Here is a 117,122-nt window from a genome sequence, read left to right as displayed (position 1 = left end):
GCTTCGCCCTCGGCCCACGCCCCCTGCCAGGGTCTGGGAGTCGGCTTCCTGCGAAGGGTTGTGGGCGCCAGTCGGCGGCCTCAGGAAGAGAGAGATGTCCGGGAACAAGGCTGGCGCTGGAGGCTCACGCCGGGCATTGCAGATCACATCACCGGGGAGCCCAGGATGCCTGTGTGGGCACGGGAAGGTGGGAGCGTGCAAATGGGTCCCCAGGACGTTGGGGGGTATTGGCTGCAAGGCCGCTTGAGCCCAGAGCCCAGCCGCCAGTGGTCTGCGCCCTCGCCCAGCGTGGGGGTCAATGCATCTACTCTCTGGCCAGGGGGCAGTAGCCAGGCCGAATCCACAGGCTCCTCTTGGCATCCAAGGGGCAGAAGGCCAGTGTGCACCACTGGGAGTGAGGAAGCAGGTGGGACAGTTGGCACATCTGGAGGGTCCTCTTTCCCCTCCCCCAGGCTGGTAGGCAGGGAGGTGGGGAGCAGGTGGAGGGTGGAAATGAGGATCCTGGGTGGGGAGAAAGCTGGAAGTGTGTGGGAACTCCGCCTGGGCTCCGTGCGGGAATCTTCCCTGGCCACTCAAAGCCGGCCGGTTAAAGCTTTTGCTTCAACATTTCTGGATGAGGAGCTCGTGAGCTGCCAGAGGCCGCCCTGTCCCGTTGAGAACCGCTGCATTTGTTAGGAAGGTGTTTTACTTCGCGGCGAAACCACCAGCGAAACCTCGCCCGTGCCCAGCCGGTCACCGAAGTCCTGAACATGGGTGGCCGGCACCGAGCATGGCGTGCCAGCCGTGGCCTGGCCCGGTGCCTCCTTCCTTCCACACACCGTGCTTTCTAAACACAGCCTGGTATTACTTGGTTTCTTCTGGCAACTCCCGGACGCTCTTAGTTCATAACAGTTTACAGTACAGGAAAATCTCAGATGCTTTTTGTTGTCATGTTTTTATGTTGTTGATTAAACACACGCTGCTAAGCGGGTCTCCTCGCCTGAACCCGTGAGGCTGCTTCCCAGATGCTGGCAGCTAGGCCTGCCACTCGTTTTGACCCATTTTCTCACTTAAGCAACATGGCCGGTTTGAAGACAGTGAGTTATCGCGATCGTTCGGTCCACTACAGCTCCAACTCCTTGCTCTACTCATTTCAGCAACAAAATCTCAGTCAATAGGTTGCCAAAACATTCTGTCTTGGAAGATGAACCCAACTTCCACATTTCTATCCATTGCAAGGCCTTAACCCCTCAGAATCCTAGGGCATCTTTCCTTCCTGCCTCAAACGCCGCCCCCCACCCCCCTCTCGCTCTCTCCCTCCAGTGCTCACGCTGCATTCCTCGCTGGTACTTGCAATGGCCTCAATATCCACTCTCCGTGCCCACAAAATCAGAAATCAGGCCGAGCTAGTCAAGAATAGGGACAGGGCCTCCCTGATGGCACAACACTGTGGGTTAAGCACAACACTGTGGGTTAAGCACAGCACCGAGAAGCTACCTGCAGCCTCTGCAGCAGGAGTTTGCTCTTGGACCGGCCAGGAAGCTACCCATATGGAGCAGCAGACCTCTCCTGTCTCGCTCGCCCGCTGCTCCCCTCAGCAGTGGATTTCAGCAGATCCACCTGTTCTGCTCCCCACTCTGTCTCAGGTGAATCCTCTCACCCCCCACACCTCTGACCTGTACCCCAGTTCTTGTATGCATAAATAAATCTTTAAAAAAAAAATAGGGACAAACCTAAAATTCACCCAGAGGTGAGCCCGCAAAAATCCACAGGTCCCTTGCCCTTGTCATTCCTACCTAGACCCCCTAGACAGCTCCCTGTCTGGCAGGCGCTCCTTCCTCCGGGCCCACAAACTCAACATTTACACAGGGCAGGTTTCCCTTTACATGCCGTGGTAGCGCGTGCGTCTCCTCCCACTCCAGTCAACTTGGCGCTTCCTTCCGAGTCTGACTGCTTTCTGCGGCCCCTCCCTCCACATCACCAGGCAGACTGGCAGCGAGCCCCTGGGATAGCGACACAACTCCTCTTAAAGAAAATGCTTATCTGGGGCCTCCCTAGTAGCGCAAGGGGTTAAGACGCAATCTATGAAGCAATCCCCGGCCAGGGAGCAACCCACATGGCGCGGCAGACCTCTCCTGAATCGCCGGCTGCTCCCCTTGGCAGTGTACTTCAGTCCATCTGCCTGTTCTGTTCCCCACTCTGTCTCTGGTGAATCCTCTCACCCCCCACACCTCTGGCCTGTACCCCAGTTCTTGTATGCATAAATATTAAAAAAAAATGCTTATCTGTGCTCAGCTCAGGATGTGTCTGTGGCTGAATATGAAAAGAAAAAAATTTTTGAACAGCCCCTGGCATTACTCTCATCGCCCATTTCTTTGATCTCACTGTCCCTACCTTGCTCCTGCTAGCAAGTTTGCTGTGGTTTGGTTTTCCCATGCTCTCTGGTCTTTGGGTTTGTTTCAACCTGAGGCTTCTCAAAACTGGGACTGAGAGTCTCTAACTTACTATTGCTCGTCTTCAAGGACTACCCTGGGCGGATCCCTTCGTGACAGCGCGATGACTTTCCACTCCACGCCTGTGGCTTGTGGCTTCTCAGCAACAAGAGACCCTCCACCAAGGGCGGAGGATCCAAGTTGTTGTTGGCTGCGGACAGGCAGCCTCTGGCTTGTGACCTTCCGAACGGTCATATGATGAGTCAGTGTTTCTGTTACTCTCCCAAAGGTCCCTTCGAACAGAGGCCTGGAGCGTGGCTGGCTCATCAGCGCCTGTGAGGAGAGCAGCCGTTCCAGCTGGCGGCCCCAAGCACCAAAGGGACCTTTCACCCCAGAGAGGTAACCAGTGGTTTCCAGGCAGGGGGATGTGGGAGTGTGGCAGCAGGTCAGTGTCCAAAGGATCGCTGGAATTCAATCCTGAGGGAAGATTCTTAGACTGCAGGAAACTAAAATCTGGAAGGGCCCACAGCTTCCAAAGTCAAGACTGAAATGGCTGTGATAACATTCACTCCACATAGCAGGTCTGTGCCTGCGGGTCAGACCACTGCAAACCCCCAAATAACAATCCCTCCATGTTCTTTCTGAACTTGGCACCTTCTAGTCAGTCCTCCCATCTAAGATTAAATTGTTTAAACCATCAAGCCTGGAGTCTGTCACTCGCCTGCCTCATTAAAGCTGGTCTCCGGCCTGGGGGTGGGCCTTTTCCATTCCAGTCATGACTGGAAGGCCTCAAATCAGTGTTGAGTTTCAAGTTCAAACTGTGGCTTTGAGAGATGCTGACTTTTTTGCTGAAGATCCTTATCCACCTCAACCACTGCCCAAAAAATAAAATCAAAGCTCCCAGGAGAATAAGGGCAGAACAGCAATGAAACACCAGAAATGTCTCCAAGGAAGGACGCTCACTCCAGAAGACCCCAAGGCAGCGATGTTGCCTTGCCCGTTCCTCTTAAGCTAGAATCTCTCAAAACCATGGTTTGAACTTGAAACCGCAGTTTTGCTGACACTGTATCGAAGGCTGGCCTTAAAGGAGTCTGCCAATAAGCCCAGGATCAACGCCACTCCCTTGTGGCGACAGAGCAGGCTTCCTGTCCACTGGGGCACCGGTGGCCATGTGGGCCAGATGCTGACCCACCGAGCTCAGAGAAGACAAGCTTGTTCCCTGGACAGAGTGTACCCCAAACATCCCTAACTTCTATATTTTTAAGCCAAAGGTTTACTTGATTCAACCAGGGGACATAAAGTCAGAATCTAAAGGGCACGTGGCAACAAGCAGCAGGAAGGAGCAGGAGCCACTTGCCATGGTGGCTGACGGGAGGCCATAAAACGACGTCAGGAAAGGGAGTTGGAGCAACCCCAGCCCCACGGGTCACCAACAGAGACGCAACTGGGAATAGGTAGGGACTGGAGCCCAGGGCATCCAAGACCTCTTTGGTTTCAAAATTTCAAAAACCTGACCCCCATCCTCCTTGGGATGGATGCCCCAGAAGTGGTCACTTGGGGAAAGAGAGGGGCCGCTGTCTGGCAGCAAGGACCAGTGAGCTCATCAGCTGCTACCAGGGAGGGAAACAGGCTGCAGGGAGATGACCGGGGACGTGGGCGAGCTGGGAGGTGGGAAGAAGAGCAGAAACAAATGGATCTTTCTTCTTAGGTTCTACTTTATTTGGTAAAACTCAGAAACTAACAACCAATTCACATCCCCCTACCTCCTTCCCTCTGAAGACAGTTCCCCAGAGACAAAAAGGCTGGGGTGCGTCCACCATCTCCAGGTTTTAAATGCAGGCAAGCCCACGGCCTGGTGCTCCGGCCCGGACCCAAAGCTCTCAGAGGCAACAGAAGAAGGTAAAAGGAAGCTCTCACTTCAAAGACAAGGACCCTCCCACCCTGCGTCCCCTACCCACACCACCTCCCCACACCCCCAACCTAAATAAAAAGAAGACAATGCATTAAGTGTGAGACACACACACACACGCGCACACGCGTGCGCGCGCACACACACACACATACACACACAGAGCGCTTCCTTTCAGCCAAAGAGCTGCAAAATCCCTCCCTGGAAGGAGGACACCCGGCAACACCAATCAGGCGTGGTGGTCCAAGGCGATGGCTGGAATCATGAGACTGGTAAAAATCCAGGGAGACAATATGTCACCTTCAGCCCATTCCCAGGTCTCCAGTGAACTGGCTATAGTTCTAAGAAATCCCCATTCCACACAGGTGGCCTGTGGCTTCCAGCTCAGGGAAAGGTTCCCGAGGCCGAGACGACGAGTGGGGAGGGAGGAGGGCGGGAGGGCAGAGCCTCCGCGGGGGCTGGGCGGGGGCTCCCCGCCTCGGCTAGTGGATCCGAGTGAGCTCCTCCACAACCTTGATCAGGTCGTCGGCAGTGGCCTCGCGCTTCATCCCGCTGCCGTCGTCATACTGCAGGGCGCAAAGGGGAGGGCCGTGAGGGCCAGGCGCTCGCTCTCCCTTGCTGGGGAGATGCCCCCACGTCGGGGAAGGACCTGGGCCCATCAGAAACCCACACCTCTCCTCGGGGTCAGGTCAGCAAGGTCTACTGAAGGCAGAGTTGGATCGCAGCCCCTCGATGCCTGCACATGCGCCTCACTCTTCCAGGCTGTCCCCGGAGGACCCAGCCCCATCTAGTGAGCAATGCCCAGACCCCGGCACTGTGGACGTTTCTCTTCCCGCAGGATCCCAACTCTGCTTCCCGCGTGGGTCTGCCAGCAACGCCACACTGTTTCTAGCGGCCTGCACCGCCCCAGCCCAGCAGCCCGGCATGCACAGCTAAGTAGGCTCTATGGCGCCTGGGGGCACCGACGAGCCTCGGCCACATCTTGCACAGGGAGGTGAACACCTAAAAGGGCTGCTGGCGAGTGGGACCTGAGGGCTGGAGCACCGGCCTGGCGCATGTGGCCGGGGCTGAGCAGCGCACAGCTCACCTGTAGGTTGGCCACGACCTCCTGCATCTTGGGCCTGCTGATGTCCAGGAAACTCTCAATCAAGTCTCCATCGATGAAGCCGGTGGCCGGTTCTGTCTTTCGCTCAGTATGGAAGGACCTCCAGGTGGACGGGTGAGTTAAGGAATGTGCAGGTACCCGGACATACTCTCAGCCTCCCCACCTCGGCACAAGATCACAATCTAAAGCAATCACCAGGGTGAGAATAAGAAACTATTTTTCCACTAAAAATCACATTTCTTTCTAGACAGTTTCGGAACTTAAAGACTTATTACCTAACCCCATGAGTCTCCATTAGGATGATCTCAAAAATGAGGTTTGAAAAATACAGACCACGCTTGGTTAGTGTGGAGCCTGGAGGGGCAGGGTTGTCCTCCACGAGTGCCCTTGAGTCAGATATGTGCACACCTGCCAAGAACCCCCTTCTAAGTCCAGCCTGGCTCCTCAAAGAGGAACGAGCAGGCCAGCTGGGACAAGAGGCGGGCCAAGTGTCCAGCCAGTGAGCAAAAGGCCAGCCCGACTACTCCCTGGCCAGAGTGGGGTCTGTCAGGCTCACAGCAGGAGCCCCTCCAGCCTCCTGCATGCGAGGGGCCTGCAGACTCCCAGAAAATAACAAATCCCAGCAGTGCTTGGCTTCTAGGCTTCTTGGCTTCCAGGCAGATCCGTGGGCGGCTAGTTCTGGCTTCTTCACTGTCCTCCGGCCAGCCTCTCTGGCGCGGATCCCTGGGCACCGCTGCCCCCAGTGGAATCTCTGAAGAGACGCTGTATGTTGTGACCCGAACTTACCGGCAGGCAGGCAGGCAGCCCCAAGAAGACCAGGGCGAGCCCATCTCAGAAGCACATATGCTGCGTCCACGCTGAGCCCGTCGGGGCTAGATGACAGCACAGGGGCTTGGTTATACTATTCTATTGTGATTGAAAACTCCCGAAAGAAAAAAACCTGCTTCCAATAAGAATCGAGTCAGGACACTTCCAAAATGAACAGCAGTTTCCAGGAGCAGCGTAGGTAGTGTGGTTCTCTAAGCCAGGACATGCTTCCCTGCAAGAGGGCACCTCTGGGAAGGATATAAGGAGTGCTCGATCTTGCCCACACTTTTGATGACTTTATTGAGCCGATTCTGCATGTCCAACAGGAGGTTGTACCAGCTCTCTGACAGCGAGGTCACCAGCCCTGAAGAAGCAAAGGGAGCAGCGAGCTGCAGACAGCCCAGGAGCCCCCTGCACACGCCCCCCCACCCAGGCAGCCCCAGCCAGTGAACCCCAGGCAGTGGCTGAGAACTCTGCCCCGCCCTCAGAGCGGTGATCTCAGGAAGGAGGCCTGTCGGGAGAGCGTCCCTCGGGCAAACCGTACCAATCATGCCATTGACTGTGCCAAAGAGCACGGAGCCCTGTGTGGGGGTGGACGTCTCGCCCAGGTTCTGCATCACCAGGGAGCCGTGGCAAAAGACATTCACGAACTCGCCCAGGTGGAAGAGACCGACCTCCTGGAGGTGTTGCCGCTCTTCGTCGGTGGTGGCAGCACTGAAAGGCAGAGTGGGAAACTCACCACCTGAACTTCCTGGCCCTACGGGGTCCCGACAGTAGAGTGGGAGAGGCTGACTCCATGGCCCGTGACTCTCTCATGAAAAAAACTCTACCTCTGGGAAGAGGACAGGACCCCTGAGCTGGGGGGACCCAAGATCCTCCACCACAGACCCGGGGCCCACACTCGGCAGCGGGCACTCACCTATCCTTCTGACACACAAACAAGTTAAACGCATTCTCGGCCCCCAGGAAATTGTCATCATCCAGGATTTCCACAGCACTCATCCAGTTGGGGTTAAAGTCTCGAGCAATCTTAAAATAGACAAGGAAATGCAATCAGCAGTTTGCACAGAAGCCAGTTCCAGCACTGGTCTTTTTAGCCAGAAGCCAAGAGCCTGCCCTGCAGAAGACATGGCCCCATGCTGAACTAGCCACTGTGGTCACTCGCCAGTGCAGCCCACGTGGAGCCTACTCAGAGTTCAACCTGGGAGGAGTGGGGGGCCTCTCAAAGACATGTCAATACAAAATGTATGCATCAGAGAAAACATGCTGCCCCACTGGGCCTGATGAGCCCTCACCCCAGAGAGACGCTGGCAGGGGCCCCGCCACCGCTACCTCTTCGAAGTTCCCCTCCATGGGCTTGTAGGCGAGCAGCAGCACCGAGCGCATCAGGTCCCCCACCAGGATGAAGTCGCCCTTAGTCTTCAGGTAGAGCGCCATGATGTTGTTGTAGTGGTTGCACTCCGTGCGGAGCTCCTTCTCCGTCGTCCACTCGTACAGCCGCACCTGCGGGGGGCGGGGCTTTCTCTCAACCCGAGGGGCGTGAGTCCTCTGGAGATGACTCTTCCCCGCTCCTTGGTCCTCATCGGCAGCACCACTCACCCAAGTGCAACGTGGAATGTGAAATGCTTTGATGGGGTGCTTTCACAGCCTCTTACATACACAGACACCCCCGGAAAGGCCACAAGAAGCCATGACTCCTCGAGACGTGTATAAAGACCAGAGTCCCACAGGTGTGGGCACCAAGAGCACCCACAGGAATTCAAGGGCTGCCACACCTCCGCTGGCAAGGCTGCGGATGCCAGAACACCCTATCTCTAGGTAAGCCAAACCTCTCTGGGCCTCCACATGTCCAACAGTGGAGTGACGAAGGGGCTGAGCACCCAACATGCTCCTGGCAGCACACCCACACTTCCCTCCACACACTCGCAGCCTCCCTGTCTGCCGTGGAGATAGTCAAGACCAAGGTCAGACACCACCACAGACCCAAAACTCCACCACAATCCAACAAGGTCGAGACCTCCATTGTCCATTATGGCTGCCACTGGCCATACATGGTTACAAAATACGGCTGTGACGTGGTTTTGCAGTCTTAATGAGAAAATTAAAAAGTTTTTATATCATATATTGCAAATTGTAGATGTTTTGGGTTAACAAAATACATTATTGAAACTGATTTTAGGGCCTCCCTGGTGGTGCAAGGGGTTAAGATGCAATCTATGAAGCTGTCCGCAGCCTCTACAGCATGAGTTCGATCCCCAGCCGGGCAGGGAGCTACCCACATGGTGCAGCAGACCTCTCCTGTCTCCCCGCTGCTCCCCTCAGCAGTGTATTTCAGTCAGTCTGCCTGTTCTGCTCCCCACTCTGTCTCTGGTGGATCCTCTCACCCCCCATACCTCTGACCTGTACCCCAGTTCTTGTATCATAAATAAGTCTTTTAAAAAAAAAAAAGGAATTGATTTTACCTACTTCCTTTTTTTATTCACAAGGCTACTAGAAAGTTGTCCAGTATTTAGCCGGTTCACATATTTCTGCCTGCCGGCTGCACACTAGACAATCTCCTAATCTGACCCCCCAGACACCCTCCTGTTCACTGTACCCTCTTAACAGTCCCTATCACAGGCGACCTCTTCTCTGGCCAGTCCCTTCTCTTCTCTTCCCTTCTCTGGCCAGGTCTGTTCCCAAGGAGCCTGGGGTTCTCTCAGTTGCCCGTGTTCTCTCCCACCATCCCTCGTGCCACTGGGAGTAGAGGAAGGACAGTCCTCCGTGCTCCTCCTTGCCAGCCCCTCAGACTTCTCTGCTGCAGCCCCCTCCCAGTCCACACGCCAGAACACTCCCTCTGTCCCCCCGCAGACAGCAGACATCACCAGCCTTCTCTCTCCACATTAGTCCCGTGATTCTCAGTGACTTACACATTCCTAAAGATGATCGTTCCACACCCGAAGCTCTTACCTTTTACGAGCCCCCTCCTCCCCACTCACCTATGTCACTTGAAACGTAACTCCAGAACCACATCCTCGGATTTTTCTTTTCCCAGACGCCTGAGTCCATCATCAAGATCCTTCTCTTACAGACTCTCCACCACTTCCTCACCTATTCCCCTCCTCCCCCGTCTTGATCAAACTTTCCCTGCAAAGCCCAATTTTGGCAAAAGCCTGATTTTCAACTACAGTTGTGCAGAGCAGAATGACTGGTGTCATTTTAAACTTAAACCCCCCTGAAGCGGGTTCTTAGGTGTCTCAGTATTTGTGCATTTTTTTCAGTCCGCGACTTCGGGTCCTAAAACCATTCACACCTTTTCCCCTTTCCTTGAACGCCTAAGTCTCCTACTCCAGTCCTTCCTCTTAACTTCCTCCCGGAAGAGGAGTACCACCTAGAGATTTCCACAAGCTTCCACCATCTGCGGCCAGCTTCATGCTCTCTCTGGCCTATTCAAAAGAATGGCTCTGGCAATGGCCCCACTTGTGTCAGCACAGAAACACGCAGCAATGTCTCCTAGCTTGAAAAATTAACCTCTCTTGCCCCAACATTGCCCTGCTGCAGTCAGTCTCCCTTCATCTTCTCTACTGCAAACTCCTCAGAAGGGTTTCAGGACAAGCAGTTCTATCCCCCTCGGCCCTGCTGAACCCGCTCTAGTCAAGGTTCCATGCCCAGAACACACCCAAAAGAGCTCTGGTCAAAGTCACAGCGACTTCCATGTTGCCAAAGCCAATAGTCGATTGTTAATCCTACTGACTGGCGGCATTTGTAGCTTGTAAATTCCCTCTTGCTCGAAATACCTCCTTGCCATGGCTTCCAGAGCACGCCTGTCTCTTGGTTCCCTTCCTACTTCACTAGTCCGTCATTCTTTTTTGGCTGGATCTTCCTTAGGTGCGAGCTTTTCAATGCTTGGAGGCCTTCAGAACTCGTCTCCACCCTCTCTCAGCAGACAGGGGACCTCGGGTGACTCATCCAGCACTCAGTAACTGCCGCCCTGGTACCTTAGGGTTCTTTGATCTACTGCTATGTCCCGACTACCAAAACAGCACCTGGCACACACTGAGTGTTCAATTTTTAAAGGAACAGTGAATGAGTAACTAGAAACCTTCAATCTAAAATACCTGCATGATACTTCTTCACTCTAGGTCTTCTTGGCACCTTTAACAGGCCACGGTGCACTGAGCTACTCACTCCAGGAAGGAATCCAGGACCCACCATTTCCCAAGTTTATCTGACCGTTGGACTGATTTTAAAAATTCTTTGCGGCCTCCCCGGTGGCGCAGTGGTTGAGCGCTGGGTTGCGAAGCTGCCCGCGGTCTCTGCGGCGCCGGTTCGATCCCCGGCTGCTCCCCGGCCACCAGAGGAGGGTCCCACATGGCGCGCAGACCTCTCCTGCCGCCCGCTGCTCCCCTCAGCAGTGTACTTCGGTCCTTCTGCCTGCTCTGCTCCCCGCTCTGGCTCTGGTGAATTCTCTCACCCTCCCGCGCTTCTGACTGTACCCAGTGCATGTATAAACAAAAAAAAAATAAATAAATAAATAAAAATAAAAATTCTTTGCAAGGGAGGAGGTAGGGTCATGGTAGAGAGGTGTCTATTTCAGAGGACGAGTGTTTTGACGACACACTCAGGACAGCATGGTTTGGCTCATGCTGCCCCGAGCAGATGAAATATTCTCGCGCCACGACACTGAGTGTTGAGGTTAGAGCTCTTCCCCCTTCTCCAACACCCCAGCACTTTAGATCTGAGACTCATGGCGGGGTTCATGCTGCCTGGTCCTACCTTGCTGCCAGATTCCCAGCTCCACACCCACCATGCTGTTACCCTTACAATCTGACACACCCCCTGCCACGAAACAAGGAGACGAGCTCTGTGAGGCCACAGGGTGTGACCTAAGGACTAAGACCAGGCGTGGGCTCACCGTGCTGTTGATGCTGGCTAAGAGCTTCCCGTTAAACTCCACCATCGAGTACACGGCCCCTTTCACTTCCTTTTCAGCCACGGTCTGTAGTTTTCCTGGGAAAGAGGAAAAAGGTACTCTTGAGTCTCACCGATGAGCTCACGCTTTAACTTATCAAAAGAATCCTGATTTCCCCTCTGGCTTTCCGTCCTGCCCCCAAACCACTCATCTAGAAGTAGGAAACATGATCAGTGGAAGCAGGAACCCCAAGGTGACCTGTGGTGATTCCTGATGGTGTCTGAGATCTGCCTCTATCCTGAAACTCCAGATCTCCCTCTCAAGATGGAAATCAAATTCCATCCGGGCTACCTGATGACAGATTTCTGGGCTGACAGCTAGTCTTAGGACCATCTTGACCATCTTGGGTAGGGAGATGAGGAAAGACTTAGCAATGAACACAAACTGCTATAATTAGAAAAGTCCCTGCGTGGCTGAGCAACCAAGTGGAAAACAGAGCAAGGACCCCAAACGTTTTGGTCACTTGACTCTCTGACGCCTCATTCACATCTCCCTTCTTCCTCTCAAAGAGTAAAAAAGGAAAAAACACAAACTAGATTCCACTTGTGCCTCCGCTCGCCCACTCTGAAGCCACCCAGACGTCAGCAGCTTGAAAGGAAGAACAGAGCGTCTTGTGTCACGGCTATTAACTCTGCTGAAGTCAGGCTACGGAAGCAGACAGAGTTGGCTCGCCTTCCCAGAATTTCAGATCTCTCACAAACACTGAAGGCTGTGCCCACTCACCGTCTGAATACTGAAAGACCACAATGCGGCCCTGCTTGGGTTCCGCCTCTTCAGGATACACCATGGCTGTGCCCACGATGAAGTACGTGTTGGGGTCTTTGCCCAATTTGCAGGAGACCAGGCTGAGGGCATACTCGTTCTGCAGAAACTGGTGAGCATGAAGCACTAGAAGGAAGTAGTAGACAGATGACTGGCTGATAACCCCAGGTACAAGTTATCCTGTCCCTCTGGAAGGCCAAGTCCAGTAGTGACCAGGCATGAGTCGCCCGCTGCTCCTGTCTCTCCGAGTCCCTCAGCAGCCTGTGCCAACAGAGGAGGCCCCAGTGGGGCCTCCTACGGCCAACCCGGGGGGGGGGGGGGCACTCCTTTCACTTCTCCCAGTCTCTGCCACACTCTCTTCCAAACACTGGAATCTACCAGAGCTCAGATCAGCCTCATCTGGGGAGGACGCCAGCAGAAACGACAGTGCACAAGTATGTACCTTCAAAGGTGTGCTGGTCGATGATGAGGAGGTTGTGCACCTCCACCTCTTCTCCGAAGGAGGTCTCGTGAGGGGCTGTGCTGCTGGAGAACAGCTTGCTGGAGCTGACGCTGCTGGACAGGGCCTAAGGATAGGGAACAGGTGTCATCCCTCCCAAAAGCAGAACAGGCCCTGGGAAGTCGGTGTGAGGGGATCACGGGGTCAAGGAACAAGGAGCACTGTGAAGGTGGGCAGCTCAAGTGGAGCATGAAGAACAGAGGCATCCAGAAAGGACACAGGGAGGGAGAGTAAAGTTTCCAGTTCCCATGCAACGAACACAGTGGCCTGAAACACCTAGGAACCTAAGGGTCATTAAAGATCATTCATGCCAAGTCAACCAAGCAAAGCTAACAAGGGACTCAGGCAACTAATACAGGGATGGACACCAGCTCTCCCAATGAGAACAGGAGAGCATTTTAAATAAAAAAAGGTAAAGAGGGCTTCCCCTGGTGGCGCAGGCGGTTGAATGCCACGCTGTGAAGCTATCAGCAGCCTCTGCAGCGCTGGTTGGATCCCGGCCGGCCGGTGAGGGTCCCACATGGTGCTGCAGACCTCTCCTGTCACGCCTTATGCTCCTCTCAGCAGTGTATTTCGTCAGTCTGCCTGTTCTGTTCCCTGCTCTGTCTCTGGTGGATCCTCTCACCCTCCCGCACATCTGGCCTTTACCCCGGTTCTTGTATGAAATAAATAAATAAATCTTTAAAAAAAAAAATAAGGTAAAGACTGTAAAGACTGTAAAGACTGCTACTTGGGATTAAGGGGAAAAATCCCGTCACAGATGTCTGTGAGCAGGAGAGGCAGAGAAAACATGAAATCAAAGGCTGAGCAGTCGGCTCAGCGCTGCGATCATGTGTGCTCCAGATTGTCCCTTTGTGTCTCATTTTGCTGATGAGAAAACTGTAGACCTGCCCAAGTCACACCACTGGCAATCACCCTCAAAGTCAGTCATCAGACCCCAAATCCCATGCTCTTACCTAATCTGCTGCCCTGTCCCCTGTCACACACACCCTACAGACACAAAGTATCCATCCTATGATGAGGCAAGGAAGCATCCATCCTACAGGCCACCCAGGAGCACAATCACTCACTGGCCACACTGACCCTAAATTCTCAAGCTGCTAACAAGGAGGCCGATTTCTGCTCGCTGCCTTTCTTTCATTAAGTTTTATTGGCACTCAGCTAGGCCCACCCATTGTCTAGGACGGTTTTGTAGTGGGAAGCAAGCAGTTCGGCTGGGGTATGATGGCCTGCAAATTTTTACTACCTGACCCTCCACAGGAGTCTGCAGCCCTGCTCTCCCGCCATCTTTGTTGTCCAAAGCCCTCACCTGCGTGCTGGCACTGGGCCGCAAGGCAGTCGTGCCCCCGCTTGTGTCCTGGACTTCAATACGGCTGGAAAGGACCCCAAAGCACTGGGACACTTCCTGATAGCAGATCTTTCTGCAGAAGGAGTGCAGAACAAAAGTGTCTCAGGACAGGTCCGGAGCACGCTACACCACCCCCTGGAGCAGCACCTCTGCCGCTATCCTGGCCCTGCCCTCACCTGGGAGACTCATAGAGGGGAACAGTGCGAATATGCAGCTTCTGGATCTCGTCGATGGTGCCAATGGTGAGGGTGCTGTTGTTTGCCAGGGCCAGGCTGGAAAGAAAGGTCTGTATTTAGAGTAGACCCAGGGAAGGAAAGGACTCTATGAAGCAACTCCATTCAAGGGAGAATGACCCTTGCTTACTCCTGTGCAAGGATTCTCAACTTTGACACCATGCCAAAAGCCACCTTGGAGACAAAACATTCTGGTCTCACCTCTGAGATTTTCTTATTTAACTGGTCTGGGAGGCCTAGACTGAGATTTTTAATAGCTTTCTACTTGATGCTTATGTGGATTAGCATCTAGAACAGTGATTCTCTTAACTCTGGCCCACACCAGAAAAGCTGGAGGGCTTTCTGAAAAAGACAGTCAGGCCCACCTGAGTTTCTCACTCAGTGGCTCCAGTGGGGTCTGGGAATTTACATTCCTGATGTGTCCCCAGATAGTATTATGGTTGCTGCTGGGGGGCCCACCCTTTGAGCACTCCTTGATCTAGGAGATTACAGAATGATCTCTGAATCTGGGGTTCTGCCATGTGACTAACCCTTTGAATCACCTAAGAGGTTTTCTGAAAATACAGCTTCTTATCTACTGAAGCACCATCTGAGGAGTCAAAAAACCTTTTTCAGGGCCTCTCCAGTGGCGCAGCAGTTGAGCGCTGGATTGTGAAGCTGCCCACAGCCTCTGCAGCGACGGTTCGATCCCTGGCCACGGGGGGAGGGTCCCACATGGCGCTCAGATCTCTCTTGCCGCCCGCTGCTCCCCTCAGCAGTGTATTTCGTCAGTCTGTCTGTTCTGCTCCCCGCTCTGGCTCTGGTGAATTCTCTCACCCTCCCGCGCTTCTGACTGTACCCAGTGCTTGTATAAATAAATAAATCTTTAAAAAAAAAAAAAAAAAAAGACTTTTTCATATACTTCCAATGGAAAGAATGCTCTAATGGGAAGCCAGGTTTGAGGAACTCTGCTCTACACCTCCCTTTTCCATTATTTACTGGGTGACACTGGGAAAAGGCAGAGTATGAGGAAACCACCATGATGCTCTCAACCAATAGCTCCTGCTGAAGACAGACAGAGGCTCACCTGTCGGGATAGCCATCTGAATTGAGGGGACACATGTAGTTCACTTCCTTGAGGTTGACATTGGAGAAGACCAATTTGTGGTTGCTGCTGTAGATGACAGTGGGGCGGTCAGAGCAAGCAAAGACGTTGGTGGTAGAAAGAGAACGGAAAGTCCGCAACACCGTGGGCTGGGTGCCCAGGGTCACCTTCTTACGGTCGCTCAACAGGCCTACAGGGAGAACAGCATCAGGAGAAAGAAGGAAGGAAAGTAAACAGGACAAACAGCTGGGTTGTGAAAGCTCAAAAGCAGCACCCTGAGGCTCAGAACTCTGCAGCTCGAATACTCCGTACTTGTCAGAGAGCCTCTCACTCTAAGTGCTGTTCTCACCTGTCTCAATGTTGAGTCCGAAGTAGAAAAGTGCCCCATCTCCCAAGGCACAAAGGAGGTAGTGGCTACTCTCAAAGGTGGTCATCAGGATGGAGCGGGGAATGATTTCTGTGGGAAAAGTGTACCATAAGTTCTTGTCCCACATTCTGACTCTGATCCAAACCCAGGTCCTTAAGATACCTACCTCCACCCAGCATCTCTTTGTGCAGAAGTTCAAAGGAGGGCAGCTTCAAAATACGGGCTGAGATGTCTGTCCAGAGGCCAATGGCACAAAGAGGGGATAGTCCATTGCTATCTCCTAGCGGGGTAATGTCCAAGCAGGCCACTTCGTGTTCCATCTCTATGTGGCTAAACAAAGCAGAATATGGCAAAGGGAGAGATCCAAGGATCAAAGAAGTCCCAAAGAACAGGCGAGAGAAATAAGAAACAGATAAATACACACCTGATCTGCCGGAGTTCCTGAGGATGGATCTGCAGGTAGTAAAGAGCCCTTCCCACGGCCACTACCACCTGGCTGCTGTTGCAGGAAGCCACACTGATGTTCTTGCCCTGAGGCTCCTTCCACTCACTGACAAGAGCTTTGGGTTCTTGAGAGACCAACCTGACAGATGCTGAAGTGATCTAGAGAAAGAAGAGCAAAGTCTCTAAGCACCTGCAGAGAACTACACACAAGTGGGAAGGTGAACACTGACCTGACAGGGGCAGCTATGTAAGCCTTCTTTTGCCAGATGTATTTTTTCCAAAAATCCTACAATGATTTAATTATGAAAGACGTCACTTTAGATGACACCCTGAAGAATGACTTAAAGCAGCTAAAAGCTGGGCCTCCCTGGTGGTGCAAGGGGTTAAGTCTCAGCACTATGAAGCTATCGGCAGCCACTGCGGCACAAGTTCAATCCCTGGCCAGGGAGCTACCACATGGCGCGGCAGACCTCTCCTGGCTCGCCTGCTACTCCCCTCAGCAGTGTATTTCAGTAGACCTGCCTATTCTGCTCCCAACTCTGTCTCTGGTGAATCTTCTCACCCCCCGCACCTCTGGCCTGCACCCCAGTTCTTGTATGCATAAATAAATATAAATAAATCTTTCAAAAAATAAATAAAGCAGGTAACAGCTTACATAACTACAGACAGGCAGAGAGGAGGCTTATTTCATTCTGATTAGGGACTGAGTAACACAAACTGTATCCTATGAAAAGCTTGCACTGAAGTAAGACCAACTGGCTACTGGTCCAGCAGCTTTTCTCAGTCTAAAAAAATCAGGTCTCTAAAATACCAAAGTTCTTTACCATGAATAAAAGAATTAAAATTTTCAAATTTTTAGGAAAGGGTTATAAAATTACATTCAATGTTTCAGAAATTGATTTCATCACTGAAATAAAACAAAAAGCAGGCTGATGACACCATTATGTATTGAGTCCTCTTACCACCAAAACTGAGTCTATATGTAAGAAGGAGAGCCCTGTAGAAGAGAGGCACAGGCCGGTGCCCAGCGAAGGCCACTAGTTGAAGGACACTGACAGAGCCTGCGTCAGGGCCTGGGCATGGCCTACACCAGTCCACAGATCAGCAGGACCTTCCCTCTGGTGTGTACCTGACCCACTGCGGCCCACTGGCGAGAGGGCAGACCAAGAACATAAAAAGGTGGAGATGGCTCATTAATCTTTGCGCGCTCGGGTGCCACCTCCGCCTCTGGCAAACACTGACTCTGGCCAGACTGGGGAACAGCTCCCAAGTAAGGAGGGTTTTCAGAAAACCAAAGAGCATCAGGGTCATTTAGATCTTAAAAGACTGCCAGGGTAGGAGGGAGCTCAGAAATTCATAGCTAACAAGCGCCAAATGGCTATCTGACACCCATATACCAGAGAGAGTTTTAAAGTAAGTATCAGAATGGAATAAGCCCTTTCGTTGTAACAACAGTAAAAATAATAATAAAGCACTGACAAGAGTCATGTATGGGCACTAGTAACACTGTGACTATTTTTCTTTGAGTTTTTCAGTATTGTCCAAAATTTTACAAATAAGTTGGGTACTACTATCATACTGGGGGGGAAATTATCTCACAAGACAGAACATAATTAGTGCTAAAGCAGTACCACCATACCGTACATACATTTACTTATGACTCCAGTCTATAAAAGAAAATGTGCATAAATATAAACACGTATGACAAGGAAAAATAAAGCTAAACAGAACACTCCAAAGGTAATACGAGTTTTTCTCTTCTGAGTGCTGGATTTTCAGGTAAATTTAATTTTTTTCTGCAATTTCTTCATTACTTTTAAGTCATAAATACTGCTTTAAAATCTGGAGGTGCTCTGTGCTGCCCTAGTCAAATTCAAGTAAATGGGGCCTGTCCCTTGCACAGCGATTACCTGGATGAGCTGCTGATGAGCCACGTTACCACAGAAGAAGGTCTGCTGGTCATCCACGAAACCCATCAGCTCGGTTTCTTCCACCTCCTCTCCGTTTAACATGAGGACTCTAGCAGGAGGGAAGGCCGGAGTCAGCTGGGCCAGGTGCCCCACCTTCAATCTTCACACGAGCACTTGGGAGTCGCCACCAGACTTATCTTACCTTGTCTGGCCCACAAAAGAAAGCACCAAGGTGTCGTCAGTCTCCCGGCTAGGGTCAGACCGCAGTGGCCACAGGCCTGAAACAAGAACCACGACTCAAATGCACGCACAGCACAGTCAGCCCTCAGCTCTGTGTACCTGTTCCTTCCGGGCTTTAAGACTCTGAAGAAGTCAGAGCTTTTTAAAACTGTTTGGAGGCTGATATTTTAAGGTTTTCCGTTTGATTTCAGATGGGCAATACATTTACAGGACTCAAGTCAAAATTTACTTTGCAAACACACCCAAGTCTCATTCCCATAGCCCTCTCTCCAACCTGTCCCCCAAAGTAATTAACTAGTAAGTTCTTATTTTTTTTCATTTTGTATTCTAGTTATTTTTTTAACTTGCGAAAATTGGGTTAGCATTATATCACAAGCAAAATCAAAATGAAATGACCCATCAGACACTATTCTGCACCTTGTTTTTTCAAAAAAATCTATGCCGAAGTCCTTATCTGAACAGTTCGTTGTTTTCAATACCTACAAAGTATTTGTGTGCCTGTACCTTTTTATTAATAAAGACACATCCCCACCAGTGGGCCCTTTATTAGTATTTTGCTATAACATACAATGCTACCACAAATAATACTATATTTGACATCACTTTAAACACATATCACATATGTTTCTACATATGAACACCTGTCGGAGAGTGGCCGAGAACTGAGACTGCTGGATAAACCTGTAAAGGCAGCAGTTTGGCTAGATGCTGCTCAGCAGCAGGCTTATTTCCTCAGTCTCACCAGCATAACATATTGTCAAACTTTTGGACTTTGGTCATCTGCCAAAGGATGGTATCACTCTTTAGTTTGGATTTGCATTCCTCCTATAAGTGAGGTCTACTACCTACCTACTCATGGTTTTTGCCAATTTGGGAACAGGGAATTGGTTATCTTTCTAGAAACCTTTTCATAAATTGGGGTGATTAGGTCTTTGGCTATAAGATGAACTATGAATGTTTTTATCCAGTTTGCTGTTTCTAACTTACAGTGTTGTTTTTGCTATGCAGATGTATTTTATTTTTACATTGTTGAATTTTCCAATCTTTTATTTAGATTTCTAGTGAGTTGTTATCTAAAAGATTTTCCCATTCCAAAATTATAAAGGAATCCGCCAATGTTTTCTTTCAGTGTTTGTATCTATTTAGATTATAGCAAGGAATACAATGTACCATTTGAATCCAAACTTGTCTTGTCTCAATTGACCACCAGTTATTCAACACTGTTAAAAAGAATCACTCTTAGCGCCTCCCTGATGGCTAGGGGTTAAGTCTCAGCGTTGTCATCCCTATAGCCTAAGTTCGTTCTCTGGTCAGGGAGCTGACCCATGTGTGGCACAGCAGGTCTCTCCTGTCTCACCTGCTGCTCTCCTCAGCAGTGTATTTCAGTAGATCCGTCTGTTCTGCTCCCCCACTGTCTCTGACGAATTCTCTCACACACAACCCCCCCTACCCTCTGAGCTACACCCCAGTTGTTCTATGCAAAAATGAATCAATCTTTCAAAAAAAAAAAAAAAAATCACCGTTATCTCACTGTAGTGAGCTCCCGTTCCTAAATTTCTACATGTAACTGTTTCTGGACTTTTGAGTCTGCCCATGGAAATGTCTCTTCATGACCCAGTACCACACTTTCATTTACACTTACCAATATCAAACACCTGATATATCAAATAGATACACAAACTTTTGATACCAGTTCTGTTAGGCTATCTTAGGCTACATTTACTGTCTATGTGATGTAAAAGTGTTTCACTACGTAGTCTTTCTTTGATATTTGATTATTATTATATTCTCCAGGGATTTAGGAAAATTTGCATTTTTGTCCTAGAAGTTACCTTTATACTTACATCTTTATATGATAGTCCCAGCCCCCTCTTTACCAGTTCCCTTGTAAAAACATTAAATTTAACTTGTAATCTTTTCCTCCCCTGTTCCGCTCTGTCACTTAATTTGGTCAATAATATTTTCTTTTTTCAATTTACTTTGGTCATTCATTATGACTTCATTTGATCTACTTTCCTCTAGCTCCTACCCAAGTGCCTTCACCTTTAACAAGGACAAAACCAAGGTCACTCAAATAAGATCTGCATCCTATGCCCACCAAAAGGCTACCTTTGATGCCTGGTAGGTCAATGCTGGCATGCTCGTGGATTCCAATTCCATTCCGGATGATCCGCAAGGAACCTTCCTTGAAAGCCCCAGAGCAAGTGACCAGCTGCAAGTAGAGAAAAGGCTTCTAAATAACCTCCTCCAGAGACTGGAGTCATCACACTGATGCCCAGGAGGGAAACAAACTATACCTGAGCCCAAGGACCCTTACCGTGGCGCTAGGTTTGAGGATGCAAATTTACCAATCACAGAGGTCATCCTAGCCCATGAAGCAAAAAGTTCCTACCATTATTCCTAACGAGTTTGCTTCCATCCTAGGAACCCAAGTTTATACCAAAGGCATAGATCTAGAGTCAGACATACCTGCCATTTATTAGTTATATGACCTTGGACAATTGTTTCCAGTCCTAAGTTTCCTCACTTCTGTGTAAAGAAGTGCTCACGTGACTATGGATAACATATAAAGTGCCTGACAAACAAAGACAGACACCCAAGAAATGGTAGTTATCCCTGCATCAATGGGTTTAGTTAGCAAGACTCTCAAGTGATCTTCAGTGTGCACTCCACATTCTAGATAAGCAACCTCAGGAGGACACAGTTCTGAGCGGGCATACCAACTACCAGGCCAGTCCTCTTACCTGTCCCTGCCCCTGCCTCTCCAGGTCCACCACACACATGTCCACAATAGGTCCTAAGTTGGTAAAGGTTTCCATGGCCACTACATAGGAGCCTTGTTCATTGCTGTCAACATTGAGCTAAGAAGAAAGAAGGAGGTTATTCCTGGACTGCTCCCCATGACCCGCCCTCAGAGACAGTCATCATCCAAAAGAAACTCTCAATCCTACTAGAAATCTTGTGCTACACTGTGCATGTGCTTCTAGAATGCTTCTAGAAGGGGACTGCTGACTAAGGAATAAGATTGTCCAACAGGTGACCCACTAGCCATCCAGAAATTTCGGAGAAGCAGTTTGAAAATTAAAATATCTGTCTGCATTGTTCGGCAGAGGAGGTCCAAAATCCCTTGTGTTCTGGAGGGGACCCAAGACATTAGCCTATGACCTATATCGGAAGGTAGGAACTGGGTCTAGCTCATCACCGTACCCACAGCACCTTGTTCTTGCCTGCATATTAACGAAACTTTAGGACAAAGAGCTAGCTGGGGTAAAATGTTAAACCAGCCAAGTAGAAAGCTGGACAGCAGGGAGGGATATAAAGGCCCTGAAGGAATTCTGGGAGGTGTCAAACACAGGAGCAACTTGATGAAGCAGTGGAGAGAGTGAAAAAGAAACCAGAAAAAAGACAATGTTTCCTCACCTTCACAAGCTGGGAGTCACCAAGGCGAGACCCGACAAACACAACACCATTATCAAGATACGTCAAGCATTCAGCAATCGAGGTCTAGAATAAAGTCAATGGCATGAAAGAAATCAGAATGAACTCCACTTGGGATTGACACTGACCCACCCACCTCTCAGACATGTGCTAAAAAAAAAAAAATCACACCTGCAACTTGGATTCCAGAAACAATTCTGTGTTCTAAACCCCAGGTCACACTAAACAAAAAGTTTCTAAACCTCTGAAATGTTGGGACTCTCATCAGTGACATCCCCACAATAAGAAAAATCCAGCATTTATCTTGCAAGTGTCTGCTCTAAGTGATAACTTAAACCCCAACAGTGCCAGTCTACTCAAAATAAATAAAAACCTTTAAGATACACTGCATGGTCCTTAAACCTTTTGGGGAGACTCCTCCTGGAATGGATAGCGGCATCAGAGGAATCTTTAACATTAGGCAGCATCCTCTTTCTTTTAGGCCTGAGGGAGTGCCCGGCTGCCTGAGATTCTCCAGCACTGATCACACTCAACATCCAGCTTGCCCAGCAGGACGCCCAGGCCCCAGAAGGCAGCAGAGAGGGACAGGCCCACCTCTCCGAGGAGTTCCACGCGGAGGTCCTTGAGGGTGACGCTGCCGTCCATCTGCTCCTCCTTCTCCAAGAGCAGCATGAAGAGCCGTCCCTCCATGTCCCCCAGCAGATAGCGGGAACCGTTGGGGTCCACTCGATTGTGACACACAATTGTGCTTTGCTGGGGAGGACACAGTCACTGAGAGTAAGCAGCCTTCGCAAACAGACAGCAAACCCTCCCCTGCAAAACCAGCCATTTCACAAGCTAGGTGTCCGCTCAGCTAACACTGCACGTGAGATTGAAAACAGGAAGCTCTTTACCTTGAAGACAATTCTCAGAGGAGTTCAAAATACCTTAAAAGTTTATTTATGTCGTTCTACTAAAAAATAAAAATATATACACTAGAAAGCAGTTGTGGACCATGAATGCTATCGCAGATTTTGTCTTCAAATAGAAAATAAGAGATAAATGTTCAGGCTTGATAATTATGACTTGAAATTTTAAGAGTATTTTAAAAAAATCTATAGAACTTGTCACTGTTACATGATTGCAAAATTTTTGTCTTCTTTTTATAGTTTATTTTTTTAATTTTTTTAGATGTATTTATTTATTTATACAAGAGCTGGGTACAGTCAGAAGCGCGGGAGGGTGAGAGAGCTCACCAGAGCCAGAGTGGGGAGGAGAACAGGCAGACTGAGGTACACTGCTGAGGGGAGCAGCGGGCGGCAGGAGAGGTCTGCACGCCATGTGGGACCCTCCTCCAGTGGCCAGGGAGCAGCCGGGAATCGAACCAGCACTGCAGAGGCTGCGGGCAGCTTCGCAACCCAGCGCTCAACTGCTGCGCCACCGGGGAGGCCCCCTTGTCTTCTTATAAGTCGCCCCGATTGATGGATTTGGTTATTTCTCTCAGCAAGCAAGCTCTCTGTGAGCTAGATCAGGCCAATCTCTCCTTGTATCCCAGCGATGAACCCCGTATCTTACATACATACAGTGCACAGTGTGACGGTTGATGAATGGGGAACAAGAGGGGAACAAGGGAAAACGGCAGGAGGAATTAAAAAGGAAAAGAAAGCTGCTCACCTTGATGATAGGCGGGGCAATCGCCAGGTATTTGTCGCCATTGTGATAGGTGATTGACTCCTGCCCAATGATGATGGCACCCCCAAAGGGCTCTGGGACTGGAAGAGAAAGCACAGCATTAGGGTGCTCAACACTTTGGCCCTGCTGAACCCCGGGGCCAGGGCCATTGGCTGCAGGCATCTTTGAGGCTCACTTTAAGACAGTCATTATTTTTAAAAAGATACCAAAGTCCAGGACACGAGAGTCCAGCCCTGAAAATGTTCCGGCTGGCCATTACGTAATCCTGGGAGAGCTGAGGTGCCGCGCTCTGTCCCTTCTGAGCTTGGAGGGCCACAGTCTTCCTTGTTCCTCCACAAGCACGCTTCCCATTTCTCCTAAACGCCGGATCCGTTCTAACTAAAAACTTACTTTTCTCCCTTGTTTCTTAAATTCCCCCATTATCACCGACATCATTTAGAAGAGTCAATTTACACTTAAGAGTTTTAAAATTTCAGGCCTCCCTGGTGGCACAAGAGGTTAAGGCTCAGCACCATGAAGCTATCCACAGCCATTGTAGCATGTGTTCAATCCCCAGACAGGGAGCTACCCAGATGGCGCAGCAGACCTCTCTTGTCTCGCCCGCTGCTCCCCTCAGCAGTGTATTTCAGTCAATTCACCTGTTCTGCTCCCCACTCTGTCTCTGGTGAATCCTTTCACACACAAACCCAACCCCCCCCGGCACCTCTGACCTACACCCCAGCTCTTGTATGCACAAATAAATACATCTTTAAAAAAATAGTATTAGGGCCTCCCCGGTGGCGCAGCGGTTGAGTGCTGGGTTGCAAAGCTGCCCGCGGCCTCTGCGGCGCCGGTTCGATCCCCGGCTACTCCCCCGGCCACCGGAGGAGGGTCCCACATGGCGTGCAGACCTCTCCTGCCGCACCCGCTGCTCCCCTCAGCGGTGTATTTCATCAGTCTGCCTGTCCTGTTCCCCGCTCTGGCTCTGGTGAATTCTCTCACCCTCCCACGCTTCTGACTGTACCCAGTGCTTGTATAAATAAATAAATAAATCTTTAACTAAAAAAAAAAAAAAGTTAAATCTTTCAGGTTTAAAAAAAAAAAAAAAGTATTAAAATTTCTCTACTAAGTGAGGAACACAGTGAAGGGGGCAGAGTAAAGGAGAAGGAACAGAGAGGCCTGGATTCCAGCCCAGCTTTATCAATTAGGCACAGACCTGGGCAAGCTCCTCGGCCCGCTTCCTCATCTATAAAATAAAGGAGTCAGATGAGATAAGCTCTACTGGTCTCTGAATTTTAAGTTTTTAAATGTTAAGCCAAACAACAAAATAATGAGATTAACTTCTGTGCACCACTCTGCAAATCAGTCTCAGCCTTCTATAGTTAACTCCTCTACCACAAATAAAGGAAAACTGCTCTGGGAGGAGTAGAAACAGATAATCGCAGATAAAGTAATAGGAAAAGCAACGAAAAGTACATTTTGAGAAAGCAGAAGAGCGCACAGAGGTGTACCAACACTTGAGCACTGAGCTGAAAGGTCAGAGAGCAAGGAAGGATCAAGGTGGAGGGGAGGTACACATGCAAATTTCCTAAACTCCCCAACCAACCTGCTATCACCATGGAAGCTTCAGCTTCTACATTTTCCTGCTTCCAAGGGCCCTTATTGAACTCCTTCTCTCGGAGAGACACCTCGTAGGTTTTGACATGCCGTCCCTGTGGGTCCTGCATAGGGAGAGGTGGGATGGTTAGCTCCTTGGAAGAGTGAAGCTTGAGCAGGCAAGAGGTCCAGACCCAGCACCACCTCACATCTGACGATCCTGACAGGTCAGCCTTCCACGCTTTTCCATCATCAGCCTAGCTTGTGACTGTCTGGTTAAGCCACTGCTACCCCAAGGCCCACTGTTTGTAGCAATTCAACCAAAAAGGTTTAAGAATTAGAAAAATGAGCCTGTTACACGACACTAATGACTTTTAAAAAACAACATTTACGTGATGTAAATATATACAATACAGTACATATTCCACACACACACACATTCCATAATCCTTGGTCTCAAGGAACTTACAAAATAGCTAAAAAGTAAAAAACCTATCAAGACACTAAATTTATCCAAGAGATTATAAAAACCTGCTTGACACAATTCTTAAAAGTATACTGATGGGACAGGAAGAACAGACCGTATCGGTCCTCTGCAGTCAGTAAGGCCTCGTCCTGCCATTGTCAACACAGTCGTCCCCTCCTTTTTCTGAATCATGACTCAGTCCTGGGGCTGCCAAGTGGCCTCTGAGAGCCTACGAGAGCACGATGAGGAGAGGGCTGCATCTAGCCAGCACAGCATGGCCTCAGCAAAGGTCAGACCAGAGTCTGAAAGTTATGGAAGGAATTCAACTGTGGGATCCAGGGCAGGGACAGCATCACTTTCACTGTTATAGCTCCTGATGCACTTAGTGTGGCTACCTTTCACACCACAGGTACCTAAATATTTATCCAGTGAATTTGTACTACAAATTTGTGGTACAACTCATTGTCAGTTGGTAAGATTTTTCCATCAATGGTTAGGAGTTAGACTTAATTTCATGAAAAGTTCAAGGTGGGGTTTGGATTTGGGCCTCTGGGAACAGAACATTCAGCCTTGAACAATCGACACCAATGTTTTAGTAACCCGGTATTTACAAATCTGAAGAAGGGAGAGAATTTCTAAGTTTTTATTTCGGCTATACCAGTCAATGCACTATACACAAGATCTGACAAGATCTCCTGTACCGGTTTCAATTTTATCCAATTGAACTTTATTCCAACCAGCTCAGAATTATAGCAACTTAGAGTAACACTAAGAAGTAAACAAAAATATACCTCTATTTCCAAAACTCAACAAAGTTATCCAAGTGTTTACACATCCACACACTGCTGTTTCCTTCCGCCATTTATTCAACCACACACCAGTGAAATGACCTCATGCTGTACTGCCCTTTGTTAAAAGGCTGAGATTTTACCAAGATAGAGACATGTTAGTCTGATGATCTGCCACCCTGTCCCCCCCGCCCCCCCTTTACAGAAATGGCCCGGAGAACAGCTGCCCAGGATCAGCTCTGCTGAAGTTTTAGGCACAGACTAAAATAGAAGTCAGGAGCCAGCAAGTCACCAGAACGTGAGTGCTGGACAAAATGCAACCCCTTCTTAGAAGACACAAAGTAAGGCCTCACTAAGACACTTCTCTTGGCTTGTAAAAGCAATTTCCAGACCATTTCTCTACAGCTAAATTTTAATAATCCTTTAGCATGCCAGTAAGAGATTCAAAGTAGAACTGGGTCACCTTATAAAATCTCTAAGGTCCAGAACCAGAAAGTAATCTCAAGATTATAACCTGCCACAAAGCCCCAGCAAGCTTCTTGGCTACACTGTTAAGTAGTCCCGTGCGCAAGACACAGGCAAATCTGACCCACGTTAATTATACCATTCAAAACATCTCAGGGAAAATACCATACTACCAAAGCCAGACACTCCACTAGCAAAAATCAACTCCCAACGCGCCAAACCACACAGCTTCCCTCTCCCCCGCGTGCTCCAGTACCTGGTAGACAAAGCAGATGGTGGGTGCTTGGCAACCATATAAGAACTTGACGTCGATGACATGCAGCTCCTCCAGGCGAATGTTAAAGGCCTTGAGCTCTTTGTTATCTCGGTCCAGTGGAATAACCTTGAAAAGGCCATCATAGAGTCGCAGGCCAATCATCCGGCACTCAGGGTCAATGATGCCAATAATGCCAGTCTCTGAGGGGCGGCCGATGCGGTCCTGAGAAGTGAAACTGGGGTTAGGGAAGAATCTCAACACCCAGAGTGACGGAGAAGACCAGACAGCACTTTTCCCAGCATGATTTTAGGAGGGGTAGTAAAACCAATGGCATCTACTTCACCCACCAGGGAGGTCAAACATCAGTGCATGCCTCTTTGCAAAACAGTGAATCTCAATGAATTGTTACCCCGTCCCCTGGACTCAGAGTAAACTACAAAAGTTTACTCAGAGTAAACTACAAAAGTTCATAAAAGATATCTCCTGAGCATTTTTGCCTGTTTCTCTCATCATCCACAGCCAACCAGCACTTCAAATTTCTCATCAAATCATGACAGCCCCACCTGGAAAACTCTCACCAGCCTGGAGCAGCCACCTCACCTGGACATTGCCATGGGCCCTCGTTATAATGTCAATGCTCTCGCCACTCTGCTTGTACTCCAGGATGCAGGCATTGTATTTCGCTGTCAGGATAAACAGGAGGTCCTTGCTCTCCCCCTGGAAACCAACATTGCGCTATCAAAAGAGGTCCTTTTTAAAAACAGGTATACCTGTCCAGCCTTCAGGTATTCTTTTTTAAGTATGCAAAGTTCTTTAAGAACTTTCTTTTCTCCTTGAGGAAAAATACCAAAGTGAGTAAGATACAATAGGTACCCATTGCCCTAAGGGTATGTGTGCAAGGCCAGAACTAAAGCACATAAACAGCCAGTCTTCACTTTCAAGAATTTTCCATCCTTGTTCTACATATAGTATCTTCATCTGTTTTCATCTCAAGCTAATCTGGAGCATTCCTTTCAAATTCTGAAAGATGAATGTGATACCTCCTCTAACCCTCAAATACTCAAAGAAAACAAAAAAAAAGTTGAGTAATAAAGGAAGCTAAAATGGATCTAACAAAGTCTAACTTATCACAAACTGCCCGCCCCCCAAAGTGAGTATTTTGCTTTGAGGGTTATAATTAAAACCTAGAACACACTGCCTTCTTGTCAGATCTAGTTAACATACAATGAAGTAATGTGGGGGATATTTGGATGAAAACATCTGAATTACAATAAGATGATTATTGCTAACATGATAAAGAATGCTTCTTATGTGCTAAGTCCTGTGCTATTAAAACATTTAATCTTCACAATAATCCTGGGGATTGGATATAATTATTCCCATTTTACAGGTGGAGAAACCTGAATGAGGAATGAAGGCAGAATTGCCCTCTCTAGAATCTGACTCTGAATCACTGTAACAACACACATTTCAAGCTCCTTTGATCCCCCCTTTTAAAGAAATCAACTAGAGATACTTTCCTTCCTTCTAGGATGTGTATTCAAGAATATAAAATGGTATCCGCCCATTTAAAAAAGAGAAGAGCATCTCTCCAAAGCCTTATTTTATCCATCCCAAGCAATGCCATTAAACCATCTACAGCCACCAGTTCTCCCTCCATTGCCTGGCCTAACCCAGAGCACTTACCTTGGGTCTAAAAAGCTCCATGACAGCAATCTTCCCATACATGCCCACCTCTTTGACAGGTCGAAGCCCCTCAGCGGTGACCACATAGATCTCTAACCTTGTGTTTTTGGCAATCAACAGGTTCAAGTCTTCAGCTGAAGTAAAGTGTCCTGAAAAAACAGCCACTAATTCTTGAAGCCAGGGCAGTATTGAAATAATCCCATCACTTCTACCTAAACAACCCCAGAATTCTCATTTACTTCACATAATTCTACCCCACACCCTCCCACATTCCCTCAATTCACTCCCTCCCTACCAAATCCAGCACCTCAAGGAGTCTCACCTCATACATTCAAGAAAGATACTTCCCTAGTCAAACTAACAAAAAACTGGACTGGAGCAAAAGCAACATGGCAGTCAACCGACAATGACTGTGAAAACCTTTCAAACGGTTCTGTGCCCTCAAGTTTGCTTTCCCTGACCATTTAATTTCAGGATGCCGGAGAAAGCCTTCGTCGCCAATCAATTCCCATCTCAATTCTGATAAAATCTTTACCCAACAGCCCAGGTCAAATGAAGAAAATCCTCAGAGTTTTGTATGAAAATACTGCTCGGTCCACAGCTCCCAGCAACTTCCCTCCCAGAGTGTCTCCCAAAAAACCCAGGTCCACTTCCACCACCTCATCTCTCCACACCAGAGTTTTGCTATGGGATCATGCTCTGGCTTTAGTAAACAAACTTGAAATCGTTACACGCTGCTAAGAGTGGGGCGGCCAGTGATGATCCCCGGGTTCTGGCCATCCGTGTCCTTAACGATCCCAGCACAGGGTCAGCAGGGAAACCCGGCCCCGGGCCGAGCCCCCCACACCCTCTTCCAAAGCAGGGCCCCTGCAAAGAGTCGCCTGCAAAGAGGACGCCTCTCCTTGACAAGCCTCACCTCCGTGCACCTCCTGAGCCCCCCCAGGCTCTTCCACACGAAAATCCTCACCCCAAAGTCGCCCTCGCCCCCGCCCCTGCCCCGATGCAGGGATCAGCACGCAGAGGCCCGCGCACACCACACGACCCGCTCCCCCTCCCGGCCCACACCCGGCCCGGTCCGCGAGGCCCAGTGACCTCCTCGGGCGAACGGGGACCCTCAAGCGCAGCTCTGACTCCCCGAAAGGCGCGCGTCGAGGCGGCTTCCTGGAAGCCGTGGGCCGGGCGCGCTCCCGCGGCCGCCGGGGTCTCCCGGCGCCCGGCCCGGTCCCGCCCGGCCGCCCCGGGCCGCGGCCTCCCTAGGCCGCGCTTCCCTCCAGCGCCCCCCGCCGGGGTCCCCGGCCCCGCGGCCTCACCGGTCACGCAGCCGTTCACGGCGGTGGGCTTCTGCGCCGTTACCACGTAGTTGTACGACATGTCGAGGCCCGGGGTGTCCCGTCGCGACGCGAGAGCAACGATAGCGAGACGGACGCGAGCGAAGAGACAGGCGGCCCCCGCCCGCGCGCAGCCAACTCCGCGGCCCCTGCCTCCGCCCCACAGACACGTTGCAGGCCAGAGCGGCCGCGGCGCGGGGCATCACGGGACGGCCTCACCTGGCCTCTTGGAGGACTCACAGCGCCGGAGGCCGCCAACCAGGGGAGGCCCCGCCCCCTGCCGCCCAGCCCCGCCTCCAACCGCCCGGGTTCGGAGGACCCGGATGCGGGCGCTCCGTCGCGGGGCCCTGCGGCGCGGCGGCGGACGAGCAGGTGGTGGGTGCGGGCGTGAGCGGGTCGGGGGGTGCCACGCCGCCCCCAGTCCCTCTCCCGCCCACCGCTCCGAGCGCCCTCGGGGCCTTCCCTCTCGGGGAGCGGGAGGACTGCAGAGGCCTGGCTAGGGGAGGGGGATGCGCTGTGCGCCCCCGGACCGAAGGGGGGACCCCGGCGCCCGCCCTGCCCCCCCAGCCCAGCCTGTGCCCACACTTGGACCCTAAAATAATTGATCCTCCGCCTCACCGGGTGGGGGGGGAAGGGAACACCCTCTCTTGCAACCTCTTTCATCTTCAGACTGCCGAGTCTGGGGGGCGCTGTGCACGCCCCGTGGCGCGGAGGCTGACCTCAAGCACGGAATCAGAGTCGCCCCTGGGAATCTGAACGAGCCAGGGGACACCCAGTTTCTGCAACTTCCAGCCACCTAGTCACACACGATCCCCAAGGAAGGGGCCAGAACCACGTGGCTTGGAACGCATACTCCATCACCACCACCACCCCCTGTTACCCCCTCTCCAGGGTTTCGAGGGTGAGGTCGCTGAGGCTGGGGGGCGGGGATTGGTTTCCCTAAGACCCCACCCCCAGGAAGTCAGAGCTGGTGCAGAGTCCGGCCTGGGGTTTTCCGTTGCAGACACACAGAAGACAGCACAAGGGCCAGGAGGACCCAAGCCCTCTAACCCAGGCTGAGTTAGGAGAGCTAGAACATGGTTGTGACATACACATGATTTCCCACCTGGGGCCTGCCTGACTTTGGAGGCACTGAATTTTCAGTAGAAAGAACACAGGCTTTGTGGGAAAAGACCAGGCGTAGGTTTCAGTCCTGCCTCTTACTAGCAGGACCTCACACATGGCGCTGGAGCTCTGAGTTGGTTTCCTGGGAGTAACTGGGATCACAGACTCAGCCGCCTCTCTCCAGGGGTGGTGCCAGTGCCAACAAGAGCAAGGGTGTGATGATCTTTTAAACATCAGTTCATGCAATACTTGTGGGAGAGATGGAGCTGGTATGTCAATAACTCTGTCTGCTCTTTGGTGATGAAGTGGGCACTGCTCCTGCCATAAAGGCAGCATGTGCCCCTCATGATCGATCTGGCTTCTGGCAGCCAAATGTAGCATGAACCTTGTCAGTCCCATGCTCTTCTCTATCCCAGACCACGTATTAGAGTTTGGACTTGGATCAAAGTCTAGGACAGCTCCCTAATGACTCGGGTCCTGGAAGCGTGACTGCCAGTCAGCGTCCAGTGCCCGCAGTAGCTCTCACTGACACCCACTCCTGCAGGTGCAGCAGCCACCTCCACTGTGCCAGACCCAGGCAGCACACGTAGGATTGCCCGTCCTCCGGCAGCTCAGTGTGAGGAAGTGAACTCAACTTGCTTCAGAGCCGCCTCACCATGGTGAGTCCCACCAGAGCCAGGGCAAGGGAAGGATAGTGGGGGGGGCTAGAGGGGAGGTGGGGACGAGACAGCCCTGGGTACCTGGAGACCCTTACAGAGATGCTGCTGCCTCCTGAGGTTCAGAGAGGTTAAAAGAGGTCATTCTCTTCTTAGGACCTGATCCCTCCTTCACTCTACTTCCCAGCTGGGCCCAGCCAGGCCTGGCACTATATCTTGAGTTGCTCCAGGGCCCATGTACCTGGGGTCTGGGATTTAAGTGAGAGTATGAACAGCAACCTACTATGAGCTATGAAGAAGGGCCTGGTGCCTGTTCCTGAGGCACATGTTCCTGGGGTGCATGTGCGCTGGCACCAGAGTGGGATCTACACTATGGGAGGTCCCAGTGTACTTGGACACTGCCCCAGACCCTCTGTAGAACTGATCTGAACTGAAGCAGGCCTTGGACAGACATGGGTTCAGCTTTCAGCCTGCCACTCACCAGTGAGTGATCTTTTACAGAGACTTGACTTCTCTGAGCCTCTTTTTCCTCTTCTGCAAAATGGGGTAGATTAAGCCCTGCCTCCAAGTGGCAGGGAGGGGTGGGTCAGACTAAAGTCCTAGGGGCCTCACACAGCACGTAGCCAACTTCCTTTCCTTCCATCCCCTCATGCTTCTGGGAACTAAGGCTAGCCCTCGGCCCTAAACCCCCCGCCCTCATGACTGTAGTTTGGAAATGGTTGCAAGCCCCAGGCAGGACAGACTATCAGTGACGGTGAGGGGGCACACTCTTGGAGGGTGGTGGCCCAGGAGGATGGGCTTGGGATTGAAAACTAACTCACAGCTTCACACACAAGCCATAAGCCCATGTTCTTCCAGAGTCAGATGGAAGCAGCTTTGGAACCACAGGCCTGCTGGCTGTGGGATCTTGGGCATTGTAATCGTGAGTTTCCTCACTGGCTAACGCTCCTCCATGGGGCTGTGAGAACATTAAATGAAATGTGCTCAGCAGCACTCTGGCCCAGCCCAGCTCTCAGTCACTGCTGGGCAATGGAGCCAGTCTTTTTCTGCTCACTCCCTACTGGCCTGGGCTGCTTTTCTTGCCCCAAAGCAGGTGGCTTGGCCCTGGCCCCAGCCAGACCCAGGAAAGGTCCATTTTTGCACAGGGGAGCCTGGTGCTGGCAGGTACATGAGGACATTGGGCAGAGCAGCTCTGCCAGGACAGGCTCAGCTGTGGGCCACCAGGTGGCGCTGGGAGCCCGGCCCTCAGCGTCCCTATTGGACCAGTCTGGTCTCGTGGTCTTGGGGACCTGAAGGGTCCCAGCTGCACCTGCTCAGTCTGCTCTGGCTTTTCAGAACCTGTTTATTTTTTTATTTCATTTTTTTCCAAAGATTTATTTATGCATACAAGAGCTGAGATATAGGCGAGAGATGCGGGGGGTGAGAGGGTTCACCAGAGACAAAGTGGGGAGCAGAACAGGCAGACTGACTGAAACACACTGCTGAGGGGAGCAGCGGGTAAGTCAGGAGAGGTCTGCTGCACCATGTGGGTTTCTCTCTGGCTGGCTAGGGATCAAACTTGTGCTGCAGAGGCTGCGGATTGCTTCAGTGTAGTGCTTAACCCCTTGCACCAAGGAGGCCCCAGAACCTGTTTAAAAAAAGGGACCAGCTCCCTTTTTTCGATGTTTGCTATACAGAAGACATGTATTCTGGTTATTAAATCCCTCCCCATTTTGCAGAGGAAGACTAAAGCTCAACATTGAGGTAACTGCCTCAGTCCTCACAGCCGAGGAGAGGTGGAAGTGGGATTTGAGCCCAAGTGCCCAGGACTTCAGGTCCCAAGCCCTAACCGCTCAGCCCCAATGCTGCTCACTGCTGCCCGCACCCCATGTCAGCCCCGCTGGACCAGCCTGTCTGCCCAGGACTCTCCCACCCTACACTCCCCATGGCCAGGTCCCTCCCTGAGCTTGTGAGATGCTGCCCACCTCTCCCTGCGGGTCACTAGCTGCTCAGGTCCTTCTAACTTGCTTCCGGCCTGGCCACCAGACTTTGTCACCTCCAGACCTGGGCTGACACGCTCCCTCTGCCTGGAGTATCTTCCCCTTGCCTTCCCTGTTGCCCCTCACACCCTTTTGCCAACCTAACACCTACTTACCCTTTGCAGAGACTGCCAGGGTTTGCTCAGCAGGCCGAGTGCCCCTCTGTGCTGCTGCGGCATGCGTTCATTCTTCGGGCTAGCGTTCCCGCGGCGTGTAGGAACGGCCTCTGCACCTCCATGGGGGCAACACAGTGTTCCATCAGCTCTGCACACGCAGAGCCTCGTCCTGCCTGGGACACCGAGAGGCCACTGCAGTGGGGGCTGCCCTGCAGCCAAGGCCCATGGTGTGGGTCTGTCCTGCCCCTTCCCCTGCACAGGAGCCTCGGCCGGGGCTCCTTTGGAAAGGAGAAGGCTGTCAGATTCCAACTTTAGTAAATGCTTTTCTACTCAGGACACCAGTTCTGGCATTTTCTTTGTATTAAAGTCATTTTTCAGGATAAATTTAAGCCACGGCCCCAAAGACTCCATAAATTTGTCACAAATTAAGAATTCACAGAAACACACCCCTGAGGAAAGACTGTGTCCCTGGAGTTCCTGGGTGGGGGGTGGGTAGAGGATCTTGGCTCGGGCGACCATACCTGGAACTTCCTCCCTGTTCCTCTTCCGCAGACCTCCAAGAAGCTGGTGAACTCGGTAGCAGGCTGTGCAGATGATGCCCTTGCTGGCCTGGTGGCCTGCAACCCCAACCTGCAGCTCCTGCAGGGCCACCGCGTGGCCCTCCGCTCTGACCTGGACAGCCTCCGGGGCCAGGTGGCACTGCTGTCAGGAGGGGGCTCCGGCCACGAGCCCGCCCACGCTGGTGAGAACCCGGGCTACCAGGAGTGGGGGTTAGGGAAGCTGTTGGGCAGAATGGGCAGGGGTCTGAGAGATGGTAGCTGTGCTGGTAGAGGTGCAAGGCACAGCCTGGAGTCAGGTACCTGTGGCCAGTCATGGCCTCCCCCTGAGCCTCAGACTCTCCATCTTATGAAAGCTCGATGTTGGACCAAATGAACTCTGAGAGCTGGTGAGTTCATGAATGCCCAGCTGACCTCATCCCCTCTCTGAGACGGGAGCTTGACTCTTCCAGCCTATAGCCCATTCCTCTTCTCAGTCCCCACCTGTATTTTCACATACACCGTGGACAGTTCTGGGTTGTTTCCTGCTCAGCGCCTGGCAGGGGAGTATCCCTGAAAGCCACAGGGGTACAGAGCACAGGCTTCTGTCCTTTGTACCCCACCTTCTCCCTTTGCAAAGCCACCCATCCTCACAGCAGATGCCAGTGAGCACCCACTGTGTGCCTGGCCTGTTTTGGGCACTAAGGACCCCACAGTGAGCCAGACAGACAAAGAGCAGCCCCCATGGGGCGTCCGTTCTCCTTCAGGAGACAGTATCCGGTAAACACGTAAGTGAGAAATCATTCCAGAGTGTTCTAAGTGAGTTAGTGAAGAGAGAGGGGACAGCGAGTCACAGGTTGGGGCGGGTGGCTGCTTCCTGCTGGGATCTCCGGGAAGGCCTCTCCAAGGAGGCTACTCCTGGGTGAAGATCTGCGGAGAGCGGAGAGCAACCCAGGTACCCTCTGGCACCAGGTGCATGGGAGGGCACACCACATTCATGAGGCCCAGAGCCTGGGAAGCGCCCAGAGTGCCCACCCAGCCTTCTCCCCGTCCCACCTGTCTCCAGGTTTCATAGGGAAGGGGATGCTGACAGGGGTCATCGCAGGAGCTGTGTTCACCTCCCCAGCAGTGGGCAGCATCCTGGCTGCCATCAGGGCCGTGGCCCAGGCAGGCACAGGTAAGCGTGGCCTGCAAGAGAGGTGGCTGCTGGGAGGGCAGGCCTGGGGGTGGCAGGGGCAGCCCTGATGGGATCCTGCTGGCTGCTTCTGCAGTGGGGACCCTCCTCATCGTGAAAAACTACACCGGGGATCGCCTCAACTTTGGCATGGCCCTGGAGCAGGCCCGGGCTGAGGGCATCCCTGTGGAGATGGTGGTCATTGGGGACGACAGCGCCTTCACCGTCCTAAAGAAGGCGGGCAGGCGGGGGCTCTGCGGCACGGTCCTCATCCACAAGGTAAGGTTCTCTCCCGGGCACTGCCGGCCAGGCCCTGCCAGACTTCTCTCTCCAGACAGCACCTGGTGCCTGGGCCTTCCCAGCCGCCCTAACCCGAAAAGACCCCCTTCCCTAGGGATCCTGATCCAGGAAGGCCCATCCTCCCTACTGCCTAAGCCCAGAATGCAGACACTCTCCAGATCCTTCCAACCCCTTGCCCTGGCCTCCAAGACACGGCCTTCTGGCCCAGCCTTGACCCTCTGCTGTGCCAGGTGGCTGCAGTGCCCCTCAATGGGCTCCCCTCCCTGTGCCCTGCCTAACTGCCACCCCGGTCTCTTTCCCATGCTACCCCAGGGCTGCGTGTGTGTGCATGTGTGTATGTGTGTTGTGTGTGAGATGTGCCTTTAAAATATGTGTCTGGCCAGGTTGTTCACGCTGTGTCTGCTGGGGTTTCTGGAGTTGACCCAGACTTCTCCGTCTGGTCCCTCCTTCCCAGCATTACGGGTTCATCCCTCTCATCCCTGCTCTCCTCTTGTGCCCACTAACACCACATCTGTGGCTTTGCTGAGGCCTTAAAAATCCTTCCTTGCCCAGCGGTGGCCGACCTCTGTGGCACCCCCCTCAGAGAGGGTTCCTTCCTCCTCCCCTCAGCTGGCAGGGCACCCCTTCGCCACGCACCCATAACATCCTATTGTGAATTCTGACATTGAACTTACACCCTGCATGAAATGTCCAGCCTGTGTGCTGCTTCCCCAAACCCTCTCCAGACTTGAGAGGTTCCTCAAAGTGGCTTCTGTGACTTAGTCACCTTCCTGTCTCCTCAGCCCACACCAAATGCTTGGCAAAAAGTGGGTAGGTGGAGTGAGCCACAGTGTATATGCCATGGAGAAAGAACTCGAGACTAGGAGTCAGGAAACTGGCCACGAGCTGTGTGCCATGTGCTGTGTGACATCAGACAAGTCACCACCCCTTTCTGAACCCACTTCTCCATTTGAAAAGTCACTTCTGACTTAAAAGGCTGGCTTTGTTTTTTGTTTATATTTATTGAGCATCCACTACACATGTGACTCTGATTTAGAGACTGGGATTCTTGAAGCTTCCTGGCAGGTGCATTGTGAATGTGGGGAGACGCTCTTCTGCCCTAAGTATGATGATATGGCAGCACCGAGATTCCCCTGCCCAACTGGAAACCGAGCCCAGCTTGTCTTCTATGGCCAGAAGTGACTCTTGCCCTCCTGGGGGCTCCTGTCTGTGTGGGTGCAGGTGGCTGGTGCCCTGGCTGAGGCAGGTGTGGGGCTGCAGGAGATCACGGAGCGGGTGAGCGCAGTCGCCAAGAACATGGGTGAGTGCGGCCCCATCTCCCTGGGCTGGGCACTGGTAGCTGTGGGTCCCCAGAGCTGGGTTCCCTTTCATTCTGAGATGAAGGGTCTGGTAGCCTTTCTCGAAGCAGCAGCTATGGGTGGGGCGTCTGAGGCATTGCTGCTGCCCAGCCCGATGCAAGAGCAGAGGGGTCACCCCTTCCTACCCTGTTCTCACAGGCACCCTGGGAGTGAGCTTGTCCTCCTGCAGTGTCCCTGGTTCCAAACCCACCTTCGAGCTCTCTGCCGATGAAGTGGAGCTGGGCCTGGGTAAGCTGTGCCGGTCACATCTCCTGCCTGGGCTTGGCCCACCTCTTTGCCCTGGGAGCCCCTTCCCGGTGCCCTGTGCTCACCTGGAGCTGTTGCTAAGCGGCCCTAGTGTTTTTAAGTCCCAAGGTCCGTCTCGCCCAACCTGCCTGATTTCGACCTGCTCCACATCCACAGCGAGTGCCCTGCGCACCCCCTTGCCTTTGCTCACACCATTCCTGGGTCCTGCCAGCAGGCCACCAGCGCAAAGCTTTCCCTCTTCCTCCCCGCTGCTTCCACAGTGACGGGCGCAAGCCGCAGGCCTTGCTGTGACTGCCGCCAGTCAGTGCTGTGGAGCTAGTTAAAAATGAAGTAAGGTCCCTGGTCCTCTCCACCTCCAAGTTGTAAGGTTCCGGAGAGCAAAGACTGCGTTTTCCATCATTCCACCCCTTCCTGCCCCACGCCTCAAGTCCCCACCTAGCTTCCTCCCAGGCATCAGCACATCCTTGGTAAAAGCACCATGAGCGGATCCCCGGGTCCCGAGCCGGTCAACAGGACTGCTTCTATCCACAGGCATCCATGGGGAAGCTGGTGTGCGCCGGATTAAGGTAGGTGGACTCCTGGGCCCAGGCCACTCTGAGGCGGTGGCCCCAGATGCAGCTGAGACCCAGCCCTTCTCCAACAGATGGCCACAGCTGACGAGATTGTGACGCTCATGCTGGACCACATGACCAGCCCCTCCAACGTGTCCCGGGTGCCTGTGCAGTCCGGTAAGGGGCTATCACCCATCCGTCTCCCCGCCCTGCCACCCCTGCCCTCCGCCTGCCCCCAGCCCAGACACCTCACCTGGGTGTCGTGTCTGCCCACAGGATCCTCTGTGGTGCTGGTAGTCAACAACCTGGGTGGCCTGTCATACCTGGAACTGGGCATCATCGCCGACGCTGCCATCCGCATCCTGGGTGAGCCCCAGCTCCCGAGCACCTTCTGCCCAATCCCTTGAGGCCAGACATGAGAACAGGAGCAGAGGACAAGCCTCGTGCCCGAGTCCAGGCTACTGGGTTACACCGTCACTGCCACCTGACGGCTGCGTGCCCTGAGCTTCCCTTTCCTTGTCTGTAAAGAGTGGGTAAAAACAGCAGTGCCTGCCTGGGAGGGGCACTGTGAGGATTCACGAGGTTAACACATGCCCGATGCCAAGCACAGTGCCTGGCGGCTGCAAGAATACAATAAATGGGGCCCAGGCTTGCTCCTCTGACCCTGTAGAAGGGAACATGGGCATTTGTGGCATCTTAAAGTGATGCCCAGAGGAAACGGGCATCTCCTTACCAATCTCAGGGCCCCAACTTCCACAATCCCCATTTTTCCCTGATTTTTGCTCTCTGGGGGAAAGTGCCCTAGCTCATGGCAGCCATGCTCTGGATTGCAGAGGGCCGCAGGGTGAAGATTGCCCGTGCCCTGGTGGGCACCTTCATGTCAGCCCTGGAGATGCCTGGCATTTCTCTCACCCTTCTGCTGGTGGATGAGCCCCTCCTGAAACTGTTAGGTGAGGCCTGGAGTCGGCCAACCTGGGGTTCCTTGTGGCAGGTAGGAGCTGGGGACTGGGAGAGACCCCAAGAGTGGACTATGACAGTCAGGCCCTCGCTGGATCCTCCAGCCTCTCCAGCTCTCACAGGCTGTGGAGGAGGGGATGGTAGGTCCCTCCCTGCTTGCCTTGTCCATAGTAGGCGCTCGCGTGTTGAGGTGGAGATAGCTGGGCCACCAGGTGGGGGAGTCTGGCCCCCGCTGATCCCTGGCCAGTCCACCCATGTCTGAGAGGATCATCTGTGTGTCCAGATGCTAAAACCAATGCTGTGGCCTGGCCTAAAGTGGCCAAGGTCTCTGTGACCAGGCGGCAGCGGAGCCGGCCAGCCCCAACCGAGCCCCAGGAGGCCCCTGACTCCACCGCCACAGGAGGTACTAGCCCATTTCCTGGGGAGGATGGCCCTGGCTTTGGCCTGAGCCCTGAAAGGTGTGGGGGGCGTTGTGGGGTCTTCAGGGACCCTGCCACCTACACCTCCCATACGGGTCAAGTGTCATGAGAAGGGACTGGGAGGCCTCTTCCCCACTGTCTCCCCCAGGCTCAGCCTCAGAGCGCGTGGTGCCCGTGCTGGAGCGGGTGTGCACCACCCTCCTGGGCCTGGAGGAGCAGCTCAATGCCCTGGACCGCGCTGCAGGTGATGGGGACTGTGGCACCACCCACAGCCGTGCTGCCAGAGGTTGGTGGAGGGCCCTTTGGGGCTCCCGGGAGGGTGTGTGTAGCACATCAGTTCTGAAATTTGGGCATTCACAAAGCAGAGCAATTTCCAGGCCATACAGGGTGCTGACGCGGGGTGGCCAGCTTTTATTCTGCCAAGCGAGGGCCTTCACAAAGCCTGGCACCCCTTCTGCCTGTTTTCATAAGGAAAAGGCTCTTCTAACTCTGCAAATACAGGATGGTTGTCATTTCAGAATAGACACAACGCTTTGCAGTGATCAGTGCCTGTAGATTCCAGGGAAATTCATTTTAGGGTCCTGATTTTTCTCAGCTGACCTAGAGCAACAGAAAGCTCTCAACCGGCCAGCCCCGTCCAGTCAAAAACATTTTATTTCCTGCCTCCCAGAGCCAGGCACTGCTCTCAACTCTGTGGATACAATAGTGAGCAAAGTTGGCAAATATCCCTGCCCTCAGGGCTTATGTTCTGGTGGGGAGACAGACAATAAACAGGAAGAATCAGTAAAACACAGAAGACAGCAGTACAAAGGGAAAAGAAAAGTAAAATGTGACCAGAGTATCAGGCGACCTCACCTGCTCGTTGTCCTCTGAGGTCCCTGTCAGCCAGGGGTGCCATGTCGCTCCGGACTGCACGCTGGGTGAGAAAGGGGGTGCCTCGGGAACCCCTCAGCCTCTTCCAGCACCTGTTCTGCTCCCGGCAGCGAGGCTGGGAACTTGGTTGGGGTCCAAGCAGGTGGGAGGGAGGGTCTCTGAGTCCCTCACTGTCTCTCTCTGCCCGCAGCAATCCAGGGGTGGCTGAAGGCGGGTCCACTCCCTACCAGTCCTGCCCAGCTACTCTCCAAGCTGTCCGTCCTGCTACTGGAGAGGATGGGGGGTTCATCTGGGGCAGTGAGTGCCGGCAGCCCCCAGGGAGGTGGAGGGCTGACCTGGCGGGATCCCCGCGGGGCTGAGGCCTGGGGCAGCCTGCATGCTCAGCACTCTGGTCCTCCCCAGCTCTATGGCCTGTTCCTGACAGCAGCAGCCCAGCCCCTCAAAGCCAAGACTGATCTCTCAGCCTGGTCTGCTGCCATGGATGCCGGCTTGGTCGCCTTGCAGAAGTGAGCCAGAGCCCCGTGCCCTAGACCAGGGGTGGGTGGGGTCCCCTTTAGTGAACCTCATTTCTGCTTTCCCTGCCAGGTATGGAAAGGCTGCCCCAGGGGACAGGACGATGGTATGTATGGGCCCACCCTTCCCCCTCTGAGTGTAGAAGCCTGTAGGCCACGCCCTACTGGCAAGGCCTGTACTCAGTACCCCCCTCCCCTTGTCCAGCTGGATTCTCTGTGGGCTGCAGGACAGGAGCTCCAAGCCTGGAAGAGTCCAGGAGCTGATGTGTTCCACACCCTGACCAAAGCGGTCAAGGTGAGCAAGTGAGCCCAGCCCCCCACCGCCCGGGGACTCCCCTCTCCGTACCCCGAGCAGGTTAACCTCCCTCCTGTGCCTGTTTCCTCCCCTGAAAATGGAGCCAAGTACCCGTCTCAGGGCTGTGGCGAGCTGAAAGAGGTGTCACGTGTGCGGGACACAGCAGTGGCCTCTTGCCCTGGCGGCGGTACACAGGGTGCTGGCAGAACTGGGACCCCAGGCTCGGGGCTCCAAGGCAGGGAGCATGTGTGGGGGCATGTGCTAGAGCCTTCTCCCACACCCCTACCTCCTCAGAGTGCAGAAGCTGCTGCCGAGGCCACCAAGAACATGGAAGCTGGAGCCGGAAGAGCCAGTTACATCAGCTCCGCGAGGCTGGATCAACCGGACCCAGGGGCCGTGGCAGCCGCAGCCATTCTCCGCGCCATCCTGGAGGCCCTGCAGAGCCAGGGTGTGTGAACGCCTCCAGCCTCAGTGCCTTTCTCGCTGCTGTGCAGAGGCAGCCATTGTCACCTCCTGCCTCCCCGCTGTCCCCTTCCCTGGCGCTCGTGCCCAGGGCTGGTCCTCTGAGTTCAGCAGGAAATCTCCCGAGCTACTCCCAGGTCCTGACAGGGCCAGGCGCCTCTTAAGCATGGCCCTGTTCCTTTTCACGGAGGGTGGAGTCCCAGGGTCACCCTGCTCGGTCCCTAACTAGCTCTGGGCTTCAGTGATTAGGCATTTTCCCTGGGTGGCAGCACAGCCTTTAACTGGCAGTGCTTGTTTGGATTTAAGATTTTCTGTGAAAGGCCTTCGGCACCTGCACCCGAGCCAGTGTGGAAAAGCAAGCTAATAAATCAAAGCAACAGAGATGCGTGTCCTCTGAAACCTTTTCTAAGCATGAACAGTGGACCCACTGCCACCTGGGGACAGAGACCTCAGCTCCCAGCTGCAATGGTCCTACCCATCTCCTACCACCAGAGACCCAAAGGCAGGGTCCGTGCAGCTGGGCTGGCTCCACAGGGACCCCGCACCCACCTACTCCCAGCCTCCTTCCAGTACACACTGATAGGTGCGCTCCTCTCAGCAGAAACAGACAAGATGCCGGAAAGAAACAGCTATGTTCTCAGGCTCAGTGATAGGCCAGAAACTGTACCCCAGCCAGCCCCCAGGTCTTTTCGTATCCTTACCCATGGCACTGTCTATCTGCAAGTCTGGTGCGTGCAGAGACGAGGCAGCGAGGGGCTGGTGCTAGTCAGCTTAGGGCAGTGACTCATCAGCTTAGGGCCGTGACTCAAGGCCCTGATGGGGACTCACACAGACACAACTTTCACCTGGTTCTGCCTCAGATCCAGCTACAGAGACTCAGGCCTATGGTTTAGCCTCTTGGAATCTATAAACTCAGAGTGGCACCATCTTGTGGGGATGTGGGAGAGGATCCCAGTGAATCAAAGGTATAGCCAGCGTGCTCATGGGGAGTGCTGTCATCACTAGCGTCTGCAGCGCCCCACAGTCACCTCCACCAGGGGGCAGCTACAGCTGGTCATCCCAGGAAGGGGGCCCCACCTCACTGCCCAGACTCCTACAGCCTCCCTTCAAGCCCTGGGCATCTCTCCCTGCCCACCAGCCACACCTTGGTCTCTAGCCGCAGGCACAGGTGCCAGCAGGGAAGGGAGCTAGCGCCAGACACCGCCCTGTAGAGCCAACTTGGCCATTTCCTGGTTGGGTGACCACAGGCACCTCACTCACCCTTTTTGTGTCTTGTTTTCTGAATTACTAACTGGGAAGCATTTCCTTCCTCCTAAGATAACCCAATGCTCAAAAGCCATCCCTGTCAAGGACAGCACTCAGCACGGGTCACGCAAGTCACAAGTCCATGAGGTCATTGGGGCTCTGTGGGGCCTGTGGTTTGGGGGGGCAGGGTTAGAGCATCCAAGATTGTACAAATTGCCCCAAAACTCAGTGAGCCACACTGTTGTTTAGCAGAAAAGGCTTTGATTCTTAAAACATGTTTAATGAAAATCAAGCTTCGTGAGCAAGTGAAATGCCTGTCCACATGGTGGTCACATGTCATGTGACCAAGGTGCCTGCCAGGCATCCCGATGGCTCAGCACCCTTCACCCAATTGAAGCTTCCAGCAGAGTCCTCCTACCAACAGCTGGCCATGCGGGCTTGGGCTGGACATCAACCTCAGGGTCGGGACCCAGACTCCAGACCCCGGGCTGGTGGCACAGCTCTTGTGAGCATAGCCGTGTGGGGCCTGGACCTACAGGCTCGTGCGGAGAGGTTGGGGAAGCCCAGCGCCCACCCCTGGGAGGGAAGCAAGACTCCCGCCTGCCTGCCCTCTGTGGGAGAAGAGCCACTGGGCCGCTGTAGACTGGGTTGGGCCAGGCAGGGAGTGGGCAGGTGAGGCACTGAGATACCCAGCAGGGAACGCCTCTGGAGGGTGGTGGCTCCTTGGGCTCTGCTGGGAAAAACACACCAACTGAGCTGGAGAGACCCTGCCAGGATGGCAAGGTGGACACTGCCCAGGGCAGGCAGGAAGGCCCGCATCTGCCTCAGAGGTCAAGGAGTGCACGGCTGCCCTGCTGTTCAGCCAATGGGGACAGCTGAGGCCAGGTAGCCAGAGCTTGGGACAGCAGGTTCCCAGGGTCGCAGGGCTGCCTGAGGGGGACAGGCATGTACATCACTGGGAAAGGCCAGGATCCAGGCCCCAGCTGTCGGAGCAGCTAAAAGAGGCAGAGCCACATGGTCACAGCACACGCAAACAGGATGCAGTGACGTGAGCAGAACAGCCGCTCCTCAGCCTCTCCCCAGCATGGCAGCTCTGCCGCCCCCACCTGCCTCATTCCATGCTGTGCCCCTCCCACTCAGCCTCAGGCCAGGCTGCAGGGGGCTAACAGATGAGGCCGCTCCTGTGGGGTATGGGGCAGGAGACCATACCTGCACGCTACTCCCTGGCTGCTCACACAACTCCAACTGCGTCCCAGCTCATCGGACTCTCAACCACATCCCCAGTGGTCTTAGGGGGAGTCAGCTCGGTTGCTTCAGACAGACACAGGAACGGCATGAGCAGCCAGGGCAAAGAGGTCCTTGTGTAAATGGAGGATGGGAGAGGCTGACGCCAGGAAGAAGGGGTGCAGAAGCCAAAGCTACAGTGAAGGGCAGGTGGGCAGCCAGCTGGGAGGAAGAGCGGGCCCAACAAGGAGGAGGCAAGGAGAGGTTTGGGTCCAGACCCACAACTTGATGGGAGCTCCAGGTAGAGAGGAGCTTCTGAGGGGGGTCCAGCTGCTCCTGGAGTCCTTTCCTGCTTCACTCTCCGTCATGCAGCAGGGGCTGGAAAGACAGGTAGGAGCACAGGGGTTAATGTTCCCAGACCTACAGAAGCCACACTGGGCCTGAAATGTTTAGGCAGACCCCAACCTGCAGGGTGGTCCCCACTGAAGTCACCACATCGTTTAAGGGAGCCCCAAGGTCCCTCAGCCTGATACATATACCATCTCACCACCTGCCTCAGGTGCCTGAGTGGCCAAGAACAGGCAAGACTTGCTCAATGCTGAGCCCGAGCACAGCATGGGCCTCGATGGCTGCTGTGCTGGCGTGAGCCCAGCGCCACAGCCGACCTCACTCCACCTCAAGCAGCCGGGCTTCCCACCAAGCTTCTGGATTGGTCTTCCAGGCCAGGCCTTCTCCAGATCCTTCTCTACACCTGCCCTCCCCCAGGAGCTAGGAGCCCTACCTGTCTGTCAGTCAGGACCCCAGGCTCCGGGCGCTTCCAAGACGAAGCCAGGAGGATATAAAGCACCAGCAGCCCAAAGATCACCACCAGCATCCCGGTGCTGTTGGCGAAGACAGCCTCGCTGGGCAGGCTGGAGTACGGCTGGGTGGCATTTTTCCTGAAGGTGACAAAACAAGATGGGCCCTTGAGAGACTTTCCCACCTGCTCTCGCCCAGAGGGAGACACGATGCCACCCAGACAGGGCGAAAAGCCTTCCCAGGACCACTTGTGACTGAAGTTAACGTACTCCTGAGTCCTGCCGCCACAAATACCTGCAGGATGCTTTTTACCTAGGCGGACAGTGGCACTCAGAGGGGAAGTGAACTTGGCCGGGGTTACAGGATTAGGAAATGGCACAGTCGAATCACGACACCCACACTGCCTGGGAACAGCACCGGCAGCAGGGCTGGGCAGGAGACTGGGGCTCTGACTGGCGAGCATCTGGGCGGTAGGGCCGTCAGGGGCTGCACCTAAGGCGCTGGGGCGGCTTCCCCACTCCCGAGTGCTAAATCAACTGCTGCCGGGTGACTATCTGCTGAGCAGTTTCCCAACCTCGACCTACAGACAGACCAATGCCACCACCTCCCGCAGCAGAAACGAGCCCGCCTCCCGGCTCTGTCCCACTCACAAGCTGAAGAAAAGCTTCTCATTAATGCCGGAAATGACGGAAGCAACGGCCAGGGAGAGGATAGACACTCCAAAGAATACGTGGATGGGTTTCAGGATGCTGCGCAGCCATGTGGACGCCCAGGGCAGCAGGAAGATGGCAAAGCCAAGGAGCCACTGTGGACACAGAAGGAGAGTCTGGGTGCTGTGTGTGGTGACTCAGCTCACCCTGCCGGTGAAGCTGCCCCCAGGCACTGCCCCCACCATGCCCACACCCCCGTGCTCTCCCTGTGCCTCTCACCAACAGGCCCATCTCTTAAAGGGCTGAGGTGCAAGCCTTCTCTCCCGCACACCCAGCCCCCTGGATGCCTCTGCTTCCTTCCAGCCAGCCTCACCCGCATGCCACTGGTACAGAGGTGACGTCAGACTAGGGACACCAAGCTCAAGTGGCATCTGGCTCACGGAGAGGTGGGAATAGTTTGTGTGATGGGGTGCGTGGGAACACTGGCCTCCTCAGCCCTAAAAGCAGCAGGTGTGAGGGGACATGCCCTGCCAGGCTGGTCTTAGGAGCTGAGCTGAGGGAAGGTTTGGCGCTGATGCGAGTGAAGCCCAGAGCCTGAGTAAGCCTCCCAGCAGGGGACCCGCAGGAGGACAGAGACCCACCTGGCAGGCAAAGAGGAAGACAGTGGTGATGCCCAGCCAGCTGTGCAGAGAGTAGAGGTTGGCGATGTTTCCATGCTGGTGAAACTGAAAGACGGCGAACAGCCCTAGCACAGTCAGGGTGAAGGCCGCCAGGTGCAGGGCCGCGTGGAGGAGTTTCCAGGGCAGCTTGGGCCCCAGCCACGACTGTGGCAGGCGATACACCAGTGAGGCTGCAGGGAGACAGCAGCCCGGCTTGGTCTCCTCCCCTCACGCTCACCCACACCCAGGGAACCCTGCTGCACCGCCCCACAGCCGCCCGGTGAGGGGAGGACGAGCTGGCACTGGCGTCAAGTCCTCAGTATCTTCTATCCCCCACAGTTTCCAGGATATCAGTTGGCCACACCGAGTGGGGAGAGAGGGCTAGTGATAAAAAGGGAGGGGCAGCTTTTGGGCAGCTGTACAGTAATAAAGGAATAAGAGAGATGACTGGTGCGCAGCTTTGCAGACTAAAGAGTGACGTCACGGTCATTATTCTAACTAAGTGAATTCTCACAACTCAGGTGGCTAAAAACACAGGCTTTGAGGTTAGACAATCTAGGTCCAAATCCTACCTCTGCCTCTTAGCTACAGGCATCTTCCTTCTAAACCTGTTTCCTCATCAGTAAAACGAGGATAACAACAGAGCCCACAGCACCAGCTGCTCGTAAGCTGCTCATAAGAACGAAAAGGAATGACTGACGGCTCCAAACACACAGGGCGAGCTGCACTATCAACGCCATTGCCCCTCCCATTTTACAACCGGGGAAGACCAAGCCCGGCCGGGCCCGAGGCCAGCTCTGGGGTGAAATGGGGCTGAGAAGTGTAAGCAGGTCCCCCATTTGAGGGCCTGACTATGCTCCGGAGGCTTGAATCTCCTGCCCCCTGGGGTCAGGGGCCAAGTCCAGCCCGCTCATTCGTTTTACTGGCACAGCTACACGTGTTTATGTGCAGCCTACGGCCACTCTCACAACACAACAGCACATACAGATCACAGGGTTGGTGAGGCCTAAAATACTTACTACTATCTGGACATGGACAAGAAAATTTTGCAGGCCCCAACCCTAGAGTATTCATGAAGCTGCCCTTCTCAAATGCCCCCACACTCACTACTTTCTCCAAATGTTACCTGGGCCCAGAGACAGACCCTCCCCCACCCCAGCTCCCATGGCTTGAAACCCAATAGTGACAGTGCTGGAGAGGGAGAGCGCTGCTGCGTGCAGGCCTGGCATCTGCCACACTGACTCGGTACTCACCAGCTCCATACAGCACCACCATGCCAGCAACCATGAGCACCGGGTGCCAGTTGAACATGAACACGGTGCCATCCCAGGCAAAGCCACCACGCCAGTATCGCATCCAATAGGCGGTGAAGAGGATGCACAGGGAGCCCAGAGACCCCAGTGCCAGGCAGCACAGGTAAAACCATCCCGCTGCCATTCTGATCAAGCGCTCCTAGAAGAAAAAGTCACGTGTGCCTGTTGGCGTGGCACACCCTGTACACCAGCTAAAGAAAGTAGTACTGACCTTGCTCTTGGCCCTGAGAGGAATCGATGCTTTTTGCTTCAGTTCCCCTGCCACAGCCTGGGCCACCACCCCAAGAGGCCCCAGGGGCTGGGGGATCCTGATCTCTGGTTATGGGCTGTGGCTGAGGCCCCGCCCAGCACCTGGAGCTCACACTGCAGGCAGCTCAAGCTGTGGGAGGGCCAGAGAGGAGCCTCCCCTACCTGATGCCAAGACCCAGGGAGTACGGCCCTGGGATTAGTCTCCCTTCATAGGACCAGAAGGTAAAAAAATCACCTCCATCTTCCTCTTCCCCCTCAAAAAGGGACGGAAGCAAAATCTAGGCCCAGATGTTCAGTTCTAACAAAAAGAGGCAATCACAAGCCCAAGGGCAGCCAAGAGGGCATCTCTGGGCTCCTGCTTCTAGAGAGATGGGGAATTTTGTGGGGCTGATCGTCCCGCTGGGAACTAAGACCAGGCTGCCACCCCACACCTTGCATTATGCAAGCGCTGCCAGTTGTCCCCAGATCTGAGACTTCTGCTTTCTCTTCCTCTGGGGAAAGTCCAGTGGAGAAAAGAGGAAGCAAGAACTCATGGTCTAGAAAGCAAGAGTTTGTTTTGAGACTGCCAAAATGCACCTGATCAACGCAGAAACCAACTCTGGTTTCAGGCAGGGCAAATGGGTGAGAGGGGTGGCAAGCAAGTGCATAAAGCCACAGGACTGCCCCGGTTTTCAGCTAATGGGTAGGCAGCGTGTGCCCAGATGAAAAGGCAATCAGTGCCCTGTTCCATGGGCTCACAGCAAGAAGGTGCCCCTGTGTCTTCCTGCTGTCAGGATCCCTCAATGTGAAGCAGCTAACAGGAGCGGAGGCCTCTAAAAGAGCCAACAACTCCCAAGAAGATAAAACATTTGAGTCCTCACCTTTAGATCTCGTGGCAGGCTGCTAGAAGGCTGGGCTGGGCTCCGATTCCCACAAACTAAGGTACCTGGAGCAATCACTTAACATGTGGGGGTCTCAAGTCTTCTGCTCTGAAAGAAAAGCCTGGCAATTAGAATACAATTTACTGCAAGGCAGCCAGGAGCACTCACCACTCTAGAACCTTACACACCTGATCCTGTGTACTCCTCTCAACAATCCTGGGAGGAAAAAAACCACCAGCCTGGGAGACGTTATCAAGTTATCATCCCCTATTTACAGAAGAGGAAAGAATAAGCCCTTAAGCTTTAGGACCGGGAAGTGGGGGAGCTTCCTGGTCTGTTTGGCAACTTCTCCCTGACCACAGGTTATTAGAAGGTCAAATGAGAAAGTATATGGAAGGACATGAGAGTAAAGTGTTAGACTTTTTGTAGCCTTTCATCCTAACTGCTAATAAACACACAAAGCTAGTGCCTTCCCTCCACCCCAGCCCATGCCTCTCAGTGGCCCTGATTCCATGCCCTGTGGGCACCTAACCAGAAGCAGATGCTGAGCTCTCCACAAGGGGATCCAAATTGGCAGTGATCGCTGAGAAAGGAAGTGCTGAAAACTGGGGAAAAAAACAAGATTCCATGAGGCTGGACGGAGAAATCATGCCACCAGCTTCCTAGAAGCTTCATGTGTGAATCAGGGAACTCAGAGCCTGAGCTGTCCCCTCGGTTCCTGAAAGGGCAGGGGAAATTTCAGTTCATCAGATGTTCAGTCACCACCCCCCACCCCATAGTGTTGCCTCAGCTCCAGCCATTGGATATCTACTTTCAGAACTTTTGTTTTCTGACAGGTTGGAATGTCACACAGCACCCAGATGAGCCCTCCTCTGCCCAGGATAGAGCGAAAGCAGAGCCCAGGGAAGAATGCAGTGTGACTCGCAATCCAAATGCGAAGAGCCTCTCATTTATTCTGAGTGGATTTTGCTATGCTCTCAAGGTGCGCTCACCAGCTTTGTCTCCTATTCTGCCCTTTCCTAAGTCAAGTCATTAGAGCCTTCTGTAAAGGGTCAGAATAGTGAATACTTCAGGCTTTGCAGCCTCTGTCACCACTGTCGTCAGGTCTGCGGATGTGGCACCAGTGCGGTCACAGACAATACCTTCACAAGCGAGCACGGTTGTGTTCCTAAAAAACTTTATTTATAGACATTGAAATTTCAGTTTCACATCATTTCACGTGTCACAAAATATCCTTCTCGTTTGTTTGAATCATTTAAGGCTGTCAAAACCATTCAGGGAGGCCAGATTTGGCCTGTGGCTCATCCGTTGGGGGCGCTGATCGAAGGAGTCTAATACACCCCTCCATCCTAGGCAGATCAGGCCGTGGGGTAGGAAGTGGGTATTTCCCATTCACCGTCGTCTCAGAAAAAACTCCACTACAAAATCTTACAATGTTACTTTTACCATGTAGAAAAGGACAAACAGGTGGAGGAACACCTATTTGCTCCCCCTTCCCCGATGAATGAGGGGGCTTTAGGAATCCTGAGAACCAGCCTCAGGGTTCACGTTCTAACCCTTATCTTACAGACCCAAACCCCAAAAGCTCAAAGAAGGAAAGTGACTTGGCCGAGATGACAGCGCGGGTGGGGAACCCAGGTTCATGCCCCCTCAGCTCAAGGCCTCGCGCTTCCCAGGGTCGCTTCTGCTAAGCCAAAACTCGGGACGGGGCCCAAAATCGCAGCCAGGAGGTGAGCGGGCCACAAGGGCCCGCGCCAGAGCGACTACAGCAGCCGGGGACCGGGCCCTGGGGAAAGCCTGGGGCGCGGGAGGGGAGCTGCGCCTGCGGCGGCGAGAGGACCGCACGGCCGCGGAGCCTCGCGCCCAGCCCCGCGGAAGGACGGGCCTGGAGGCGGCGCTGGGTCCCGAGAGAGTAAACTGAGGCCGAGCGAGGGGTCGCGACAGGGCGAAGCGAGGTAGAGCGGAGCCAGCACTCGGACCCGGGCCCTGTCCGCCCAGCGCGGGCTCTTTCTCACCCCCCGAGCCGCAGTGGGACGCAGCGGGGCCGGGGTCCCCGCGACTCCTGGCCACCCGGCGCCCGCGCCGCCGCTCCGGAGCTCCCGGGAGGTGGAGTCCGCGGCGCCTGGGCGGGGCGGGGCCGCCTCGCCTCCTGCAGGCCGCCGCCCCCCCGGCCGCGCGCTCGGCCCTCTGGGAAATGGAGGCCCGCGCCGCCCGCGCCGAGGCCCCCGGCCCCGTTGCTCCGCGGGCGTTCCGGGCCCAAGGCGGGGAGCGCAGGGGCCTGGCGCGCCCTCACGGGTCGGCCCTGCCCCTCACCCGCTGTCCCGTGAGAACGGGAATAATTAGGCCGGCGCGACGGGGCGCACCGTGCGCACCACGCCGGGGGAGCCAGCCGAGGGGCAGGCCCCGGGAACGGGTGCCCAAAATGGCGCCCGGGCCGGCCGGGAGCGGGGACGGGGCCGCGGCCAGCGGGGGGCGCGCGCCGCCATCTGCTTCCGGAGCTTCACGCCGACTTCCGGAAACCGGGCCGGCGTCCCCATGACAACCGCCGTCGGGGCCTGAGGTGAGAGCGGGAGGCGCGGGCGGAGTGGCCTGCGGGCGCGGTTCTTGCTGGGACTGTGTTTGGTTTGGGCTGTTTGCCGAGGCGGCGCCGTTTTCCAGCGGCCTGGGCGGCTGAGGGCCCGCGCGCCGGGGACAGAGGGAGCGCGGGGCGCGGGCGCCGAGCGGGGGCCGTTCCCTCCCCTGGCGGACGCCCGCGGCCGGGACCCGAGCGGAGGGCGGGGGGGGAGCAGGGCTTTGGGGTCCCACCCCGACGCGTATCCCCGCTCTGCGCCGCTGCACCCCGCAGGAAGGGCTCGAACTCAGACGGGCCTAAGTCGTTGCCCCCTGCACCCCTGCACTGCAGTTGCGGGGATTAAAGGTTGCCGCGTTCACGTGCTGGCGCCGCAGGGGTGACTGTCATGTCGCTTGATGGGTGGGGAGACGGGGCTCAGGGTCCGCGCGTGCACGCGTCCCGGGGAGCCCGACGAGGGTCCTCGTTCGCCTCGCTGGGCCTCTGTGTGCAACGGGGAGTGGACGCGTAGTAACAGCTGCTTCTCATCTGGCTGCAGGATTAAGTGAGATCACATGAAAAGAGACTGAAAAGTGCAAATCATCTCCCAGATGTTCATTTAATCTCACTTTAAATTTCAAAATATTTTGAAATTTGTGTATAGATTCCATCCCGCTGTAGGGCCGCAAGACACCCCCAAAGCAACCTCTGGATCTTGGAATACAAGAAAATAAAGGCCCAGCTGCCTTTACCTGGTGTGATTATGTCACTACTACAAGCTTGCGGTTTTGCAGGACAGCCTGTGCCTCTCAGCTTTTTATGCCTATAGCACTTCCCACTCCTGTGTCAACATTCCCCCACCTCCTTACACATCAGCCTGTCAGTTGTGTAAGAAGCAATTTCGAGCAGGAGTTAAGATCACAGACACCCTGGATCTGAATCCCAGCTCTGCCACATATGAGCTGTGTTACCTTGGACAAATTATTTGACCTCCCTGGACCTCAACTGCCCCATCGCTAAAGTGGGGCGAGTAATAGTGTATTTTCTATCTCAAGGGGTTATTGTGAGATTTAAAGAGTTAATGCTTTTAACAGTTCCTGGCATGTTGTAGTATATAAAGATTTGCTGCAGCAGTTATTATAGTAGTGAGTGATTAGACAGTCACTCTGTGTAGTACCCCTCGATTCCTGTGGGTTCCAGTGATTAGAAAGAGCTGTGTTTAGAAGGTCCCAGGCATGGAGAAAGGTTGTTGGTTGACTGTCTCTAGGAGTGGCTGATTGACTTTCTCTGTTGATTTTGTTGACAAATGTATGCCAAGACCCAGTGTTGGCTGTCCTGGCGTCACCTTCTTGGCTTCCAGAAACCGGTTTTAAATGCTGGTTCTTGAATGGTGCTGACTACGTAGGTCTTTGGTTAATATTTATTGTATTAATGAATATCTAACCCCACTCTTTTTTTTTTTTTTGCCTCAACAGGCCCTTGTCTTAGAGCAATTAAACGAAAAAACTCTGATTCTGAGGAACCCGATGCTTCTCTCTCGGTGCTAGGGAGAGAGCTGGGAGCTGTTTTCTGGGAAACTGTGGAATGTGCCCCTGGAGGCCCAGGAGGACAGAAGGAAGATGCTCCAGACCAGTAACTACAGCCTGGTGCTCTCCCTGCAGTTCCTGCTGCTGTCCTACGACCTCTTTGTCAATTCCTTCTCAGAGCTACTCCGCATGGCCCCTGTCATCCAGCTGGTGCTCTTCATGTGAGTCCGGGATGGGGGGCGAGGGGGGAGCTGTGTAGCTGAGCCCAAGCAACTTGAAGGCCCTGACGTTTGTGATTAAGCAACTTTAAAGTTACTAATGGAGAAATATCAGGGAGCATAAAGATCCACATTGAATAATCTATGGTACACTGATGTGTTGCGGGTCCTGCTTTATTTATTTATTTTGCGTAGAAGAACTGGGGTGTAGATCAGAGGTGCCGGGAGTGAGAAGATGCACTAGAGACAGCGTGGGGAGCAAAACTGGTGGATGTACTGAAATACATTGCTGAGGGGAGTGGTGGGTGAGAGAGGAGCGGTCTGCTGCACCATGTGGTAGCTCCCTGGCCAGGGATCAGAGTCAGGCCAAGGAGGTGATAGCGCTGAGACTTAATCCCTAGGCCACTAGGGAGGCCCGACAAGTCCTGTTTTTACGTACTTCTAATAATGGTTTGGGATACGGGGAGCAGTTCACATAGAAATACTGTCTTAAGGTGGCCATAAAAGAGAATTCTAAAACAGCAGCTTTAAAGAATAGTCATGTTAATAATATGTGTGACTCCCATAGGATGGAAGCTGTTGGCATTTATTCTCCGCAGGGGTTTATAGACTCTATGAAGCAAGTTCTAAACGGAAAAGCACGCTCTTGGACACCCTCACGCTTCATTCACTGACCTGCCCGCTGGTCTAGCCTCGGTGGTCAACCTGACAAGATCTGCTCTCATGGGATTTCCATTCTAGTGGAGAGAAAGAAAACAATGTAAAATAGTAATAAACATCATGGATACAAAGTAGCTGGGGGAAGGGGCTGACTACCTTAGGTTATGCTGTTCACAGAAGGTCTTTCTGGAGAGGGGTCATTGGAGAATTGAATGTACCGAGGGTTCTGCCATACATAGGTCAGAAGGGCGCACTGCTGGGTGAACGTCCTGCCTGAGGGAATGTCTGGTAGGACCAGGTTATGTGACATAGGGAGGAAACTAGCTTCCCGTCAAGTGCCTGGTAGGTTTGTTGAGCTTCGAGTGTCACAACAGGAAGCCTTGTCTGTGGGCTGCAATTTAACTGGTGGGACCAGTGGGTAGTTTTAGTTTCATGTCATTTGGGGGCAAAGCCTATGCTTGCTACACTGTAGGGGGCTTAGGGGACTATGTTGCAGGCAAGAACACCTCATGGTTCCCTAATACCTAGGCCCAGATCTTGGGTCCTCACACAGACTTCCATGTGGCGGTGTTTTGTCTTGTGTGTCTGCAGCATCCAGGACATTGCAATCCTCTTCAACATCATCATCATTTTCCTCATGTTCTTCAACACCTTCGTCTTCCAGGCTGGCTTGGTCAACCTCTTATTCCATAAATTCAAGGGGACCATCATCCTGACAGCTGTGTATTTCGCCCTCAGCATCTCCCTTCATGTCTGGGTCATGGTAAGTGTGGAACTCTGAATCCCAGAATCATTGAAGAGCTAGGAGTAGCTTTTCTCTGCACCCAGCGCCATTCTCTCACATCAACCAGAATCCTTGCTAGAAAGCGGATAACACGGTTGTGACCCGGCCTGGGGCGAGCACATGAGCGTTGCATGAGACACCTTGCCCAGCCTTATGTGCTGAAGAACAGCCTCCCCGAGAGTCGAAGTTCAAGGACACGTCTGAAACATTCAGTTTGCCTTTGCCCCTGCCAGTCCTAGCAGGGCTAAAACAGGAAGGTGAACCCATTTCATCACTAGCTGTTTGGGCAGATGGGTGTGGACACGGCTATTCTTAGGCGTTACTATCCCGGGGGACATAGCCACGCGAGAGTGCTGCTGGCCCTTCAGTGCCTCGTCCCTCCTGTGCGTCCCCACCGCCCACACTCAAGAACCAAGCTCCATGGTGCCTCTGTCTGGTTCTTATGAAGCTCTTGGAGCCGATCCAGGGACCTGGTTTCAAATTTCTTCTGCTTCACAAATTCTCCCATTTCTGGGTATCTCCTGTGTTTCTCACGTACCCATTTTGATGGCACACAGTAAAACCCCAGGTTCCCTAGCCACTTCTTTCCTAAAGCCACCTCCTCAGACTGACTCTTACCCCAGGTTGCCCTTGTGAGCCCATGGGGAGGCATGGGGCTCACAGGAAAGGAGCCAGGGCAGTGCCAAAAGCTCTAGGTGCTTCTAGAAGAGGGCTGTCTCTGCCTTGCTTCCTGCAGCTGAAGTAGGTCCAAGCTGTGTGCTGTAAAGCCACTGATCTGACAAAGCCCTGCGTCCACCAGGCCTTCTTCTGACAGCTGAGCCAGGCAGTGACCACACTGAACTCCTGAGATAACATGTATCATGTCTCTTTGGCAAAGGCTCTGGAATGAAAGGGAATAAATAGCTTTATTCTCATTACCTCCCTCGGGGTTTTAAGATGATTCCTTTTGCTACCAAAAAACAAGTAGGAGGGGGAGGGGAGCGTGAGGCTCCTTGGAGAAACACTCCTTGGAGAAAGGAGGGTGAGATTAGCATGATTTTAATCCAGGTGGCATCTCTGCCGTTAGGCAGGTGGAGATGGTGTGGTCTCATCTGGCCGTTGATTTGTCCCTGTCTGTTCATGTCTCTTCAGAACTTGCGCTGGAAAAACTCCAACCGCTTTGTCTGGACAGATGGACTTCAAACACTGTTTGTATTCCAGAGACTAGGTAAGAGCCCGCGCAACCTCAGGCCTCACCTGGGCCCCTCCTCTGGCTATGGCAGTGATGGCCTTGACCCTGGCCTCCCAGCCCATCACCAAGCACAGGAGCCATTACTGCCCTCTGGTTTACTGGGAGTCACTGGGAAATTGTGAGACGGGGTCCCCCAGCCTCCTTAGGCTCTGTTCTTACTCTGGAAGGAACACATGGGTGCACTGCTGAGGTTCTTCCTGCTTCTTGCCCTCAGCGGCAGTGCTGTACTGCTACTTCTACAAGCGGACAGCTGTGCGGCTGGGCGATCCTCGCTTCTACCAGGACTCTCTATGGCTGCGCAAGGAGTTCATGCAAGTCCGAAGATGACCTTGTCGCCCTGATGGACGCCTGCCTTCCTGACAGGAGCCACGTTTGCCGCTCTGCAGAGGCGTGTTTGGGTCTGTGCACCAAGAAGCAGCTGGACTTCCTAGGACAGGCTCCGGCCAGTTGTGTTCAAATGTCAAGAAGGAAGATCCTCCCTCTTGCAAATTTAAGTGTTCCCTGATCAAGCCTCCAGTATGTCATTCCTCCGGCCACCTATCTCAGGTGTCTCCTGTCCTCCCCTGCGCTCCACCCCTCTGCCTCAGGTTTGTGGCTGCGTCGTTGGGAAGCTTTTGCTTAACCTGGCACTGGAGCAGCTCCCAGCACCCGCTTTCCTTGCACCACACCCTCATGACTAAAGGGGTAATCCAGGTGGATTACCTGAGGGGTAATTCTGCGGAGGGGTAGTTCTGCGCCCCTGACTGTCCATCCCTTAGACCTTTATATTTTATACCCAAGGCCCTGTTTTTACATTTTATAAATAGGAAATAAATTGAACTTTTTCCCCATGAATGGTGGAGTCTCTCTTTAAATCTCTTCATAGTTAAGAGGCACTAGAAGTCCTAGCGTCCACGTGACCCTGGCGGGCAGACTGAGCCACAGAGCAGATACAGATATTTACCAAACCCTATTATGAGCACAAGATATTTTTGTAGAAATTTAAGGTGCAATCTAACGCCCTAACCCCACCCCTGAAATTCCAGACTTCTGTGCCTACTCATTCAGACTTCTCCCTATCAGAGGCCTAAATTTTTTTTTTTTTTTTTTTTGGTGGGACCCTCGCCGGCCGGGGAATGAACCAGTGCTGCAGAGGCTGCAGGCAGCCTTGCAGCCCAGCGCTCAAGCGTTGCGCCACCAGGGGAGGCTCCAGAGGCCTAAATCCCCCCCTGAGGAGTAAAAGTGTTTCTTAGCCTTTTCTGTCAAAAACTTTTTTTTTTTTTAAGATTTCTTTAGTCTGTCGCGCCATGTGGGACCCTCTCTGGTGGCTGGGGATCGAACCGGCGCTGCAGAGGCTGCGGGCAGCTTCGCAGCCCAGCGCTCAACCGCTGTGCCACCAGGGGAGGCCCTGTCAAAAACTTTTTAACTCACGTGCCCATAGTACCGGTTTTCTATGGGCATAATGTTATATGCCAAGCCACAAAGGTCAGTGGCATGCAGCAATTAACAGTTACATGGCTCTTGAGTCTTGGGGTTCAGCTAATAAGAATTGGGTTCTGATGATTTCAGCTGGACTTGCCTGTGTGTCGTGGTCAGCTCTGGGCTGGCCAGGCAGCTGAGATGATCGTGGGCTCCTTGGCTCTTGGCTAACTTAGATGGCTTCAGCTGGAAGGAGTAGGCTGCTCAGCTCTGGTTCTGTGACACACCTTCCAGCCGACTAGCCTGGGTCCGCTGAAGATAAAGGAGCAGGAGAAGAAACCCCACTGTGAAGTCCTGCACCAGCCTCGGCCTGTGTCCTTCTGATTCCCATTGGTCAAAACCAGTCATAGGACTGAGCCCGGGAAAGCACTAGTGTCCTCGCAGGAGGCATAGCCAGGAGGGCAGTTATGCAGTCCAGTCCGTTGACCACACCACCGTAGCGCTAAGAAACAAGGGTTGGCAAGCTCTTCTGTGAAAGTCCAAACTAAATATTACAGATTTTGAGAGCCAACTTGCCTTTTGCAACTACTCATTCTGACAGGACATTGTAGCATGAAAACAGCCACAGAGACACCTAAAAGGATGAACACAATTGTGTTCTATAAAACTATTTAAAGACACTGCAATTTGAATGTCATAATTTTCATGTCACACTGTTTTTTCTAATCACCTAAAAATATAAATCTATTCTTAGCTTTCTTTTTTTTTAAACCACTAACATGTATTTATTTTGCATAAAAGAACTGGGGTGTAGACCAGAGGTGCGGGGGGTGAGAGGATTCACCAGAGACAGAGTGGGGAGCAGAACAGGCTGATGTACTGAAAAACACTGCTGAGGGGAGTCGCAGGCGAGGCAGGAGAGGTCTGCTGCGCCATGTGGGTCAGCTCCCTGGCCAGGGATGGAACTCAAGCTGTAGAGGTGATAGTGCTGAGACTTACTCTTAGGCCACCAGACCCTCCATTCTTAGCTTGGGGACTATACAAAAAGAGGGTACATTTGCCACCAGGTCATAGCATGCTGATCCCTGTTTTACAATAAAGTTCTGGGAAAAGAGGGCCTCCCTGGTGACGCAAGGGTTTAAGCACTGCACTATAAAGCAATCCACAGCCACTGCAGCATGAGTTTGATCCCTGGCTAGGGAGAAACCCACATGGCACAGCAGACCTCTCCTGTCTCTCCCGCTGCTCCCTTCAGCAGTGTATTTTGTCAGTCTGCCTGTTCTGTTCCCCACTCTGTCTCTGGTGAATCCTCTCACCCTCCCGCGCATCTGGCCGGTACCCCAGTTCTTATATAAATAAGTAAATCTTAAAAAAAAAAAATCGCCTTTTTTAAAAAGCCCTAGAGAACTGCTGGAGTAAAGAGAACACAGAGGGCCTAAAATTTTGAAGTAGGAACACTTTGCAACAAAGGTATGAAAAACCACAACAGCACAATGGAACATGAAGCCCGGTTCCCCCTACGATGTTCCTCCAGCGCCCTCTACTGACAACGCTTAAAATGGCGCTGGAGAAATCGCCCATTATGGGGAATCAGATACTGAAGCCGAGGGTACTGTACAATCACTGTCACATCAGAAAAGCACTCAATACTTAGAAATTAAATAAGATACTTGTAAATAATCCCTGGATAAAAAAGGAAATCACAAGGAAATTAGAAATTACTTAGAACTGAATTACAATGAAAATACAACATACTAAAATGCCTATAGCTTATATTAGGAGTGGTTGAAGTTTTCTTAGACCAATGGTCTAAGTTTTCACTTTAAACTAGAATGTGTGAGATGTTGTCTACGAGGGAAGCTTCTTAGAGATTCAGAGGTCAAGGTTTTTAGTGGGGGCTGGCCACACAGGCAACCTATGCACATAGATTAGCATGACCAAAGTTCCAGACTCCCAGAAGGAAAGCTGGTATGCAGCACAAACCACGGAGTCTGAGGGTTACAGGGTCTCTATGGGTCTCAATTTAGCCATTATGACATGGAAGTAGCTGTATAAAATATATAAATTAGTGCGTATGGCCTTGTTCTCCGCATAATTTATTTACCAAAGCAAATAGCTGGTCCCCTTTGCTTTTGGAGAAGGACATCTGAGGCCTGGGGCAGGAACTTGCCTAATTCCTCTTATCCAGCAGGCTGCGGAGGTGGGTGTGCTGGATCCAGATCCCGTTGCACCCCTCCCGCCTTGCTCTCTGCCATGTTTGTCTGACCTTGATGCTCAGGGAGCCCTCCCATTGCATCTGCCAGTGGGAGGCACAAACAGAGATCCAGAGAGTGGAGAAGAGGAAATGAGGTCGGATATTTAACCGCGGCTTCTCAGAGTCACAGCTCCCTGTAGAAAGATTTCTCCATACACATCGCCTTCTCTAATTTCAGGAAACTGCTTCTGTCCCTCCCCTTTGCGTCTAGAAGTACACTCACCGCCCCACCTCCACCCCACGGGTTAGGAGTACAGCACTGTCCTTAAAGGATAGTCTCAACTCAAATTACCTGGCTTGGGTGTGCCTGTTTCCTGGCCCGAATCCACCCAGGACCCTTTTTCTTTCCACTCCTGCAGGCAACAACAATTGCTCCAAATAGCAATGAGGCTTTCAACCCCAGTCCGCCCGACTTCTCTCAATTCCCACCGGACTCTGGTGTAGGGTAAAGAAAATGTCAGGCTTTTCTGCCCTCCCACCATCAGGATAGATGACGGAACCCTGCGGTCCTGAATGTGTTGGGTTGCAAATGCATGCCTGATGGCGGGCACCTGGAGTAGAGTGTGGGCATAGGTAGATGGGATTCACCTGGGCTAAGACTGTGCTTTTAAGGGCGGCCTCACGGGGACGCCAGCAGCAGCAGCAGCCAAGCCGAGAGAGAAGCAGAAGCCGAGAGAAGGCCGGAGAGCCCAGATAAAGTGAAGACTGGCTGGGGGCTGGGCGGACTGCCAGCCTCCCGGCCCCCCAGCACCCTTACCTGCTGTGTACCGGGTAAATCCCAATAAAAAGACCTGCAAAAAGCTACTAAGGACTCTGATCCTCCTTTACCCAGTCTGCTGGATCCTAGAAAACCTGCCCTGTGTCCGCTCCTGACCCTACACTCGGCCTCCCCAATCCCGCCGCACGTTATGGGGCAGCGGCGATCACGCTTCCTCTGCTCGTGCTGCTCGACAGGGGCCTCCGGCCCAGGCCCAGCCTGGCAACCCACCCCCCGTGCGGAGGCCGCCCGAGGGCAGCCCGCCGGCCCCCCGCGCCCCGCGCGTGCAGCGCCCCCCGCGCACGTCCTCCCCCTCGGGCGGCTGCGGGGTAGAGAATCAGGCGACTAGGCCAGGGTCACCCGGCCACAGCTGGCAACTCTGCCAACACGCTGTAATCTGGGGGAGGGAAGCCCGAGAGCTGTCTCTGTCCCCGAAGCCTGAGGCCCTCGGCTCCGTGGGCTTTTCACCCCAAGGCTCTGCGCGCTCAACCCCGGCTCTACAGCCCTTTGGGGGCCCGCGCTCCTCCGCGCGCATGCGCACACCGCACGCAGCCGGCGCCCGCGCGGCCTCCGAGGAACCACAGAGTCCGCGAGGGAGCAGAGGGGCCAGCGGCCGGGGCCGCTCTGTCCCCCGCTTCCGGCAGCGCCTCGCTGCTCCGGGAGCGGCTGTAGCCGCGTACGCAGTTTCCATGGGGACTGAAGATGGCGTCGCGAGGTGAGATTTCCGAGGTGTGTGAGTCCCTGGCCCCGATCCCTTCAGTCGCCCACCCCGTCGACCCCCCCACTTCTCTTCCGAGTCTGCCCTAAACCCTCCACTCTCGGATGTTGGGGGGCATCGCTCCTTTCTTGTCCAAGGGGGACTTCTCAGCCCCACCCACCCCGAGTGCCGGAAGGTCTTAAGTTGCGGGTCTCAAACACCCCCAAATTCTAGGCCGGCTGAGATAGGAATTTGCTGTATAAACTCGAACATGGTTCCTGCACCCCAGTTTCCCTTCCCAAATAGTGACGGGCTCTCAGAGGGGCCTTTCACCCCGAAGCCAAGCGTCGAATTTGACGGTGATTCCGCGGAAAGAGGGGACCGAAAGAAGCCCCTCCACACCCAGATGGCACGCGCACACCCCTCGTTATCAGGAATCGGAAGTGCCCCAAGTGGTCCATCCCACTGGCGGCGACCTCTTGTTTTCCCCAAGTTGGACACAGACCCACTCAGAACAGACGAGCCGCCCTCCCGCCCATCCCTCTTCTCTGCTCATCCTTGCAGGTGAGCGGTTGTCCTCCACGCCGCTGGAAATCCTGTTCTTTCTGAACGGGTGGTATTATGCCACCTACTTCCTGCTGGAACTCTTCATCTTTCTGTATAAAGGTAAGGCCTGGATTGACCGCCCTTGCCCGACATCCCTTCCCCACTTCTAGAAGAGCCAGCACCTTCCGAGAGCCGCCTCATTTTTCACTGTTTTCTGACTCCCCTCCCCTCCCCCCAGCTCCACTTCACTGTAAGGTGGAAGTCTCTTCTCTAGTGGCTTTTTTTTTTCTTTTAAAGATTTATTTTTTATTTATGCAATAGCTGGGGTACAGCCCAAAGGCGTGGGAGGGTGAGAGGATTCACCAGAGACAGAGTGGGGAACAGAACAGGCAGACTGACGAAATACACTGCTGAGGGGAGCAGCCTGCGAGACAGGAGAGGTCTGCTCCACCATGCGGGTTTCTCCCTGGCCGGCCAGGAATCGAACCTGCACTGCAGAGGCTGTGGACAGCTTCACAGCGCTGTGCTCAACCCGCTGCGCCACCGGGGAGGCCCTCTCAAGAAAGGTGGCTTTCTTGAGAGTGAGAGATCAACAAGCAGCCTGTGTACCCAAGTACAGCTGATCATTTGGGAGAGCAACATCCCCCCCACTCTTGGAATTAGGAGTAAACTGCCTAATAATGGGCCGCCTCTGGCAGATGGTCACCCTGAGTTGACACACCCCGCAGGGGTTAACAGGTCCTGTGCACATTGATCGATGAGCTCAGGGAAAGCTGAGAAGACTTGTGTCCTCTTTATTCCCAAACGTGTGGGAGTTCTTGTGGGTGCTGTTATATATTGTCGCAAACTCTGGCTTTTGCTTCGGCAGGTCTGCTGCTCCCATATCCAACGGCAAATCTAGTATTGGATGTGGTGATGCTTCTCCTTTATCTTGGAATTGAAGTAATTCGACTGTTTTTTGGTGAGTGTTCAGAGACTATTTCCATTCCTTACAAGGCTATCTGGTATCCGTAACTAGATTAACAAAAGCAAGTTCATAACCCAGGCTCACAGTAAGAGATAGGATCTGTGGTATACCCTGTTGCTCCCTCTGTGAGGTTTCTGGTATATCCCATTGCTTCCTCTGTGAAGGTTCAAGCTGGTTCAAATTTTGGGCCAATTTACCTGTCTGCTGCTCTGAAGGGCTTAGAGATGGGCCGTAGCACGAGATAATGGGTAATGCCTTCCCAGTTGCCTAACTGCTATGATGGCTAGTTCCTTTCTGGTTCACTTAGGAAAATTGATCAGTTGTAGCTTCATGCAGCAGATGCCTGTATAGGTCAGCATTAAGGTCACTTCCACTTCTCTGCAAAAGGATAAATTTTTTTTATTCCCAGATACATAAAACAAATTCCTTATTAATTAGAATATCTCATCTCTGAAAACTGAGAACACAAACTGAGAAATACTTGGAACACACATGGAACAAAGAGTAAAGGCTCACATAAATTACTAAGGAAAAGACAACCTCATTTAAAAATTGGTAAGGGACACTAGTAGTTTACATAGGAGTAAACACAGAAAACCAACAAATATGTCAAAATGCCTCAACTCACTAATAAAAAGAAAATAAAAAAATTAGATTAAAAAGATTTCCAATGGCCAGTACTACAGAGGGTGTGAGGAAGGCCTCTCTATAGTCCCACACTTTTTTGGGAACATAAATTTAGATAACCTTTTTGGTAGTATTTTACTATATAAAATTTTGGTAATAGTTTTACTATGTAAAATTCCTATTCTTTTTTTTTTAGTTTTAAAGTGATTTTTAAAAAGATTTATTTTTATTTATGCAGACAAGAACTGGGGTGTATGCCAGAGGTGGGGGGGTGACAGAGTGGGGAGCAGCGGGAGAGACAGGAGAGGTCTGCTGCGCCATGTGGGTCAATTCCCTGACCTAGGGTCAAATTCAGGCCACAGTGGATGGCAATAGCTTGACAGTGCTGAGACTTCAACCCTTGCGCCACCAGTGAGGCCCCAAAAATTCTTAATCAGATTTTTATTAGGGAACAATTTCACTTCTAAAACTTTGTTGGGGAAAAAAAAAGCCCTTCCACAGATAGGTAAAGATGTTTTGTAGCATTAAACATTAATAACAACATAAACATCTATCAGTGTTGGATTAAATGAAGATCTCTGCCTTGCTAGTCCCATCACTTCCCACCCACCCACCTCCTCTGAGGCCAGGGAGGTGACTTGGAGGTGACTCCATGGGCTGTGTCTGACAGGTACAAAAGGAAACCTCTGCCAACGAAAGATGCCACTTGGTATTAGCGTGGCCTTGACCTTCCCATCTGCCATGATGGCCTCCTATTACCTGCTACTGCAGACCTACGTGCTCCGCCTGGAAGCCATCATGAATGGCATCTTGCTCTTCTTCTGTGCCTCAGAGCTGCTGCTTGAGGTGCTCACCCTGACTGCTTTCTCCAGGTACTACTGCTGAGGAACCATCTTCCAGCACCTGAGGGTTGGGGTCCCATCCCATCCCGGGGAGGGATTCATTTGAAGCCTGAGGGGTCTAGAGGTCTTTCGGGGGGGAGGGGTGTATATGGGCCTGCCTTTCCCATTTAGGGTACACAGTCACCAATTTGGGAAGATGCTTTCCTTGTTCTTTGGGGCCAAGAGACTTAGAATATGGAACAGTTCAGACCAGTTGTTCCTGTTCACTGGTCTTTTAACATTTTGTTTCTTTTTTTCTGCCATCAGCATGGACAGGATCTGAAGTACAACAACTTGAGCCGACAGCCCTCCTGGGCTGAGACCACATGTACTTCTGGTACTTTGCCACACCAGTGAGAAATGGTGGGTCATGCTGTCCCAGGGAAGGTTGCTGCTTTTTCGCAGCACAGACATTTGGGCCACAAATCAGCTTAAGGCCACTGGGCATCATCTTCTAAACCAGGACCATCGCCCAAAGAGACTCTTCTGTGTCCCAGTATGGGGGGGTGGAGCGGCCATCCTGGCCTTCTCAGAACCAATTCCCTGCCGACCTGCAGTTCTCCTCTTTGATCATCATAGCCAGAGCATCTTGTGTGGACCACGCGGGCTCCTTGGGCTCCCAGCAGGACCTGCGCCACATGCCCCTGTGCGTGCTGCGCCACACCTGTCTCATGAGCACAGCCCCAGGACAGTGAGTTCCCAGAATGATGCAAAAACCGCTCATCCATTCCTCAGAGACTGAGCTCCAGAACTTTTTTGTAGATCATAGTGTTATTTTTCTACTTTCATCATGAAATGAACATTATTTTATAATAAATACTATTTTCTATTTTTGGGTTGTAGACTTTTCCTTATGGCACCTGTGCCTACAATTTCATCCAAGGCAAGAGAAGGTAGAGATTAGCCCACTGGCTTGTCCCCGGGCTGTGCTTAAGAACCCATTCAACAGGAGCCAGACAGTGGCCCAGTGCAGGTGTATGAGGACTGCTGGTTCAGAGACGTGAATACACACTGAAGAGTCTATTCACGTCTCTGAACCAGCAGTCCTCATACATTAGTTACAGAAAACCATTGGGATCTAAAGATTGCGACACTCTGGAGGGATGCAGCACAGCACACAACTGGCAAGCAGACAAGATTCAAGTAACCATGGAGCTCCACTTGAAAACCCTGATTCAAGGTCAGAGGTACTCCAACTAGTTTCTTCAAGCTTCACATCATCATAGACGTCCTTCTTACTACAGCTTACTTGCTTCTACACTGATCTTGCCTTTACAAAACTCAAGATACATTATCTACTCTCCAGATTTTTTGATCATGTAACAATATTTGAGAAAAGCCAACTTTCTGGAGTTCCACGACCCAGAACACACTTTTAGCTCGGCTTGCTGATCTTCCTCGTGTTTACATAGCAGTTCAGTTTATGAAGCCTGTTCACGTGTACCTCTTGCTTGTCCATGGTTCAGGTTGGTGCAAGGAGGCACTAACAGTCATCTTCTAACTCCACCCAGGGGTCACGTCTCTTCCTGAGATTGATGATATTGGAACTAGGTGGTACCCAAAGTAGGACATTTATTCTGAGAATATATCTTGGACTTGGAATTCTTTAACCAGGCCATTTAGGTGGAGGAGGCAATAAGTGAAACTTCATGGGGCACCTTCAAAGGTGCACCAGTGGTTTCCTAGAGGCAGCACAGGCACCCACGTGGCCAGCGTGCGATCCTGTTGAGAACTCAGGCTGCACTACTGTCCGCACAGCCTCCATCAGCCCAAGCCCACGTCCCAGACACCTCAACAAATCTATTCAATGCAGAATCCATAAAACAGCTCACACCCCATTTATTATTTAAAAATATTTTGTTACAAAAGGAAAAAAAATACAATGCAGTATAAAAGATTGACAGCGTCATCAAGTTTATTACACAATTTTCAACCTATCAGAAAGACAAACAAATTCACCGACAACAGGGGGGACGGGGGCCTTGGCCTTTTTGAGGGCTGGGTGTTTTTTTTTTTCTCTTTTGCTATCAGGAAATAAAACTAAAAAATTGTGTCACTGAATAAAAACAAAACAAAAAAGGGGAGAAAAAAGATCTCCGGGTAAACCGCTTTTCTGGGATTCTATATATTTCTTTCCTTAAACTGTTACCTTACTTGGCTTCTCTACATTTTAAAAAGACACCCGGAGCTGCTCTCAAGGATAAGCACGTCACTTAACACTTGGCTGGTTGGGCAGGGTGCCATGTTCTGAAGTACAGGTGGGGATGGGAGACGGGGGAAAAAAAGCTACAAACCTGTAGCCTCTGTCCCAAGGGACTGTGCCTCGCCAAGCCCTGGGGACTCCCTCTGTGACCAGTTGAGGGCTATGTCAGAAACGTGCAGGGAACAGAGGAAGGGTTCAGTCCAACTCAGTCTTTTCCTTCTGAGCCAGGAGGGTCTCCAGTGACCCTACATCTCTCACACCAAGTCTCATCTCACACGCCTCGTCTCTTCTCACGTCAGATGTCAGTGCCTTGGAGATGCACACAGAAGTAGCATCACCCCGCGGGTCCTGCAGGGCCCCGCTGCTGCTGTGTCCTTCAGCAGCAACCACATTACAATGTAGGTGTTATGGGGAAACAATTCCATCTGCCTGCATAGAAAGCAGCCCCCAGACTGGTGGGCCTTAGATCTCGGAGATGAGCTCACTCAAGTCAGGCTCCACTTCTTCCATGCCCCGCAGCAGAGGCAGGAAGTACTTCTGGGCAAACTGAGAGGAGCCATTCAGTCAATAGCTGAGAGGTAGAAAGACACAAACTTGTGACTTTCCCCACCTAGTAGTGCCAGGTCCTCCCACAATTAGTAAGAGTGTGCACCTGGGGGATGCATGCCCAGACTTACATCACACCTGAAAAAAGAGAAGCCTATGGAAGTAGGCCATGTCCTGCCCAGCTTGCCTCCTGCCCCACTCCTGGTACTTCATAAGTGTTCTTTGCTGCTGAGGTCTGATGTCCCCACCTCCCAATGGCAGTACCTTCCTCTAAAACAAGGAAGCAGCCTTACTGGGAGAAGGGCTACAGAGGTGAAATGGAAAAGCCCCAGGGAAAAGGAACAACTAGTAGAGCTGGTTATTGCAAGAGGTAACCAAGCACAAAGCAGCAGAGGGTGGTAATTGGCTCTGCAAGACTCCTCAGCAGAAAGCAACCTTATGGGCTGTCTCTGCTTCATCCACTGAGGAGGCTGGGCAGCAGGGACTGCAAGGGTTCAGCCCTCTGGGAGGTCAGGGAAACAAACCATCAATATGTAAAAGAGAAAAGCAAGAACAAGAGTAGCTTTTCCTAAGGTAATTTCTGTCCTCATGGTGCACCTCAAAGGGCTGGGAAGGAAAAGGGGTTAAACAAATAAATGGTATGTTAGCAAGAGGTTTGGACCCTCTTGGCCCCATCTAACGTAGTGCTGAGGGCGGGACCCTGGGTATATATTTGGCACACCCAGTCACTCTCCTAGATCCCACGTGGAGGATCCATTTTCTCTGGGAAGAAAATCTTCCCACTAGCCTCACCACTGAACTGCTCCTGGAGAATCAGAAACTCGTATGTTTCCTTGGACAAAGCACCATTCTCTATGAAAACCAGGGGCCTGGACTATGTTCTTTCTGTCTGCCACCCCTCCCAACTACACCAAGTCTTTAGGTTATTTCCCCTGGCAAACAGGAGGTATGAGATTAGGAGGGCTGCCAGGCAATCTTCACTTCTGTAGGGCAGAGGGTATTCCCTGGGTGTCGAGGGAGTTAGGGTTTGCAGGGAGAAAGGGGTAGAGTGGCCTCCGTCCTTTAGTCCTGATCAAGGTGAGGAGATGCAAGTCCATTAAAAAAACATTTGCTTCCAACCAGACTCCTGCAATGAGAACATCAGAAGAGAAAAAAGAAAACAAAGGTTAGAAAGAAGTTCCTCTCTGATCAACAGGTGCTTGTATGAACTACACTGGTATTTTTCAAAATTACAACATACAAATTAAGGAATGTAGACTGAGAATGCAAGTCTGAGGAAGTAAAGAAAGAAAGCAGAGCTGTCTGGGAGTATCTGACACGGGGAGTGGTGAGGGAATGGGTGGAAGCTACAGTGAGTAGAGAGAAAAAAGCAGTGATGTCTTCTTAAGGTTAGGGGCAAAGCACAGACAATGAAACGAGGTCTCAACGCAGTCTGACTAAAAAGGAGAGTTTAACTGGAAAAGTATAGAAACTACAACATTTTAAGAAAAACTGCTATAAAGGGGAACACAGAGTATTTAAATGCTATTTCAGAAGATCTATGCTGAGCAAGTCATAGCTTACCTTAAGGGGAGGGCAAAAATCTGGAAATGGGAGGTATACGAAAGAAAGAAAAAAGTGTGTACATAACCATAGCCATTAACTCCCAAGCACCCAGCCATTCTAGCAGAGAGCATGTACTTACACAGGAAACTCCTAAACTTTTTTCTTCTTTTAAAGAAGCCCTGCTTAAAACAGACCCAGTGTCAGTATGCAGTGCGCACGCGCACAAGTGCACACACACGGAGCCAGAGATTTTTTTTTTTTAATTTATTTATTTATACAAGCACTGGGTACAGTCAGAAGCGCGGGAGGGTGAGAGAATTCACCAGAGCCAGAGGGGAGAGCAGAGCGCGGCAGGAGAGGCCTGCACACCATGTGGGACCCTCGCCTGGTAGCTGGGGATTGAACCAGCGCTGTGGGCAGCTTCGCAACCTAGCACTCAACCGCTGTGCCACCGGGGAGGCCCCAGAGATTTTTTTTTAAGCTGTATCAAAACGTAAGAAATTTTAAATCTTCCCCCATATGATGGATATGAGTCAGGGTCCAAGAAACACACTAAGGACTGATCAGCAAGGACTGATCTGGCCAGGCCCAAACACACAGTAGAGTGTGGGCATGAAAGACAGTAAGTCATCACTATCCAAGAAATCTAAACACACAGACAAGAACTTCTGCCCAACGGGAAGGTGTCAGCAGCCAGCTGTTAGGTCTCCACCACACTGACGATCCCCAGTATACTCCCGCCTTGTTACAATGCTGCAGTAACAACCTTCAGGGGGTGGCCTGATCAAGCAGACCATATGAAATAAAACAGCTAAAAGGGAAAGGCCCCCACAACTTGCCAGATACTCTACCCTGTAACAGCAATATTTCAGCTGAGAGCTCCGGAATCCGTCATGGCGTCTGCCTTCTTCATGCAGGCAGGCACTTGTCTCATTTTTTTTTTTTTTAAAGGAAAAACTAAAACCCTGAATACCTTCTCAGTTACATACCACCAGGGTTTCTAAATCTTTGCATTCGATCAAAATTGAACAGAAGCCTGTATTCTCCCCGAACCAGGAGGATAGGAATAAGATGAAAAGGACAGTATGTCAGAAAAAGGTAATGTCCTACGATGAGACAACGGAAGAGAACTACAAAGTGAAAGCCACCTTACCTAAGAATACCCTCAAGCTCCAAACAGCATGTGCACGCGCATCCCGAGAAAGATGTACTTTGGGATTGGTTCCTACACATCCACACAGGGGTAACTAGACAACAAGAGAAGTAAACGACACCACCCAGTTCTTAAAGATTATGACTCTGGGTGGTAAGGTTTAATGTAGACAGACGCTAGAGATTCCTGCGGATTTCAGGCCCCAGAGTTGATGCCAATCCTGAGGTTGCTGCTCCGCTGCTGCCCCAGCTGGTACACACTTTTTATTCTTAGCGAACCCCTGTCCATACTATATAGTGCTCGCAAAGTTCTCAAAATCAGTGAGGCCCATATGCGCCCTCCCCAACACGAACCCTCCTAAGTTACAACTTGGTAACTGCAGATGGAACTCTCTTTAGCATGAGAATATGAGAAGTTGTGCTGAATTACTATTCACATGGAATCTAAGGGGTGACTGGGAAAAATGGGTAATTGGAAAACCACTTCAGTCATTTTCTTCATCTTGTCATAGGCCTGCACCAGCCTAATAACTGATTTCTAGTAACTAATGGATTATAGGATTTTTCAGTTATTCAAACTGAACCATCTTCATAACGGAAGGAAGAGACCCGTTTTAAAGGTAGAATAAAAACCAGGCAAAATGACAGCTAAACTCCAGGTTCAGATACTCAGTCTCCAAAGTAATGATGATCAGTGGCTCTTACACTTTCTCTATCGAGGAGCAAAATGACTAGTAGTGGTGACATGCAGTTCCTATTACTGAAGTGAATACAGCTCAGGAGACTATTAATTTATGCTTGGCATGGACCAAGTAATACCGCCTAGTCACTCGCATCCTGGTGCGCATCAAAGGACATGTACTACAGGCTACAGGACTGGGTAGAGGGGTGATCCTAGACTCACAAGTAACACCAGCAACTGCACTAATTCAAACAAGAAAAGGAAAATGCCGACATTGCTACAGAAGGGACAGGATTAGAGCAAAGACCCGCTCGAGTGCTAGACTGCCCACTCCTGACACCGAATGAATTAGGGCAAAGCTGTTTTGGGCTCCCCCTCTAATGAAACTGTCTTTCTCAGAGGGTATGTGGGCACCTCCCAGAACTCAACCGATTGCAAAATCTAGAACAAAGTAGCTGGAACCTACCGCCTACCTGATTTTTTGTGGGTTGTCCTAGGTTTCAGTCATGTTAAACATGCTAAGATTTTGTGGAATAAATTAGCGGTTTAAGAATACAGAGAGGGGCCTCCCCAGTGGCGCAGTGGTTGAGCGCTGGGTTGCGAAGCTGCCCGCAGCCTCTGCAGCGCTGGTCCGATGCCCGGCTGCCGGCAAGGGTCCCACATGGCGTGCAGACCTCTCCTGCGACCTTCCCCGCTGCTCCCCTCAGCAGTGTACCTCATCAGTCTGTGGGTTCTGCTCTCCCCTCTGGCTCTGGTGAATTCTCTCACCCTCCCGTGCTTCTGACTGTATCCAGTGCTTGTATAAATAAATAAATCTTAAAAAAAAAAAAAAAAAAAAAAGGAATACAGAGGGAGGCAGGTAAAAAATGTTATTAGTATGTTTTCATTTTCCCACTTATCTGTCTGCCATAGAAGACAGTAAAAATTCTAGCTGTCACTGTTTACAAGTTACTGGCAGATAATGCCAAACAACAGAGCAGGGATAAGGCCAAACAGTCGAACATAACATGACCATTTTCTTATCTGCTAACAGACTGACACTAGGCAAAACACAGGCACACTTTCCCACTGTTTGTAGTCCAGCCATTGTGAACTACAAGGACTCACAGTGGTGGGGTTTCTTTGCCCCTTTTCATCCAATTATCCACCTACCCATCCCAAAGATACCAAACAGAAAAAACTTTTCCTACCCCTCTCTCCCACTTACCATTATTCAGACCAACCAAATCTGAACAAAACCAAACCCATGGCCTCCTTAACGTACTTGATGTGAAGAGTGAGAATTCCCACAGACGTGCAAGTCTGCAACCACCATTTTGAGAAGACACAGCAGCCACCTGGGTCATGCAACAGCCTAGTCTCTATGCTCCACGAAAACATCAACCTAGCCAGAGTCTAGACTACTTCTGAAGATGCCACAGAGACAGATTTAACTAACCCTCCTTCTTTTACTTATATACTGGAAACAGTTTTGTCAGCTGCTTTGAGTCAGGACGGATAAGTGGGAAGGATGTAACTCTGCGCTCCCTCCCCTCCCCCAATCCCAGCAACAAGGAGCCTGAGATTGGAGAAAAAGAGTTGAAATATTAAGAGCAGAGAGATTAAGTCCTGATGATACAGCTGGAATCCTGGATCTAGCCAAGCTTAACTTTTAAATTAATATATAATATAGTCCATCCAATCCCATTTCCTATTTGTGCTTTATTAAAAACTTCTTGCTGCCACTAAGTTTCCTCCCTGGTTTGTCAACAAAGATATTCTTCCACTCAAGTAACCTGTACATAGTCTTTAAAGCTATCAAAGACAACTTATTTTTTGATCTGTTTTCTCCTTTAAGGCCTCCTGATTTTCAAAATCTTTTAAATTTATATTAATTCTTAAAATAATTAATGCTGTACCTTGAAAACAAGTATGCAGTGGTGTTACTTTGCAGTTCTGGTCAATTTTCCTGCTTTTAAGTTGGCAGTTTGGTGGGGTTAAATGCAACAATGGTAAGAGCAATGGCTGTCATTTATTGAGAACTTACTAAACAAGTCCTATGAGTACTAAATGCTTTATGGATTATCTCACAGAACACTTAGCAATCCAATGAGACAGTTATTTTATTATCTCTGTTTACAAGTGAGGAGACCCAAGAACAGAAAGTAATAGGGCCGCAGGAGCTGCGTGTCACACTCTGGCATCTGCCTGCAGACGCCGAGCTCTCAGCCAGCACGCCAAGCTGTCTCCAGGTTAAGACAGCCAAGAAACAAGCTCTGGGTGAGAGTTCTCACAGATTTCGAGAGGAAATCTGTCCTCTCGAACTTTTAGTTAACTAAGGCAAAAGTCCCCTATCCTCTTTATTTGCTTTCAAGAGAGAGAACTCTTCACCAGAAATCATTTTCTTTCATGAAGATCACCCCCAAGCCAGGCATGGGGCTTTGTCCCACCTTTCTCAGTGGTGCCGGTCCCGTTCCCTATCCCGGTGTCTCTCATGCTCCCGGTTCCTTTCTTGGAAATAATCATCATGTCGATCTTCATTATGAAGCAGGTCCCGGTGCCTCCTGCTGCTCTCCCGGGACCGGCTTGGTGACCTCTCTCGGGACCGATGTCTTTTCCTGTGGGAAAGATCCTTCACTCACTCACAGGGACTACCACATTCTTTCCACTTCAAAATCCAAGAGTATTGTGTCTCGGTGTCTCCTGGTATTGGTGTAAGCCACTCCACATCAGTCTGTCATGGACACACTAAGGACATCAGCTCTTTGAGGACTAGTCTTTTTTCTCTTTTTTAAATAGTAACAGCTAAATTTGTTGAGATCTTATGAATACATCAGGTGGTGTTAAGAGACTTACATGCATTATCTCACCCAACCTTCACAACAGCGCTATACTTCCCAACAACTCCACTACTGTCCCTTTTCAAAAATGAGGCTTGGAAAGTTGAGTAACATCCATACTCTAGGTCATACAGGTAGTTTTGAGCAGAACTGGGATTCAAATCCAAATATGCAAGGCTCCAAAGCCCATGTTCTTAACTGTATCAGTGTGTCTTCTTTGCTCAATAAGCTCACTGTCTCATCCCACACAGATTCCAGACATGACAACATTTAAAAATACAAACGTCTGATTAATTTCTTCCCTTTAAGGACATGAGGGCCAGGTCTGCTCTTTCAGTCAGGTTCTTGCCAGACACTTCCTCCCTGTGCCAATGCCTGGAAGAGCACTGCTCGGGGCCGGTAGACTGCAGAGGCAATCATCAACTCACCTGGATGAGCTCCCGCTGGCACCCACGCTGTAGGACTTGGCTTCAATGCCATGAAGACAGTCCTTAAGAGAGGAGATGAGGACACGGCAACGCTCATCATTGGCGACCCGGGACTGTTTGATAACAGCAATGGCTGTGAGCAGCGTCTCAATCGCGTCACTGTAATCCCCTGACAGGGGATGGATGGGAAAGGCCAAGGATAAGCTGAGGCAGTAAACTCACTAGACCAAAAGGAGACCTCGGGAGGACACAAATCATGAGCAACTAGATGTCTCACAGAATCACCATAAAATGGATGAGGCAAAAGTAGAAGGTATACAACAGGATGGCACTTAGGGTCCAATGGTCGGGAATCAGATAGATGTTCTCAGACACTGCCCGGGGATGAATAAATTGGAGGGTCATTGTCTGGAGGCTATTTGACAACATTCATTAAAATAAACAGCACACTTCTTAGCCTAGCAAGTCTAAAAACCTCTATTATTTTTAATAAACAATGTCCGTTTCAGCATTATTTTTTGTACTGTAGAATTAGGAACGAGTTAAAGCTCCTGCAATAGAGTCTAGTTATATATTTATTAGGGAACACTGGTTCTGTAGACTACTATAGTAACTAAAATGCATAAGGTAAATGTGTATGTCAACACAATAATCCATGAGAAATGCTAACACAGCGACACCCAGAACGGGCTCACTATGTATTAGGTATTATCATTAGAAATATAATAGATGCCCAGAATATATACTTTATTTAAAGTTGCAATATTTCATTTTTGTAAAATCAAGCAAAATTATATGTTGTTTTACACTCACAAAAAATCTAGAGAACACTAAATTGCAAAAGATGGTCTCAATGGTGGTTCCTATAGAGAGGACCTTTTATTAACACTGCACATTTCAAAGTTTGAATTATTTTAATCCCTATCACACACGTGCATTCATATAGGTAACATATATAAAACACATACTTCTGGTATGTGTGTGTAAAATTATGTTGCCATCAAAAACTAGCCCCTTTACACCCCAAATGTGAGCAATGCTGGCTCAGGGATTGTGGCAGTGGGGGAGTAGCTGCAGAACCTTTCCCAAGCTAGGTCAGGAGCATTAAGCACAGAAGACGATACCAAGAAAGCATGACACCAGACAGGGGCCCAATGACAGTGAGGACTGCAGTTTCCACTGAGTGAGGCAACAGCAATAAAGACAGTGGAGGAGCTGCGATGTTGCCCGAGGAACAAGAGGAAGTCTGCTCTGTTAGGGCAGGGCCATTGGCCTACTCTGCAGGTATTTGTGGTCTCAATGACTGGAATGAGAACAACACAAATGTAGGGCAATAGAGATTTGCTTATTTATTACACAGATCATCTCACTATGAAGGAGGATCAGCAGGAAGAGCAATGATTATTTTCTCTACACCCTGTATATTGGACTTATTACAATGATCACGTATTACTTTGTAATTTAAAAAAAGCCACGCCCAGATGTCAACGGAAGTTTTCTGGTGGAAAAAGAGATTGTACACACTTTCCTGTCTTTAACCTATTCTGTGGGTCCAAATTTTGCAGTCAAAGATGGAAAACAGATGATGCTATTTAGGATTCACCTATTTCTTAGGTGATCTGATAAGATATTCATGTGGAAAACTCACAGGCAGGAAGCGAATAATAGCAAACTTGGACCAAACCCCGAAACTTCATATATTCTCTTTTCTTAGGAACCAAAGATTCTGTGCCCAGGACGCTCAGAATCATGGCTTCTGGTTCTGCCCACTAACTACTGACAGAAAAGCCAGAGTCAGCCGTAAGGGCCGTTTTATGCCTGACACAGACTTGTCTCTTTCAAGATCGGCCACACAGGGTCGAGTGGCTCTACCTACATGCCCAAATGTAAACAGATTCCATAGCAAGTCTTTATTTCTAAAAACACAGAGTATACACCTGGTACTGGCCTCACTACACAGACACCATAGCCACTGAGATCAGGATCTCCATGACGCAGGAATTTCATTCTACAATAAATATCGCAGCTTGATGGTATTAGTTGGTTTTCATGGGGGTAGGTCTAGACACAGACTAATTAAATAACATCACTAGTTTTCTAAAGTCATAAAATCAGGTTTACATAAAGCTTTTCAAAAGATGCCACTTTTGAGAATCTAACAGTGCTTCAACTTTAACTACTTGCCAGTGGAAGTGACAAAACGATGGGAAAACTAAAGGTAAGAAGGTAGCAAAGGTAAGAGTTGAGTTACCTGCACTGGCTCCAGCTACTGCTTTGGAAATGGCACTGCTGGAAATTGCTCTGTTTCGCTTCATGATCTCTTCAAACTCTGCTTCACTCACTGTAGAGGGCGGAGGGCCCGAATCTCGGCTGCACAGAGATAACAGCATTCCTGACTGTCCACACCCCTCATCTTTACCGTATTCTACAGCCTATGTCACTTGGTCAAGCTCTCCAATGTGATGTCTTAAATGGTTCTTAGCCTGTTCACATGCTCATGTTCTCTTCAAGGACAGGATGTATACCATGTAATTCTGTAATTTTGGCATGACCCAACAGTGCTAGACTTTTCCTAACAGTCACTTAAGGCCCTCAATTTAATCAAGCTCCTTAAAAGGGATATGAAGGACATAGTCTGGATCAAGTGATTAAGATGCAAAAACAACAACAACAACAAAACCCCACAAAACCAAAAACCCCAAATAAAACCAGTATTTAATATACAGTCAACTATTTCCCAGTATTCAACACTATGGCAACAGTTTCCACAAGGGAAAACAGTTCAGTGCTCACTTACTTCCTCAGGGGAAACAAAGCTTTTTACCCTACTACACCTGGCTTAGATCTGAAGGGAACAAGATGGTCCTTACCTGCCATGGTGATTATAAGGTGCTGAGGCCTTCATGTAAGTATCTGGTGGAGGCCCCACTGTAGCATTTGGTGGGGGGAAGAAGGCTGGATTGAGGTGAAGGGCAGGTGGGATGGCCCCAGGGGGAGGTACAGCCAGATGAGGAGGTAATCGAGGAGGAGGGGGCATGAGATGCTGGTAGTGGATGCCAGGAGGAGGAGGAGGGACCCCAAAGCTTGAGGAGAGAGGAGGTGGGGGTGGGATCGGGGGTGGGGGCAGACCCATCAGGGGAAGGGCTGAAGGAGGGCGATTGAAGTAGGGCAGCACACTGGGGGGCTTATCCACGCGGGCAGATGAGGGTACAAGGTTCTCAGAGGGTGTGGCCCGTCCATCAGCAGAATCACTAGAATCTCGGGAGTGGGCCCGTGGAGGTATACCTATGAAACAAAACAAAACTAATGTTACTGCTCATGATTTAGACGTATCCACTGGACCAGTTCGTCCTTCGGCAAGTCATCTGACACCGCAAGTCATCTGACACCAAACTGAGGTGATGGAGGTAGCTGAGAAAGAAGGTAAAAATCGTCCACTACTTTTTTTTTTTTTGGGGGGGGTGCATAGAAAAAAAGGTCAGAGGCAACTCTTAGTGAAGACATAAACCTGGGAAGCAATACCAAACTAAATTCTCTGTGTCCAGAACTCTACTTCACATTTAACTTACCCTTAGCTTTGTTCCTATTCTCATACACAGAAGACTTCTAATGTAAGCAAATGACAGCGCGATGTTCACCACTGCTCAGCTGTGCTCAAGCTGACCTGACACCCCACACCCCTGAGAGGCATCCAGAGCCTGTCTCTGAGACCAGCACCAGCTGACCATCTATGTCCTGCAGCACACTGAGGCTTTCTCTCTGCCATGGCACTTCGGCCAAGGAACTTGGGCAAAGAAAGGGAAGGGCAGGGGAAAGATGAACTTCCTCCATCCAGTTACCAAAACCGCTACCTGGATATGGAAGAGAGACACAAGAGTGGAAGACTGAAGGTTAAGTGAATGTACAGAGAAATGGGAGATAAGCCAAGGAAAGATCTGCCGCCGGAATGAACAGATGGCACACGATGACAGGAGGAGCTCCTACCAAAACCTTAGTACAAGACACACCTCAAGTCTGGGGAAGTCCCATTCCATTTCAATAGCCCAAACCCTCTACCCCATAGGCAGTCCGCAGGGAGTAGCATCACCGCTTGCTGCATGCTGTGGTGCACCACAGGGGCTCAAAACATGTTTACACTGTTAGAAACATGGCTCTGACACTGTCAAGTCACTTGGTTACACTTGTTCCCTCTTCCATTTAATGATCTAAGCCTGGCTGAAGTGGAACCCAAAAGGAGAACACAATCACAAGGCCCTGACAGCATCAGAGGTAGAAAGATGCCGCCAGCTAAGTGTGAAGAGGAAGAGTAGTGGACCCACACTAACACTTGTTAGTAACCCCCAAGTCCTGGTGAAAGCACGAGGTGGAACTGATCACCCTGACCTTCACCCTGGCGCACCCACCGCAGAGCCGCATGAGTGTTCTTTTGCTTTTCATGTCTCAAGCACGTGGCAATCTGCTTCTTCCCGGAGTTCTCCCACAGTGAAGAGGAGGTAGAGTAAGTATGATCCCCTGAGAGTCAGCCACCTTCCTAGCTACTGTTCCCACTTTTGCAAGGGTTCTAGAGTATCTATGGCTATAAATCCCAAAAGTAGTAAGCATTCTTAGACAAAGTTAGTCTGCCAGCTGTACTTCATGAATTAACAGAACTCAAGCCCATTAATGTGACAGAACAAGTAACACTCAGTCACCACCATCATTTAGCAAAGAAAGGTCACACCAAGGTGTACACACTCAAGTGGAGGTATACACGAATCTTCAAATTAGCAGTAAAATTATGCACCTTAAGGAAGTCAGAGAGGGTTGAATTATACAAAGATTCTGAAACAGAGGGAACTTGAAAATTCAAGGTGTCAAGAGATGTGTCTTTTAACCTAGAGTAGTGGGAGTTCACATCACACCCCTCTGGGCTCTTGATCTCGTTAAAAGAAAATCGTAGCTCCTATGCCAAAGAGGAGCTACCTTTCTACCTCCAACCAACCAACACAAGGTCCCAGTGGACCATCCAATCAATACAGGCACTATTTTGAGCAGCACCTAAGCAGGACCTGTGTAGAACATAGGTGATGAAACTCTGCCATCTCCCACCTCCTCCCCACTGTACAAAAAAGTATAAAGGTGGCTGGCTGCTTCAGGCCGAGCCTTGTAAGAAGGCCACATCTTGCAAGGTTGGGACACTGTAAGGTCTGGTCCTCAGGTTGTGAAGATTCAGAAACTTGGTTTATTACTTTACCCATGGGTGACAGGACTCTAGGAGACTGATCCACACTAACCAAACTCACGAGACACTGAATCATGAATCAGAACACCAACTTACTAATTTACAATGAGAACTCTAACTGCAAGCAGACCCGAACACTGTGGCGCTGGGCAGTGCATTCTCTTCCTAGGAGCAGAGCCTCGTTGGGAAACCAAATTAGTATCAGAAGGTGGCCTGGCGAGTACAGAGCAGAAGGCAGGGAGTAAGGTAAACGTAAGGAAGATTACCATCAAGCTGAGGCAGGCTTGTGCAAGCTTTCCCCCTAATATTCGGTAATGAAAAGGGCACCGTCTTTCTTGGATAATGCTAGAGAAATGGATTAAATTCGTATTCCTCAGCATTCCTTACAGAGCGCCCTACCGATGTATGTTTACGACAAGATTACAGCCATCTTTTCACAATTTACTTACATTTTAGGGTGGCTGCTTCTTGATAATTTAGAGGTATGTTTTACAGTTAAGCGCATATTCACTGCAGGTTTTTTTTTTAATTTTTTTTTTAGATAGAAACACATAATTTAAAGTTCACAGAAACTTAAACATCATATATCAAGTTCAGAAGGGGAAATAAGCAGTAAAGGGACTTGCCCAAGGTCACATAGTGAGTTAGTAACAAAACCAAACTATAACCTGAACCTACCTGACTCCCAGCACAGTGCTCTTTTTTTGTACACAGCCTCATTTTTTGGCCCAATCACTGACCATGCCACCAAACATAACCACCACCGCCCTCCCCCTAAATGCCTCCACATTTGTAGGCCGGGCCTACATCAAAGAAAACAAACCCACAACTTTCCCCCCTTCATACAGATGGTCTCCACGTACCCCCTCTTGGGACTCGGACGCACTCACGTTTCCGAGCCTGTGCCTCAAACTGTGACAGGTTTTGCCGGGTGGCCGGCCTCACATCCACTTTTTCTCCATTAAGAACTTTTCCTGGCAGGAGTTCCAACAATTTGTGAACAGAGTTTTCAGAGGCAACCACCACCTCAGCATACCTTGAGGAAGAAATATTAAAAATGTGTGAGATCTACTAGACAACTGAGAGATGAACAAGACATTCTCTTCCCCTTTTAGTAAAGATTAGTAAAGCAAAGGGTATCCTAATAACATTAAACACATTCATAAAACTCCCAACAACAAAAAGGTGTAAGCCTATAAACTTCCTATTTACTTGGAATTAAAAATCAGCTTTCTTTGCCCCTCAGTGATGGATATTCTACTACATTCCAGTGAGGTCCCCATTCTAAAGCAGTTTGCCAAAACCAAGGCAGAAAAACTGGGCCAGGGGTGAGAGGGATTAAAATCCAGGGTCAAAATTCAGTGCAGATCTGTTATCCCAATGGTTACAAACTAAAAGGGGCTTCTCAAATCCAGACCTCACCCTTTGGACTGGCCATTTGCTCGATTCTCTGCAAATTTCAACTCCACCACATCATAGACTCCTATAGAGCGAATAACCTGGATCAGCTGCTGGTCTGTGGTCCACTGGGGCCGGCAAGATGGAAAAGGAAGAAATGTCAAGAACTACAACCCCCACCCCAGAATGTCCCAATCCCTTGTCCCAAACCTGGATTCTACTCACAACCTCATGACCTCCACAGGAAACCCCAAAGCCCATTCATGTTTCCATTAGTGCAGACTTTTCTTATTGTTCTCAAAGATACAGAATTCCAAACTCACCCCGTCCCCAGCCCCCATCTTACAGATTAAGAAGATTAAAACCTATTTTAAATTTGACTACCAATTGGGCTGCCTGGCCATCAGATCAAGCGCTGATTACTAGCAGTTTTAAGTTACAGATCTGACAGGTCAGAATCGACCAATGCCAGGAACTTTCCTCTCAGTAAATGCATTTTCTACTTTGGAAAAACTTCACCCACCACTAGCCTAAAACCACATTACACAATAACTCCCAGAACAACAATCACACCCAAGTGTACTACTGCTATCAAGGTCTTTGATCCCTGTCACCCACCATTGTAACAGAATGATCTCATGATCACCAAGAGCTTAAGGTGTTCACTCTGAAATCTTATCCCACAGAGGACCCTGCTAGACATAAAGCCCCAGGGTCAGGGGCCTGTAACAAGATGGCAGAAAAAGCAACTACCCACTCAATCATTGCTTTCTTCGGCACCAGTACGTCCTCAGGATAGTTCTCTTTCAGAGATCAATCCAACCTGATCCCAGGAAAAAGAAATCCAACCCCATCAGAGCACAAAAACAGTGCAACATCCATTTTTGAAAATGCCATCACCTCCCAGGGCTCTCCCTCCAGCCACCCATAAGCCTTTTTGGTTATCCATGCTCACCCAGGAGAAGCTGCCCACGTAGACAGCAGCTCGCCTATTGCGCAGGCCACTGTAGGTGTACAGAATTGCAGGGGTCTTGTTATTGGGCTTGGGAGATGGCTCCTGGCGAACAGGAGGAGGTGGCTCAGTGCTGCTGCTTCTGTCATCTGAGGGTTGTGAGGTGGCTGTCAACACGTCATCATACAGGTCAATCTGATCTGTATTGTTGAACTCTGGGTCCTAAGAGATGGGGGGGTCGGCAAAGGTGGGTTTGCGAACCTTTTATTTTGTTCATTCTATTTCACTCTAGTTTACCTAGAATCCAGTCAGATACTTTGTAAAGTAACATAGAAAACTTCCTCTACTCTAGCAAACGCGGGTAAGAAAAACTTGCCCATTTAAAACTATTTCAGTTAATTACGCTTATGTAGGTTTTTCCCCAAGACTCTGCTAATAATCTGCAATGTTTCTATCTCTAGTCACCTGTGAGAAAAACGGACATCATGATAAAACAAAAAGTAGGGATGCATAGAGGTGTATTACTAATCACTGTCAGTTTCTAAAAACTGAAGTTGAAATACACTAATGAAAATTTATTTTCAACACCTTTAGTTATTTCCAAAATAAAGAGTTACATAAAACTACTTAAAGAGTAAATTCAGTAATGTTTAGAAATAGAAAGCAAAGAGGCCCTCCCTGGTGGCTCAGGGGTTAAAGTCTCAGTGCTATCAAGCTATCGCCACTGCAGTATGAGTTCAATACCTGGCCAGGAAGCAACCCACACAGCATAGCAGACCTCTCCTGTCTCACCTGCTGCTCCCCTCAGCGGTGCGTTTCAGTAGATCTGCCTGTTCTGCTCCCCACTGTCTCTGGTGAATCCTCTCACCCCCTGCACCTCTGGCCTACACCCCAGTTCTTGTATGCATAAATAAATAAAATAAATTAGAAAAGAAATAGAAAGCAAAGAAAGAGCATGTCAAAGATGGTACCAAAATGCAAACAATTGGGAGTTACTGATTTAAACCACTGATTTACACAAACAATTCAGAGAGGCTCTAAAAGTCAGTACATAATCCCATTTTTTTAACAACCATCAAAGACACCTTAAAAATATAAATAAATGAGAAGGGAAAACTGAGGGTTTTCCCTTATTAAGTTCTATTTCTCAAATGACATGCAGATCCAATACATTTCCATTACACTTAAAAGACACCCTTGAGTAATCCCAGAGGTGTTAAACATACACACAGGACAAGCATTCTCACCATATGCTGTCAAAGCAAGCATTTATAATATGAATGCGTACTCTGAAAGATACTTAAGATGTACCTTTTGCCTATGCAATATTATTACATTGTAAGCTGAATGTCTGTATACATTCCAAATTCACATGTTGAAACCTTACTACCCAGTGTAATGGTATTAAGAGGTTGGGTCTCTGGGAGGCCATTAGGATTCGGCTAGGTCTTCAGGTGGCGCTCTCACGAATGAGATTTGTGCCCCTTATAAGAATCAAGAGTGAGTTTGCCTGCTCTGCTCTGATATGAGGAGGTAAAAAGCAGATACAATCCAGTCAGAACTGAACCTCATTTTGGCTTTCCAGACTGCAGTCTGAGAGATGACCCCCGCTTTGGTATTGTCATAGCAGTTCAAGCTATAACTATACACCCAAAATCCTACAACCACAAAAACCACTATCAAGGGATCTTAATTTTCTGCTATCAAGGGACCAAATGTTCCAGATTTTGCAATGTCATCAACTCAGATCTTTTGTATTTAAGAGTCAGACACCATTCTTTCAGATAAGATTCTGAAACGTTCCAGCTAAAGGTGATGCTGCCAAAATGATAAGAGACAAGCAACAGTTCAAGGTGCTTTACAGAAACGACAGCTCAGTTACGTCATTGCTGTTCTTTTGTAAAGAGGCAACGAAGGAACCTAAGTTAGGTAGCCTGTCCGGTTCCCTGAATAAAGAGTCACTTCTTCTAATGCGGCTTCAGACAGGCAGCTCCACTTTCCCCTTCACTTTCATCACAAGAACGGCCCATTCTGAAGCCTAGAGAGCAGCGACTCATTACTAAATTCATTCTCAGACTGCACAAGAACACAAACTTTTGGAAAGAGTTTTTCAGCTGATCTGAAGTACAAAGAACACACAAACTAAGATAAAACTATCAAATATTTCTGATAGTGAAGGAGAAAGGATTGTGCTTCCTGAGACATGTCAATAATTTCCAACATTATAAATACTCTAAGAAGAGTTTAAACCTTATAAAAACATCAGAATGAAAATGGCAAAAGAGTAAACATTTTAGGAGCAACCTAAAAACAAGAAAAGGCATCAGTGAGATAAATGAACTATCATCTAGTAGCTAACCCTGTAAGCAGGCAGCTTGCATCAAAAAGGGTAAGCATGAAGAGAACAGGTAGAGAAAAAATACTTGGGGAGTACAGGGTGAGTAACAAAGTAAAGGTAGCTAGTGTTTAAGAGACATTTTGTAGGTATAACATTTCACAGTCCTTATGCCCCAAGGAATTCCAACTCTAGACAAAACACTTTTTCATTCATTCATGTACTAGGTATGGAGATTTGCCCTGTGGCTTAAAAGAGAGAAAGGCAGACACCATAGACTGCTCTCCACTGCTCTAACCCTTAGAAGGCACTACCTCAACACTAGAGTGCTTTATTTGTTGATCAAGGACCTTGAAATGGAACTTACAGGGAAACATGGAAACACTCTATCTTGGATAGTCAGTGGATTCCTTCCACGCAGTATTTGTGATTCAGAGATGTGTGCCTGAAAGCTGTAATACAAAAATTCCCACTAAAAGTTGGTAATCTAGACAAATCTAGACAGTGCAAATCTAGACAGCTCAAAGATCCAATGTATCACCAGGAAATCTCCTATGCTAAAAGACTACTATTCCAGGGTCCCTGGAAGGATTGATAGACTCAACCCTGGAAGACCATGGTGCACAGATTACCTTGCCATTTTAAGAAACACAAAGGATTCAATGACTGTAAAATTGTCACCAGATTCCCAGCTCATAGATGACAGAATTTTTTGCAAGCATAGGGCAGGCCTCTAAAAATTCTGTTGAAGATTTTACTGAAGAAACAATGTATCAAATTATGCCTGGACTAAAATCTGCTAGCAACACCAAATCACTTTAATTCTACTGCTAAGAAAAAAATAAAGGTCGGAGGTTTTGCTGGTCGCCAAATGAGCTGGAGATTTATGCAATGAGGGATTAGGTTAATGAAAAACCTAATTCTACAAATTAAATGGAAAAAAAAAAAAAAAAAAAAGAAAGAAAGAAAGAAACCAAGGCTTTATGTGCACTGATGTTGCAGGTTTCATTCCAGGGAAATTAATAAGCATGTATTAATACTGACTGGACAACTCAGGAAGAAGTTTGTGTTTAACATGGAACTGTGTGGTTAACAAAGAACTGGAATGATCGTGAATTTACTTATTTTTTTTTTAAAAAGATCTATTTTATCTATGCATACAAGAGCTGAGGTGTAGGCCAGAGGTGGGGGTGGTGGCGAGAGGATTCACCAGAGACAGAGCAGGGAGAACAGGCGGAACAACTGAAATACACTACTGAGGGCAGCAGCAGGTGAGACAGGTCTGCTGCGCCATGTGGGTCAGCTCCCTGGTCAGGGATCAAATTTGAGCTGCAGTGGCTGCGGACAGTTTCATAGTGCTCAGACTTAACCCCTTGCGCCACCAGAGAGGCCCTGATCTTGAATTTATATCTTCCCCTACCTGTATACCTGATGTCCCTATCCTTCACCCTCCCACCTCCCTCTCACTGATATCTAAGGGAAGTAGTAAAGTCTTGCATTTATTTTTCTCAAAGCAACCTACTTGATTCCATTGTTTCTCTTTATAACCAAACCTCAAGGCTTCTGGTCTTATAAATACTATTTTCATTTTTCACAGATTCCACTGCTCTCCAGCAATGGGAACAGAACACAAGGATCCACTTGAAAACAGGGATTCATTTTTCCCTGCTTTCTGACTAGTTCTGACACTGGCTAGCAAAGAACAGCAATTCAATAAACATATACTGATAGAAGGAAGAAAACTGTTCATACTGTCCTGTCTTAGTACAAGGAAGAGAGACAAAACACTCAGCTGAGTGGCAACTTTCAGTCCCCTTTGAAGTTCCTCTCCCCTACTCAAGAGAGCCCAAGACTCCAACGAAACAGGAATAAAGCAGCTCTGCGAGAGAGGCCTCTGCAGCACATGTTGTAAGGGATCAGGGGTTCTAGCTAGGAATTCTGTTCAATTTCCCTCTGGAGTAAAGTATATATGATGGGGTTCTTGTGCACAGGTAAGCTAGGGGTGAATAAGGAACATTCTAAAACACAATTGGAATTAGCTGCTTTCAGAATAAGCCTGTTACTAACAATCTTAGCCAGACAGAACTTTTATTATTTCTTCAGTAGTTTTCAATAAAACCAGTTTTACCCAAAATTAACTCATTCGTGGGGGCAAAAAGCACCTCTCCCCTCACCTTTTCCATAAGACATTCAACATCAGTTACACTTCTTCAGCTTCCCAAACATCAACTATTGTCGGGTATAAACGCCTACTAGCGCCCACAAACCATCTTAGGCCTATCACAAATGCAAAAAAATTTCTTTTTAACTAAAGAGGCAAAAAAATCTGTCCAGCCAAACAACTTCTACATTGACAAGCAATGACCATCAGATGAAACCTGCGACCTCTCTATGGCCCACGCTGTGGTAAGAAATCATGAAATCTGATTTTCTCAGACAAATGCAGCCCAAGCTGCGGTCACCGAGTCTGTTTCCTGAGGCGAGCGGCAGTGCTGTGACTACCCACAGACAGGGAACATGAGGTGGGGAAGGACGGGGGGTGCAGGTGGGGGGAGGCTTTTCACTATTAAAGAACGAAGAGAAACTTATTTCATTGCTGTCTTAACTTTTAAAACACCCCCGTAATTTGCACCCAGTAGTAAAAATCTGATTCAAAGCAATATGAAAAAATGTGGAAGGTAATGGTTTACAACTAAACTAATATACTAAACGTTTCTTTTTCCCATATTAAACCTTTTCTGAAATTAAAAAAGCTTTTTGTACATTTAAGCCAATCGGCAACCACGTTTAAATGACTAATTTACCTTAAGAGACATGGGAAGATGCCTACTGAAAAGTATATATAATAAGTACAAGGTCATTACAATATTTTCTCCACTTTGGTGTGTGTTCTAAATCTCCAAGTTAAAAAAGCATAATACAGGGCCTCCCCGGTGGCACAGCGGTTGAGCGCTGGGTTGCGAAGCTGCCCGCGGCCTCCGCGGCGCCGGTTCGATCCCCGGCTGCTCCCGGCCACCAGAGGAGGGTCCCACATGGCGCGCAGACCTCTCCTGCCGCCTGCTGCTCCCCTCAGCAGTGTACTTCGGTCCTCTGCCTGCTCTGCTCCCCGCTCTGACTCTGGTGAATTCTCTCACCCTCCCGCGCTTCTGACTGTACCCAGTGCATGTATAAAACAAACAAACAAACAAATAAAAAACATGCCTTAAAAAAAAAAAAAAAGCATAATACATAAAAAATGACTTGTATATGTTAACCCATGCCAAGTGAAAAAAATGACATGGGTCAATTTCTTTTGTTGTCTCATATAAAAGTCAGGGTAAAGCGGGGGTACTTTTCTCCTCTAGTTTGCTTTTATCCTCTTTACAGGTCTGTATGTGTACCCACTGAAAGATGCCAGCGGGAAAAGCCAGCTCACCAAGTACAATGGTAATGAAAACAATCCAGGCCAAACGTTAGTAAGTTTTCAAGAGACCGCAGAACATGCTTAAGATCTGACCTCATCCAGAGGCCAGAACTATGCTGCAGGAGAGTACTGTTTCGAATCACTGTATGCTGTTCCCTGACATAACATAAAGAGGGGAACAAATGTGACTTAGGGTGAGTGGGTCTATACCTGTTTATTAACTGGTTTGTCTAACACTTTCCTTTTCCCAGCAGCCCTTGTATCCCTGAAAAATCATATTCATCATTAACACTTACTACACCAAAATGCCTATGGACTTCTCAAACTGGAGTCAAGCTACTAAAGGTAAAACAATCAGAATGGAGTTGACAGTAAATGTTAAGAGATCTTTTACAGTGTGCCTTTGCACTGTCTTATGGGGTGAATCATAAAGTATAACCACTGCCCTCAACATTCACAGCAAACAACTCTGACTTTAAAGTATGATTAGCTATTGAGGACAGACATCAACTTTGGCTTCCTGGGGGAGCAAGTTCCACCCGTTGATTCACCATTCTATTAAACCCGATTTTTATTTACTCTTAAGTTAAAGCCTTTAAAATTAAGCCTGGAGGCTTAACTTAACATTAAGTGGCGTGATCATTAAGTCTTGGAAGTCTGTGCTAGAGGTAAAACTGTAGACCTGACAGAGGCGTGTTCAGGCCTAGCAAATCCTCAAGGGCTGGCACAGCACGGAACCGCTGCAAATTTGCTAGAAATGATTCACGGGCTGACCGAGGTAGATCCCAGCGCTCACGAAGAGCCCTCACCTGGTTGAACTCCTCGTCAGCGTATATATCAATCAAGTCCACTCCTTCTGACATGGCTCCGGAAGGGTGATCGCGAGCCCGGAGAATGGACAAAGTGAAAGGGATGCCACTGCGGTACCCAGAAAAAGGCAGGAGTTAGCAGGCAGGAGGGTCCCGGGTGGGAGGAGGGCAAAGGTTGCCACCCTCCCGTCTCCAGAGACGCCGCATCCCGGCCGCCGAGCTCGGCCCCACCCGCTCCGCCCCGCCCCCGGCCTCGCGCCGCCCCTCGCTCTCCCGGGTCTCCCGGGCTCGCGGGCCTCGCTGCCCATCACCCTCGGGCCCGACCCGGGTGGCGCCGCAGCTCCCGAGGCGCGCCGGGAAGGTCCAGGCCTCTGCTCCTCGGGGCCCCGGCCGGCGCGTCCGAAGAGCGACGGCGGCGAAGCCCGCAGCCCCGGCCCGCCGCACCTGTCTAGGGCCCGGAGCGGCGCCGGCCGGAGGCCCCGGGCGTCCCGGAGCTCCAGCCGCTCCGCATCCCTCCCAGGCCCAGTCCTCGCTCCCGGCGAGGCCCGCCCCGCTCCCTCCCCACAGACCCGGCCCGGCGCCCTCGGCCCCCTCCCTCAAAGGCCCGCGCCTCCCTCTGCCCGCGGGGTCCCGCAGCCCCAAACTCAACCGACCCCCTCCCCGCCGCGGCGCCGGCCCGGAGCCCTCTTCCGGCCCAGCCGGGCTTCGGTCGCGCGCCCCCGTTACCGGGAATATGGCGGCGGCGCTGGCGAGTCCGGACTAGGCCCGAAGCGCGCGAACCGCTCTCAGCCCCGGGTCCCGCCCCCCCCGCCGGCGTCACACGCACAGCCACTTCCGCCACACGCACGGACGCTACTTCCGGCTCGGGGCTGCAGCGCCCGCGTCCTCGGGCCTGGCGTCCGGGAGTTCCCGGAAGAGGCCGGAGCGGGCTTCCGGCGCGGGTGGGGAAGATGGCGGCGGTGGCCGTGGCCCCGGCTCTGGCGCGGGTGAGCACATCGCGCGGCGTGAGGGCTCTGGGCTGGCCGCGGCGAGGGCTGGGTCTCGGCGTCCTCCGCTGTCATGGAGACCGCGGGGCGCGTCCAGCTGCCTGGCGGCGCCCGGCGAGGGCGGCCCTGGAGAGGTCACCCCGCCACTTAGGAGGAGACGCGGGTCGTTGCGCCGCCGCCCGAGCCCGCCGCGCGTCTGTGGGGATGCGCGGGCCGAGTCCTCTTCGTGGGAAGCCCGGCTCGGATTTTACCGATTTTCCAGGTGAAGGTCGCCCGACCGCCTCTGGGCGCCCCTTCATGTCTCCTGCTGCCCTGGGGTGATTTCATGCCGGATCGTGAGGTGGTTCTCATGAATGCAGACTTTCCTCGCTGCGGAACGTCTCTCGGCTGCTGGTGCTGCAGCTCGTGGTTTTTGTATGTTTATGTTTTCATTTGTCTCGAGATAGTTTCTAATTTCCTTTTTGATTTCTTCTTTGGCCCCTTTAAAGCAGCCATTGTTCAGGAGCAAGCATGACATTTGATTTTTCAAGTATTTGTGAATTTTCCAGTTTTCCATCTATTGATTTCTGGGTTCAGTTCATTGTGCTCAGAAAGGAGACCTGGGATGATTTCTGTCTTAAATTTGCTAACTTGTTTGGTGACCTATTCATGAACTGTCCCGAAGGGGGCTTGGGCAGGATGTTCTCTGTATGTTCCATTTGCTCTGTCATGTTCAAGTCCTCAGGTATTAAATTATTAACATTGTGTTGATATCTCTTTTTCCATTTACCTCTGCCAGTGTTTTCTGGTTCATACATTTGAGTGTTCTCGTTGGTGTTGGTTGCATATGTAATTGTTATAGCTTCCTTGGTGAATCAAACTGTCATATAATGCTCTTGTGACAGTTTTTGACTGAAGATCTCTTGTCTGACATAACTAGGGACATTAGTATGTTCTGGTTATCACTGGCACAGGATGTTTTTCCATCCTTTCACTTTCAGCCTGTGTGTATCTTTACACCTAAAGTGTGTCTCTTGTGTACTGTATATAGTTGGATCTTGTTTTACTTACGCAGCCACTCTGTATTTTTGACGTGGGGAGTTCAATCTGTGGAAGGACTTCTGTGACCGTTTGGTTTTTTCTGTCTTGTAGCTCCTGTGTTTGTTTTCCTCGCTTGCTGACATCCTTTGTGTCATTGATTTTTTTTTTTTGATAGATACTTGCTTCGATTCCTTTCTCTAATGTGTACAACTTTGTGGGTAGGATGCAGTGTTCATAAAACAAGTTATGCTGATAACAGTATAATTTAACAATTTAATCTCATGCAAAACTGTTCCTTTATTTCCTACTTTATGTTACTGATGTGTCACCATTTCACATTTTTGTAAGTCCACTAGCATATTTTGGTAGATTTTAAAATATTTTTGTCTTTTACGCCACTGTACAATATTGCAGGGTTTACCTTTATCGGTGAACTTTGTGCTTCATCATTGCTGTCTAGCATCGTTTGGGCTTCTTGAATCTGCATGTCCATGTCTTTCCCTAGATTTGGGAAATTTTTGACCTTTCTTTCTTCAAGTAAGCTTATGCTCCTTTCTCATTTTTCCTAGTGGGACTCCCATAGTGTGTTTATTGGTCCCTTGGATGGTGTCCCAGAAGTCCCTTCACCATTCTTCACACTCATTCTTTTTTCCTCTGCTTGGGTCATTCCACGTAACCTGTCTTTGAGTTCATCGATTGTTCTGCTTGATCAAATCTGCCAGTGAATTTTTCAATTCAGTTACTCCTCAGTTGTAAAACTTCTGTTCAGTTCTTATATTTTCTTTGTTAACAGTCTTTGTTTTACTGAACTCATTGTGCACATGATGACCATTATTTTGAATTCTTTGACAGGTAATTCTTCAACCTCCGTTTCTTTCGGGTGGTTGGTTTCTAGGATTTTATTTTGTTCTTTTGAACAGGTCATGAGTCCTGTTTCTTGCTGCCCTTTGAAAATTTGTGTTGGGACCTACACTTTTTGGGCTGGACCCGTACAGGGAGAGATCTTCACCAGTCATCCCATCCAGAGATGCTGGGTTCCTCTCAAACCTTTTCTGTGGATGTGTTTTCTCTACATTTGAAGGTGTAAATTCTCATTCAGAGGGGATTTGTTTGTTTCCTTTTTCAGGAGCGCATGATCTTTTGCCCCCTCTCCTGTCTGTCTGTAGTACTGCAGGTTCTTGGAGCTCTTGTTCTCCGCAGCCACCAGGTTTCTACAGATGTCTAGGGATGCCAGGTCCTATCAGTGCTGCAAGTTGGCAGAGACAGAAACAGTTATTTGGGAAGCTCCCTGAAAATCAGGAACTTTGGATGCATGTTCCGCACGTCTTCTGCCCAACCCACTCCAGAGGACAGGCTGCCAAGCTATATTGGCCTCTGTCTGTTGTACCATGGGGTCCTCGGAAGCAGCAATGACATTCCCAGCTCTCTGTTCTCATAAGCCCCCAGTTATCTTTAACTGTTGGCTCCTGTTGGTGCTTTGATAGGCGAGGCAGAAACCAGTCTCACAGGTAGCTCCCGAAAAAGCTAGAATGTTGGACACACATTACAACTCTTTCCTCCAGGGAAAAGTCAGAAGTTGGAGGTTTTCTCCTGCTTGTTCTGTGCCAAGTGAGGGTTAGGGACCACAGTGGGTGAGTGTCCCTTGTCCTCAGCAGCCCCCACCCTGGTGCCTCTGCCTGTCAGCATTTAAATGTAGGCAAGGCAAAAAACGAGACCTTTAGACAGCCCCCTGAAAAGCCAGGAGCGGGGAGTTTCCTCTCATCACACCATCATGGGGAAGAGGAAGGGACTACAGTGAATGATGCCATGAATTTCCCTTCCTGCTCTGGTGCAGTTGTTGTCCGCTCCTGCAGTTCAGGAGCCTCTAAACAGGTTTCTGGATCCTTGTAAAGGGAACTGGTCTGTGTATTGTGGAGCCGGGGTCTCTACGAGAGGGGTGTGTGAGGCTTCCTAGTCAGCCATCATGCTGACATCACCACCTTCTCATCACATCTTGATAGTTTTTGCTCTTGGAATTAGGGATTAAGGAGCATGCCCCCTCCATGCTCAGGTTCGATTTTAACATAGACGTAGTGATAGCATACATACCATACTGGAGGAATTTTAAGGGAATGCAAGGAAGTGGGAAATATTTCAGCTGGAGAATCTCTGGGAAGGCACTGGTTATGCTCGCAGTGAGGGCTGGGTTCCAGTCCTAACTGGAATTGCTATTTGGGGGACCTTGATAAGTTATTTCATGTCTCTGAGCCTCGGTTTCCTCAGCTGTAAAGTGGGGATAGCGTCAGCGTAACGTCTTAGGGACCACATGAGCTCGGATGCCCTGAGCCCCAGCAGGCATTGAGTGAGTGACAGTGATGACAGTTGTTCTCATGAAGGTGCTTGTGCCCCATTTGTTTCAGATGCTCGCCCTGTCAAGTCACCGTCTCGTGTCACCTTCCCTCAGCGTGACATCATTCAGACGCTGCTACAGAGGTGACAGCCCAGCAGATTCCCAAAAAGACATGATTGAAATCCCTTTGCCTCCATGGCAGGAGCGAACCGATGAATCCATAGAAACCAAGAGAGCCCGCCTGCTCTATGAGAGCAGAAAGAGGGGGATGCTGGAAAACTGCATTCTGCTGAGGTGGGTCTTGGGGGTCTTGGGGATCTTGGCGTTACTGGGCTTTGAGCAGAAACGACCACCTTTTTAACGTTCTCGGCTCTGCCTTTCTCGTTCTCGTTTTTAGCCTCTTTGCCAAAGAACATTTGCACCGTATGACAGAGAAGCAGCTAAACCTCTACGATCGCCTGATCAACGAACCCAGTAATGACTGGGACATCTACCACTGGGCCACAGGTACGGGTGCGATCAGCACCAGCATCTGAAAGCGGGGGTGACGGTGCTGCTCTGAGTCTGGAATTATATCCTGGCCAATTTTTTTTTCTTTTCTTCACACAACAGACACTCAGCCTACACACTTTGAATTCTTCCAAGTATATAAAATTTGTTTAGGTTCAGGATCTTTGTTTGCAAGCGATAAAAACCTATTCTGTCTAACTTCAGCAGAGAAGGGGGTTTAGTGGAATTGTATGGGACGTCACTAACCAGACTGGGAGTAGAGTGGGAGCCGTCAGCCCTCGGAGCCTGTCCCGCAGGAGTCCTGAGGCAGTTGCCCTCCGGCACTGTGAAGAATAAATTCCAATTGTGTGTAGTTAGAATTAGCTTTGGTTAGAATTAAAAAAAGAAAGCAAGAAACCAAACCCCAAACAAAAACTTCTTAAACGAGACAGACTGATGCTTTCTTTCTCATGGTAGAAGCGGCCCTCCAGAAAGGCTCGGCTGTTGGCGCAGAAGCCCAGCGATTGGCAGGACCTGGGCGTGAAGGGAGGGGTGGGTGTTCCACATCTTCGACAGCATTTGGTATTGCCAGGGTATCCCTCGGTTTTATTTTTAGCCATTCTAAGAAATATGCAGAGATGTATCATAGTAGTTTTAATTGGCATGGACCTGATCCTGATAATATTGAAGACTTTTCAAGTGCTTATTTGGTGATGTGTCTCTTCACATTTTCCCTTCACTATTTTTCAAATTCAGTTGTTTGTTTTCTTGCTGAGTTTTAAGTGTTATTAATTCAAGTCTTTCATCAGATAGATATCTTGCAAATACTTTCTCCCTATCTATGGCCTTTTTTTTTTTTTTAAAGATTTATTCATTTATGCATACATGAGCTGGAGTACAGGCCAGAAGGCGTGGGGGGTGAGAGGATCCACCAGAGACAGAGTAGGGAACAGAACAGGCAGCTTGACCAAAGTACATTGCTGAGGGGAGCAGCGGGTGAGTCAGGAGAGGTCTCCTGCGCCATGTGGGTTGCTCCCTGGCTGGCAGGGGACCGGGGATCGAAGTCATGATGCAGTGGCTGCAGACAGTTTCATAGGTTCCCTCTTAACCCCTTGCGCCACCAGGGAGGCCCCCTATCTATGGCTTATCTAAACATTGTCCATCAGAGAGCAGTTGTTTTTTTTTTTTTAATTTTAGTGAAATACAATGTATCAGCTTTTGTTAGTGGATTGTGTTTTTATACTGTGTCTAAGAATTCTACCTGACCCCAAGATAGAACACTTTTCCTTGTTTTATTCTAGGAATTTCTTAGTTTTAGAATCAGTTTTTCAATTACTCAAAAAAAAGCTACTGGATTTTGATTGGGGCTGTAGTAAAATGATGGGTCAATTTGGGAAGATTCTTGTAGCAATTTAGAATTGTCTAATCTATGAAATTAGTATATGTCCATTTATTTAGGCCTTTGATTTCTTTAATCAGTGAATTATCTGTTGCTGCATAACAAATCATCCCAAAACTTAGTTACTGACTTATAGCAACCCATGTGTACTTAGCATCTCCTTGCTTAGGTGAGTTCTGTGCTTCAGTTTGTCTTGAAATTGCAACAGGCTGTCAGGTCAGGGGCCCAGGGTCTCATGCGGAGGCTCCACTGAGGGAGGAGCTGCCTCCAAGCTCACCGGTGTGGGCAGAATTCAGTTCCTCTTGGGTTCTTCGCCTGTGTACCTCAGTTCCTTACTGGCTGTTGCCCGGAGGCCACCTTCTATTCCTTGTCATGGCCTCTGCCCCCTTGCAGCTTGCTCCTTAAAGCATGCCAGCCAGGAAGGCAGTAGAGACAGTTTAGAAGCAAGATGGAGTCCCTGTCTTTTGTAACTTTGTCACAGAAACGTCTCTCTGTCCTCTCTGCCATATTGTTAGTTAGAATCCAGTCATTAGGGTCTACCACACTCAAGGGGGGTCACACAGGGGCATGGTACCAGCAGCTGAACTACCTGGGCACTGTCCTGAACTAGCTGGGTACTGCCTGCTGCAGTCTGTGTTCTGCAGTGTTCAGTATATTTTGGGCACCCGCTAGATTTGTGCCTGGGCATTTCCCATACTTTGGTGCTGTTATAAATGGTCCTTTAAAAACCTTTTCAATTTTCCATCATTGGTAAACTGGCTATAGAAATGCAACTGATTTCTGTGTGTTAACTTTGTATATCGTGACCTTGTTAAACTCACTTAGTTCCTGAAGCCCTTTTATAGATTCTTCGGGATTTTCTGGGTAGGTGGTTGTGCTATCTGAACAGAGGGCATTTTCTTCTTTCTCAGTCTGTCTGCCCTTTATGTCTTTTACTTCACTTGCTCTCTTGCACTGTCTGGGACCTCCCATGAGTGTCTTCTTTAGTCTGATGCATGTTCTCTGGATTTTGTTCTGTCAGTTACTAAATGAGGACTGTTGAAATCTCCCACTGTAATTGTGGGTTTGTCTGTTACTCCTTTCAGTTCTCTGTGTTTGCTTCATGTATTTTGGATCTGTTATAGGAAGACATATTTAACGTTGTATATTAATGAATTGACTCCTTTATCATTATAGAATGTCTGTCTTTATTGCAGATAATTTTCCTTGCTCTGAAGTGTCTGATAGTAATGTAGACACTATACCAGCTTTCTTTTGATTCTCTCTATATTGGTTTTCTATTGCTATGTAATGAGTTACCACAAATTTAGCAATTTTAAACAGTGCCCCATTTATCAGTCCTTCCTCCCACCGTTTGTGTGATCATGATCATATTTTTTACTTTTACTTATGTTATAAGCCACATTTTCCATTTTTTTATCTTCATAGTGACTTAAAACAAGGGCAAAGATACATTTTGTTTTATATTTGTAAGTATGTAAGTTGCAGCATATAATGTACAAATATATACATGACATAATGTCTAGATATTAAGTACAAAGTATATTTTATTTATTTATTTATACAAGCACTGGGTACAGTCAGAAGCGTGGGAGGACGAGAGAATTCACCAGAGCCAGAGCAGGGAACAGAACAGGAAGACTGACAAAATACACTGCTGAGGGAGCAGCGGGTGGCAGGAGAGGTCTGGGCGCCATGTGGGACCCTCCCCGGCGGTCGGGGATCGAACAGGTACTGCAGAGGCTGCGGGCAGCTTCGCAGCCCAGCGCTCAACCGCTGCGCCACCAGGGGAGGCCCAAGTATATTTTATATTTATCTTCATTTTAGCCATTTCTAGAGCTTGTCTTTTCTTTGTGTCTGGTATAATTTTCCTTCTGCCTAAATAACTTCATTTGTTAACAGTTTACCTGGTGCTCTCGTTAGGGTGAGTGCAGGATGGCTCCCAGCTTCCAGCGTTCTGAGGGGGAGCCTAAATCTCTATCTTGCTTTGGTTGTTACAGAAAAACAGATGCCAGGCCCTGGGCTGAATGAGGGGACCCAAACATGGTTTTGAGGAACGCCCTCCCCTAGGCTCTAATCAGGCGTGGTAGGTGGGTCGTCCTAGAGCACGTGCCCTAAGCTTTCCCAGTGGGAGTCTTTGCTTGTCAGTTGGGTCTTGGGTGAGTGTCTCGGGCAGAAGGAAAGGTGTAGGGGAGTGTGCACCCGCGCCCGAGGGCCTGGCGCTCTCTGCTCTGGGAGCCTCTGTGCCTGGCCGTGTGTATCTGGGTCTCCCAGTTTGGGTCATTTTTGTGCCTCTAATGTCCTTTCCCCAAATTCCCTTTTGCTTAAGTTTATAAGAATGATTAGCTTCTCTCCTTACAACTAAGGCCCTTTGCCGTAGGAAATTTGTAGACTAGAAGGGAAAACACAATCTCAGGACACAGCCGAAATGCCAAATGCAGAGCAAGGTCGTGCAGCCAAGACTGGACAGGCCCGGGGTTGGCACACTTGTCCGTACACGCTCAGATAGTGAGTCCTTGTAGTCCGGTGGCTGTGCGGTCGCCTGCTCGGCTCTGCCTTCTTAGCACAGAGCAACCACAGACAGGTCATAAACAAGTGGGAGCAGCTGTTCCAGTGTGAGTCTACAACGCAGGGTGCCATGGGGGGCCACCTCCTGCCCTGGCTGCTCGTCCACATACAGGAAGACTGGAGATGCCCTGGGACGTGGGTCAGCCTCCAGACCACCATGATCAAGCAGTTATTGCAGTAAAGCAGGTCACATGGTGTTTTTGGCTTTCCAGTGCATATAATCGTTGTTTATACAGTGTTGAGTCTACGACAGCATTCTGTCTAAAAATGTATATAGACCTTAATTAAAAAATTCTTTGTTGCTAAAAAATGCTAAGCATCATCCGAGCCTTCAGTGAATTGTAATCTTTTTTTGCCACACTTTGTTAAAATATACATATATATGTATACATATGCAGTGTCTGCAAAGCACAGTGGAGCAGCTGTGCCCGTGTGTGCCCACTGTGGCTCTGGGCCAAGGCCAGTGCTGCTGGTGTTGGGGTCCCGGACCTGAGCACTGACTGACTGCCATGTTCCTGTCTGCCTGTTCTTCTGCAGAAGCAAAACCAGCCCCGGAGATATTTGAAAACGAAGTCATGGCACTGCTGAGAGATTTTGCTAAAAACAAAAACAAAGAGCAGAGACTGCGTGCCCCGGATCTCGAATACCTTTTTGAAAAGCAGAGCTGAGCAGGGCACCCTGCCTGTCACGGGGCACTTTCCTTGGCCCCAGCTGCTCCTGATCAACACTGGCCTGTGTTTCCTGCTTCACCTTAGATATGCAGCCCACCCAGACCATGGGTCCCGCCGCAGGTGATGAATCCACCTCTCCTAGGACAAGTAAATGTTCCTTGACTCTTTGTGACATTGTCTTTTGTTCAGTTCTGAGCCTCAGAAGTGGCTCTTCTGTGTGGCCGGCACGAAGCCTGTTCTCTGGCTCCTGGCTCTGGAGATAGGCTGTGCCACAGGGGGGCGCTGCAGGGGAGGCCATGGTGAGGCAGCTGCGCGTGCTTAGTGGAAAGCAGCCAGCCTCGGGCTGGAGGGAAAGCTTTGTTTAAGTGCATTTCCCCCTTCTGACCCGCTGTGATCCTCTCTGCCAGGAAAGCTAACCCACCCCCTGAGCTGAACCCTTCAGAGACACAGCAGGCAGAATGAGGGCAGCAGGCAGCCCTGTGTGGGCATGCTGCTTAAGCGGCAACAACCTCCTCCTCAGGGTGTGTCTAAAATGTTCACTTTGTAAGCTGAAAGATGACTGAATATTAAAGAACATTGAAAAAACAAGGAAAATCACAGTGCCCAGCCCTTGCAGTTATTTTCATTTTCTCTCCTCATATAATCCATAGTCATGGCTTTATAGGGTTTTGCAAGCCGTGATCGTAGGTTTTAGCTCCATGTGGTGCTATAACAAACTTTGCATTTCTACTCTGCACAGTGATTTTAGCTGACAGGATAACAACACACAGGAAATCATATGTCAGAGCGAGTTAGTTGGAAGAGTTGAGCTCCCTGGAGGGGTTGTGCGGGCAGAGTGGGCTGGGCCTGCGACGGCTAGCCATGAGGCGGGCAGGCCGGAATGGATGGGGAGGTGGTCGGCAATGATGAGCCGCGCCGCGCGCAGGGAGGAAGCTCCCGCCCAGGTGTTGTTGAGCTATGGGGTTCCCACAGAACCTGGTCCCACCTGCCCTTCAAGGTGCTGGCCTTGGAGAGAAGGGACGCGGTCGCCTTTACTCATGTCAGCCCCCAGACTAGGGCCATTAGGCCTGTTTGGTAGTTGAGGAAGTGGGCGCGGAGGAAGTTGATAAGCCCAAGGTCAGCTGGCTGCGTAGTCGAGGCAGACACTTGTGTATCTCTGGAGTTCAGAGTTCATGAACTTTCTACTGGGACTCACTACTGTGCAGACTGTAGGACCCTGCCTGAGGCAAGGAGACCAGACAGTTCTGAGACTTGACCTGTGTGCCCTGGTGCTTCCCAGAGCAATTGCTCTACTCGGCCCCAGGGCGACGCAGACATGAGGCAGCATGGGCGTGGGTTGTGAGTTCAAATCCTGGCTCCACTGCCACTTTTCTAGATAAAGGCGTTGGCCTGAGCCTCGGTTTCCTCATCTGTAAAATGGGGGTGGTGATGCTCCCTCTCTGAACCAGTAGAGAATATCACATCAGACGAGCTCAAGTAGGCAGGGCTGTTGCCTGGCCCCCGGCACACAGCACGCGCTCAGTAGCTACTAGGTGTCTGCATCTGGTCCTGGCTTCCTCCTGGGACTTAAACCTGCCTCCTGACGCGACTTGGGCTGTGGGCGAGGCCACCAGAGCTGCATATGGGGCAGCCTCATCTGCAGACAGGAAAGCCAAACCTGTTCAAGTGACCGCAGGTGTCTCACGAGCCAGTGCAGACGAGAGAAAACAGGCGCTGGTAACAAGACCTTTGATGGAAAAATCTAGCACTCACCTAAGCCAGGAATGGGAGTGAGACCTGCAGGCAGCAGCAGAGCAGGGAGAAGACGTCACCCTGGAGCCAATGGCAGACTCTGGCCACTCTCTCTGGCCTCTTCTGATGTGCTGCGGGGAGAATGTTAAACAGGCAGGGAGTTTATACAGGGAGATAGATATCTGGGCCGCAGGAACGCACATGAATCGGGCTGTGACTTGTGACTTACTCTCCCTCCTGGACACGTTATGCAACAGAGGCCAGGAGCCAAGTGAGTGCAGTTCTTCCCTGGGGCTCTGACCTCCCCTCACCCCACTGTCTCATCTGACGTGCTATTGGGCGGCTGCCACTTTCACCTGGATGGCGTGCTTCGGAAAGCATGGTTTTCTTCCCAGGCTGCTGGCTTGTGTCTGCCCTAAAAGCGAAGGATCTTGCTAACCTCAGCTGCTCAGTGTCAGGCCCAGGGGTGCTATGTAAACAGTTTTTTTCTTTATTAGGCATTAAGTAAAACTAGGCCGGCTAAAGTGCATTTTTAAAAATTAATAAACATATAGAGGGCCAGCAGCCCCCCATGGGCCCGTGGTGAACAGAAGCTGGACTCGTTGCTCTCAGTTTGACACATCGCTGCTCCCTGACCTCATGCAGAGCCGCGCTGTGCAGAGGAGTGTCTGGCCCTGCCCTGACCCATCTGAAGTGGTCCCGTGGGCCACACAGGCTCCCTCATGACATGCCAAACTGGGTCAGTAAAGGCTCTGCCCTTCTCACCTTTCCTTTCTTTAATTCATCTTAAGTCTTAAAGATCCATAAGCCTGGCACCTCGCGCCCGAGCACTGTGCCTCAGGTGGAGTTTCTGTCAGGGGTCACTAGAGGCACCTCTTACCAGTTTGGGGCATTCTCTGGAGGTCATCTGATCCAGCTCCAGCACAAACCTGGTTCATATTTGCAAACATCACCAGGGAAAGAGATTCCACTGGGAGTGTGGAGAGCCTCACACTTACCCTCCCTTCCAGGCGCTGTCACTGGCTGTCCAGGAAGATTCCATGACCAGGAAACGCAAAGAGCCTTACATGGCAATCGGGTCTGGAAGGCGTCTGCGCTGACAGCGCCCTGATCAATGTCTTGGGGGGGGGCGGGGGCTGCCAGCCCGCAGCTGTCACGTTGCTGATGGCTGATCAGCTTCTAATGTGACACCTCCATTTCCCAGTGGCCCCTCAGGATGAGGCCTGGTGCTGGACTCTCCCCAGCCAGGAGATGGCACTGTGGCAGGACAGGTGGCCTCAGGCAAGTGATGTCCTTGCAACTTTTAGAAGCAAACCTCCCCACAGCCGTTTTGGGGGCGGCTCATAGAAAAGTCGAAGCTACCCAAGAGAAACAGCAGGCTGACGGGAAAAGCTGGGGAGGGAAGAGCTCTAGCGCCCTGTAGCCTGTAGCCACAAGAGAGGAGTTCAAGGTCTTGCTGGGGCCCAGTCTCACCTGAATCCAGACACTCCTGCCGAGGAAGAGAATGTTCTCTGGAAAGGCAGTGTGGGCACACCGTCTTACGTAACTCCACGGCATGTCGTTTTAAAAAGAAAACTCTGACATGAAGATGTACATTTTGTTTCCCAGTGGATTTCAGGTTATTAGCTGGTGTGTGGTGAACTGAACTGTTCGCCTCTGGTGACACGCGCTTGGGGGAAGTGGAGGCGAGCGGTGAAGGCGGACTCCGCTGTCAGTGCAGAGTGGGGAGCCCGGGGCCCCTTGTCGGCTGGGTGGCCTTGAACCTCTGCCCATCAGCCTCTCATCTGTAAAGAGGAAAGAAAGCAAACCCCACCTAACCTGGGTGTAAGAACTAAATGAAACGCACTTGTAAAGTGCTCAGCACAGCACCGGGCACCCTGGGAACACTCCAAGGGATAAGCCAATGGTGGTGTTTGCCCCGGACATAGGGCAGTTTGTTTGGAGCTTTCTGGGTCTTCTTGTCACTGTCTGCCCTTTCCCTCCAAGTTGGAGACTGGCTCTGAGAGCTGGATGTGCCCAGTGGAGGCGGCCATGCGAACCCCACTCCAGGTCCCCAAGATGAGGTGCCCTAACGCCATCAAACCCACCGGCTTCTTCTGTCAGCCCCTGCCCCTCTCAGCAGGACCACGCGGAGGTCAGCAGGTTCTCGAAGAAGTCGCTCTAGATGCTGTGTCTCCAGTGTAGGTGGGAACAGGCGGCCAGCGTGATCCAGACAGGAAAAGTGCTGCTCAGAACCCTCATTAGAAAGATTGCCTAGAACAGCATCACTGGACGCTGGCAAGCAGGGGGGAACGGATCTCGTCTGTCCTTGAGGAATTCACCGTTTATTCTTTCACTCTTTATTGTATTGATTCCCAAGCAGAAGCTGCCTGCACTACACTCTGTGCTAGGCCCAGTGCCAGGCACAGCAGACACAGATGAATGAGATCGTGCCAGGCCCCAGAGGACACCTGCAGGGGTCAGGAAGGGAGCAGAAGCGAGGCTCGGTCTGTGTGTCTCAGGCACCCACCTGAGTGCTGGCAGCAGGATATCCGGCCTTGTGTGGCAGGCCTGGCTCCCCAGGAGGGATGGGGTGTCCAGGCCATGGAGCACTGGGACACCTGCTTTTAATGTCCTAGGAATAACTTCTCTCGTTCTAGACATACCATCACCCATTCATTTCATGAAGGTCTGTGAGACTGCTAACCTGTGGTTCCACGCCCTTGGCTATGTCACTTTGCAGGGCCCTCCACCCAGACGTGGGTCAGCTACTTCAGGCCTTGCTGGACTCCTGGGATGTTGGCATCATGAAGCAGGCAGAGACTTGAAAAACACTTGCACAACTGGGCTTGCCATAGCTCTTGGCCACCACCCCAAAACCAGTCCAAGTTAGCCTTCCAGAGGATGAGAGACATGTGTCCAACTCACCGCCGTCACAAGCCAGGCGGCAGGGAGGGGCGTCCATCACCCAGCTAAGTCCAATCCAAATCACTAACCCACAGGCCCTACAGCCAAATAAATACATCTTGTTTTAAGACATCAGCCTTGGGGTGCGTTGTTATGCAGCATTAACAGAGCTAACTGGCACTGATGGTAACTAGGCTTCCCGTGGCGATCGACTGAGAGAGGAAAACCGATGGGCCAGCGTCAGTGGGCGTCCTGCCTGTGTGCAGGTGGCTCTCGCTTCAGTTTTTTAAGAAAGGAAACTGCTTGGTCTGTCAGACTCTTAGGAACTTAGGATATTGGTCTCAAGTGAGCAAATATCCTCCTTGGTATTTGAGCAGCAGCAGTAACAGCAAACATTGACTTCTCCTAGACCACGTGCTGGGCAGAGCCCTGGCATGCCTGGCTCGCTTAGTTCCTGCAGCCGCCCTGTGCAGCAGATCGTACTGTTATCTTCATTTTGCCAGTGGAGAAACAGGCCCATAGGAATTGAACGACTCACCCGTGGGACATCGGCTCAGCAGTTGACAGAAGTGAACAAAGAAATTGGTAAAGGGCCCTGGAAAAGTAAGAGTCTTGTGAATGAACCAGCAAAGTGTCGGGCCAAGCTACTGCCTGCTCTGACGAGGGGGCAACCACGTGCTTTCCAAGCTGGCAGCCCACAGGGAGGAGGTGGGGAGGCAGAAGCCTCGTCCTGTCTTGGCTGCTGTGGGCAGTGTTGAAGGAAGAGAGGAGGTCAGGAAAGCGTTACCTGGTGCTCGAGTCATAATGGAGAACAGAGAATCTGGAAGCCCAGGGGCCCCCAAGGTTGGAAAATCAATACAGTTAAATAGGGAAAGCTGAGATGTAAGAAAAGTTTGTGACCACAAAGGTCTCGTAAAACATTTCCTTGACCAAAGTGACTCAGGACAAAACCAGAGTAAGGAGGGACCTCCTAGTTTTTGCTCCAGGTGGCCTCAAGATAGCCATGGAAGAGAAAGGGAAGAGGTGGAGGTGTGCCAGCAGAACAAGTCAGGCTCGAGCCACACCCACTGCAGATGTGCCAAGGAGGGCCTCCCAGAGAGGACTTGAGGTCCACAAGATCAGATGGGAGAATTTCCCGGAGGGCAGAAGCAGAGCCAAGGAGGGAGGCTCCCTGCAGCCCTGGCCCTGCTCCACTGCCCTGTGTGGGATGGGTTGGGTGGGGCTTGCCTGTCTTGGTAGTTCGTGTGTAGCTAGACCAAGAAGACCCACATCGGATGAGAAGTGACTGCCGCCCTGGGATCACCAGGGGACCCTGGTTTTGCGCAGATGCCGGAACTGGACAGGACTTGCATGGTGGTGTCCCTTGAGAGAAGTGAGTGTGTGCTGTGAGCGAGAAGGAAAGCTTGCTGGCTTGGCAAACAAGGGTGGATTGTGGCTGAGACTGTGGCGCCTGTCCACCATGCCGTTCCTCCCTGAGCAGACAGGAAGACGACATCCCTGCACCAGGCTTCTAAGAAGGCTGCTGTTGTCTGGCTGAGCCTGGCCAGCAGGACATGGGCACAAGACGTGAGAGCCACCTCCAAGCCTGGCCTTAGCAACACCCTGAGTGAACCCCAGCCCCGGGCTGCTCTGTGGCAGGGGTCGCAGAGGCCACATGGCCCCAGAGTATGGCTACTCGAAGGAGGTCGCTCACCTAAACTCTCACACTGGGTGTGAGTGAGGCATAAACCTTCATTGTGTTAAGTCAGAGGGAGATGGTGCGTGAGCATTTTCTCCTCAGAGCCTCGTCAGTCAAGGCTAGCACGTCCTATGTCAGAGTGTTAGCAGATCGTCACACAAGGCCTCAGAGCTCACCTTGGCCAGGCTTTCCCTCAGCATCTGTGCTCCAGGCTCTAAGGTGCCCCTTCAGCCTATTCCACAATCGCTGCCACCACAGGGCCTCTGCACGTGACCCGTGTCTCTGGTCAATGCTCTCATGCTCCGTCACGATCCTGTAAACCTTCCACTCATTCCTCAACCCCTTGGCTTTTCATTTCCCTCCATTTTCAGAATTTGACCTCATTGACTTCCTTGAGAGAAAAACCAGCAGATAGGGGCTCCCTGGTCTCCCTGTGTTCACACGTCCCTCGTTCTCCAGCTACAACACAGGCGCCGCCCCTCCTCCCACGCCCACCCAGGCCCTCTACCTGACTTGTGCCTTGTTCCGCGTGGTCAGGCAGGGGCCCTCTCTCACACGCTCACCTGTCGCGCGCAGCTGTATCCAGTCACGAGCCAGATCCAGCAGCTGCCCCGCCCTTCTTCCTCCTCAAAGCCCACCTTCTTCACAGGGTGACTTTGCTCGTGTCCACTCCTTGTCTCGTGCACTCCTTTGCTTAACCGCGCCAGATTCCCAGCTCATCCTTCTGGGAAAGCCTCTCCCACTAAGGTCACCCAGGACCTCCGTGTTGCTAAACCCACTGACGTGATTCAAAACGTGGCTCTTGCCTCTGACCAGCAACAGAAACCGCCTCATTCCTTGGTTTTCGTGAGCAAACTTTTTTCTCTGTGCCTCCCCAGCCACACCTCTGCCTTTATGGCCAGTCATTAAATTTGAGGTTTCTCGAATGCTGCCTTATGAGCCCCCATTTCTCAGTGTTCCCAGGTGCCCGCCCCCCCCGCCAGGTGATAAGCAGACAAGTCTCAAAACTGCATTTCAAATCCATGCCTGCCTTGGAGCTGCAGTCTGCAGAGCCACCTGCCAGCGTGACCCTCTGTGTCCAAGGCGCTTTGAACTCAGCATGTCCGAGCAGACCAGGCCGCTCCCCTCCCTGTCCCAACAGCCCCTCCCCTGTGTCTCTCCCTCTAGTCTCAGGGAGTGGTGCTGGCATCCATCCAGTTCAGGCTAGGAACTGACCTGACCCTCCCTCTCCCTCCATGACATCACCAAGGCCTGTTGACTTACCTCCAAAGTAGCTCTTGAATCCATCCATGTCTTTCTGTCTCCAGCATCACCACCATGGTCAAGTTCCTCTCACCCGCATCTGGAAACCACTACAGCCATCGGACACCCGTGGGCATCTGTTCCCTCCCTGGGACATAGAAAGCAGCATGTTTCAGTACTGTTCTGACCATATTTTCCGCCTTCTTAAAACTCTTCAGAGCTGCCATTGCTCTTTCAAAAACAAAAATCCTTAACCCTAAAGGGCCCAGCGTGGGGTGCCCCCATCATGAAGTGCACCTTGGCCAGGCCCTCCATTTCTGTGTCCTGGTCTCTATGTCGCTCTTTAGTCTCTCACTATCCCTCCTTAGGACCTTTGCACATGCTGTTCCCGCTGCCCAGCATGCACTTCCCCCCTTCAGCTCTGTCCTCTTTCAGATCTCAGCTCAGTTGCCACTTCCCCAGAGAAGCCTCCTCTTGCCTCTTAATTTTCAAACCATCTGGTGATTCTCTGACCTGTTTGTGTCAGCCTTTGCTCCCACGTGCCTGGCACATCACTTGCCACCTACAAAGTATTGCTGAGCGTCTAAGAAATGAGGGGAAATTGGCGTGTCACCCCGATGGCAGAGCTCAAAGCAAAGCTTCCCAGCAGTGAGCGCCTGGGCGTGCAGGAGTTGGAGGCCTCAGGCCTCCTGCTGGGGTGAGAGTTCCTTGGTCCCTCTCCAGTCCCAGTGGTTCGGTGCGCTCGAAGAATTGGGCCCCAGCCTTCCAGGTGGCTGGATGCCCTCGGACTGGGGAGAAGGGTTTTAATGAATTAGATCTGCCTCTCACTGTAGAAAGTGGAGATTCTTGGTTCTCTGCCCAGGCCCTGGAAGCAGCAGCTCCCAAATCCAGGCGTGCTTCACTCAACAGGCGCTGCACCCCCTGCCGGGCCCAGGCACCCAGCGCGCCGGGTCCTTCCACCCTCGCTGGGGTCAAGGCTTGCGCTGCTCATAGAGAAGAGAAGCAGAAGGAGCCAGGAACCATGTCAAGGCGGGTGCTCCATTCCATGTCAGCTCGCTCTCTGCTTTCTACCCCCCATTCAGGCTGGTGGAACTTCTTAGCATCCATCCCCACTGCCTGCGGCTAACACATGCACCACTGCTCCCTGCCCCTGGCCCAGCCTTGCAACTCTTTCCCCACTGGGCTGTGTTCTCTGCCTTTCTTGTGTGCAGGGAGGGAGGTGCAGCCACCTGCCCAGCCACGCCTTCCTGGTGTTGTCTCACCAGCCTCTCTTTAGAGGGGACAGCATTGCCCACAGCGACACGAGGAGACTTCGCGGAGGCTTGTCCACCATCAGGCAGCTGGGAAGCCCGGCCGAGACTGACAGTCAGATTCCCGAAAGCATCTGTGCTTCCCAACACCCCACTTGTCCCAGCCTCATCCTCTCCACTCCTGGCCTTGGTGGGGCTTCTGTCTACCCCACCGAGATTCATATTTACTCTATGTCTTTTTTTAAAAAAAAAGATTTGTTTTAATTTATGCATACAAGAACTGGGGTGTAGGCCAGAGGTGTGGGGGTGAGAGGATTCACCAGAGACAGAGTGGGGAGCAGGACAGGCAGATCTACTGAAATACACTGCTGAGGGGAGCAGCGGGGAGACAGGAGAGGTCTGCTGCGCCAGCTCCTTGGCCGGGGATCGAACTTGTGCTGCAGTGGCTGGTGATAGCACGATAGTGCTGAGACTTTAACCCCTGCGCCACCAGGGAGGCCCCCAGAGTCTCTTTTTAAGCCTGTTCACTTTATTTTTTTTAATTGCTAAGAGTATATTAATTGCAATAGAAATGCTTTCCAGTACCGTACCATTCAAACAACATGAGAGCATTTTCTTAAGAATATCTAGTTCTCTTCCAAACGAGCTTTGGAGGTTTGTTGATGTAGAATACAGCATGGAAAGACACCCACCCTCTTTTTAAAATCTCCACTTATCCCTTCAAAAATCCCTTGGTGGAAAAGACAAAGATACGATCCACTTGGCGGCATTTTGGTGGCTTCTTGCCTGCAGGCTGCTGCTGCTGCGTCGTGGTGCAGAGTTGGATTCCCACTGTCTACCCCTCCTCCGGTCTACGGTACAGTGCCCCTCGCTTCACTCCCACGTTGCAAGCACAACCTCTGCGTAGATCATATTGTTCACTCCCTCGGACAGGATGTTTCAGCTCCAGGAAGAACTCTGGGGCGCCAGCAGCTCTGTGACTGGCTGTTGTTTCTGCTGTTTGTTCTTTGTCTACCTCTCCCTCCAGTGAACTGGTTGTGATCCTCATCACAACAGTTAAAAATTCATGAACAATGCTGCTCAGGAAGATGAAAGGACCCGCGCTGAGCAAGTGAACCCCAGGCCCCCAGGGGTGTGGAGAGATGCCGCTCTGCCTTTTGGAAAAGAGAGGCAGACAGGCTGGTTTAGGCTTCCAGATACACTGTTTGGCTCCCAGCTGTGGCGCTCAGGGAGCAGGACCTCCAGGGTGTGAAGGGGGCGGGGTGTCAGCCCAGGCCCTCTGCTCCTACCAGGCTGGATCCTTTTCCAGGCAACCCATGTTCCAGTGCAGGGAAGATGGAAACAGAACCCAAGTCATCCTGGCTACCATATCCAACCCATGACCACACCCCATCACGCGTGGGGTTCCCACCCTGTGGACAGCAGGCTGAGCCCCTTCTTGCATGCCTCATCTCAGACTCAGGGGGCAGCCAGCAACCCCCTGTCTGTCAGGGAAGGGTGTGTGTGTTGGGGGGGGGTCCAGCGGCCCCCAGAGAGTCGGCTGAGTGTGGGCTAGGGTGAGGCTGACTCCCTCCACACGCCCCTGCAACAAGGCAGAGGGTGAGGACCTTGGAAGGCAACGGGCTGGACTCCTGCTGTCTGAGAGACATGGGGAAGAGGCAGGAGATCCGGCACCAGTCAACACTTCAGGATGTGCAGAAAGAGTTCCAGGGCCCCAAGGACCAACAACACACGCGCCCAAACAACAAACCAGACCTCCTGCTCCTGTCCAGTCCCTCTTTAAATAAGCAGTAGGACCAGAGGGGACAGTTAACTAAGGAAGGTCACACAGCACTATTTGTGCCAGAGCTAGACCCAAACCCAAGTTCTAGAAGAAGCTCAGAAGGAGCAGGGCGGCATCCTCAGTTCACCCAAAACATCAGCATCTTTCCTCTTCTTCTCTAGCCCAAAAGGTCTCTGACCAGGACTTTCCTGGGGGCAACACCTCACCTGCCCCCTCCCCCACCTCCTTACCCTCGGGCCCACCTGAAACTGGAAACATTCCCCTGTGCACCTGTCCCAGCCTCCGGCACGGGGGAAATAAAATGAGTCAGCAATTCCACTTCTGGGTCTAGGCCCCAAGAATGGAAGCCAGGTCTTGAAGAGATATTTGAAAATGCGCAGAGTTTGGGGAGATTTCACAGTTTGTGGGTTCCTTACCCCTGCGGTCACAACTGCAAGGCACGGCTCAAGCTCGGGGTGCAACAGCAACAGGATTTACTTACAAAGGGGAGACTAGGATAAGGAAAGTGTTTCCAAGGCCGCAGTGGCTGCCGCCACCCCAGCTAGTGCCCACAGTGTCCCAGTGTCCAAACCAAAAGCTGCCAGTGCAAGAAGGCGATGCCTCTGAGGAGAGCATGGGACTGGCGGCGCCCCGGGAAGAGGCGGACCAGGATCCAGCTAACCTGTGGCACCTGGGGCCGTCCCAGCTGGGGCTGCTGAGGCCGCGTCATAGCAGTGTCTCTCCTGAAGCCAAAGTCTGTCTCCTCCTGAAGCTTCCTCAAGCTGGGGCAAAGCCTCTCAGCCCACTCAGGCCTGCCCCAGCAGCCGCTCTCCAGCCCCCCGAAGCCTTCCCACGCCGAGTCAAGCCTCTCCCAGGAATCTGGCGCCAGCCTTTCCCAGCATTCCCTGTGAACCTGTCCCAGCCTCTCCAGCTACCCTCAAGCTGCTCCAGCCCTGGCTTACAGCCCCCTTCAGGGTACCCTCCTTTCAAGCCCGATTGGTTCACTTTCCAAACCAGACGTTTTCAAGACTTAAGGCACGCGGGGGCCAGCTTGACCCTAATTGGCGCCAGTGGGAGTTCAGAACGCACCTGTTTTCAAAACCAGCTCAGCTTTCAAAACCAAAGCCCCAGCAGGATGTCCCACCTGCCCTGTACCGCCTCGCGCCAGAGCTGGGCAGGTGAGCTCCGTTGCATCTGAACGGCGCGGACCAGGTTCAAACCTGACCGGCGTGTCTCTAAAACTGCCACATTTCTCTCCTTTTTTCCCTAAAACCCAAACGTGGTTGCGTCTGATAGCCTTGGCCATGAAACCCAGCTGCCGTGGCACAGCTCAGGCTGAAGCTGCTCAGCTGGGGCGGCTGTTAGCTTGGCACACCAGGTCATAATCATATTATTTGAAATAGGCAAAAGGTCCAGACAAAGGAGGCTCTGATACACACACAGCGTGGCAGATACTATGCTCAGTGAAATAAGCCAGACGCAAAGGACAAATACTGTTCCCACTTATGTCACGTTCCTAGAGCAGATTCCCAGACGGGGAGTAGAAGAGTGGCTGCTGGGGGCCGGGGGCCAGTGTGGAAGGGGGCAGCTTTGGGGAGCAAGCCCTTGGCATCCCAGAACTGTGACTCAGAGATGGTTAGTGTAAAATTTCAGGTCAGATATATTGTACCACAATCATCAGGAAAAGTATGAGTAAAATCGAGTGCCGGCTCCTCTCCACCCCCACCTCCTGGTGCACGAGGACCCATTCCCTCAAGTGCACCCCAGAGCCTGCTTCCCACTTCTTAATCATCTTGGCCTTGCTGGAAGATATTAAACCTCTCTTCTGTGGATCTTTGCCCAGTGACACTTTTAGAAAAGGATTACAAAATAAAAACGATCATCGAGGGTCAGATTTGAAAACAGCTCGGAGAACCACCCCCTCCACCCACAAAGCAGTTTCACAGCTGCCACCAGCACAAGCTGTGGAGCCTGCCTGGATGCAAATAACCATCCCTGCCCTCATGCGCTGTGTGACCCTGGGCAAGGCAGGCAGCCTCTCTGTGTCTCTGTTTCTTCACCCACAAAGTGGAGGTGCTGCTGGTACTCACCACACAGGAACGCGGTGCGGTTTCAAAGTCTCCCCACCTGCGAATCACGTAGCCCAGCGCCTGGTACCTAAAATCTTGAGCTTGTATAATGTCATCCAGATGCAAGAAACATCAAGCTTCTGCTTGAATGCCTCCTGGGATGGGGAGCTCACTCTTCCCAGGGCCTACTGTGCCCTGTTCAAGGCTGGGCACATGAGGAAGCTTTTCTCTCCTTTTTTTTTTTTTCTTTAACTTGCCTTCTGCTGAAAAGAGCCCCAGCCCTGCCCCGGGAGGCCAGCAGCGAGGACATGTCCACAGAAGCACAACTCCAAACTTGGTGGCGTGCTGTCTCATGGCTGGAGTCAGCCCCCTGGGGTCTGCAGCTCAAGCAGCCCAGGCCAGGGTGTAGACCTGACTGGTTCAGGGCTGAGCAGGGAAGAGGCGTCATGTGCTGGCCTCAGATGCCTGTCCCAGCAAAGCTGTCCACGGCCGGGCCCCAGAAGTCCTCTCACTGGCCCCTGAGCCTCGACCTCCTAGGCTTGGCGGGGGTGGAGGGGTGGGGGGAGCTGGGGTCCAGGGCCACCACGTCCTGCCTTCTTACAGGAGGGAAACAAGTCTCTCCACCCGGGTCCAGCAGGTCTAGGAAGGAGGTCAGCCGTCTGCCGGGGCAGCCCGGCCCTTCGAATTCCACCAAGTCAGCTAGGGCTACAGTCCCAGCCCTTTACAGAGGATTTGCGGGCACATTCCGGCAGGTTTGGTGAGGATTCCCGTGTCAAAGCCGGCTCTGCTTCCCGCTGGGGTGGACGTGGGCAGTAGCCGCACCTCTGCGGCGGGCTGAGAACAACAGCTCCTGTCTTGCAGAGCTGGAGTGAAAAGCGATGAGGCGGTTGGGCTCAGAGCCGGCCGGGACGTCTAACTTGAAATCTGGAGGGATTTTTGACTCACAAGTGAGGGATCCAAAGTCACATTCGGTCACCTGCGGGGCCAGCCCAGGTGAGCGGCCGGAGGCCCCAGGTGCTCCCCGGGCGAGGGCCGCGCTTCCCGCTGCGGCCGCTGGGTGTCGCTGCACGGCCAAGAACCGCAGGTCCCGGGCGGGCCGGCGGGCCGGACCCCAGCGCTCGCGGACCCGAGGGCGGCGCCTCGCAATCCCTGCGGGTCCTGGACGTGCGCTCGGCCGCGGCCCGCAGCCAGGCGCGCCCTCCGCGGCCTGCAGGACCGAGCCCTGGCCCGCTCTCCGCGCCCTGCCGGCTGCTGCTCTGCTGCTGCCTCTCCGCCGAGCTCCCCGCGGGCCTCGGCCGAGCGCCGGCCCTGCCGTGCCCCGCCGGCCTCCCGCGCGCGCGCAGGGCGCTTCCAACCCCCAGCAGCCTGCACGGGCGGCCCGGCACGGGGTGCAGAAACGCGCCCCGGGAACAGAGTCTGCTTTCCAGGGCAGGAGGCGCTCTGAGCTCAGGTCGCTCCTGCTGCTGAGTTGAACTTTCTTTTTTTTTTAAATTTATTTATGTATGCATACAAGAGCTGGGGTACAGGCCAGAGGTGTGGGGGGTGAGAGGATCCACCAGAGACAGAGTGGGGAGCAGAACAGGCAGACTGACAAAATACACTGCTGGGGGAGCAGCGGGCGAGACAGGAGAGGTCTGCTGTGCCATGTGGGTTGCTCCCTGGGCAGCCAGGAATCGAACTCATGCTGCAGAGGCTGCAGATTCCTTCACAGTGCTGTGCTTAATCCCTTGCGCCACCAGGGGACCCTGAGTTGAACTTTCTTTGGCTACATCACACTGGCAGTGCCGGAGACCTATAGACTGTGGGATCCCTGAGAGCAAGGCCCTCTGGAATTCCTATTTATAACCCCAGTCTCCCAGACTCTTAGATGGTATTTACCGTGCAAATGTGCCAGGGGCTGAGCTCAGTGCTTTACATGTGCCACTACCCCACAGGTAAGGTACTGTTATCACCTCCACTGCCCAAAAGGGGAAACTGAGGCACAGGTAAGCTGCCCCAGTCTCATAGTTATTAAGAGGCAGAGCCTGCACCCCTGCTCTCTGGCTTCAGGGCTGCTGCCTCCTTTTGTGCTAAGTGAGCCCCCACCCTCGGCTGTCTGACCCTGTCCAGCTCCCTGCTGGAGGGCCGGGCTATGCACCTCACCTCTGTCTTTGCAGCTTCTGGCCCCTGAGTCCTTCCCCTGCAGACTGGGGGCCACACCTCTGCTTGGCCCTGGTCACCTCTGAGTCCAGACCCTCTCTGTGGGGCTCAGTGGGGGTCCCCCACACACAAGGCCTAGTCAGCTGAGGCTGAATGTAGCAAGGGTATCTCTGGGGTGAGGGCGGCCCCCTTCATCCTCATTAACACACCTCTCTCCCGCCCAGGGCAGGAGTGCCCTGGAACAGCCCCCACCAATGCATGAGAGCTGAAGATGAAACTTCCAAGGAATGTGTAAGTGGATGGTAACATTGTTAAAAATGAAATCATACAGACTTATTATATTAGAAACAAAGATAGTAAGTAGAGTTTTCACCTCCCAATTGCTACTCCTTTTTTGTCATCTGTGCTCTGAGGTTACTTCTGACACTGTGCCTGTATGGTGAAACTAGGCAGGCCTCAAAGTCTCATGGGGGAGGGAATAATGCCCCATTCAATCTTGTTTGCTATAACGTTGATGAGAACAACAAAAAATCGACTCCTGGCCGGGACCACTCTGTGTGGACCTTCTGCCTGTGCCCCTGTGGCTTTTCTCCAGGCTTCCTTCTCCATCCCAAAGATATGTGCCAGTCAACGGCCTCCGTTGTCCCTGTCTGAATGAGTGTGTGTGGGGGTGCAAGTGCATCCAGTCTGGTAGTAGAGGGTGTCCTGTCCCACGTGGTAGAGGGTGACCTGTCCAGCGTGGGCTCCTATCTTGAGCCCTGAGGTGCAGAGAGAAGCTCCAGGCACCCTCAACCCTGAACTGGAATAAGTGGATTGGAAAATGAATGAATAAATGAATACCAATTATTATTTAATATTACAAGGGACTTGAGTCTTTATTTAGAAGTTTGGTGACGTTACTATGACCAGAAACCTGTCATAGACACGTAACTCTTGTTTATATCAATTAGCCTCTGGTCAAATTGACTTCGGTAGACGTTTCTCTTAAAGTCGCAGTTTCCAAGAACCTGCTGAGGGTGGGTGTGGATTTGCTGGGCTGTGTGGCGGTGGGCTTTGCTGAGCCCCCAGCTCCCTGCTCGGCGACCCTGCGTGGGTGGCTTGAAGGTGGTGGTGAGAGGAGCATTTAAACCACGGGAATTGGCAAATGCTGCCGATCGGGACTCCTCCACCCCTCCTCCCCAGAAATCCAGTTGTTAAACTCATAAGCCTTAGGGCCAACGGGAGGGACATTGCCCCTCACGGGAGGATTGGGACAGTGGGGTTGGCGCCTCCGGTTTAACCCCGGGTCTGCCTCCACCGACTGCGAGGCCTGAGCCACTTGGGCCTGGCCTTTCCCACCTGTAAAATAAGCAGCTTTCTCGGAGTGCCAGCTCTGCTCTGTTAAACCAGCCAACAGCCCCCTGAGCTGGGTGCAGGTCCAGGCCAGGTTAAGAGGAGGTGATGGGGGCCTCCCCGGCGCTGTGAAGCTGTCCGCAGCCTCTGCAGCACGGGTTCGATTCCCAGCCGGCCAGGGAGCAACCCACATGGCGCAGTGGACCTCTCCTGACTCGCCCGCTGATCCCCTCAGCAGTGCTTTCGGTCCGTCTGCCTGTTCTGTTGCCCCCTCTGTCTCTGGTGAATCCTCTCACCCTCCTGCACCTCTGGCCTGTACCCCAGCTCTTGTATAAAATAAAATCTAAAATAAAATCTTAAAAATAAATAATAAATAAAATCTTAAAAAAAAAAAAAAAAAGAGGCGAGGGGACCACACTCCTGGCGCTGAAGCCCCCAGGACCCTGCAAGGACAGCCCTGACCTGGGCAGGTGGGGGCTGACGGGGGGAGTGGCACGCGTAGAAAAGCCCCAGGGAGTAAACATTCATTTACCCGAGGCTGGAGAGTGGGGTCCCAGCTGCCCCATGTGAATGTCATCTCTGCTATTTTCTGATTGTGATATCTGGCCAACGAAGCCACTTAGCTTGTTAAACCTCATTTTCCCTGTGTGAAAATAGGGATAAAAATAGCGACAGGGAAGAGCCACTCAGGGGACTGGAGATAAGGGTGTAAAGCGTCTGGAGAGGAGTGGGCCCTTAGTCAGTGGAGTGATCACTTGGGATTACCGCCTGTCTCGTGTCACCCAGCCAGCAGCCCCGCCCGCCGGGCTCTGTCCTCCCCAGGGTGACTGGCCATGAGACCCGGAGCCCTGGAGACAGGACTTGGCCTGGGCAGCTGGCCCTCCCCTGCCTCCCAGCCAGGTCAGGCCCTCTCAGTGGACCCTGCCGGAGAAGGGCCTCAGAGGCGTGGGGACGCTGTTGCCAGGCACTGGTTGCTAGGTAACACACTGTTTCTTCTGGCTTGGTTGGTCACCTCCCGAGGACCCAGGCTTCTCTGGAGTGGATCCTTCCTCCTGCAGCCTCTCTCCACCTCAGAGACCCTGCAGAGGGCAGGTGAGGGTGGGGCCAGCTGCGGTCAGGCCCCAGGGAGCCCAGCCAACTTCCAGCTGAGCCAGGCCAGGCTGATGGAGGGGAGCAGAGAGGGAGAACAGGAGTCTGGGGCTGGGAGTGAGAGTCCAGCTGGGGAGGCTGAGAATTTTTGGCCAGGAGGTGGTCTGGCTGTTCATCCCAGACAGGTGGGCAAGAAAGGGGCGAGGAGGCGAGCGGAGGTTAAGATCCATCCCAGGAGTCAGAGACCCTGGGTCTGAGCCAGCGCCCACCACCTATTATGAGCTAATCCTTTGTCACTCGGAACCCCAGTTTCCTGGAGAGTCAGTGACAAGGAGTGAGGAAGGTGAGCTGGACACAGGGGCCTGAGACAAGTGTTGAGGACCTTCTGTCCTTTCTGTAAGCTTGGGGGTGGGTGTCAGTGGAGAGGGACAATCCTGGGTGTTCCATCACCCCCAGGGGCCTGGGGCGGGCTTGGGACTCTAGGGCTGCTAGACTAAAAGGGGTTCCTGGTGCTTCTTTTCTAGGCCCCCTGGGGCCTGCCCCACAGCATCATGATGGGGAAACTCCCCCTGGGGGTTGTCTCCCCTTATGTGAAGATGAGTTCAGGGGGCTGCTCGGACCCCTGAAATTCTACGCCACCAGCTACTGCACAGCCTACGGTGAGAGCCTCTAGTGGGGGAGCCCCATGCAGGACATGGGGTAGAAGCAGGGCACTTGGAGCCACCCCGGCACCTGAAACCCACCCATCCCTATGCCCCGAGGGACCAGGCCTCACAGGGACTATGACTTGGCCCGCCCCTGCCCCTGCCCCAAATCTTCCATCTGATACCATCACCTTGGCCTTGTCCCAGGCCAGGCTCTCGGGGCTCCTATCACCCCATTCCTGCTCCTGTCTCTGCACTTTCTCCATCTCAGGGTCCCCTGGGGAGGTGCTGGTCCCGCCTGGAAGATCCCCAACTCTCTCCCACTGGGCTAACCGCCACCCATCTCCCCCGTGCCCCTGGTAGGTCGGGAGGAGTTCAGGCCCCGCATGGGCAGTCATGGGGGCACAGGCTACATGTCAAATTACCGGCCCTTGGCCTCCTACCGCGCCAATCTGGATGGCCTGGACAAGCCAGCTGTGGGGTACGTCCTGTGCGGGCCCTCCCACCCCTGCCCGCCCGCCCGCCGCCTCGCTCAGGGACATCCAGCTTGTCAACCCAGCTCCGGGCTCCACGTGTGGGGACCGGGACCCTGCTGGCTGAGGTCTGGGATCCCGGGGGACAGGGAGCAAGGGCTCCGAGGCAGGCAGATGCCAGAGGCATCGGCAGGAGGTCTGAGGTGATGTGCTGCTTCTGGGGATTAGCACCGCAGCCTCCAGAGGACGAAGCAGGTGGCCCATGGTGACAGCTCCTGCCTGGCTTTCAGGGAGCCGCCCCACGACAATCTCCAGACAGTGAGCAGCCAGAGCTACCGGCCCTTGGAGCTTCCCGACGGCAAGGGCCCGCTGCCCTGGAGCCTGCACCAGACCGGCTCTGGCTTCTCTCAGGAAAAGTCCACTGGGGCCACCTCCAGCAAGGAGGTCAGTGCCGGGCAGGGCTGCACTGCCCACAGGTGGTCAGAGCTGATGTGGCTGGGCGTGGAGGAGCCACCTGTGGGGTGGGCCACTCGCCTTTATCATCTTCGTCTTTATCGCCTCCCCCTCTATTTCCATCCCCATCGCTACGACCATCCTCACCTCCACCATCCCCGTCCCCTTCCCCGTCCCTCCCACGCCGTCAGCTCCATTCCTACTCCGCCCACCATCACCTTCCGCCATTTCCACCCCTCGTCCCATGGCCAGCCCTTCTCCACCACCCCCACCTCCGCTTCCATCCCCTCCCCATGCCAGCCCCAAACCCACCCCGGATCTCCACCGCATCACCATCCTCTTATTCTCATCACCATCATGACTCACCCGTGTCGTCATACACCACCCCCAGCAGAACGGATGCTCACCCATTCCTTCACTGTCTTCCGAGCTCTCTTCTCTGTGTGAAGATGGTAAGTGCTGGGGAATAGTAGGTAAGGACGAAAGCAGAAGCGATGGGTTTGCCACTGCCACCTCGGAGGCCTGAGAGCTTGCTGTGGAGATGTCTGACAAAGACTTGAAGGGGGTTAGTGTTCCTCCAAATGCAGTGATGTGGGGGAAGTGCTCCAGGCAGCATGGAGAGCAAGTGCAAAGGCCCTGAGGCAGCAGAGTCTGGTGCAAGGAAGGTCATCAAGGAGGCGAGTGGCTGGAGGGGAGAGGAGCAATGTCCTTGTGGAGTCGGACGTGGGGTTCTGCTCTGTGCCATGGGAAATCCACTGGTCTCTGAGTAGAAGGTGGTCTTGGCTGATGTCATATGGGGTCTCCCCATTGGCCGCCACAGATGTTCTGTGGGGAGCAGGGCACGATCAGAGTCTGAAGTGACTGACCTCCTCTCACCTGGATGAGTAATTGGCTGCACCCTCCTCCCAGGTCAGGAAGGTCCATTTTGACACCAGGACTATGGGCCTCAGGCCATCACGGGGCTGGAGCCCAAGGACGTGCCCCTGCTCCACCAGCAGCAAGGCAAGGGCTCCCTGGAGTGGGAGAACTCCCGGCACGTGAGTGGACGGTCCCCCGCAGGGCAGGGGCTGGGCAGGGGCAAACCCTCCTTGTCTCCCTTTGAGGCAGCTTAAGAGCCAATTAAATGACTGTTCAGGGCCCTAAAAAGACTGAGGCAAGCGAAGGATGTGATAGTAGGTGTTTCCAAGACAACGTCAAAGTGGTCACCACCGACTTCTGCCTCGGTATTTCAGGATTTTAATGCCCCAGCTCAGCTCCCCCCACCCCACCCAGGGGCCCTGAGCCCCAGGCAGGAAGGCAAGAAGCAAGCCCATTTTCACCCGTCGGCCTCCCCCCTCTCTGGGTCCCCTGGCCTGGACACCTGGGCTCTGGCCGCGCTGTGGCGTCCGAGTGAGGCGTGACTTGGTGTCCGTTGTCACGGGGAGCCACGCTCTCCTCGTGGGATTTCCGCCACTGTGATGCCCAATTTGAGTGAGATTTCGCATGTGGGCTTCCGTCCCAGCCGGCCCTTCTCACAACGTACCACACAGGCCCCTCAGGGCGCAGATGACCGCAGGCCGACCGCCCCCACCCCCCCTCGCCCGCCGACGCCTCGTCCGGTCTGTCTCCTGCCCCACCGCTCTGCTCTCTGTTCCAGGGGCACGATTCATGACTTCCGAGTATAATTCCAAGTATCTTAAAGAGCCTTTGAACCAGCCAGGTAGGCGCATGTCTGAGCTCGTGACCCCCACCTGCCTACCCCCCAGGAGAGAGTCCTAGGGGAGAGGAGCTGGCACAGGGCTAAGTTGGCAGGGGAAGAAAGAAGGACTTAAGGCTGTTTCAGGGTGCAGGGTGGGCCTTGGTGCCTTGGGCCTGGTGACCCCAAAGGGGAGCCACCCCTGGCTTAGGCTGCTGCTCAAGCCACCACGGCTGCTGCTCCTGCCCACTCTCCTCCTCTGCCCCAGACCCCAGACTCCGTGCCCACCATCCTGGCTCAGGTCCCGGGGCTGCAGCCAGCGCCCACCCCGC

At 51.6% G+C, this 117,122-nt stretch overlaps 8 protein-coding genes across 26 annotated transcripts in view; 5 read left to right on the top strand and 3 right to left on the bottom strand.

Moving 5' to 3' along the window:
• Window positions 1-4,108: 4,108 nt before the first annotated feature.
• DDB1 (damage specific DNA binding protein 1) lies at window positions 4,109-29,924 on the bottom strand. The gene is made up of 27 exons (XM_037517684.2): window positions 29,726-29,924; window positions 28,416-28,564; window positions 27,330-27,446; window positions 26,730-26,951; window positions 24,765-24,879; window positions 23,162-23,259; window positions 22,103-22,261; window positions 21,491-21,574; window positions 20,815-20,931; window positions 20,180-20,282; window positions 18,033-18,108; window positions 17,831-17,939; window positions 15,901-16,079; window positions 15,643-15,806; window positions 15,459-15,566; window positions 15,092-15,299; window positions 13,969-14,064; window positions 13,754-13,865; window positions 12,388-12,511; window positions 11,907-12,071; window positions 11,127-11,221; window positions 7,565-7,735; window positions 7,152-7,261; window positions 6,777-6,946; window positions 6,494-6,596; window positions 5,408-5,531; window positions 4,109-4,886 (listed from the first exon to the last, which is right to left on the bottom strand). The coding sequence occupies exons 1-27, from the start codon at window positions 29,784-29,786 to the stop codon at window positions 4,803-4,805; spliced, it is 3,423 nt and encodes a 1,140-aa protein (XP_037373581.1). The 5' UTR covers window positions 29,787-29,924; the 3' UTR covers window positions 4,109-4,802.
• Window positions 29,925-30,067: 143 nt separating this feature from the next.
• On the top strand, window positions 30,068-41,728 carry TKFC (triokinase and FMN cyclase). 4 transcript variants are annotated; one of them, XM_037517721.1, is made up of 19 exons: window positions 30,071-30,118; window positions 30,413-30,644; window positions 31,392-31,506; window positions 34,190-34,379; window positions 35,240-35,350; window positions 35,445-35,626; window positions 36,869-36,947; window positions 37,144-37,233; window positions 37,783-37,817; window positions 37,895-37,979; window positions 38,079-38,168; window positions 38,636-38,752; window positions 39,043-39,162; window positions 39,327-39,464; window positions 40,242-40,348; window positions 40,454-40,557; window positions 40,637-40,670; window positions 40,769-40,858; window positions 41,153-41,728. In XM_037517721.1, exons 3-19 carry the CDS (start codon window positions 31,504-31,506, stop codon window positions 41,312-41,314), a joined length of 1,737 nt encoding a protein of 578 aa, XP_037373618.1. In that variant the 5' UTR covers window positions 30,071-30,118; window positions 30,413-30,644; window positions 31,392-31,503; the 3' UTR covers window positions 41,315-41,728. The 4 variants fall into 4 exon arrangements, with proteins under 4 accessions (XP_037373620.1, XP_037373618.1, XP_037373619.1 ...); XM_037517723.2 differs by lacking the exon at window positions 30,413-30,644 and having other exon boundaries at window positions 30,068-30,118; XM_037517722.2 differs by lacking the exon at window positions 30,071-30,118 and having other exon boundaries at window positions 30,300-30,644.
• Window positions 41,729-42,402: 674 nt separating this feature from the next.
• On the bottom strand, window positions 42,403-50,686 carry LOC119250093 (lysosomal membrane ascorbate-dependent ferrireductase CYB561A3). Of its 13 annotated transcripts, none has more exons than XM_054697588.1 (8): window positions 48,851-49,304; window positions 48,507-48,585; window positions 48,319-48,426; window positions 47,150-47,348; window positions 45,879-46,087; window positions 45,238-45,392; window positions 44,571-44,727; window positions 42,403-43,560 (listed from the first exon to the last, which is right to left on the bottom strand). In XM_054697588.1, the coding sequence occupies exons 4-8, from the start codon at window positions 47,331-47,333 to the stop codon at window positions 43,390-43,392; spliced, it is 876 nt and encodes a 291-aa protein (XP_054553563.1). In that variant the 5' UTR covers window positions 47,334-47,348; window positions 48,319-48,426; window positions 48,507-48,585; window positions 48,851-49,304; the 3' UTR covers window positions 42,403-43,389. The 13 variants fall into 13 exon arrangements, with proteins under 13 accessions (XP_054553563.1, XP_054553559.1, XP_037373681.1 ...); XM_054697584.1 differs by lacking the exon at window positions 44,571-44,727 and adding an exon at window positions 50,632-50,647 and having other exon boundaries at window positions 42,794-44,167; window positions 48,851-48,923; XM_037517784.2 differs by lacking the exon at window positions 44,571-44,727 and adding an exon at window positions 50,334-50,404 and having other exon boundaries at window positions 42,794-44,167; window positions 48,851-48,923.
• A 95-nt stretch (window positions 50,687-50,781) lies between these two features.
• On the top strand, window positions 50,782-56,335 carry TMEM138 (transmembrane protein 138). The gene is made up of 5 exons (XM_037517815.2): window positions 50,782-50,878; window positions 52,342-52,613; window positions 53,862-54,033; window positions 55,186-55,261; window positions 55,500-56,335. Exons 2-5 carry the CDS (start codon window positions 52,486-52,488, stop codon window positions 55,610-55,612), a joined length of 489 nt encoding a protein of 162 aa, XP_037373712.1. The 5' UTR covers window positions 50,782-50,878; window positions 52,342-52,485; the 3' UTR covers window positions 55,613-56,335.
• A 3,911-nt stretch (window positions 56,336-60,246) lies between these two features.
• Window positions 60,247-64,409, top strand: TMEM216 (transmembrane protein 216). The gene is made up of 5 exons (XM_037517816.2): window positions 60,247-60,409; window positions 60,956-61,057; window positions 61,806-61,898; window positions 63,202-63,403; window positions 63,680-64,409. Exons 1-5 carry the CDS (start codon window positions 60,397-60,399, stop codon window positions 63,693-63,695), a joined length of 426 nt encoding a protein of 141 aa, XP_037373713.1. The 5' UTR covers window positions 60,247-60,396; the 3' UTR covers window positions 63,696-64,409.
• An 895-nt stretch (window positions 64,410-65,304) lies between these two features.
• Window positions 65,305-87,697, bottom strand: CPSF7 (cleavage and polyadenylation specific factor 7). Of its 4 annotated transcripts, none has more exons than XM_037517737.1 (10): window positions 87,632-87,697; window positions 86,906-87,014; window positions 80,362-80,580; window positions 79,431-79,534; window positions 78,872-79,044; window positions 75,658-76,072; window positions 75,039-75,157; window positions 72,788-72,956; window positions 71,970-72,137; window positions 65,305-67,287 (listed from the first exon to the last, which is right to left on the bottom strand). In XM_037517737.1, the coding sequence occupies exons 2-9, from the start codon at window positions 86,957-86,959 to the stop codon at window positions 71,975-71,977; spliced, it is 1,416 nt and encodes a 471-aa protein (XP_037373634.1). In that variant the 5' UTR covers window positions 86,960-87,014; window positions 87,632-87,697; the 3' UTR covers window positions 65,305-67,287; window positions 71,970-71,974. The 4 variants fall into 4 exon arrangements, with proteins under 4 accessions (XP_037373634.1, XP_037373636.1, XP_037373635.1 ...); XM_037517739.2 differs by having other exon boundaries at window positions 78,899-79,044; window positions 87,632-87,672; XM_037517738.2 differs by lacking the exon at window positions 87,632-87,697 and adding an exon at window positions 87,559-87,622.
• Window positions 87,698-87,831: 134 nt separating this feature from the next.
• Window positions 87,832-96,983, top strand: SDHAF2 (succinate dehydrogenase complex assembly factor 2). The gene is made up of 4 exons (XM_037517811.2): window positions 87,832-87,891; window positions 91,311-91,534; window positions 91,638-91,747; window positions 96,234-96,983. Exons 1-4 carry the CDS (start codon window positions 87,856-87,858, stop codon window positions 96,362-96,364), a joined length of 501 nt encoding a protein of 166 aa, XP_037373708.1. The 5' UTR covers window positions 87,832-87,855; the 3' UTR covers window positions 96,365-96,983.
• A 16,493-nt stretch (window positions 96,984-113,476) lies between these two features.
• The window catches only part of PPP1R32 (protein phosphatase 1 regulatory subunit 32), a 7,365-nt gene continuing 3,719 nt past the window's right edge, over window positions 113,477-117,122 (top strand). The window contains 8 exon segments of the mRNA XM_037517829.1: window positions 113,477-113,548; window positions 114,070-114,166; window positions 114,169-114,204; window positions 114,553-114,670; window positions 114,953-115,106; window positions 116,025-116,043; window positions 116,046-116,156; window positions 116,752-116,814. Of these exon segments, the coding sequence (XP_037373726.1) occupies window positions 114,097-114,166; window positions 114,169-114,204; window positions 114,553-114,670; window positions 114,953-115,106; window positions 116,025-116,043; window positions 116,046-116,156; window positions 116,752-116,814 (571 nt within the window). The 5' untranslated portion in view covers window positions 113,477-113,548; window positions 114,070-114,096.

The sequence above is a fragment of the Talpa occidentalis genome, unplaced genomic scaffold (genome assembly GCF_014898055.3).
Source record: "Talpa occidentalis isolate TD23 unplaced genomic scaffold, MPIMG_talOcc4v2.1 talOcc4.17, whole genome shotgun sequence".
NCBI lineage: Eukaryota > Metazoa > Chordata > Mammalia > Eulipotyphla > Talpidae > Talpa > Talpa occidentalis.
The sequence above is the reverse complement of the archived record's forward strand: the minus strand, read 5'-3'. Positions and strand labels throughout refer to the sequence as shown.

Excerpts from the sequence above, each read along its gene's own strand:
- DDB1 (XM_037517684.2), bottom strand. The coding sequence starts at position 29,786 with ATGTCGTACAACTACGTGGTAACGGCGCAGAAGCCCACCGCCGTGAAC. Across the intron at positions 24,880-26,729 it reads CCATCTGCTTTGTCTACCAG|GACCCACAGGGACGGCATGT; the intron begins GTACTGGAGCAC and ends CTCCCTATGCAG. Across the intron at positions 4,887-5,407 it reads AGGTCGTGGCCAACCTACAG|TATGACGACGGCAGCGGGAT; the intron begins GTGAGCTGTGCG and ends TGCGCCCTGCAG.
- SDHAF2 (XM_037517811.2), top strand. The coding sequence starts at position 87,856 with ATGGCGGCGGTGGCCGTGGCCCCGGCTCTGGCGCGG. Across the intron at positions 91,535-91,637 it reads GAAAACTGCATTCTGCTGAG|CCTCTTTGCCAAAGAACATT; the intron begins GTGGGTCTTGGG and ends TCTCGTTTTTAG. Across the intron at positions 91,748-96,233 it reads CATCTACCACTGGGCCACAG|AAGCAAAACCAGCCCCGGAG; the intron begins GTACGGGTGCGA and ends GTTCTTCTGCAG.
- TMEM138 (XM_037517815.2), top strand. The coding sequence starts at position 52,486 with ATGCTCCAGACCAGTAACTACAGCCTGGTGCTCTCCCTGCAGTTCCTG. Across the intron at positions 52,614-53,861 it reads ATCCAGCTGGTGCTCTTCAT|CATCCAGGACATTGCAATCC; the intron begins GTGAGTCCGGGA and ends GTGTGTCTGCAG. Across the intron at positions 55,262-55,499 it reads GTTTGTATTCCAGAGACTAG|CGGCAGTGCTGTACTGCTAC; the intron begins GTAAGAGCCCGC and ends TCTTGCCCTCAG.
- LOC119250093 (XM_054697588.1), bottom strand. The coding sequence starts at position 47,333 with ATGGCAGCGGGATGGTTTTACCTGTGCTGCCTGGCACTGGGGTCTCTG. Across the intron at positions 46,088-47,149 it reads GGTGGTGCTGTATGGAGCTG|CCTCACTGGTGTATCGCCTG; the intron begins GTGAGTACCGAG and ends GTCTCCCTGCAG. Across the intron at positions 44,728-45,237 it reads GAGAAGCTTTTCTTCAGCTT|GAAAAATGCCACCCAGCCGT; the intron begins GTGAGTGGGACA and ends TGTCACCTTCAG.
- TKFC (XM_037517723.2), top strand. Across the intron at positions 39,163-39,326 it reads TGACTCCACCGCCACAGGAG|GCTCAGCCTCAGAGCGCGTG; the intron begins GTACTAGCCCAT and ends TGTCTCCCCCAG. Across the intron at positions 39,465-40,241 it reads CCACAGCCGTGCTGCCAGAG|CAATCCAGGGGTGGCTGAAG; the intron begins GTTGGTGGAGGG and ends CTCTGCCCGCAG.
- TMEM216 (XM_037517816.2), top strand. Across the intron at positions 61,058-61,805 it reads CTTCATCTTTCTGTATAAAG|GTCTGCTGCTCCCATATCCA; the intron begins GTAAGGCCTGGA and ends TTGCTTCGGCAG. Across the intron at positions 61,899-63,201 it reads AGTAATTCGACTGTTTTTTG|GTACAAAAGGAAACCTCTGC; the intron begins GTGAGTGTTCAG and ends TGTGTCTGACAG.
- CPSF7 (XM_037517737.1), bottom strand. The coding sequence starts at position 86,959 with ATGTCAGAAGGAGTGGACTTGATTGATATATACGCTGACGAGGAGTTC. Across the intron at positions 79,045-79,430 it reads GCAAATGGCCAGTCCAAAGG|GTATGCTGAGGTGGTGGTTG; the intron begins GTGAGGTCTGGA and ends TTCTTCCTCAAG. Across the intron at positions 72,957-75,038 it reads AGTAGCTGGAGCCAGTGCAG|GGGATTACAGTGACGCGATT; the intron begins GTAACTCAACTC and ends ATCCCCTGTCAG.